Here is a 144,179-nt window from a genome sequence, read left to right on the forward strand (position 1 = left end):
ATGACAGCCCTAGGAAACTAATATAAATGTCAAATGCTAATACTACAGAGAGGTCAAGGAAGTTAAGGGCGGAAAGTGACAGTTTGGTTTAACGTGCAGGTAATTGATAGGACAGTGCATTGACAGAAGAGTATTAAGATTTAATACTTAAGAATATTATTGTGAGTGAGGAAGTGAAAATATTGAGTTTAGATATTTTGGTAAAGAAGGTCATGTGGGAATAGAAGAAGAGAGAGAAAAGTAGTAACTAACAGGAAATTGGTCAGAAAAGGGCTATTTTAATGTAGATTCTTACATATGCTTCAACCCTAAAGGAAAAAAAAAAGAGGGAAAGAGATGTTGAAAGAACAGGTAGCACAGATGAAAGAATGGGTCTTAGGAGAAGATAAAACACTTTCACCAAAATGATAACAAATGATGAAAAGATGGTTGAAATACATGGAAATGTGAAATTCTTGACTGATGTTCTTAATTTTTTTCAGATAAAGTGGAGACAACTTGCTGAGCAGAATAAGGATGATGGAGAAAGAACACTGAAGGCAAGTTGGGATTCGGGAAAATAGGAACTGATCACAGACAAACCCACATGAAAGGGTATCTGATAGAGAGCAAGAATTTTCAAGTAGCACCTGTCTACACAATTGAGTGGAGTTGTATTGATTGTTGATTATTCATTGATTACCAGCAATACTCAGTAAACTGATTGTAAGAGCCCACAACTCAGAGAGTGAAAATGACCCAATGTAATTGTAAAGCAGCTACGATGAAATAACAAAGAAAAAATTGCAAAGCAGGAGTCAAAGTGTGGACTATCAGATCTGAAATTCATAAGAAAAAAGAAATATCAACACAGTGGGAACGCTGAACATACTGAAACCAAAAGAGTGAGAGAACTGTCAAAGAGAAGGTTGATGTCAGAGAAATATGAAATTCTGACCAGCTCCTCTTTCTGAAAATAACTTCTCCACCGGCCAGCACTAATACCTGAAATTCCACCTTATCATGCTTGTTTTTAAGAGGACTGTTAAAATAAAAATACAAGTATGAACTATGCCATACTGTTTCCTTAAGTTGTAAGAGTAAAAAAGGAGAAAAGAGAGGGAATAAGCAGGTCATCAGTTTCCATTCTATTATTATAAGTTGTTAGCAAAGTACTAGGGCACATTACCAATATGTCTTCTAAGCAAAAATATGGAGAACAAATAAAATTTGAAAGAAATGTAATCTATTAGCATAATAAAATAGGTAAATATTTCTTTGTCATTAGGAATAAATAACATTCACATAAAAGATCATAGTTTAGGGGCGCCTGGGTGGCGCAGTAGGTTAGGCGTCCGACTTCAGCCAGGTCACGATCTCGCGGTCCGGGAGTTCGAGCCCCGCATCAGGCTCTGGGCTGATGGCTCGGAGCCTGGAGCCTGTTTCTGATTCTGTGTCTCCCTCTCTCTCTGCCCCTCCCCCGTTCATGCTCTGTCTCTCTCTGTCCCAAAAATAAATAAACGTTGAAAAAAAAAATTTTTTAAAGATCATAGTTTGTATTAACATTTATGCAGACAAATCAAGATTTAATCACTATTATGTAAAATCTATTAACATCTCCCATGATACCATGCTTGGCTTATTTCCTAGCATCCTCATGCATTTGCATAGGTTTTAAATGTGCTCAAACACACTCCTGAGGGTTTTTTTTTTCTTACTATATTAGTCTCTTTTTATTCTTTTGGAAATCTCTTCTAGGGTGAACTACTTCTGTTTGTTGATGATGAAATGTATAAGGAATCCACTTCAGATGTTCACACAGCTATGAACACGGTCTTTCCCTCTACTTGAACTCAGAATTAAGACTTTTGGTTCTTGGTTTGTTTTTTGTTTTTGTTTTTTTTTTAATTTTTTTTTCAACGTTTATTTATTTTTGGGACAGAGAGAGACAGAGCATGAACGGGGGAGGGGCAGAGAGAGAGGGAGACACAGAATCGGAAACAGGCTCCAGGCTCCGAGCCATCAGCCCAGAGCCTGACGCGGGGCTCGAACCCACGGACCGCGAGATCGTGACCTGGCTGAAGTCGGACGCTTAACCGACTGCGCCACCCAGGCGCCCCTGTTTTTGTTTTTTAATATTCCAGCCCCAGAAGTAGTTTCCACTTCTTCAGGCAGTCTTATGCTTTCTAGCAGTAGTCTACAACCAGGCTCTAGCTTCTCCAGGACACTACACAGAATGGATTTAAATATGTAGTAAACTAAAAGCCTTTCTCTCAAATTGGTTTAATGCATTTTTTTAAACAACCCACACGAAATGTTTTTTTTTTTTCTTAAAAACAATGCCTCCATTCCAAATAAATCAAGGTCAAAATAACTGAAGAGCTCCAGATGACATCAGTCCCATTCATCTAAGTTCTAGTGTTGTGTGGAGGAAGAGAATTAGCCAGTTATGACAATGGGTGATACATCCAAAGTAACAGCCAAATTCATTAACATTTTTCCATTTCTAAACCATCCTTAAAGAAGATCACATATGGGGTCACACCATCTTTGTGGTAGTCCAGCAGGGCAACCATGCCATCTGGATCCATGTTTTCATCAATAAAGAATTGGTAGCTTTTGAAATTAGCTAGGATATGCTTGACCTGTTCTGCAGCCCCTGTCATAAAAGATTTTACTTTTTCTGGCTTCCATTGTTAAAGTGTGCCTTTGATTGATTTCATATAATCTTTGATAAACTTCTTGTAGGCTTCTTTTGCAAAGCTGGATTCCTACAAATGATAGTTCATGGCGATATCAACACCAGTGATTACTGTACTTCCAGTACCTTCACCCTTAGGGCCTTGCAGTGGATGCACTTCCACCAGTAAGTGAGTCATCCATGTTATTCACTGTCCTCCTGACCATCTTCCCCTCCACCTCCAGACACAGTGGGTCCGCAATCTCCTGAATCTTGTAGATGTCAGAGAACATCTCATCGTAACTGATGAAGTCCTGGTGGATGATCATAGATGGTAGCTGGAGAGGAGCCATCGTGGTGTTAGTTCAGCAGGCACCCAGAGGTCTGAACTAGCATGATGTAAGCCTGAGCAGCACTGGGGAGGAGGGGAAAGGGGACAGAAAAGCCACACTCCCAAGTTTTGAATGTAAGAGTATAGGATCTTAAGAGATGCCTTCTGCTATGTTAACATTTCTTCTGCCCCTTCTCCTTCCCTCAGGAGTCCAAGACTAAAACTTTTGGCTTTCTTATAGTAAGAGAAAAAGGAATTAGGAAACCACTAGACTGTATTCACGTAGGGGCAGGATTCAGATTCTGGAGCTATAATGAGCAGATTATTCATCAAATTGTCTTAGGAAGAAGGCTAAGAAATGTTTCTTAGCCATTATCTTCTAAGCCTTCCCACTTTTCAAGGCATACTCTTCTGATAAGTCTATTATTTGGCATTTCATTTCATCCTCACAAAGAAATTTTTATTACCTGAAGTGTAGGTGACATACAATGTGTACAACATAGTGATTCAACAACTCTATATATTATGTTATGCTCACCACAGGTGTGGCTACCATCTGTCACCATCTTACACTCTTACAATACCACTGATTATATTCTCAAAGCTGTACCTTTCATCCCTGCATGGCTTACTCATTCTATAACTGGAAGCCTGTGTCTCTCACTACCATTCACCCATTTTGCCCATCCTCCCCTTTCCCCACTGGCAACCAACAATTTGTTCTCTATGTTTATGGGTCTGCTCTTGCTTTTTTGTTGTTTTATTTTGTTTTTTTAGATTCCATGTTTAAGTGAAATCATATGGTAGTTGTCTTTCTCTGACTCATTTCACTTGTCATAATACACTCTAGGGCCATCCATGTTGTCACAAATAGCAAGATATCATTTTTTTTTATGGCTGAGTAATAGTCCATTGTGTGCATATACCACATCTCCTTTATCCGTTCTTCTATCTGTGGACACTTAGGTTGCTTCCATATCTTGACTATTGTAAATGATGCTACAGTAAACAGAGGGGTACAAATATCTTTTCCTCACAAAGAAATTCTTTAAGAGAAGTTGACAGAATCCAGAATTCAATGAACACATCCTCTTGTTCAGTTGCACACTCCCATTTTTCTCTATACCTTCCTATTCCACTATTCATAATACTTGCTCTAATGTTAAAAATACTGTTGGACTACAAGCTCAGTGAGGATAGGGTTCATATCTGGCTTATATCTTTAGTTTTACCTGCTACATTCCTAGTACTTGGCACAGCTCTTGGAAGGAAATATACTCAATACCGATGAGGGGAATGACTGAAGCAATGAATGAACAATAAGTCCTCTATGGGGAAATAGATAGATTCTATAGAAGGTAGCTCTAAAAGGAAAGCCATGTCCTGGATTCCTCTCTTCCTCTGAAAGAACTCATTAAACCCCTTTTATTGTTAGGTACTTCTAATTCCATCATTATCACTTTTTTTTTCATATCATTTCCACTCATGGCAAAGTCCAATAAAGGCAAAATCACAGACATGATAAGTAAAGCAACAGAGTAAACTGAATGGATTTCTACACAAGTAGGCAATTTTACAACTTTAAATATTTGATCAAAATATGCATAATTATTACCAAGTCACCACATGACTCATTTGATGAATGGTGCATGTCATACAAAAAAAAATTTTCTTAAATTCTTCCTTGATTTCATTAGAGAAGAAAGAAGTTTTCATTTGTAACTCAAGTAATTTCTAAATGGTGAATTGGCAGAAAGAAATAATCTGCCTTTCAAAAGAAAATGGTTTAGTTTAGAATTAGTAAGCAGGACATGTGGAATCTCTATCAAATTCACTTATGATTTATCACATATTTTCATAGGCCTCACTGAGAAGAAATAGTAAATAATAACTTGATAATTATCATTTTCAGCATGCATTTATTTTGAAGCAGAGTTATATAATATATTTATTATCAGGTTGCTTCAAACTTATTTCTATATAGTACCTTGTTTATCATAAAAATTACAATAAGGAAAACAGTATCATTACCAATCATCCTAAGCCTATTTGTACAGTAGTCACTGCAGTGGGGTGCCTGAGTGGCTCAGTCTGTTAGGTTTCCAACTTCGGCTCCTGTCATGATCTCTCAGTTCATGGGTTCAAGCCCTGCATCTGGCTCTGTGCTGACAGCTTGGAGCCTGCTTCAGATTCTGTGTCTCCCTCTCTCTCTCTGCCCCTCCCCCACTCACACTCTGTCTCTCTCTTAAAAAATAAACATCAAAAAATTTAAAAAAGAACAATGATTAGGGTTGGTGGGGGGTGGGAGGGAGGGGAGGGTGGGTGATGGGTATTGAGGAGGGCACCTTTTGGGATGAGCACTGGGTGTTGTATGGAAACCAATTTGTCAATAAATTTCATATATATATATATATATAAAAAATAAATAAATAAATAAATTAAAAAAAAAAAGAACAATGATCACTGCAGTTTTTGAGAAATATGTTCTAACACCAGGAAACTAAAGAATGCAGAATGTTCACAAATCACACACTACATTTTCTTGAAGCAAGTAAAACTTGCTATGCTAGTCTATCTTACTTGAAAACGTTTAGATAAAATGAGCAATGATAACAACAGCAAAGGGTGCTAACATTTATTAAGGTCTCCCTCTTGCCTCCTGTTGTTGAAACTACTTGCTCCATATAATTATAACTATGTAAATTTGATTTTTTTTTAATATTCATTTTCAAATGAGAAAACTGAATTTCAAAGAGTTCAATGTTTTGGGGGAGTTGCTAATATGTTTAGCCCTAAATTCCTTTATTCCTGACCCCAAGAAAATAATAAAGAAGAGTTTCTGCTCTGGACATACTAATAAATTGCCTGTAACATCCATCTAAGCACAGACTACTTCCTCTTGCTTGTACCCTACAGAGCCCTGCTGCTCACATGTTGCCAGCCAAAGCTCAGAAGTCAGGCCCTCTGGTCTGCACAGGACACTAAGGTTACTGTCATGCATCCTTATCAATGTGTCCTCACGACAGGCGGAAAACCAAGGCGCCAAATGTCTAAAGCCGTATAACCAAATGAACATGTTTAAGTTGCTTACAAGATATGTTCACGCCAGGGAAATGAAAAGATGCAAGTCTCCTCATCGTATTTCAAGAAAATCGATGATCTATCCTCGGTGGGTAACTGCATTCCAACGGGAGCAGAATCCTCCAGGAGAATCCATAGTCTCTGCCAGGGAGGAAGGCGGAGGAGATTGGTTTCTGGTGACGGAGATTAGAAGAGGAGAAACGGGTAGACTTTGCAAATGGGAGCGAGAGGAAAAGGGATCTGGTACGTGAGAACATAAACACACAATCAGCAAGTGGGGAGAAATTCCAAGAGCCAGCGACACCTAACAAAATGCGCGTCTAGCTGTGCCCCCAGCTTGCGGCAGGTAATAGCCACACAAGCTCTTTCTGACAAATCTCTCCGCATCGTGCCCTCGCCCTAGAGGTGAATAGTTTAATTGGTTTAGAAACGAGCAGCCCACAATAGATGTCTGAGAACACAGACCTCAGTAAAAATATCTTGAAGTTAAAAGAGGAAAAACAATCTCGTACAGATTTTAATTACAGCTGAGAAAGTGCAGTCTTTCCAGAGCGTCTCACTGCGCCGAGCGCCTGCTGCGCGGCTACCAGTAGCGAATGAATGAAATGCAAAAGGGGCGACGGAGGAAAGGAGTGCAATCGTAGCCCTCGAAGGGGTTCGTCAGCTCCGCGGCCCCCACAACGTCACCAAAGCCGGGACTGTAAGAGACTATAAAGCCCGCTGCAGCGCCTGAACCTCAGTGATCCAGCCGGTGCCCGGGAACTCGCGCAGGGGCGATCCCGGAGTTCCCCGCAGGTGACAGCTCCTAACAACTCGCTTCTCGACTGTCTCATCCTTCCTGCCGGCTAGAGACGCAAACTCCTCGGAAAAAGTGCTTCCCCCGTTACCCATCACCTGCTGGCTCAAAGCATTTCTTAACCATCAAGGGCTGCGGTAGCCTCTCTACCTTGCTTCCAGGCGGAGCTGAGGTCTGCCCACCAGCAAAGAGACCAGGAAGCAGAGAAGACCTTCGGCTGGCGTCCGTGAGTGGGGAGATCGGGGCTGCAGACTAGCCTCGATGGGTTCTCTCCCCGCAGCCGCGAACTGGACCGACCGCGCGAGCACGGCGGGCGCGGATCCCGGGAACCTGAGCGCTGCGCTCGCGGCAGGGGCCGCTCCGGGGGCGACTGAGGCTGAGTGGCTGCACCTGCTAGTCCAAGCTGGCAACCTCTCGGCCTCGTCCTCTGCCCTAGGACTGCCCGCGGCCTCCCCGGCGCCTTCGCAACCCCGGGCCAACCTCACCAACCAGTTCGTGCAGCCGTCCTGGCGCATCGCGCTCTGGTCCCTGGCATACGGCGTGGTTGTGGCGGTGGCGGTGTTCGGGAACCTCATCGTCATCTGGATCATCCTGGCCCACAAGCGCATGAGGACCGTTACCAACTACTTCCTCGTGAACCTGGCTTTCTCCGACGCCTCTATGGCTGCCTTCAACACCTTGGTCAACTTCATCTATGCGCTTCACAGCGAGTGGTACTTCGGCGCCAACTATTGTCGCTTCCAGAACTTCTTTCCCATCACAGCGGTGTTCGCCAGCATCTACTCTATGACGGCCATTGCCGTGGACAGGTGAGGAGAGAATAGGGAGGAAGGAGGGAGAAGGGAGAGAGAAAAGCTGGGCAGTGGGACAATGTTACCAATGACAGGGTGACAAGATGGATTTGATAAAAGGAAAGGGACTAGGAAAGAGCTCTTGGAGAAAGAAGTCACGAACACATTGATAATGCCCCAACTGGCTGAACCAGTTTCTGCTTCCATGGCTTCCCCCATTCTCCCTCAACGCCCCCTGATCTCTATTAATGGCATCTGGAGGGACTGAGAAGACCAATGAGAGAGATAGGGAAAGTCTGTCATTCCAAGTAGGACAAACTCAGCTAGAAACACTTAATACGAGCTTTCCCAAATGGCTGCAAACAATTGCTGCAAAACTTACGTTCTCTGTAAAATGTATTTTTTGGTCTTCCTTCTCTCTGTAAGTCACTATTCTGTCAGATAAATGGACAATGAGTCACCCTCCATCCTTCCTTCCTCTCTCTGGTCTGCTGGTCCTCATCCCCACCCATCCTATTCTCTATCCTTGCTCCAAAGCCAATAGTGGTTTGGCCTCCCAGTCATGGAACATCCATCAGAGGTAATAATACCTCTCCAAAAGATTGCTGTATGCTATAAGTTTCTACAGGGTCTTGGGTTAGATTTCACTTTTAATAATCTGGGGAGGCTATAAGCTGGATACACCCTGTGCCTGGAAGATTACATACAATCTAATGTTTCAGATAATGGGCAACAACAACAAAATCCCAAATAATAAATGGTTACAAAACGATACACACCACTTTATACATAGCTATTTAAGGTAATTTTTTAGAATGTTCCCCCATCTACAGTGAGGATTCTGAGATTCTTAAGCAATTAAAAGAAGCTCCAATACTTTTCTGGTATCTAAATTTTTAAAGTTTCTGTTTGTATTTGCTCTCTCCTATTGAACATTATGAACTATGCATACTTGTGTCAAGACAATGGTAAACCCCTACCTATTACTGAAAGCTGTTTATACTCTAATTCAATATTATTCTAAAAAATCAATAACAGTTGATCCTGTCCCTGTTTTGTGATTGGCAGCTTCACGGGGGATGTGTGGGGGTGAAGTGACTTTAACTTCAAGACTCAATGTCCTCAACTTTGAAAAGAAAAGTGAGCTTCTTTCTATATCAACAAAACTGTTTCAAAATAAAATGAGACAATATTCTCACTACATGAAGCCACTACTATGAGAAAAAATAAGACAAAACCAACTCTTTCCGTAAATCCATCCTCTGCATTTACCATTTTGAAACAGTGAGCACAAACTATTTTCACATGCTAGGCTTAGAGGATTAAACTGAAAGAGGAATGGTTAGTTGCCACTAATGAGGATAAATGAGAACAAAATCACATTTTTCAAAAGCCTCTGAAACTGTTAATCTTCCGTTCATCCCTGATCGTCTACATGTATCTCACCCTTTCACTTTTGTGGGGTCAGAAGTGAGTATAAAGAAGGAACTGAAAAAATCAGCTCCAAGTTTAGGAGCAGGAGAAATTGCCTCTGACCTTGCTCTACCAAGATAGAAATGAATGTTCCTTTGGTTTGAGCATCTGCCTTTTTGTTTTGTTTTGGGTTCCTTTCTAATCCATTACTTGTAAGCATGTGACTTTTAATGTGATCAGGAGAGACATTAGCATATCATGTTATAAAATTCTCCTGAATATTCTTCTTGAGATATTAATAATTCATTATGAAATTTGATGAAAATTTAGTGTGTGTGAAATTGATGTTTCAAGCCTAAGGGGTCAAAAGGGGTATTTTTCCATTTATACAAAGTCTGAAGTGGTCTTGGAATTGCTTTAATTGATAATGTAATGTTATTTCAGTCACTGGCTTGAAATTAATGAATATTTTACTATTCATTACTATTTATTTAGTAGAAACATTATTTAATCACCAAAACAATACAAAATTTATGGAGCATGAAATTTGCAACAAAATTTGAAGCATGCTCAGCTCAGATTCTGAAAATCTTTTAAAAACTGTAATTTATAGTAAGACTTTGGGTAGACCACTGATGAAAAGAAATACAGAAATACAGAAAAACCTCATTAAGAAAATTTTTAGAATAAAATAAGACATATAAGTTATTAGAATTGCCAAAGTTTACCGTTCCACAGAATCTTTCTGCACTAGTGTCTTATCAAACATGAACTGGAAAAGTAGTCCTGTGATATCTGCAATTACTTTATAGATTCAAGTTTACATGCTTGACCTCCTCTGAGATATTTCAGGTGAGTTGTGGCGCCTTTGGTTATGGTTGCATAGACTCTCCACTTCATATAGAACATAGGTAACAGTATGTACTCACAAAAATCATATTTTCCTGTATAATTAATGCTTTATTGAAATAATCACAAAGGTTATTAGTTCCCTAATTAGTTCTTATTGATAAAGGAATACATCATTTAAACTGCAGTGTGAACACTTGTCTTATTGAATTGTATTTTCTACCCTCATTTAATATAAACTGAATTGTATCCTCCCAGCCTCAATAGAAAACATATTTAACTCACTCTGTCCCTCTGCATAAAATCAAAAGATCTTCTGAGCTTAAAAACTATTTCAGCTTTGACACAGGCACAAATGGATTTTCTTCAGCTGCAGCAAAATGCTTGCAATCTCCTATGAACTTGGAAATTTTAGACCTGATTGCAGATAATCCCTTAATGAACACCTGTATTTCATAAATGGAGAACCTTACGGTAACGGTCACACATTTTGTTGAATAAAAGGCACTGCATATTTCTTTAAGTGTTTGGTACTCATTCTGCACTGAGAGAATTGCTTGCTTTCTACTTCCACTTTTTTTTTTTTTTTTTTTTTGTATAATATTAGTATCTGTACTAATGATCTGAATGTGAGATCACAGGTTCTGGTCTCATCCTGAGACAAATTACCTTCTGCTTTATTCGGAATCTGCAAAACAGTTTTTATTGGCTTAGAAACCATCTTTCAGTTCTACAAAGTTTCCTTTTGCCTGGAAGGCTACTTCAGCATCCCTACACACCCATAATACACACACACGTGCACACACACACACACACACACATACTGGAATTCTTTGCCAACAAGGTCACCGTTTCTCTTCACCATCCTTCCCAAATTTGCCATTTTGAATTTTAACATTTAAATATAACATTTATCTAAAAGATGCTAAGCTTTCCCAAGATCATACAATAAAGCCGAGATTCAAACCACTGTAATCCACTCAAGGGCCTGTGCTATTCTCAGCCTCTACGCTATCACGGCTCCTAAGGAATTCTGATGATTGAAGGGTTTAATTAGACAAAAATTATTACTTTCATTTAAATTAGAATTCAGTGCTTATTTATAGTACATAAACTATATAACTATATATATTATATCTCTTACATGTATAATAAACACATCATATATATATGTATATATATATATTACCTTTGTTTTAATTAAGAATGTAGATATTGGAAATATATAAAAATATTGTCATTTGATTCATTTATGGCATATACTACTTGATATATGGGAATACTAAAAAACAGAAAATATTTTCTTCCATTTTCTAAGTGCATTTTTGAGATCAAGTTAGAAGCTCTAGGAAGGTTTATTAATATATAGTAAAGAACAATTTCCAAGCTCATAGGCCAGTATTAATTGGAATATTTTTATTTTTATTTTTTTTTATTTTTTTATTTAAAAAAAATTTTTTTTTTTAACATTTATTTATTTTTGAGACAGAGAGAGACAGAGCATGAACAGGGGAGGGTCAGAGAGAGGGAGACACAGAATCTGAAACAGGCTCCAGGCTCTGAGCTGTCAGCACAGAGCCCGACGCGGGGCTCGAACTCACAGCCCTCACGGACCGAGAGATCATGACCTGAGCTGAAGTCGGCCGCTTAACCGACTGAGCCACCCAGGCTCCCCAAATTGGAATATTTAATTAAAGAATTTTTAAAATGATATTCACTGTTTCTTACCTGGAAACCTTAAGGAACTAATTCAGTATGTTTTATTTAATAGTCCAAAAACATTAACAAAATAACAAAAAATACCTTATATTCTTGAAATCCAGGGACACACCAAGTATGGATAATTATTATTTTTTTGAAATTTTTTAATGTTTATTTATTTTTGAGAGAGAGACAGAGACAGTGACACAGTGTGAGTGTGGAGTGTGGGAGGGGCAGAGAGAGAGAGACAGACAGACAGACAGAATCTGAAGCAGGCTCCAGGCTCCAAACTGTTAGCACAGAGCCCTACGCGGGGATCAAACTGACCAACAGTGAGATCATGACCTTAGGCAAAGTCAGAAACTTAACCTACTGATCCACCCAGGCACCCCTATACTGCAAATTCTTACAAAATTAGTCATGAGCACATAGTGAAAGCAATAAATATACATTAATCGAATGGGTAAAACATCAGATCATCATAGCATATGTCATCACAAGCGCTCTTATATAACTAGCAGAACTCCAGTTGATATTAAGGTTATATTCACCATAATGGGAAAGAATATATTGAAAAAGAGTTTGTAGCATATTTAACAGACCTAGTGTAAAAACAAAACCTTTAAAATATATAACACATTCTTACACACTAATAAGAAGATATAGTACTATATGAAAAGAACCAAAGTCATAAACAGAGTTGATAGAAGAAAAATTAAAATGTCTAGCAAACATAAATTTATGGGTTGCTTACATTCTGTATCTCCGTTTCTTCACCTGCTATTTGCTCCTCAAGCTACTTAAATCTGATTTCATCTCCCAACACTCTATCTAGAGAGGCTTGTTGTGAAATCCAGGGGGCATTTCAGTCCTCAACTTCCTTGATTTTTCAGTAGTGGCTACCACCTATCATGTGGCTACTGTTTCTTGGCTTCCAATTTCCCTGGTCCCCTCCTTCTTCTTTGGCCTGTCTTCCATGCTTGTATTTCTGATTCTCTGCCTCTATGTAGTGATTAAATATATAGGTTCCTCAATGCTAAATCCTGGGCCTGATTTTGTCCTAACTTTATTCTCTCTCCCCAAGTAAACTCATCTAAACCCATGGCTTTATTTTTCACTTTTGAATAAAGAGTTACCATTTTTTTCTATTATCAAATTGGTTTCCTTTTGGATTATAAAAATGCATAACAATCTATACAGTAGACAAATATAAATGAATGAAAAATTAAGACTGGAGAAAATAAAGAGAGAAAATACAAACAAAATCATTGTGAAGTTGTAACATGGATAGAGTCCTAACATTTATGAAAGAAAGAGTCCTAATCATTTATGAAAGGTGAACTTGAAATATGTCTGAGACTCTTAATATACATGCAAAAGAATACAATTAGTAATATAGTTTACACTATCTATAAAAACAATACATACACATTCCTTAAGGGCTAAGGGATTTCTAGTATTGAGTTTCAAGAAATTCTTTGTATGGGTAATAAAGAAGACACTGTCCTCAACAACATTGTCACAATGCAAAAGCAGGTTTCCTACAGATGTTTGTTAAGTGTTCCTCTAGGTGAGCTAGAAGCATGTGCCAAAGCAGAATTCAGTGAATGAAGTCTTCAGGGAACCAAATCTCTATTTGAACAGTTTCCAGGTGGCCAGATTTGATGCACTGAAGAAATTATAAGAAAGGATAAAGCACATTTCTGCTAGAAGTATTTTCCTCACCTGAACTTTGGATATACCTTGGGAGGCAGATAACTCAAAGTTGTAATACACAGCTAAAACTCTCCAAATCATCTTTATTCCAGCCCCTAATCTCTGATCCTTATATATCCTCTATACCAGTCTTTTATTGCAATGTATTTTGTCACTCATTCATTTTAAGGGGCATATATTCACAGTGCAAAAAATCCAAATATCCAGCTCTCATTTTCGTGATATATTTATATATATCTCACATATATGTATGATATATATACACACACTCTGGTGCACAGTAAATTGTACACATGCATAAATATAGATTTCTTTCCTTAAATTACTAAAATAATGTCACATTATGTCACTTAAAAAATTTTTTTAATGTTTATTTATTTTTGAGAGAGAGACAGAGCACAAGTGGGGGAGGGTCAGAGACAGAGGGAGACAGAATCTGAAATAGGCTCCAGGCTCCCAGCTGTCAGCACAGAGCCTGATGTGGGGCTAGAACCCACAAGCCGTGAGATCATGACCTAAACAGAAGTCAGACACTTAAATGACTGAACCACCCAGGTGCCCAAAATTATTATGTCATTTTTAATTTAACAAACTACTAAACATTTATTGAACAAATTATAAATCTTAGACATTATTTGATACGAGAATTAGAAATTTATCTTACTCTATAATGTTCTTTAATTTTTAATAGATAATACATAAATTTGGTTTAAAACTCAAAAAATAAACGGCTCGCAATTGAAAGTCCTGTATCTAAACCTTCTTCAAGCTCTGGTCATGTATATTCAATTATCTACTTGAGATTTCCACCTGGATGTCTGAAAAGCTCCTTAAACTCCACCAAACATGTTATCTTACCCCTAAACATTTTCCTCTTCCACTGTTTCCCATTTCAAGACACAGCACAAGGATCCATTCAGTTGTTCAAATAGCTCCCAAGTCTATTACCTTTTCTCTGTCTCTGTCTCCACTTCCCAAGTCCAAGCTACCATCATGGTCCTATTATAAAAAAAGAATGATGCTTTCAAAATATATCTAAGAACATGATTCTTCACCCCTGCTTAAAACTCCTAACATGTTTTCCCACTGCTCATGTGAGAAAAAAAATATTCTTAAGCCAGACAATAATGACTGATTTCTTGACCTGTCCAATTTAATCTCATACTATAACTCAACTAGCCTAAGCTCTGTTCCAGCCACTCCTATCCTCTTTCAAGTCCCTGAATGTATGATGCTATATTTTTGCCACAAAATCTTTGAACACAGTACACCATTTCAAATTCCCCTCTGCCAATTCTTCATAAGTTAAGTGTACTCTTCTATTAGATAAGACCTCAAATGTCACTTTCACAGGGAAACCTTCTATGAGCCTCCTAATTTAAATAGATGTCCCTTTATCGACTCTTAGCATATGTCTGTCATGGCATTTTTCACATATTAAAATTCATATTTATATTTAAGACTATGTGATTAATAATTTCCTCTAATAGATTTGTAAACACCATGAACACAGGTTTCATTCTGATCTGAGTGCTCTTTGTATCCTTATGCCTGTCATACCGGTTTGCACATGATAAGCACACAGTCCAGACTGCTGAATAAATGAATCAGAAGAGTGATTAAACATATGGAAGTTAAAATAATGAGATATAAATCTTTATCTATTAAAATTATCAGACATTGGCACGTATGTAGTGAAAAGGGCATTTTTACACAAACTTTTAGATTGAATCTTATGCAACTGCCATTTTTTATCATTTAAAATGTCAATTACTATTTCATATGGTTTAGCCTAGCAGTTGTGTATATTTTGTCAAAATTTTTCAAGAGTTCAATTTGCCAATATATTCAAGGATATTTTTCAAACTAAAATTCAAAGAACTGAAAACATTAAAAATTCCAACAAAAGAAAATGATAGCGTAAAAAAATGAAATTCCATGTAGAAATTTATTTTTTTATTTTCTTTTTTCATTTTTTTATTTTATTTTATTTTTTTAATATATGAAATTTATTGTCAAATTGGTTTCCATACAACACCCAGTGCTCATTCCAAAAGGTGCCCTCCTCAATAGCCATCATCCACCCTCCCCTCCCTCCCACCCCCCATCAACCCTCAGTTTGTTCTCAGTTTTTAAATCACATTTGAATACAACATAGGTCCTCTCAAGTCTCCAGGTACACATGTATTAATGTGGTAACATTAGCATAAATATCCAAAATTTTTAAAATGTTATAACCTTTCCTTATAAACCCCTTCTTACTAGTCTCCAATGATTTCAGAGTCCTTAGGGAGGTCTGACAAACAGTTCATCAGTAGTCCTCTTTAGCATTTCTATTTCCCCCATCCCACACTAGCGAAAAAAGAAAAGAAAAGAAAATCAGCATCCTTACATTGGTCCAGAGCATGACAGTTTCTCTGGATCGGGAAGCCAAGTCCTACTCCAGATTGTTGTTTCGGGCAAATTTCATCTAAATCTGCAAAACTCGTAAGTCACAAACTTTGCCCTCGGCTTGAAATTTTTGTTACGATTATTTGTGTTGAAAGAGACTTTGGAAGAATGATCTTGTCCCTAATCTTTGCTCCATTAACAAATTCTTAATGACTAATATTCCTTCATCTTCTACTTGCAACTTTCTCTCCCTGGGGCTCAACAATAAATGGCATGCCCAGGATGAGGAATTGTCCATACCTCCTCTCCCCCATGCCTCATCACTCTGAACATAAATCATTTTTATTGAGGTTTGATCACTGGTACATTAAATAAATTCTGCAAAATATAAAATTGGGGTTGGCAGACCTACCACTTCATTAGACACAGAGTTTGAATCCCATTGAGACTCAGCAGGATCTCTAACACATGAAGAATTTTTAGACTATGGATTAACAGTCTAATATAATTCTATACGTGCAATAAGATTGACTTGCTCTGATTGGTGAGACTTTCTCAGTAATTTTATTTTGCTTTGTACTTTTCTTTTTTAATGATCTATAACAAAATGCACTTCTTTTACATGAAACAAATAATTAAAGTTCTGGAGATTGATGGTGAAGGCTGCACAACAATATGAATATACTTAATACCTGAGATGTACACTTAAAAACAGAGAAAACAGGGGTGCCTGAGTGGCTTAGTCGGTTAAGCATCTGACTCTTGATTTCAGCTCAGGTCATAATCTCATGGTTGGTGAGTTCAAGCCCACATAGGGCTTTGCTCTAATAGCATGGAGCCTGCTTGGGATTCTCTCTCCCTCTCTCTCTGCCCCTTCCCGGTTATCTCTCTCTCTCTCTCTCTCTCTCTCTCTCTCACTCTCTCTCTCAAAATAAAAAAAATAAACTTTTAAAAAATTGTTAAAATGGTAATTTTATTTATATTTTGCCACAATACAAGTTTTTTAAATATTAATTAAAATACATATTTTTAAAGAACCAATAGTGACTCTAAGGTATATGCCAAACAGTTTGGACTCCAGAATAGAACAACAACTTGATTAACCTTTGTACAGACATTTTTGTGGTAGATGTGTTATGGCAACATTATTAAACACAGTTTCTAAGCTGAATTCAAATTTATGAAGAAATCTCTGGCAAGACAGTACTATTAACATTATAACAGATTAGTTTATAGGCTGTGAAGTCTTTTTCCCAGGAATTGTATAACGATATCTCAGCTGTGTGGAATAATTTAAAAGCCTGGCTAAAGGTACAAGGATAAATTTAGTTTGGTATGTGACATAGGTTTTTTTTTTATTTTATTTTTAATTTTTAAAAATTTACATCCAAATTAGCATATAGTGAAACAATGATTTCAGGAGTAGATTCCTTAATGCCCCTTATCCATTTAGCCCTTCCCCACCTCCCACAAGCCCTCCAGCAACCCTCAGTTTGTTCTCCATATTTATGAGTCTCTTCTGTTTTGTCCCCCTCCCTGTTTTTATATTATTTTTGTTTCCCTTCCCTTATGTTCATCTGTTTTGTCTCTTAAAGTCCTCATATGAGTGAAGTCATATGATTTTTGTCTTTCTCTGACTAATTTCACTTAGCATAATACCCTCCAGTTCCATCCACATAGTTGCAAATGGCAAGATTTCATTCTTTTTGATTGCCAAGTAATACTCCATTGTATATATATAACACATTTTCTTTATCCATTCACCCATCGATGGACATTTGGGCTCTTTCCATACTTTGGCTATTGTTGATAGTGCTGCTATAAACATGCAGGTGCATGTGTCCCTTCAAAACAGCACACTTGTATCCCGGTGGGTGACATAGGTTTTTAAATATTTGCTTAAATCCCCCATTTTCAGCTTTTTTTTTTAACATTTATTTATTTTTGAGACAGAGAGAGACAGAGCATGAACGGGGGAGGGTCAGAGAGAGAGGGAGACACAGAATCTGAAACAGGCTCCAGGCTCTGAGCTGTCAGCGCAGAGCCCTACGCGGGGCTCGAACTCATGGACCGCGAGATTATGACCTGAGCCGAAGTCGGACGCCCAACCGACTGAGCCACCCAGGCGCCCCTTGAGCTTTTTTATCATCTATCAGATATCTTTCTTCCCATCTGCTCAAGTATCAAGGTTATTTAAAATTATCTTTTATGCATACCTGTAGTAAGGAAAATATGTATATGACTATATCACTAAGCAAGCAAGTGGGCTCAGTGTTCTAGAGCTGGCTAGAGGGAATCAGTTGCATGCATTTCTTCCCAACTCAGCATTTAGTGATATTATTTTTGTATCTTGAAATCATGGTTAGAGTTTACACTTTGAAAATCTGAAGACACTAGAAATCAGAAGTTTTGTTTTCTGTTTGATTTTTTTTTCCCCTCAGAGCTCTTGTAGTTAAACATTTACCAGCACATAACTCACTATATTTGTAGTTACTCTCTTAACAGATACTTCTCGAGTACGTAGGTATGGTGCACATTGGAATAAACAAGTTAGATATGGCCCATACCCTAATGAAACGCTGAATTAATATATCTATCTTGAACCCTTCAGCTGTATTTCAGAATTTTAAATCCAACAACCTATTCAACTTCACCATTCAGATGTCTAACAGGCAGCTCAGACTTTACTGAGACTGAGATAGCCCCAGAGTTTACATCCAAACTGAGTTCCTGATATTCCTCCAAACTTACCCCTGCACTCTTCTGAGGTCAAAATCTGAGCCTCAGGCCAAAACTCTTGGAAGTAATCTTGCCTCATCTCTTCTTTCATACTCCATATCCAATCCATCAGCAAATCTAGCACCTTTATTTTCCAAATATATGTAGAATCTAATCACTTCTTAAGATGTCTACTGCTGCCTCCCTAGTCTGAGTCAATTCGTGTCTCACCTAACCCACTTTCCTACTCTCCCTCTTGTTCCTCTGGTTTGTTCTAAATGCAACCACCAGAGTGATCCTGTTAATAATGAATCTGATCATTTCCCCTTCAATAAATTCTCCAGTGGTTCCCCGTTCTCTCAGGGTAGAAATCAAAGTTCTTACAGTGGTCTATAAGTAACTAGTCCTTTGTTACTCTCTGATCTTATCTCTTTCACTTACTGCTCCACCATCACTAGTTTTCACTGTTTCAGCAACATACAAGGCATATTTCTACTTCAGGATCTTACACTCTTTTTTTTTAAGTGTATTTTCTTTATTTTTGAGAGAGAGCAAGAGAGAGAATTCCTAGCAGGCTCTGCACTGCTAGTGTAAAAACTGACATGGGGCTCAATCCACAAAACATGAGATCATGGTTCTCTGAGCTGAAATCAAGAGTGTGACTCTTAACTAACTGAACCACCCAGGTGCCCCCAGGATCATACATTTTATGTGAAACATGCTTTTTTCAGATAGCCATATTGCCCATTCCCTGTACTGCTTCTGAACCATGACTAAGCTACTTAAAATTGCTTTATTCTTTCTTAATCACATGCATCACCTTCTAAAATACCATATAATTAGCTCATCTTTATTGCTTATTGGTTTTTGTCTATCTGTCCTACTGGGTTGTAAGTTCCATGAGGACTAGGTTAGATCTGTATTTCAACTGAATGAATGGATAATAAAGTTCGTGGTAACAATGAGAACACATCATAGGGGAAAGCACATGTAGAGTGTTAGAGCAGAAAGCAATCGAAATTGTAGAAGCATTTTTAAAGTTCATTTAAAAAGCAATAGAAAATATCTCCTAATAAATTGACTATGAGTAGTTAGCATTTAAATAAAAACAGACATTTTAAATACTCTACCAACCTAATGCATGATTATAACATTAAGCTGAATTATCTATGAAGAAAAAGACTTGGAGATTTTCAAATAGGCATATGGAACAATTTTGAAGAAAATGAAATACTCACAAAATTGAGTCTTTATGTTGGATAAATACTATTAATCACAGTTCAGAATTCCCAGATGAATTAACCTGTGGAGTTTAAAAGATGGCATACTGCCATGTGTACTAATTTTTATACCTTCAAATTGAATGGATATTCGTAGGTAGGTTCTCCCAATAAGCTAACTACGTGGTATAAAATAAATTCAAAATTCTTTTTTTTCCAATATATGTTTATTGTCAAATTGGTTTCCATACAACACCCAGTGCTCATTACAAAAGGTGCCCTCCTCAATACCCATCACCCACCCCCCCTCCCATCCCCCATCAGCCCTCAGTTTGTTCTCAGTTTTTTTTTAATTTTTTTTTTCAACGTTTATTTATTGGGACAGAGAGAGACAGAGCATGAACGGGGGAGGGGCAGAGAGAGAGGGAGACACAGAATCGGAAACAGGCTCCAGGCTCTGAGCCATCAGCCCAGAGCCTGACGCGGGGCTCGAACTCACGGACCGCGAGATCGTGACCTGGCTGAACTCGGACGCCCAACCGACTGCGCCACCCAGGCGCCCCTTGTTCTCAGTTTTTAAGAGTCTCTTATGCTTTGGCTCTCTTCCACTCTAACCTCTTTTTTTTTTTCCTTCCCCTCCCCCATGGGTTTCTGTTAAGTTTCTCAGGATCCACATAAGAGTGAACACATATGGTATCTGTCTTTCTCTGTATGGCTTATTTCACTCAGCATCACACTCTCTAGTTCCATCCATGTTGCTACAAAGGACCATATTTCATTCTTTCTCATTGCCACATAGTATTCCATTGTGTATATAAACCACAATTTCTTTATCCATTCATCAATTGATGGACATTTAGGCTCTTTCCATAATTTGGCTATTGTTGAGAGGGCTGCTATAAACATTGGGGTACAAGTGCCCCTATGCATCAGTATTCCTGTATCCCTTGGGTAAATTCCTAGCAGTGCTATTGCTGGGTCATAAGGTAGGTCTATTTTTAATTTTTTGAGGAACTTCCACACTGCTTTCCAGAGTGGCTGCACCAGTTTGCATTCCCACCAACAGTGCAAGAGGGTTCCCATTTCTCCACATCCTCTCCAGCATCTATAGTCTCCTGATTTGTTCATTTTGGCCACTCTGACTGGCGTGAGGTGATACCTGAGTGTGGTTTTGATTTGTATTTGCCTGATGAGGAGCGATGTTGAGCATCTTTTCATGTGCCTGTTGGCCATCTGGATGTCTTCTTTAGAGAAGTGTCTATTCATGTTTTCTGCCCATTTCTTCACTGGGTTATTTGTTTTTTGGGTGTGGAGTTTGGTGAGCTCTTTATAGATTTTGGATACTAGCCCTTTGTCCGATATGCCATTTGCAAATATCCTTTCCCATTCCGTTGGTTGCCTTTTAGTTTTGTTGGTTGTTTCCTTTGCTGTGCAGAAGCTTTTTATCTTCATAAGGTCCCAGTAGTTCATTTTTGCTTTTAATTCCCTTGCCTTTGGGGATGTGTCAAGTAAGAAATTGCTACGGCTGAGGTTAGAGAGGTCTTTTCCTGCTTTGTCCTCTAGGGTTTTGATGGTTTCCTGTCTCACATTCAGGTCCTTTATCCATTTTGAGTTTATTTTTGTGAATGGTGTGAGAAAGTGGTCCAGTTTCAACCTTCTGCATGTTGCTGTCCACTTCTCCCAGCACCATTTGTTAAAGAGACTGTCTTTTTTCCATTGGATGTTCTTTCCTGCTTTGTCAAAGATGAGTTGGCCATATGTTTGTGGGTCTAGTTCTGGGGTATCTATTCTATTCCATTGGTATATGTGTCTGTTTTTGTGCCAATACCAAGCTGTCTTGATGATGACAGCTTTATAGTAGAGGCTAAAGTCTGGGATAGTGATGCCTCCCGCTTTGGTCTTCTTCAAAATTACTTTGGCTATTCGGGGCCTTTTGTGATTCCATATAAATTTTAGGATTGCTTGTTCTAGTTTCAAGAAGAATGCTGGTGCAATTTTGATTGGGATTGCATTGAATGTGTAGATAGCTTTGGGTAGTATTGACATTTTGACAATATTTATTCTTCCAATCCATGAGCACGGAATGTTTTTCCATTTCTTTATATCTTCTTCAATTACCTTCATAAGCTTTCTATAGTTTTCAGCACACAGATCTTTTACATCTTTGGTTAGATTTATTCCTAGGTATTTTATGCTTCTTGGTGCAGTTGTGAATGGGATCAGTTTCTTTATTTGTCTTTCTGTTGCTTCATTATTAGTGTATAAGAATGCAACTGATTTCTGTACATTGATTTTGTATCCTGCAACTTTGCTGAATTCATGTATCAGTTCTAGCACACTGCAGGTGGAGTCTATCGGATTTTACATGTATAAGATCATGTCATCTGCAAAAATTGAAAGCTTAACTTCATCTTTGCCAATTTTGATGCCTTTGATTTCCTTTTGTTGTCTGATTGCTGATGCTAGAACTTCCAACACTATGTTAAACAACAGCAGTGAGAGTGGACATCCCTGTTGTGTTCTTGATCTCAGGGAAAAAGCTCTCAGTTTTTCCCCATTGAGGATGATGTTAGCTGTGGGCTTTTCATAAATGGCTTTTATGATGTGTAAGTATGTTCCTTCTATCCCGACTTTCTCAAGGGTTTTTATTAAGAAAGGGTGCTGGATTTTGTCAAAGGCCTTTTCTGCATCGATTGACAGGATCATATGGTTCTTCTCTTTTCTTTTATTAATGTGATGTATCACGTTGATTGATTTGCGAATGTTGAACCAGCCCTGCATTCCAGGAATGAATCCCACTTGATCATGGTGAATGATTCTTTTTATATGCTGTTGAATTCTATTTGCTAGTATCTTATTGAGAATTTTTGCATCCATAGTCATCAGGGATCTTGGCCTGTAGTTCTCTTTTTTTACTGGGTCTCTGTCTGGTTTAGGAATCAAAGTAATACTGGCTTCATAGAATGAGTCTGGAAGTTTTCCGTCCCTTTCTATTTCTTGGAATAGCTTGAGAAGGATAGGTATTATCTCTGCTTTAAACGTCTGGTAGAACTCCCCTGGGAAGCCATCTAGTCCTGGACTCTTATTTGTTGGGAGATTTTTGATGACTGATTCAATTTCTTCGCTGGTTATGGGTCTGTTCAAGCTTTCTATTTCCTCCTGATTGAGTTTTGGAAGCGTGTGGGTGTTCAGGAATTTGTCCATTTCTTCCAGGTTGTCCAGTTTGTTGGCATATAATTTTTCATAGTATTCCCTGATAATTGCTTGTATCTCTGAGGGATTGGTTGTAATAATTCCATTTTCATTCATGATTTTATCTATTTGGGTCATCTCCCTTTTCTTTTTGAGAAGCCTGGCTAGAGGTTTATCAATTTTGTTTATCTTTTCAAAAAACCAACTCTTGGGTTCGTTGATCTGCTCTACAGTTTTTTTAGATTCTATATTGTTTATTTCTGCTCTGATCTTTATTATTTCTCTTCTTCTGCTGGGTTTGGGGTGTCTTTGCTGTTCTGCTTCTATTTCCTTTAGGTGTGCTGTTGGATTTTGTATTTGGGATTTTTCTTGTTTCTGGAGATAGGCCTGGATTGCAATGTATTTTCCTCTCAGGACTGCCTTCGCTGCGTCCCAAAGCGTTTGGATTGTTGTATTTTCATTTTCGTTTGTTTCCATATATTTTTAAATTTCTTCTCTAATTGCCTGGTTGACCCACTCATTCGTTAGTAGGGTGTTCTTTAACCCCCATGCTTTTGGAGGTTTTCCAGACTTTTTCCTGTGGTTGATTTCAAGCTTCATAGCATTGTGGTCTGAAAGTATGCATGGTATGATTTCAATTCTTGTATACTTATGAAGGGCTGTTTTGTGACCCAGTATGTGATCTATCTTGGAGAATGTTCCATGTGCACTCGAGAAGAAAGTATATTCTGTTGCTTTGGGATGCAGAATTCTAAATATATCTGTCAAGTCCATCTGATCCAATGTCTCATTCAGGGCCCTTGTTTCTTTATTGACCGTGTGTCTAGATGATCTATCCATTTCTGTAAGTGGAGTGTTAAAGTCCTCTGCAATTACCACATTCTTATCAATAAGGTTGCTTATGTTTGTGAGTAATTGTTTTATATATTTGGGGGCTCCGTATTCCACGTATAGACATTTATAATTGTTAGCTCTTCCTGATGGATAGACCCTGTGATTATTATATAATGCCCTTCTTCATCTCTTGTTACAGCCTTTAATTTAAAGTCTAGTTTGTCTGATATAAGTATGGCTACTCCAGCTTTCTTTTGACTTCCAGTGGCATGATAAATAGTTCTCCATCCCCTCACTCTCAATCTGAAGGTGTCCTCAGGTCTAAAATGAGTCTTTTTTAGACAGCAAAGAGATGGGTCTTGTTTTTTGGTCCATTCTGATACCCTATGTCTTTTGGTTGGCACATTTAGTCCATTTACATTCAGTGTTATTATAGAAAGATATGGGTTTAGAGTCATTGTGATGTCTGTAGGTTTCATGCTTGTAGCGATGTCTCTGGTACTTGTCTAACAGGATCCCCCTTAGGATCTCTTGTAGGGCTGGTTTAGTGGTGATGAATTCCTTCAGTTTTTGTTTGTTTGGGAAGATCTTTATCTCTCCTTCTATTCTAAATGACAGACTTGCTGGATAAAGGATTCTCAGCTGCATATTTTTTTCTGTTCATCACATTGAAGATCTCCTGCCATTCCTTTCTGGCCTGCCAAGTTTCAGTAGAGAGATCGGTCACGAGTCTTATAGGTCTCCCTTTATATGTTAGAGCACGTTTATCTCTAGCTGCTTTCAGAATTTTCTCTTAATCTTGTATTTTGCCAGTTTCACTATGATATGTCGTGCAGAAGATCGATTCAACTTATGTCTGAAGGGAGTTCTCTGTATCTCTTGGATTTCAATGCCTTTTTCCTTCCCCAGATCAGGGAAGTTCTCAGCTATTATTTCTTCAAGTACACCTTCAGCACCTTTCCCTCTCTCTTCCTCCTCTGGAATACCAATTATGCGTATATTATTTCTCTTTAGTGCCTCACTTATTTTTCTAATTTTCCCCTCATACTCCTGGATTTTTTTTATCTCTTTTTCTCAGCTTCTTCTTTTTCCATAATTTTATCTTCTAGTTCACTTATTCTCTCCTCTGCCTCTTCAATTCGAGCCGTAGTTGTCTCCATTTTATTTGCAACTCATTGATAGCATTTTTTAGCTCCTCCTGGATGTTCCTTAGTCCCTTGATCTCTGTAGCAAGAGATTCTCTGCTGTACTTTATACTGTTTTCAAGCCCAACAATTAATTTTATGACTATTATTCTAAATTCACTTTCTGTTATATTGTTTAAATCATTTTGATCAGTTCATTACCTGTTGTTATTTCCTGGACGTTTTTCTGAGGGGAATTCTTCCGTTTCGTCATTTTGGATAGTCCCTGGAGTGGTGCAGGACTGCGGGGCACTTCCCCTGTGCTGTCTTGAATAACTTGCGTTGGTGAGCAGGGCCACAGTCAGACCTCATGTCTGCCCCCAGCCCACCGCTGGGGCCACAGTCAGACTGGTGTGTGCCTTCTCTTCCCCTCTCCTAGGGGCGGGATTCACTGTGGGGTGGTGTGGCCCATCCTGGCTACTTGCACACTGCCAGGCTTGTGGTGCTGGGGATGTGGCTATTAGCTGGGGTGGATCGGCAAGGTGCACAGGGGTGGGAGGGGCAGGCTTAGCTCGCTTTTTCTTCAGAGATCCGCTTCGGGAGGGGCCCGTCTTCCGTGAGCCTCTCGTCTGCGCTTGGCTCTGGAGACTCCGTTCTGCTAGTCTTCTGGCGGTTTTCTGGGTTATTTAGACAGGTGTAGGTGGAATCTAAGTGATCAGCAGGACGCACAGTGAGCCCAGCGTCCTCCTACGCAGCCATCTTCCCAGGATGAGCTCAAAATTCTTAAACTATGCATCATGTTTTCATTAGCTTAAAATATTTTACTTCTTAAATCAAAATACTTTCAAGATCTTTTCAACAAATATTTACATAATCCTAATTTCATGTTGCAGGCTCTAGCATTTCAGAATCCAACAAAACAGGTATAATCCAATGTTATTAAAAACAGAATAATAGATTTTGGGCACATGGGTGGCTCAGTTGGTTAAGCATCTGACTTCAGCCCGGGTCATGATCTCACAGTTTGAGTTCCAGCCCCACATCAGGTGAGTTTGAACTGCACTTGGTGAGCTTGAGTCCTGCTTCGGGTGAGCATGAGTCCTGCTTCAGGTGACCCCTGCTTCTCTCTCTCTCCCTTTTTCTCTGCCCCTCATGGGATTCTTTCTCTCTCCCTCTCTCTGCGCCTTGCTCACTTGTGCCCTCTCTCTCTCAAAAACAAAAGAAAATAAATAAAATAAAAAATTAAAAAGTAAAAATAATAGATTAAAATATCTTTCCTATCCAAGAAATTACTGGCAATCCTCATTCACCAGTCACAGAACCATTGCTGATAAATATCTTCAATGACCAGGAGTGAAACAGATCTGCTTAGAAACATATAAATAGATACCAATTTTATAGCTTTAGCAGCTCGCAAACAGAATACACATGCTAAAGATTAAATAAATAAATAAATAAATAAATAAATAATTTGTATAAATAGTTTACCAATTTTATTCTTTGCACAAATTTCAGTTACCAGGTTTAGTTATGTAATATCAGTCCTCTCAAGAACATGGCTAAAATTTCAGTTACTAAGTCATATTAACTGCAATGTACTGGTGAAGTGTGAAGAAAGAGTGGGTGTTCTAGAGTCCTGTCATGGTCTCAATGTGAGTGAGCATATGCCTCTGGCCTGTGAACTTCCTAAGTGTTTTTCCTTTTTTTAATTTATTTTATTTTTTTTAATTTTTTAATTTTTTATTTTTTTTTTATTTTTTTTTTACTACCCCCTTAGATGGGCCAGGATGGCTAGAGTGGGTTAGAGTGGGATACATCCCTTCTCCTACTTGGAAATGCTATATGGGGCTGGACTTTGCTATACGCTTCCCCTAGGACAGTTGGACTCTGATAGTACTCTGTCTGATTAGGCTCTGGCTAATTTCCTCTGAGGGCAGGCCTTGCTAAGAAGAACAGTCTTTGATACATTTCAAAATGGTCCCTTTTCCCCTCTCCCTGCCAGAGCATGAGGGGTTGTTCCTCCAATAATTAATGTGGTAACATGGTCAAATTCCTGGAGATAAATCTGATGATACTGTGGGGGACCCAAGCATAAAGGAAGTCTTTAACTTCCAGTCATGTCCACTCTGGGCCTCCAGCAATTCATCTACTACAGCTCAGGTTTTCCTACCTCGACACTAGTTCCAACAGAGGTTTTGCATGTGAGCCTTTGCTCAGGTATTTGCTTTTCTATCTTACCAAGCTTCGGGGCAGTGCATCCTCCCCTCTGTTACAGACCCAAGAAAAGTTGTTGATTTTTCAGTCTGTGCACCATTTTACTTGTTAGGATGGAGTAGCAAGTTCCAATCTCCCTACATACAGAACCAGAAACCAGAAGTCCCATGATGCTTATTTTCTATAAAAAAGTTAATTTTTTAACATTTCTAATGTTTCAAATTATACTGTATTCAATATTAGTTTTACTATTTTTTCATTTCTTTATGTATATGTAACTGAAAGTAAGAGTTTTAAATTTTTTGACAGAAATTTTTAAAGGTCACAGAAAATTTGTCATTTTTCTCATTGATTATTAAGATGACTTTGCAGTTTCAACTTGCATGGTCAATATGATGTTCCCCTAATACTTTCCAAAGTGAGAATTGCTTGTATGTCAAATATCACAACCTAATTGCCTAAGTTTGGTAATAAATAGATACTTTTCTCTGAGACATTTGCACACTATTTTGCTAGTTGGCACATATAGACCATTCTATTCACCAAATATAACTAATGTATTACTCACCCATAAAAAGGAATGAAATCTTGCCATTCACAATGATATGGATAGAGCTAGAATGTATTATGCTAAGTGAAATAATTCAGTCAGAGAAAGACAATTACCATATGATTTCACTCATCTGTGGAATTTAAGAAACAAAACAAGCAAGCAAAAGGAAAAGAGAGGCAAACTAAGAAACAGTCTCTTCATTGTAAAGAACATTACCAGAGAGGTGGTGAGTGGGGGGTTGGGTTAAATAGGTCATGGGGATTAAGGAGTGCACTTGTGATGAGCACCAAGTGTTGTATGGAAGTGTTGTGTCACTATATTGTACACATGAGACTAATATTATTCTGCATGTTAACTAATAGAATTTAAATGCAAACTTTAAAAATGTACCTTTGTCAGAGATACAAATTATATAGCTTTGCAAGGGAAATGGGAGAAAGGAAACATCTGCAAGGAAAGACAACCCAGACAAATAAGAACAGCTGAATACCAGAAACTATGTATATATGATGTCAAAATAAAGCCAATGATCATCTAAATAGATTTTGAAATGCATGCAGGATAACTCAATACACATTCCTAATACAATTTTTGGTGAATTACAATATATGATATTTTCTTAACATGATAACCAAATATTTATCCCCAAACATAGTATGTCAGAATTACATGAAATAAACTTTACACACACACACACACACACACGCACACACACACACACACGCTTGAAAACAGAAGATATATAGTAAAAAATAACTAAATAATAATAATATACCTATTGTTTTAAGGCTCAATGTAATTCTAGTAAAACCACAGTGGAAGATTGAATAGAATCTAAAATAGTCTACTAAAAATTTTTTGAGAAGGAGTTGCTTAGATTAATCAAGAAATGTTTGTTAATAATAAAAAGAATAATAAAGGAAATTGCCAGTAAGAATGAGAAAATACTATAAATTATAATAAAAGAGAAAATTTGGAACTTGAACAAGAACCAAGGAGGGTTGACAGTATATGTAATGAAATTCCTAGACATGTAAAATTATACAAAGAAAATACCAGTAGGCAATAAAAAAAGCATAATTAGTAAAAAAATAAGAAATTCAGAATTTATCTAATTAGGAAAAAATAAGTTAGAGCCTCACTTTACACTATGTGCTAATATAAATACCAGATAGACTAAATATTTAAAATATAACAATTAAACCATGAAGAAAAAACAAAATATTATCATTAAATAATCTTAGCTAGGAAAAAATTCCTAAACAATAGGGAAGCAGAAGAATATAGAGAAAGATATCAGTTGATTTGACTGTAAGAAACTGTGTAACCAAATCATTAGACAGTTTAACCATAAAATCAAAAGCATAATTAAATAGCAAGCAAACTGCTTTCATTATTTTCAATATAAGTGATAGACACAGGGTTAATAACTTTAACTTATAATGAACTTCTATAAATCAATAAGATAATATTAATGCAAAATGCAAAACATGAAAATTTTTAAAAATAAAACTATTACATAAATAAATGAAAAATATTTATCTTCACAATAATAAAATAAATGCACATACACCTACAAATATTATATATTAATACAGTGCTAAAGAAAGAAGCAGGTAGAAATAGAAATCAGAACAACCTTTCAAGAAATCAATTTGGTAATGTATATACTGAAATTGCTCATTACTTTAAGCACAACAATTTTACCTGTAGGTATCTATCCATAAAAAATAAAGCTGCAAAGAATGATTCATTGTTTGTAATTTTTTCACATTACAATAGGTCAGAAATAGACTTTCTTATGCATGTTTTAGGCTATTATATGGTGATTAAGAATAGTGTTTTGAAAATATTTATATTCAAAGAGCATGCAATAAAATATTAATTAAAGAGAATGTAGGTAATTATTTAAATAGATAAAAAATATAATTATATAATGATATATGAATAAATACACATATACAAAAATAAAATTGCATAAAGGAAATGAGAAATGAACCAGGATATATAGCAATGTTGTCTTTCAGTAGGAGGATTGTGGGGAATTTGTATTTTCTTCGCATACCCTAGGATCTGGGGAAAAACTGTAACTTTCTCTAAAGCAGGATAAGATTATTTTTCCAGAATTTCATTTTGTAGTGAGACCTGAATGTTCATATGCTTTCTCATTACTCTGTTATTTTGTTGATTTATTCCATAGAAGCCTGGACAATGGTTCTGCCTTTTCTATAACCAGTTCCTTAGAACTCATCCTGAGTTTCTTTACATGTACCTGTTTCTGCAAATCTCTGGAGTTATATAAAAGAGGATATCTAATGACCCTTTGTACAGTATTTCCCATTTGTGTGCTATTTGGATACAGTTCAACTATTTGATTTGTTAATTTTCAGGGAAAAACACTCTGATAGGTTGTTTAAAAAAATCCTACAAGCACCACATATATAAAGATTCAAAATAAATGGAGATGGAGAAAATTATTGACATTGTCTGATATGATGAACTTTCCTCTGTAGTTTTATGAAGTTCATTAATCATCTTCAAATCTTCCTCATCTTTACTGGTTTTGTTATAGTCATTGTTTTGTTTTCTGTTCTATCAGCTACTGAGAGAAGTATGTGATAGTCCAACTATGAGAATGTATTTTTCATTTTAGTTCTGTCCATTTTGCTCTGCATATTTTATAGCAATGTTAATACAATTCTAGGATTTGTTATGCTTTCCTTTTAAATATATCTTTTTATCATTATTAAATGTCCATTCTTCTATTTAGTATCACTTCATGCCTTAAAGTCCAATGTTTGTGATACTTACACAGCCAATCTTTTCTGGGGGAGTTAATGTTTACATGATAACCTCCACTGTGCAAATGTTTTTATACCAAGAATATCTAATATTATTAGAAATCACAAATTTGATTTCAGTGATGTGTGGGAATCTAAGTTCCAACTATATAACTTCATTTCATTTCAAAATTCACATGCAGTAAAACTGATTTTAATTGATGCAAATGTAGGACTTTTAATGCACGCATAGATTCCTTTAACAGCCACCACAAACAGAACACAAAACAATTTTTCCCCTCATGCTATACCTTTGTATTCATACCCTCTCCCTGGCCTAAGTTCCTGTAATCACTGATTTATCATCCACCACTGTAGTTTGGTCATAATCATATAATATATACGCTTTGACACTGGATACTTTCACTACCATCTCTGAGATTTATCTAAGTTTTTGAGTGCTTCAAAAGCCTGGTCCTTTTTATTGCTGAGGATATTGCATTGTGTGGATGTACCAAAGTTTGTTCATCCCCCCTGGGAAAATATTTGGGTTGTTTCTAGTTTTGAGCAATTGTGAATAGAGCTGCTACAAACACCCATGCACAGAATTATGTGTGAACAAAAGCTTTCATTTCTCTAGGGTAAATAACAAAGAGTGAGATTGCTGCACCCTATGATAAAGGTATAAAGTTGTGCTATTGCCTCATTCCTGTTAGAATGGCTGTTATCAAAAACACAAGAAATAACAAGTGTTGGTGAGGATGTAGAGAAAAGGGAACCCTTGTGCACTGTTGGTGAACAGCCACTATAGAAAACAGTATGGAAATGTCTCAAAAAATTAAAAATAGAACTCCCATATGATCCAGCAATTCCATTTCTGGGTATTTACCCAAAGAAAACAAAAACACTAATATGAAAAAAAATGCACCTTTATGTTCGTTGCAGCATTATTTATAATAGCCAAGATATGAAAGTAACCTGTATGTCCATCAGTAGATGAATGGATAAAGAAGATGTGGTATATGTATACAATGGTATATTACTCAGCTGTTAAAAAAAAAAAAAAAAGGAAAAGGAAAAGGAAAAGGAAAAGGAAAAAAAAAAAAAGAATGGAAACATACCATTTGTGACAACATGGATGGACCTAGAGGGTTTTATGCTATGTGAAATAGTCAAACAGAGAAAGACAAATATCATATTACTTCACTTATATGTGGAATCTAAAAGATAAAACAAACAAAACAGAAACAGACTCATAAATAGAGAACAAACTGGTGGTTGCCAAAGGGGAGGTGGGTGGGTGGATGAGCGAGATAGATGAAGGGGATTAAGATGTACAAACTTCCAGTTGTAAAATAAGTAAGTTATGAGGATGTAAAGCACAGTATAGGAAATACAGTCAATAATATTATAATAACGTTGTATGGTGACAGATAGTAACTACCCTCATCTTGGTAAGCATTTTGCAATGTATATAAATGTGAAATCACTGTGACATACACCTGAAATTAATATAATATTGTATGTCAACTATACTTCAATGAAAAAGAGAAACAAACTATGAAACTGTCTTCCACAGTGGCTGTACCATTTTGTATTCATACAGCAGTATATGAGAGTTCTACTTATTGCAGATCTTCATCAGCAAGTGATGCTGTCAGAATTTTTGTTTTGATTTTAGCAATTCTAGTGTGTGTACAGTTGTATCCCAGTGTGGTTTTAATTCACATTTCATTAATGGATAATTATGTTGGACATCTTCATGTGCTTCTCACTAATATTTATTTCTTCATTGGTGAAGTTCAAACCATTTGCCCATTTTTCAATTGGATTGTTTTCTTATAGTTGAGATACTATTTTGAATAGCCTTATTGAATCATAATTTACATTCCATAAAATACAGTCATTTAAGTACACAATTCAATAATTATTCATAAGTTTTTAGTTATGTAACCATTAACACAATCTAATTTTAGAACATTTTCATTACCCCAAAGAAAAACCTCACTGTAACTGTAGTCACTGCCTGATCCACACCCATACCTAGACAACTACTATGCTATTTTCTCCTGCTATAGATTTTCTTTTCTGGAATTTGGTATAAATGGAATCATACAATATCTAGTTTTTTGTGTATACTTGAAATTGTTTTCTCTGTTTTTATTTTTTAAGTTTTATTTATTTGTTTGTTTGTTTAGAGAGAAAGCAGGGGAGGGGCAGCGAGAGGGAGACAGACAGAGAGAATCCCAAGTATGTTCTACACTGTCAGTGCAGAGCCCGACGCGGGGCTCAAACTCACCAACCATGAGATCACCACCCAAGCTGAAATCAAGAGTGAGACAATTAACCAACTGAGCCACCAGGGCGCCCCTGTTTTCTCTGTTTTTAAATTGGGTTATATGTCTTCTTATTAAATTGTAAGAGTATTGGTGTATTTTGGACACAAGTCCTTAATTGGACATATTATTTACACATATTTTCTCCCTGTCTTTGGCTTGTCTTTTCCCTTCCTTCATGGTGTATTTGAAGAGCAAAAATTTTTAATTTTGCTGTAGTACAGTATATCATTTTTCCCTTCATTGTGCTTTTGTGGTCAATTCTAAGAAATCGTTAGTTACTTCAAGATAGTGAAGATTCAGTTCTATGTGTTTTCTTGATAGTTTTATAGTTTTAGATCTTACGTTTGTATATGATATCCATTCGGAGATGATTTTTGTGTATAGTGTGAGATAACAGGACAAATCATCTTTTCTTGTGTGAATATCCAATTGTCCCAGCACTGTTTGTTGAAAAGACTACAGTTCCCCCCATTGAGTTGCTTTAGCACATGTGTCAAAAATCAAGCAATAAATATAAGTGTTTATTTCTGAACCCTTGGTATTTCTAGTTCATTGATCTATATGTCTATTTTTCTGCCAGTACTATACTATCTTGATTACTGTAGCCTTGTAATAGGTTTTAGAATATGGAAGTGTAAGTCCTTCAACTTTGTCCTTATTTTTCAAAATTGTTTTGACTATTCTAGGAGATTTGCATTTCCAAATTTTTTTAAGATCGGCTTTTTATTTATTTTAATTTTATTTAAATCCAAGTTAGTTAACATACAATGTAATAATGGTTTCATTTTTGGTGCTACTGAATGGAATTTTTCAGTACATTTTCAGATTGTGCATAGCTAGTATGTAGAAATCCAATTGATTGAACTTGTATCCTGTGACCTTGCTGCACTTATTGATTAATTCTAATGAGTTTTGTTTTTTGTGGATTCCTGAGGATTTTCACCATGGACATTACTTTCTCCTTTTCAATATGGGTGACTTTTATTTCCTTTTTTCTTTTATTTTTTCTTTTCTTTTTGTTTGTTTGGCTTCTGCCTGATTGATTACCCTGGCTAGAACCTCCAGTACAACTTTTAATGGAACTGATGTAATGGGACATCCTTGCCTTTTTCCAGATTATAGGGAGAAAGAATTAAATTTTTAGCAATTAAGTATTATGTGAATTGTAGATTTTTTCATCAATGCATTTTATCAAGTTGAAGAAGTTTCTTTATATTCCCCGTATGTGGAGAGTTGTTATTCTGAAAAGATTTGGGATTTTGGTAAATTCTTTTCTGCATCTGTCGTCATGATCATGTGGTCATTGTTCTTTATCCTATTACTATAGTATATTATATTAATCAATTTTCAGATCAAACTTGAATTTCCAAAATAATACCCACTTTTCCACGATGGATAATACTTTTCGTATGTTTCTGAAATAACCGACATATAACATTATATTAGTTTTGAGTATACAATCTAACAATTTAACATTTGTATACATTATAAAATTATAAAGTATACAATATTTATAATATTGTATAAATTATAAAATTTTATTGTATAAAATTATATTAACTATAGTCTAGTTAACATCCATCACCACACAGTTAAAATAGTTTTCTTGTGATGAGTACTTTTAAGACCTATTCTGTTAGCAAATTTCAACTATGTACACAGTGTAAACTATAGTAGCCATGCTATACACTACATCCTCATGACTTACTTATTTTATAACTAGAAGTTTGTACCTTTATGCACCCTTTGGTTCTGGTATCATGGTAATACTAACCTTACATAATGAGAGGGGGAAGTGTTTCCTCCTCTGTTTACTGGAAGAGTTTTGAGTATACAGTCTTTTGTTTCCTTTTAAGAATTCTTCAATTTGGGGGCACCTGGGTGGCTCAGTCAGATAAGTGTCCGACTTTGGCTCAGGAATGATCTTGTTTTCCCGAGTTCGAGCCCCACATTGAGCTTTGTGCTGATAGCTCAGAGCCTGGAGCCTGTTTCAGGTTCTGTGTCTCCCTCTTTCTCTCTACCCCTCCCCTGCTTGTGTTCTGTCTCTGTCTCTCTCTCTCAAAAATAAATAAACATTAAAAACTAAAATTAAAAAAAGAATTCTTCAATATTACCTATGTTTCCTAATTTGTTGGCATATTGTTGTTCAGGAAGACTTGTTATAGTTATGGCCCACAAGGAATAAAGACTATTAAGATAAAATTATCTTATATTTACAGGTGCATTGTAAGAGGAGAAAGAAGCAACTCTTACAAAAAAGTGAATAACTACGTTTTCATTTTCTCAGTGTATCTCATGTGTGAACTGAGTGATCACCATCTAAAGAGTAGCCTCATGTTACTTTCTATCCACGTTTTCTAATTTATTTTCCTTCACAATGTTTACTACTATTTGTTTCCTACTATATTCATAGCATCTAGGATACTGACTACATATAGTTGGCACTCAAATATTTATTGTATGACTGGCTGAATGGATGAACAGAAGACATTTTTAAATTGCTCTCCTATCACTTCCTACCATTGAATAATGTGGGCACAATTTACCTTAATGAGATATAATGAAAATATAATTAAAAAGAAAAATAAGATATGAAAAAGCCTTCATTTTCCATCTTTATTATCCAAGTTTAAAGGTTATCCATTGCCTGTTTTTCTTCCATTTGCACAGTTAAATAAGCCTTTACATCATCACAATGTAAATACTCACAGATTTGGAAATCCTCCTGCTTGATGAGTGTCATCATTCCTATGATTTTAAGGATAATCTAGTGGAGCTGCTACACGCCAGTATTTACTTCAGAAAGCAGTCTGATGTGGTGTAGATCCACATTAGACAAAACTGGTGGGAATTAATTCCTAGTACACGCAAAGAAATTTAACAATCTCCAAGTGTAACACTGAATGTTTCCATTTAATCATTGAATCATTGAGCAGGAGTTGTTCTTATTGAAGTTGCGTAGAAAATTGCATTACTCTCTGTATAGAAATTTGTTTCAGATGGAGATTTAGAAAAGAAATAACTGATATACTGTACCACCCTGATGGGATAGGTTTGTATTAGAGAGCTAGGGACAATATCAAAAGATTTTCCAATCTTTAGATTAGAATTTTGGCATAAACTTATTTTTCTTTCCATGCCAATCACAAGTTTTAAGAACCACGTTAATTCTTTTTGTTTGTTTTTATCTCAAACTTACCTCTTTAGCTGGTTTTTTATTTTTGTTTTTGTCCTAAGTGTTAATTTCATTTTATTCAACATAGTTTGGGATGATTTAGATTGAGTGTCTACTGTGCCTGACATTATCTACATCTCTTTGTATATACTGTGTTATTTAATGACATTTTAACCTCATGATCATACTCTATTATTCCCATTTAGTAAAGTTAAGGAAACTATTCCTTTAAAAAAATGCATACATGCTGAAGTCTCCTTTTGTAAAGAGTTATTCACTCTATCCAAATATTCAACAACCTTAGAAGTAGTCAAATATTCAACTGTCCAAATATGCAATAGCCATTTGCAGTCAGTATTCAGCTCTCATTTGACTCCTATAGATACTTTGTTAGGTGCTACAGAACACAGAAATGAATAAATCAGAATCTCCAATGAGTTCAAATCAAAGTATGAGCATAATACTGTTGGAGCACTGAGAAGGTTAAAAACTAACTCTGGACAGAGGGAAGGGAAGAAATCCATAGTGATCATTCTGTAATCTGAGTGGAAACTGAAGGATGCCTAGAAGTTTAGCAGTCGTAGAACTTTACAATAATGTATGTATGAGTGAGAGGGAAATCATTCCAGCAAAGAAACTACCATGTGAGAAACATGAAATCGTCAAAGGATATGTGAGCTGGACAATTTCTATTTTTCAAGTCAGATCTTCTCTCTACTTATTCTATTCTTTTTTCTGTCCCCTCCTCCCAGGCTGAATATTTCTGTGGACTATATGCATCGAAAGGGTCCCTTGCTCTCTGGCCTCTTCTTTGGCTTTGCCTAGTTGGAGACACTTGAAGGAGATGGGAGGAAGAGAGGAGAGCGACTTTGGAATGTATCCACTCTCCTTCCATTCAGGATTGCTGCAAATTGGCTAAGCCCAAAACAGTATCCATATCTCTTGTCAAGTGCTACTCCCCCAAGTGTTCATCTCCTCAGTTCAGATTATAGCATCCTTTCATCCTTGTGACCTGGGCAGGAGGACACCCATGCCTCCCAACTCCTTGCTGTTGCTAGTCCCAGGAATATTCATTTCAAGTTGATTTCCTTTAACAACTTTGTAAAATGGGGTTTGTAAATGGCTTATTTATTTAATTTTGTAAATGACCTCTTTATTAAACTCTCTTCAGTTTTCCCACTTGAGTGTGCCATTGTTTTTCCTGGAGCTCTGACTTATACAACATAGCAAGTTTCAGCAAAAGTTAAGATATTTAGTGCCACTGTAGTAAAATGTGTGCAGAATTGCTGCTAATCCTGCCAAAAGTGAAGAAACAGTGAAATTATTTAGAAAGATAACTTGAAAGACATTGTGAAGAAAGCTAAGAAAGAGTAGCATCCAGGAAACCCATTATGGTGATGTTGCAATAATCCAGGCATTGAGAGTTGGAAGAGAGGAACAGAACAGATTTGGTGATGTCAGAAGGTGGACTGATAAGATTTATGATTGTGCAAAGGAAATGAGAAAAAGAAGAGGTTCAGAGTAACTCATACATATATACAAATAATATTTATAATGAGTATACTCAAAAAAGTATTCATTTTCCAAAAATGAAAAACCTATTATTGAAACATAAGCTTTTTTTTCCTATATGCATAGTAATATTCATGTTTTTTCTGAAGATATTCACACTGTAAAAGGGTATATATAAAATAATTTCCATCCATTCTCATAAAGCTCTTAATGTCACTGTTGGTTTAAAAAAAATGTCTGCCAGGGGGGCCTGGGTGGCTCAGTTGGTTAAGCATTAGACTTCGGCTCAGGTCATGATCTCACAGTCTGTGAGTTTGAGCCTCATGTTGGGCTCTGTGCTGACAGCTCGGTTTCTGGAGCCTGCTTCAGATCTGTGTCTCCCTCTCTTTCTGTCCCTCCCCTGCTCATGCTCTGTCTCTCTCTGTCTCTCAAAAATAAATAAATGTTTAAAATTTTTTTAAAAAAAGAAAACTGTCTGCCAGATCTATGGACTTGCAGTACCAGTTATAATATGTGGCTTTACTTAATCACATGTATATAAAAGACATATAAAAGGAAAGCCAAGTAATTATAAGGGGAAGCTAATAGATGGAAGGAAATTTTGGCTCAATACTATTTGATATATAAGTCATACTGTAGTACCCTGCAAATTACACAAACTAAGTTACTTCACTCAGTTGTCCCAACAATCTGCTTCCTGTCATAATTCTGATTACAAGGGCCTGGAACCATAATTAGTTTTCAGACAACCTCCCTCTGATTAAAATTATAATCTCAAAGTTATGCGGGAGACTACTTTCATCTATTTCAACAATTCACCTGAAGTTTATAATCCCTTAACTCACTCAGTAAGTGGTGATTCATTCTATTCCTGATTCTTCAGTGCCTTCAACAACAGAGGAAAAAAAAAAAGTATTACCACTGGAGACAGTCCATTGTGCCCTACAGAGTTGTGATTCATCTTTCTCCAGAAAATGTGGTCTGAGCTCTACCTCCTGTAGCAGTCTAAAACTACTCTACTATCTACACTATAGCTCTTCATTTATGTGTATTAATACTTATTTTATATTTATATTAATATAAATTAATATAAATATATAAACACATATATAATATGTGTATTAATATCTATTTTATATTTATATATTTTAATAATTATATACTTATATAATATATAACATATTTTATGTATTATATATTGTATATATTCTTTTTGAGAGAGAGAAAGAGAGAGGTAGAGGGAAAGGGAGAGAGAGACTCTTAAGCAGGCTCCATGCCCAACGTGGAGCCCAACTTGGGGGTCAATATCACAACGAGATCATGACCTAAGCTGAAATCAGGAGTCCCATGTTTAACCGACTGAGCCACCCAGGTGCCCCAACATTTGACTAAAGCTTGCAAGTGTCTCAAGTCTTTTCTGGTTAAGAAATTTCATTTCCTTTACCCATTGACTATAATATGACCTGTCTATTGCCCTTACCTAGGAGTTTCTTTGGCTCTTATTCTAACTCCTCCATTTTGGGGCAAACTTTTGAATTCTCTCTTCATCTAAAAACTCTTTTCCTTATAGAATGAAATAAAATTGGATTGAATTTTTTTTTTCTTATTGACCTGAAAAAGGGCTTTGGATGCATTTTAGGAAGCATATTACCTTATAGTATAAATAAAATATCATGTATAATTACACCATACACAATTACATCTAGTGTTTTGTGTTATCTGTATAAAATATTGAATACTAAAAATATAAGTCCTTTTCAGCTTCAAATATATTTTAATGAAAGCATTGCTTTCAAGAAAATAATCTGCCAAGAGTTCAAAACTATTTTCATGGGGAATTAGTTTCTCTATATATTATATATATAATTTATTTAATGTTTATTTTTTAAGAGACAGAAAGAAAGAGAGAGCATTAGCAGGGGAGGGGCAGACAGAGAGAAGGAGGCACAGGATCCGGGCGGGCTCCACACTGTCAGCAGAGAGCGCGATGTAGGGCTGGAACTCATAAACTGTGAAGTTATGACCTAGCTGAAGTCAGATGCTTAACCAACTGAGCCACCCAGGCACCCCAGGAACTAGTTTCTTAACAAAGTTAACTTTTCAATATATGATTGATAACAGAAAGATGACTTTGTGAAAGCAGCACTTTCAAAGTGATATATAGAAGTGGTTATATACGTTCCCATTAATTTTCTGAGACAATATAGAGATGACACAAAATATTAGTAAATTGGACTGTAAAAAAAGGGTTTATAGTTTTACAGTATTTATGGTATTTCATAGATGAAATAACCTATTATTTTCTGATTTTTAAATTATTTATCATCAGAGATAATATAAATAGCATAAAATAATTTTTAACAGTAAGTTTTATATTGTTAATATAGAAAACTACTTCTTTTTTTTATATTTTATTTTATTTTATTTTTTTTATATATATGAAATTTATTGACAAATTGGTTTCCATACAACACCCAGTGCTCATCCCAAAAGGTGCCCTCCTCAATACCCATCACCCACCCGCCCCTCCCTCCCACCCCCCATCAACCCTCAGTTTGTTCTCAGTTTTTAACAGTCTCTTATGCTTTGGCTCTCTCCCACTCTAACCTCTTTTTTTTTTTTTTCCTTCCCCTCCCCCATGGGTTCCTGTTAAGTTTCTCAGGATCCACATAAGAGTGAACACATATGGTATCTGTCTTTCTCTGTATGGCTTATTTCACTTAGCATTACACTCTCCAGTTCCATCCACGTTGCTACAAAAGGCCATATTTCATTTTTTCTCATTGCCACGTAGTATTCCATTGTGTATATATACCACAATTTCTTTATCCATTCATCAGTTGATGGACATTTAGGCTCTTTCCATAATTTGGCTATTGTTGAGAGTGCTGCTATGAACATTGGGGTACAAGTGCCCCTATGCATCAGTACTCCTGTATCCCTTGGATAAATTCCTAGCAGTGCTATTGCTGGGTCATAGGGTAGGTCTATTTTTAATTTTCTGAGGAACCTCCACACTGCTTTCCAGAGCGGCTGCACCAATTTGCATTCCCACCAACAGTGCAAGAGGGTTCCCGTTTCTCCACATCCTCTCCAGCATCTATAGTCTCCTGATTTGTTCATTTTGGCCACTCTGACTGGCGTGAGGTGATACCTGAGTGTGGTTTTCATTTGTATTTCCCTGATAAGGAGCGATGCTGAACATCTTTTCATGTGCCTGTTGGCCATCTGGATGTCTTCTTTAGAGAAGTGTCTATTCATGTTTTCTGCCCATTTCTTCACTGGGTTATTTGTTTTTCAGGTGTGGAGTTTGGTGAGCTCTTTATAGATTTTAGATACTAGCCCTTTGTCCGATATGTCATTTGCAAATATCTTTTCCCATTCCGTTGGTTGCCTTTTAGTTTTGTTGGTTGTTTCCTTTGCTGTGCAGAAGCTTTTTATCTTCATAAGGTCCCAGTAATTCACTTTTGCTTTTAATTCCCTTGCCTTTGGGGATGTGTCGAGAAAGAGATTGCTACGGCTGAGGTCAGAGAGGTCTTTTCCTGCTTTCTCCTCTAGGGTTTTGAGGGTTTCCTGTCTCACATTTAGGTCCTTTATCCATTTTGAGTTTATTTTTGTAAATGGTGTGAGAAAGTGGTCTAGTTTCAACCTTCTGCATGTTGCTGTCCAGTTCTCCCAGCACCATTTGTTAAAGAGGCTGTCTTTTTTGCATTGGATGTTCTTTCCTGCTTTGTCAAAGATGAGTTGGCCATACGTTTGTGGGTCTAGTTCTGGGGTTTCTATTCTATTCCATTGGTCTGTGTGTCTGTTTTTGTGCCAATACCATGCTGTCTTGATGATTACAGCTTTGTAGTAGAGGCTAAAGTCTGGGATTGTGATGCCTCCTGCTTTGGTCTTCTTCTTCAAAATTCCTTTGGCTATTCGGGGCCTTTTGTGGTTCCATATGAATTTTAGGATTGCTTGTTCTAGTTTCAAGAAGAATGCTGGTGCAATTTTGATTGGGATTGCATTGAATGTGTAGATAGCTTTGGGTAGTATTGACATTTTGACAATATTTATTTTTCCAATTCATGAGCAGGGAATGTCTTTCCATTTCTTTAAATCTTCTTCAATTACCTTCATAAGCTTTCTATAGTTTTCAGCATACAGATCCTTTACATCTTTGGTTAGATTTATTCCTAGGTATTTTATGCTTCTTGGTGCAATTGTGAATGGGATCAGTTTCTTTATTTGTCTTTCTGTTGCTTCATTATTAGTGTATAAGAATGCAACTGATTTCTGTACATTGATTTTGTATCCTGCAACTTTGCTGAATTCATGTATCAGTTCTAGCACACTGCAGGTGGAGTCTATCGGATTTTCCATGTATAATAGCATGTCATCTGCAAAAAGCGAAAGCTTGACTTCATCTTTGCCAATTTTGATGCCTTTGATTTCCTTTTGTTGTCTGATTGCTGATGCTAGAACTTCCAGCACTATGTTAAACAACAGCGGTGAGAGTGGGCATCCCTGTCGTGTTCCTGATCTCAGGGAAAAAGCTCTCAGTTTTTCCCCGTTGAGGATGATGTTAGCTGTGGCCTTTTCATAAATGGCTTTTATGATCTTTAAGTATGTTCCTTCTATCCCGACTTTCTCAAGGGTTTTTATTAAGAAAGGGTGCTGGATTTTGTCAAAGGCCTTTTCTGCATCGATTGACAGGATCATATGGTTCTTCTCTTTTTTTTTGTTAATGTGATGTATCACGTTGATTGATTTGCGAATGTTGAACCAGCCCTGCATCCCAGGAATGAATCCCACTTGATCATGGTGAATGATTCTTTTTATATGCTGTTGAATTTGATTTGCTAGTATCTTATTGAGAATTTTTGCATCCATATTCATCAGGGATATCGGCCTGTAGTTCTCTTTTTTTACTGGGTCTCTGTCTGGTTTAGGAATCAAAGTAATACTGGCTTCATAGAATGAGTCTGGAAGTTTTCCTTCCCTTTCTATTTCTTGGAATAGCTTGAGAAGGATAGGTATTATCTCTGCTTTAAACGTCTGGTAGAACTCCCCTGGGAAGCCATGTGGTCCTGGACTCTTATTTGTTGGGAGATTTTTGATAACCGATTCAATTTCTTCACTGGTTATGGGTCTGTTCAAGCTTTCTCTTTCCTCCTGATTGAGTTTTGGAAGCGTGTGGGTGTTCAGGAATTTGTCCATTTCTTCCAGGTTGTCCAATTTGTTGGCATATAATTTTTCATAGTATTCCCTGATAATTGTTTGTATCTCTGAGGGATTGGTTGTAATAATTCCATTTTCATTCATGATTTTATCTATTTGGGTCATCTCCCTTTTCTTTTTGAGAAGCCTGGCTAGAGGTTTGTCAATTTTGTTTATTTTTTCAAAAAACCAACTCTTGGTTTCATTGATCTGCTCTACAGTTTTTTTAGATTCTATATTGTTTATTTCTGCTCTGATCTTTATTATTTGTCTTCTTCTGCTGGGTTTGGGGTATCTTTGCTATTCTGCTTCTATTTCCTTTAGGTGTGCTGTTAGATTTTGTATTTGGGATTTTTCTTGTTTCTTGAGATAGGCCTGGATTGCAATGTATTTTCCTCTCAGGACTGCCTTCGCTGCGTCCCAAAGCGTTTGGATTGTTGTATTTTCATTTTCGTTTGTTTCCATATATTTTTTAATTTCTTCTCTAATTGCCTGGTTGACCCACTCATTCGTTAGTAGGGTGTTCTTTAACCTCCATGCTTTTGGAGGTTTTCCAGACTTTTTCCTGTGGTTGATTTCAAGCTTCATAGCATTGTGGTCTGAAAGTATGCATGGTATAATTTCAATTCTTGTAAACTTATGAAGGGCTGTTTTGTGACCCAGTATATGATCTATCTGGAGAATGTTCCATGTGCACTCGAGAAGAAAGTATATTCTGTTGCTTTGGGATGCAGAGTTCTAAATATATCTGTCAAGTCCATCTGATCCAATGTCTCATTCAGGGCCCTTGTTTCTTTATTGACCGTGTGTCTAGATGATCTATCCATTTCTGTAAGTGGGATGTTAAAGTCCCCTGCAATTACCACATTCTTATCAATAAGGTTGCTTCTGTTTATGAGTAATTGTTTTATATATTTGGGGGCTCCGGTATTCGGCGCATAGACATTTATAATTGTTAGCTCTTCCTGATGGATAGACCCTGTAACTATTATATAATGTCCTTCTTCATCTCTTGTTACAGCCTTTAATTTAAAGTCTAGTTTGTCTGATATAAGTATGGCTACTCCAGCTTTCTTTTGGCTTCCAGGAGCATGATAAATAGTTCTCCATCCCCTCACTCTGAATCTAAAGGTGTCCTCAGGTCTAAAATGAGTCTCTTGTAGACAGCAAATAGATGGGTCTTGTTTTTTTATCCATTCTGATCCCCTATGTCTTTTGGTTGGCGCATTTAATCCATTTACATTCAGTGTTATTATAGAAAGATACGGGTTTAGAGTCATTGTGATGTCTGTATGTTTTATGCTTGTAGTGATGTCTCTGGTACTTTGTCTCACAGGATCCCCCTTAGGATCTCTTGTAGGGCTGGTTTAGTGGTGACAAATCCCTTCAGTTTTTGTTTGTTTGGGAAGACCTTTATCTCTCCTTCTATTCTAAATGACAGACTTGCTGGATAAAGGATTCTCGGCTGCATATTTTTGCTGTCTAGCACCCTGAAAATCTCGTGCCAATTCTTTCTGGCCTGCCAAGTTTCAAAAGAGAGATCAGTCACGAGTCTTATAGGTCTCCCTTTATATGTGAGGGCACGTTTACCCCTTGCTGCTTTCAGAATTTTCTCTTTATCCTTGTATTTTGCCAGTTTCACTATGATATGTCGTGCAGAGGATCGATTCAAGTTACGTCTGAAGGGAGTTCTCTGTGCCTCTTGGATTTCAATGCCTTTTTCCTTCCCCAGTTCAGGGAAGTTCTCAGCTATTATTTCTTCAAGTATCCCTTCAGCACCTTTCCCTCTCTCTTCCTCCTCTGGGATACCAATTATGCATATATTATTTCTTTTTAGTGTATCACTTAGTTCTCTAATTTTCCCCTCATACTCCTGGATTTTTTTATCTCTCTTTTTCTCAGCTTCCTCTTTTTCCATAACTTTATCTTCTAGTTCACCTATTCTCTCCTCTGCCTCTTCCATCCGAGCCGTGGTGGTTTGCATTTTGTTTTGCATTTCCTTTAAAGCGTTTTTCAGCTCCTCGTGACTGTTCCTTAGTCCCTTGATCTCTGTAGCAAGAGATTCTCTGCTGTCCTGTATGCTGTTTTCCAGCCCAGCGATTAATTTCATGACTATTATTCTAAATTCACTTTCTGTTATATTATTTAAATCCTTTTTGATCAGCTCATTAGCTGTTGTTATTTCCTGGAGATTCTTCTGAGGGGAATTCTTCCACTTGGTCATTTTGGATAGTCCCTGGTGTGGTGAGGACCTGCAGGGCACTTCCCCTGTGCTGTGGTGTATAACTGGAGTTGGTGGGCGGGGCCGCAGTCAGTCCTGATGTCTGCCCCCAGCCCACCGCTGGGGCCACAGTCAGACTGGTGTGTGCCTTCTCTTCCCCTCTCCTAGGGGTGGGATTCACTGTGGGGTGGCGTGGCCCGTCTGGGCTACTTGCACACTTCCAGGCTTGTGATGCTGGTGATCTGGCGTATTAGCTGGGGTGGGAAGGCAAGGTGCACGGCGGCAGGGGGGGCAGGCTTAGTTCGCTTCTCCTTAGGTGATCCACTTCAGGAGGGGCCCTGTGGCAGCCGGAGGGAGTCAGATCCGCTGCCGGAGGTTTGGCTCCGCAGAAGCACAGAGTTGGGTGTTTGCGCGGAGCGAGCAATTTCCCTGGCCGGAAAAGGTTCCCTTTGGGATTTTGGCTGGGGGATGGGCGGGGGAGATGGCGCTGGCGAGCGCCTTTGTTCCCCGCCAAACTGAGCTCTGTCGTCCGGGGGCTCCGCAGCTCACCCTCCCTTTGTCCTCCAGCCTTCCCGCTTTCTGAGCAGAGCTGTTAACTTATGACCTCCCAGACGCTAAGTCGCGCTTGCTGTCGGAACACAGTCCATCAGGCCCCTCCGCTTTTGCAAGCCGGACTCGGGGGCTCTGCTTGGCTGGAGAGCCGCCCCTCCGCCCCGGCTCCCTCCCGCCAGTCCGTGGAGCGCGCACCGCCTCGCCGCCCTTCCTACCCTCTTCCGTGGGCCTCTCGTCTGCACTTGGGTCCGGTGACTCCGTTCTGCTAATCCTCTGGCGGTTTTCTGGGTTATTTAGGCAGGTGTAGGTGGAATCTAAGTGATCAGCAGGACGTGCGGTGAGCCCAGCGTCCTCCTATGCCGCCATCTTCCTGTACTACTCTACAGTCTTTCAGAAAACTACTTCTAAATTGAGGTCTGAAATGTTGAGGAGAAATTGTTTTATATGGTACTCACTAATGAGGTAGCATTTTATTATAAATCATTTTGTAATTATTATAAATAATTAGAATTTAAAGATTACCTGATTTATATATAAAGCTCTTAGAATAGAGTCTGGTACAGGTGTTAGCAATTATTGCTTTTATTGTTAAAAAAGAAAACCTAAATACATATTGGATATATATCAGTGAAGTCATGTTTAATACCTCTCCAGCTTTATTTGACATCTTTGCTTTTCCTTCCTCTGTGCTGTAGAGAATCTGGCCTTTCTAGTTTCTCAAATACCTCTTGCTTCCTCCAACCTCAGTACTTGCTGTTCCACTTTTTCTTCAAATCCCAATTCTAATTAACTCCTATTTATTGTTCTAAACCAATGTTGCTTCCTCAGAGAAGCCTACTAATATCTCTACCATCATTTCAACCCACACCCCAGACTAGGTCAAATTGCCTATTTTATGCTTTATGATTACTAGTACATGTCTTCTTAACACTGTGTACACAGTGGAGATAATTTTGCAGACTTCTTAAAGGATTGGGCTAGATAAACTAGCCTACTGACAGAAATGTAAAACTGGGCTAAACTTGTCAGGGGTTGTAAATGACAGGGTCACCCATGGTACATGTAGAGTTCTTTAAAAATTGCAGAATATAAAATGAGTATAACAAAGAGAAGAAAAGTCAAGTTTAGAATCATAGGATAAAAAGTGGTGGTGTATTCTCCCCTCCCCTAAATTCCTAAATCCAATAAAATTTTGAAATCTGAAATGCTTTATATAATTGGATTTGTTGTGGAAATCATATGACAGTACAAGTTTGCATTCAGGTTCATAATGGGTGACATGAAAGTATTTTATACAGATTCAAAAATGGAAACAGAGGGTACCAAATAGGTTAGATTGTATTTCACTTAGAAATCATGGGGGAAGGTGCTGAACTCACACAGGCCATTACAGTAAAGCTCCATGGAAAGTTTAACCAAATATCCAAGAGGCGATGTTTCCCAAAGAACATTTAAGTAGTAATTTCTTACATATTTTGTGATTATTTGAATAATGTCTTTCTTCTGTGTTAGACTCTGAATTCTACAAGAGTAGGAACCATATCTATCTTATTTACCAATATGGTCAAAGAATGTAATAAAATCTTGGGAAAAAAAGCATTCAAGAAATAATTGAAAACAAATAGCTGATAGTCAATTAATAAATGAATAGGTAAATCTAATTGCTGAATTTAAACCAAAAGTATATAAAATGAAAGTCAAGTACTTTCACTATTATGAAACTTTATTTTTATTTTTAAAAATTTTTTAAGTTTTATTTATTTATTTTGAGAGAGAGGGAGTGAGTGAGCACACATGCATGCATTCAAGCGGGGGAGGAGCAGAGAGAGAGGGAGAGAGAGAATCCCAAGTAGGCTCTGCACTGTCAGCATGGAGCCCAAGGCAGGGCTTAATCTCAGGAAACCTGAAATCATGACCTAAGCCAAAATCAGGCGTTTGACACTTAACCAACTGACCCAGGCACCCTTGAAACTTTATTTTTTAAATCTAATTTTCCTCAAGTGCCAGTCTGTAAATTTTACTTATAAAAATCAAAAAATCTGGGTAAATAAGCAAGTTATTTGTTTCTTGCTTGATAGTATTTTGAAGTTCCTATTATATGTGTACATATATTTGAATGTATGTATATACAAGCTTATTTTAATAAATACTTGTTCCCTTCAAAATTCACTAAGACAATAGTTATGACAAAATAATTAACTGGCTCACTCTTATTTAAAATACTTATGAAAAAGCATAAATAAAATTTGTCTGCAAAATGCCATTTTAAAAAAGATTATATTTCTCTCTAGTGATTTTTCAAAGCAGAAAATGCCTTAGCACCAAAGGCCAGAAGTTGAAACAGTATGGGTCATGAACAGCTGTTACAATGAATCTTTATTTTGTACAGACAATAGGCAGACAACATTATATATATGGGCTTTACAGCCTAAAACATTGTCTACCGTGACCGGAAGCAAATTGGAAAACAGCAAAATCCACATCATTTGAGGCAAATATTCTTTGCATTGTTAATCAAGTGCATATCTGAAGGCTGTACACTGCCTTTCATACCAAAATTTTAAAATGTGTAGAGGCATATAAAATCCAGAAACAGAGCTTACTAAAGATGCTAACAAAAGGAAGAATCATACCAGATATCAAGAACAATCGCACATGGAAAAGGCTTGCTTATTGAAAGTAAGTAACGGTATGTCGAAATATTCTGTTTAGACATCAAAGAACCAGAAAAGACCCTTCAATTATATCAGAAAAGTAAGTGGTAAAAGAATGTGGTCTTGTCTTAGAATGGAAAGGAAAATTGATAAAAGATGGCATTTAAAATAGGAGCTTTCAGTGGATGCTTCTGAGAATTACAGACTCTATAAAACATAATTTTAAACTTGTTTGAGTGATATGCTAATTGAAAGAGTGAAGAATCCAATCTTAGCTATTACATATCAAATGATCATACTAAGGGCACTAATGTACTTGAGAATCTGTTTAGTAAAGGTAAGAATGGTAGTGAGAAGCTCAGACAAAAACCTGGGAAAAGCTAATGTGATCATATCAAAGATACATATTTCTTTAAAGGAGAAATAAAGTACTAACAATCATTTGAGTGATATTATATCACAGATTGGATTATTTCTTCTCAAGGTCCAGAGGATATTTATTTGGATGAGCCTAAGGATCCATTTTTTTCATGCCTACTTTTGAGCAAATTGTTATTGCTGGAGAGAGCCACAGAACAGGAAATATTGATGCCCCAATGAATTCCTAATTACCAGTTTCAAATTAATCTTGTCAGCAGTGCCTGGCAACTGTACCTACTTCTATGGCCAACTGGCTCTCCCTTTCTACAATGTTTTAACATTCCTTTATTTTCCTCAAACCATTACCATAATTCAATCTCCCTGGTAACACCTTATTTCAAGCAGCAATCATCTCTCACCCAAAACAAAACAATAGCCAGTTTACTTATTCCCACTGCTTGCATTATTTTCCTTCCTTCAATTAATACTAAAATTTCCTCACTAAAGGCTGATTATTCTCTTCCTTTGACTGATCACCTTGATTTTTCTCCATAGGACAAAAAATCTACGACCTGCTCTACAACTCTATCTCAGACCACTTCCTCCTTCACACTCTGTTTCCATTACAGTAGTCTTTATTCAAGTGCACAATGCTTTCCCCATCTTTACCCTTCGCTTTGGTTTCCTGGGCCTCTTGTACCAAAGTGCCACAGAGTGACTTGAAACAAGAGGATTTTACTGTCTTAACAGCTCTGGAAGCTAGAAGTCTGAAATCAAAGGATTGGCAAGGGCCATGCTCCCTCAGAAAACTGTAAGAAAATCCTTCCTTGCCTCCTCATAGCTTTCTGTGGTTTGCTGGAAGTCTTTGGCATTCCTTGGCTTTTAGATGCATCAGTCAAACCTCCATCTTCATGTGGCATTCTCCATATGTTTCTCTCTATTCCCAAAGTTCTTTTAAATCAGTCATATTGGGTTAGGGCCCACCCTAATGACCTCATTTTAACTCACTTGCCTATATAAAAACCCCATTTACAACTAAAGTCACATTCTGTGGTATTGGGGTTAAGGACTTAAACATACCTTTTTTAGAGGGACACAATTCAACCAATAAAAACTCACCATTTATGCAGGAGTTTTTCACATGTCATTTGTTCTTCCAGAAATCTTCCTGGCAACCCTTACTCTTCTGCCACCTTGCCTAGTTACCTTTCCAAATTTCAACCCAGAAGGACTTGTCTTAGGAAAGACTGAGTCACAACCTAAATATGTTTTTCCCAGTAAATGCATTCACATGGCTATATATTCCTTGCCTTTTAACACTTATCATATTTGTAATTTTGTTTATTTTACATTCCTTGGTTATTATCTGTCTACTTCACTAGACTGTGAGCTCTGTGAAGGTCATTTCTCCTTACTATTGTTTCATATACCACAGTAGGCATTCAATAAATGTTTGGTTGAATGAATAACAGATCACACCAGAAATGACAAAAATGTCAGCTTGAAGTTCCTAAATTTCTGCCTTCACTGAAGTGTTAGTTAATGAGAACATAAATTGACTGTCTTCATATAATCCCAACAAAACAGTATGCTATCTGTTTGGAAATAATTTCTGTAATACAGAGTAACTTAACATCAAAATCAAGAAGCAACTTGTACTATTTTGAATTATCTGTGCTGTAATAGTAATACAGGACTTTAACACTGCACATGCCAGTCAAATTCTCTTTTCAGTCTCAAAAAAATCAACTCTCTAAACATCCAAATTGCATTCATAAACTTCCAGGCAAGCAAAAAAGCAAAATATCATGATAGAGTTGAAGAATATTCAGTTCAGTACAACAAAATTTATTGATAAGTGCTGTGCTTGACTCTAGAAACTCCTTAAGCAACCAGCCAATATAATGAGAGAAATGCTGTGGTGAATCATAACCAACAGCAGTGGAAACAGAAATACCCAACTATAATTATTCCCTTTCTATGCTTGACTCTTGTCTTTAATATTGCACATAAACGCTTTCAGATTCAGAGGCAAAATAGGATTCTTTGGACAGCATCTACCTTGAATATTTTTCTCTCTCTTCCACAATTCCTTATATGAACTGCCATATTCAAAGTCTTCATCTGTATCCATATGGACTTTGGAGACTGGCAGAACTGTTTTAGAATTCCAGCTCTTACCATCTGGGTCATTTTGACCAATCTCTTAATGTATTTAAGCTTCAGTTTCTTTTTCTGTAAAACAGAAATAATAATATTATCTGGTTGATTAGACTGTTTTGGATGTTAAATATATATAATGTGTATAATAAATTGCCTGCTTATGGTTGGCAGTCAGGAAATGTTGCTATTATTCACCAACATAAGCATAAGAGGTAAATTATAAAACAATTTTCAATTTCAAACATAGGCATTTTCAAAGCATAAGAGACTTAAAAACTGAGAACAAACTGAGGGTTGATGGAGGGTGGGAGGGAGGGGAGGGTGGGTGATGGGTATTGAGGAGGGCACCTTTTGGGATGAGCACTGGGTGTTGTATGGAAACCAATTTGACAATAAATTTCATATATTGGAAAACAAACAAACATAGGCATTTTATTTTCATTGTGTGGTTCACTTTATTTCTAAAACTATGGTACTGTTTTTATGATTTTTTTACCTAACATTCATTTTTACCTATTAGCTGTCATACATAATAAATTAAGGATATTTCCTTTAAGTAAATTTCAACTAAAGTTAATATGATGAGTAGTACATAGGTAAGTTCCAATATATCTATCTATATCCAATTCTGCCTAATAGTCATAAAACAGAGGGCAATAAGCAAATTAAAAAAAATTATTCTTATCTTGAAATATTTATTCTTAAAATTAAAATGTTTTGGACTTAAGTAATAGTCATTCTTTGATTATATTGTTGCCTTTGAAAAATTTACAGAAATCAAAATATATTTGAGAAACACATAATGGTCAATAGCAAAAACAATTTCAACAATGTTTTGTTGATAGAAATGTAAAAATATAATTAATTTTGTGTATAATTTCAAATTAATTTTCTACTCTATTAGCCAGAATTTGGCAATTAGGCATATTATCCAATTTGAAACTGTCAATTGTTTCTCCAAGACATATTATTAATATTTTAACAAGTGAATAAAACTTGATTTTTGTTACCATATTCAAAGTTTCCAATTTCCCAAAACTTTGCTCTCTAAAAATCATATGTGTGTTTTTGAGAGTCTCAAGTATATTTCTCTATAACTATTATGTTATACATAGTTACACAGGCACTATGAAGATTTTCATGGTAAACCATGAATTCTATTTTAGAGGTAACAGCAAGGCATAGCCTCAGTCAAACTTGACTTATTTATTATTATCTGAATCCTGATCTTGTCTCGATATTTTTAGATGGAGTTGTTGATGATATCCTTTATAAGGGATTCCTCATTTTTGTCAGATAGGTTTATCCATATTAGTTCTCCAGAATTTTCTTCTAAAAAGTTAAACATACAGAAGAAAAATGGAGGTCTTGAGGTACAGAACTCATATTTTTAAGCACTTACTATGCACTTTTCCAGTTCCATTCAACAGACATTTATGAATTCTGATAATGTGCAAGGCACAGCACAAATAATCAATACCTTTCACTTACCTTATTTCTATTGATCTTGACTTCACCCCTATGAGGTGAATGTTCTTGTTTTTATTTTTAAAATAATAAAGCTGAGGTTCAAAAAGTTTGCATAAGTGACAGAATAGGATTTGAACCTCAGTATGCCTGATTCCTAAGACTATGCCATGATTATCATTCCATGCTGCCTCTACAAAGCAAAATCCTTATCAACTTGCTTACCAGAGACAGAGAACTCCTTTGAAACTCCATTTTTAATTCTGCTAGCAAGAGAACCAACAAAATGGTTTTGTTTGTTTTTGTATAGGTATATGGCCATTATTGATCCCTTGAAACCCAGACTATCTGCCACAGCAACCAAGATCGTCATTGGAAGTATTTGGATTCTAGCATTTCTACTTGCCTTCCCTCAGTGTCTTTACTCCAAAATTAAAGTCATGCCAGGCCGTACTCTTTGCTACGTGCAATGGCCAGAGGGTCCTAAACAACATTTCACGTAAGTTAATTCTTTATTGTGGTTTTCAATTCAATTTATTGAACACTTAAAGAACTATAGGTTGGGAGCAACAATTAAGCAAATAAAACATAAACATTTCCCTCAAGGGTCCATATATTATTTGGGAAAAGAGACACATTAAAGTACTAGAATACATGGGTGCCTGGTTGGCTTAGTTGGTAGAGTAACTCTTGACCTCGGAGTTGTGAGTTTGAGCCCCACAGTGGGTGTAGAGATCACTTAAAATCTTTAAAAAAAAAAAAAAGTTTAAAATACTACAATATGGTATGGTCAATAAGTTTTATAAATTACAAAGGTTACTAACATGAAAAATGAGATGACTTTTATATGGGGTAACTCTAGAGAGTTTCCTGGAGGAAGTGATAAAATCCCTGGAGATGAAAGCAATGCACAAAGGAAAGCAGGGTTGTTATTAATTGAGAAAAGAATGGGAAAGGAAGAACTGAAGCCCAAAGGTGCTGATTGTCCTTTTAAAGTCCTGGTTAGGGATAGGCAGTTCTGGTAGGTTCTTGGTTGTGTTCCTTTGTTTTAGCATTAAAGAAACATAAACACTAGGTTGGAAAATAATTATGAATGTTACACAATAGAATTTGGTATTTCATATTTTGGACACATCTTAAGAAAAGCAAAAGGAAAAAAAGTAATCGGGCAACTGTTTGCATTTTTTATTCCGATAATTTAAATTTTAATTCAATAAAATCTAATGCAGTGTCCTATTTTTTCTTTAAAAAATAACCAATGATGCAAATACAATGGTAATCTTTTATAATTTTTTTAATGTTTATTTATTTTTGAGAGAGAGAGCACAAGCAGGGGAGGGGCAGAGAGAGAGGGAGACAGAATCCAAAGCAAGCTCCAGGCTCTGAGTTGTCAGCACAAAGCTGGCCATGGGGCTCCAACTCGCAAACCACAAGATCATGACCTGAGCTGAAATAGGACGTTTAATATAAGGGTCATTTTTTAAAGCAGTCACTTTATCAAACTTCTCTACCCAAAGTCCAGATTTGTTTTTAAGTTTTTATTATAATTCCAGTTAGTTAAGATACATCGTTATATTAGTTTCAGGTGTACAATATAATGATTCAACAATTCCATACATCATCTGGTGCTCACCATGAGAAGTGCACTCCTTAATCCCCATCACCTTTTTAACCCACCCCTTCTCACCCACCTCCCTTCCAATAGCCATCAGTTTGGGTTTTTTTTATTAAGAGTCTGTTTTTTTAATTTCTCTCTCTCTCTTTCCCCCTTTGCTCATTTGTTTTTTTCTTAAATTCTACATATGAGTGAAATCATATGGTATTTGTTTTTCTCTGACTTCCCAGAGTCCAGATTTTTAAAGAAAAATATTAGGAAGTATTTAATTGAAGGAAAAGCAGGAAATAGTTATTAAACTGAATACTGTTATTCTATCTGATATTAATAAATCTTAGCTGTATAACAAAATAAAAGTAATCATAATAATAAAATCAAGTTATTTGTTGACTGAATCGCTTCCCACTGACTGTAACTCAATACTTAAAAAGCTATCAGGAAACGGGAAGGCAAGGAGGTTTAAGATTCCCTTTACAAAGAAACAGGTATTGAGAAGACTAGTATACCAAATTCTTTAGTTTCCTTAAAGCCTTCCTAAGACAGCGGAAACTACACAAAACTTTATACAAATTTTAATTGTGTGGTTATATTATCAGTTGCCCTTCTATTCCTCCCCACCTGCATCCTTATCAATTTTTTAAATATTTATTTATTACTTTTGAGAGACAGGGAGAGATGGGGGAGGGGCAGAGAGAGAGGGAGACAGAGGATCCGAAGTGGGCTCTGTGTTGACCATGAGATCGTGACCTGAGCAAAAGTCGGATGCTTGGCTGACTGAGCCAGGCAGGTGCCCTTACATCCTTATCATTTTGACTTAAATCTATAAAAACATAGAATTTAGTTTGCTAATTTATAGTATCTTGACACTGATGTGACTAACACACCCGAATGTTATTTACCAAATTAATAATGCTATCAAATGTGTCATGACATTAGAAATGCATGTAAATGTCTTTACCTGATTTTTTAAATTATAGTCATATATCTTGTGGATCCAGTGTGGTTTAGAATATCTAGTTACATTTTCTTCTTTGGATAAAAACAATTTATTTCAAATATTACTGATGTTGCAAGGGTATATAGAATAATTTTGCATATGAGAAAATATCTGTCAGTTGATTTGTTTATTCTGTCTCATCTTTTTGTCTGTGATGATAAATTAAATTAGGTTAGCTCAACAATTACCAAGCAGAGAAATGGCATTCGTCCAGAACCTCTAGGCAAGGAGAGCATGGGCAGTTTAAATATGCACTGCAATGCAGCTATACTTTTTGTATATGAATCAAAGATTGGCAAGGATCAGCTGGTAGCATTTGGACAAATATAGTAGACAAGAGCATGATATTTTGATAAATTTGTGAAATGAGGACTTGGAGAAAATGTGGAAATAATCTTTGGAATTTTCAATTATGATTTAAAAGAAAATGAATTCAAAGTTCCCCACATATTGCATCTCAATATGATCTTCAGCTTGCGTTTGTTTGCTTTTATTTCTTGCAGCTACCATATTATTGTCATTGTACTGGTGTACTGTTTTCCATTGCTCGTCATGGGTGTCACATACACCATTGTTGGAATTACTCTTTGGGGAGGAGAGATTCCAGGAGACACCTGCAACAAGTACCATGAGCAGCTAAAGGCTAAAAGAAAGGTACTGTTCATATAATTTTACCCAGCATTTGTGTAAGCGGCTCATCATAGGGGAAAAACCTAGTTATGACATTTTAATATAATATGATTTAATGCTTTACTCCTATTTTTTTGTCTTGTTTTCTTTCTTTTTATCAACTCTTTCTTTTAATTTCTTTTTGTCTTCTATAAGCACTATCCATGTACAGAATCGGTCTGGAATAGTCACTTTCTTACAGGACTTTTATTTACCTTTTATAGAGTATTCTCAATTACTCCACCTGCAACTTATGAAATTTCACTTTAAGCCCAGTGATTATATTTCTGCAGCTGTAACTATCTTTGTCCTTTATTGAACAGAATGCCTCAGATGCCCTCTAATCATCCAGCAGTTTCCTTTATCCCCAGGATCTCTCTTAGTGTGTGCTATAGTTTCCTAATATCCATCTTCCTATCCCTCTCCCACGCCTCCTGCCCCTCCCCTCCCTCCAACCCGCCCCTCCCCTCCCTCATCCCCATCTGTACACAGCCATCATGTATGTCTGATTAAGAGATGAGAGCTGCATTAATATTCTTCTACAACTTATTGGGTGCATGAAAAAGCTTACTTTTGAACAATTCACATGAAACAAAAAGCTTCTAAAGATTATTATATTGACATTTTACTAGGATTATTTTTTTCATTAAGATGTTTTTACTATCATGTGACTCAATATGTGAAATTTTAAACAAATGTGTGGAGTTAAAAAGAATCTTACAGTCATCTATTCCATCTTTCTCTCTTCAGTCGATGTATTCCTAATGCAAATCAGAAATGCTTTCCCAAAGATAAGAGTCATACTGATTATGCCAATTATTATTTATTCCATTTACGATTCACTTATTTATGTAGAACTACTACCTACCACATGGACACTTCCCTTAAAAAACACTCAACAATTTAAAAACCACTTACCTACAAACACTCACTTAACAAAGATCAATCAGGTTTTAAAATCTAATGTAGAAATTTGATTCTATTTTAGTACTGATATGTTTTTCCTCTGTTATCGGTAAATAGTGGAACATAAGACTTATGTTCAGTTAACATTTCACCATGGTCTCTAGTATTTGGAAACAAAAGAGTAAGCGTGAAGTTCACATTAATTTAGTCATTTCAGCCTATAATATTATAGATTTATTTATCTTTCAAAAAATTACCTTAAAAATGAAGTACACAAACAACTAAATCATGCCTTTAGCATCTAAAAAAATTAAAATTTAAAATTTAAAAAAAGCCTCTAAAACTAGAAGAATTTCAACAACATGGTGACCTTAAATTAATAGTTTCTCTTTCTACTTTGTAATTTCAACCCTCACTTGCTAACATCTTGCTCATATTGCAAGATACTCTTTGCAGGTACTATTTTCTTATAGCTATACTTCAGGTTCATCACATTAAATAACTGATACGGATTTCAGAATAATGTCTGTCTTTGTATTACTCACCTAGTTTCTCATCTTTCATTTCCTTCTTATGGCTTAGGCATCTTTTTTTTTTCTTTTTTCACATTTTTTCCCTGTTTACTCCTAAACAAATTAAAATAAGCCCAGTATTTGTTGATTATAGTTCTCTTTTTCTCATATACATGTGATATCTTCTAGAAAGAAATGAAAAGTTAATCTAACTGTTCCTCTTTATTTTTGATTTGAGTCCCAGGGACAGGAAAAGCAAGAAAGAATATTTTTGTCTTTGGCCTTATATACCTGATGAAAGTAAGGCATAAATATTTAATTTTTATTTCATTACTCTTCAATTTCAAAGCATGAATATCAACTCAAACTGAGAGAGTGACCCTTCTAGAACATTTTAAGAGTGTCAGAAATTTAAAAGCTCCAGTCCATATTTCTCTGAGATTGTGTTCTGGGCTAAAATAATACAAAATGACATTCATGCCATGAACTTCTCATAATAAATCAACTTGTCCTTGGATTTCGTTCACAGGCATTTATTAGTATGGTCATCAGTATCTCAGAAGTAATACTCATTTTATCTAAAAATTTAAAATTTCAAAATTGAGCTGGCTTTCCTCTTAATTATTTGTATCCAAAATTAAAATATTGTCTGATATGGCTTGGAATATAGTTTTTTATCTAGTAATCATATGTTTTGGGTTTTTTTTAATGTATGTTTATTTTTGAGAGAGAGAAAGACACAGCACGAGCAGGGGAGGGGCAGAGAGAGAGGGATACAGAATCCAAGCAGGCTCCAGGCTCTGAGCTATCAGCGCAGAGCCTGATGTTGGGCTGAAACCCACAAACCGTGATCATGATCGGAGCGAAAGTCAGATGCTCAATCGAATGACCTACCCAGGTGCCCCATATGATTTTTTTTATTATTTTTTAACATTTATTTATTTTTGACAGAGAGAGACAGAGCATGAGTGGGGGAGGGGCAGAGAGAGGGAGACACAAAATCTGAAGCAGGCTCCAGGCTCTGAGCTGTCAGCATAGAGCCCAACGTGGGGCTGGAACTCATAGACCACGAGATCATGACCTGAGCGGAAGGCGGACGCTCAACCGACTGAGCCACCCAGGTGCCCCGCCCCATATGATTTTTATATTTTAATATGACAACTTAGGTCAAAAATATAAACCCTGCTCTGGATGAACATTTTTAATTATACGCTATCTTCTGGAGAATAAATCTTTGATAATATAGATTGGATTTCAGAGATTAAACAAGAGAGTATTGGTTATAACAGTGCAAATTCATCATGACCATGGGGGGAAACAACTCCATAAGAAACTCTCAGCCAGCCTCCTGGTAATAAATGAGTAGTGGAACCCCCAAATACATGAATAAATGAAAGCTTAAGAAATTTTAGTCAAATCACTGAAATCTTTGCAACTGTTGAGAAACATTGCTTTCATTTCTCTTTCTCCCCCAATCTGCAGAAATTGTGCTCAATTTCAAACATTGATTAAATTCTCTGAAGAACAGTCAGTAAAATAAATTACTATGTCTATGTTAAAGAGAATGTATCAATCCAAACATTAAACTAATATGAAACTTTCAGATAATTGAAGATTAACTTCCCTGTTCAATCTTTACATATGTCCTACCTAAGTATATATATATTGTTTGAAAATAATACTACTAGTTCTAGCCAACACCAGGTAAAAAGACTAAATATTAGTCCTAAGAAATAAGTTAATACTTCTGGAAATATTTCCTCATTAAAACTGGAGTGCTGAAAATGAAAATCACTATTAAAATCCAATGACTCTACAAAGCTCACTAAACGCTAGAAGGATTGTCTGATATTTGAGTCACATATATAGAACTAGTCTTCCAAAAAAATGGTAACAATCACACTAACAAACTCTTTCTTATATAAGTGTATTTTACAACTTCAAAGCACATTGTATACCTCATTGCACAACCAGATATCCTTAATTTATAGTAAATGTTCTAGATTTTAAATTACTGTATGTTATATACCTATTGGCTTTCAATATAAGACTATTTAAAAATGCATATTGAAATAATAATGTACCTTTAATGTAATAAAGTGATTAACTTAAGAATTCTGGCACTTTATTTTTTTTTATTTTTAATTTTATTTAAATCCAAGTTAGTTAACATATAATATAGTAATGATTTTAGGGGTAGAATTTAGTGATTTATTTACCTATAACACCCAGTGCTGATCCCAACAAGTGCCCTCCTTAATGCCCATCACCCAGGTAGTCCATCCCCCCACCCAATACCCCTCCAGCAACCCTCAGTTTCTTCTCTATGGTTAAGAGTCTCCTATGGTTTGCCTTCCTCTCTCTTTTGCTTCTTATTTTTCCTTCCCTTCCACTATGTTCACCTGTTTTGTTTCTTAAATTCCACATTATGAGTGACATCATATGATATTTATCTTTCTCTGACTTACTTCACTCAGCATTATACACTCTAGCTCCATCTTCATTGTTGCAAATGGCAAGATTTCATTGTTTGATCACCAAGTAATATTCCATTATATATATATATATACATATATATATGTATATATATATATATGTATATATATATATATATACACCACACCATTAAACACACACCATTATATATATATCTTCTTTATCCATTCGTCAGTCAACGAACATTTAGGCTCTTTCCATAATCTGGCTACTGTTGATAGTGCTGCGATAAACATTGGGGTGCATGTGCCCCTTTGAATCAACATTTTTGTATCCTTTGAGAATCTCGGCACTTCAAACAAGAGTATTTTCAAATAGTAGCAAATTATAAAGTATTGATTAGGGGCGCCTGGGTGGCGCAGTCGGTTAAGCGTCCGACTTCAGCCAGGTCACGATCTCGCGGTCCGGGAGTTCGAGCCCCGCGTCGGGCTCTGGGCTGATGGCTCAGAGCCTGGAGCCTGTTTCCGATTCTGTGTCTCCCTCTCTCTCTGCCCCTCCCCCGTTCATGCTCTGTCTCTCTCTGTCCCAAAAATAAAAAAAATAAACGTTGAAAAAAAAATTAAAAAAAAAAAAGATATCACAATTATCATATTCTACATTCCTCAAATGTGTTTGAGACTCAGTCAACTTTCTATTCTGTTCTATGGAGCTGTTCATGCTCATCACCACATTGGTTAAATTAATGAAACTTTATAATGTATTTTAATATCTAACAGGACAACTCTCCACTGCATTTGTCTTTTTTCTTTCCAGAATCTTCCTAGCTATTTTTACTTGTTTACTTTTACATAAGAATTTTACGAAAACATTTTGTCTATTTAAAAACGATTTTTGTTTTTGGAATTAGATGATAACATTTATTAACTTTGGGAGAACTGGACCATAAATATTTAGTAAGGAGAAACGGAAAGGGTTAATGAGTGGATAAACCAATGGCATTCTTTTATGTTACTTGACAATTGAATGTAATGACTGGGAGCAGAGATTCTTAGTGTGCCAAGTTCAAATGCTGACTCTGGGGTATATCTTGGGTAGTATAAACTATCTGAGCCCCAGAGAGGCTACAACCCCTATAAAATGAAGTGAAAATAATAATAATGCATGAATATCCATATGGTTATATAGACATTAAATGAAGCAATACATGTAAAGTCTCCAAAAAATACCTAGCTCATAGAACTGTTCTCAGTGGGGCACCTGGGTGGCTCAGTGGGTTAAGCGTTCGACTTCGGCTCAGGTCGTGATCTTGCGGTTCGTGAGTTCGAGCTTCGCTTCGGGCTCTGTGCTGACAGCTCAGAGCCTGGAGCCTGTTTCAGATTCTGTGTCTCCCTCTCTCTCTCTGCCCCTCTCCCGTTCATGCTCTGTCTCTCTCTGTCTCAAAAATAAATAAATGTTAAAAAAATTTAAAAAAACAGAACTGTTCTCAGTAATTGATATCTGTTACTTTAGGCACTTTACCATGAATATATATGCCAGTATTGTAGAGATCAGAAAGCATCATGTGGTAGCAAAGTAAAGAGGTATAAAGTTGGCCATTTGTCTTTTTAAACATAATATTGACCTACATTGTGTCTGTGCTCTTAATCCCCTTCATTTATATCATCCATCCGTCCACCTGCTTACACTGACTTCCTTCCACATATATATTATTTAATTCTCACAATAGCTATATGTATTTTTCTTGATTTACAGAAAAAATGAAACCAAGTCTCAAACTTATAAAACTAGTAAGTGGCAGAACTTGGATTTGAATCCTGGACACAAGTTTTTAGGGCTGTGTTCTTTTAGAGAACTAGTTGAAAGACCCAGGTTTCAGAATGATACCTTATGTCTATTACTTGTATTATACAAGGTACATTCCTATATATTGTCTGTACTGACCTTCATAATTTCCACAGTAAGTAGGCCTCATGGAAGGTATTTCCTTCCATTCAACAAATGAGGGAATTAAAGCTCTAGGAAGGTGAACGTTGCCCAAACTTAAACAGCTGGTAGTTGTACACATGGAACCCATTTAGTGCTATGGAATGCAAGATAACCATTCCTTCCATTATGTTCAACGCAAAGAATTGGCAGCTACCCTTAACCAATATTTTGCTCATTAAAGTTTTCTGCCTGGTCATTCTGTTACACATCCGAGCTTACCCTAGAATAGTGCTGTCCAATGGAAATTTCTGTAATGAAGGAAAGGTTCCATATCTGCCATGTCCAATATGGTAGTCATTAGCCACATGTATCCAATGAATTAACACCAAGTACAGCTACTATAACAAGAAATTAAAATTATTTTATTTTATTAATGTAAAATGAAATTTAAATCATCACATCTGGGTAGTGACTGCCATATTCCTATCAGTGATGCTCTAAGAAGGCATAAGAACAATAAACCAACTAATTATTATACAACCAGTGTTTACTCTCACTTACTGTGATAATATAGTAAGAATTGAAGAAAATTAGCAATTCTACCATTAGATTCTTAGAAAAAATAAGATTCCTTTAACATTTTGCTTATAGAATTCTGATATTTGAAATATTTTTTCTCTATTCTTGATTCTTATTACGTGTTGTGTATTTCAACTGTATTGTGTCACATATATACTTATTTTTGCTAAGTTTCTTGAGGCATAAGTAAAGATTTCTTTGTAACAAAAGGGCCATCATGACTTCGTTGCATTTCTGACATCATACCTAAAACAAACACATGTACCATATTTGTGCAGGGTTAATGGGAAAAACAAAACAAAACATGAACTGTGGAGTCACATCGGCTGGTTTGATTCCTGGTTTGTCAGCTACTGGTTCTCTGACTCTTAATCTCTCACCCTCCACTTCTTATTTATAAAATACCAAAATACTTTTTCTTTTCTAGAAACTTTTTGATGAGGGCTAATCAAGATAATGTATGTATTAAAGTGTCTGGTACCTAATGCTCATGAATATGCGATTCCAGTCTGCTCTCACTTTCATCTATTCGTGAGACAAAAATAAACCTAATTATGATCACCAATAAAAAGAACAATGCTTATGGTAGCTTTATAAAAGCAACAAACATGTATTGTGCTTGTTCTGTGCCAGACACTTGATTTCGGTACTTTAAATAGATTAGCCAATTGAATTCTGACCACCACATGGGGAAGGAACTATTATTATTTCGTTTTACAGATGAAGAAGCAGTCAATAGATAGGTTAAGGAACTGCCTCATCTATTGAATAATAAAGATTTGAAGTCAGCAAATCTTATTCTAGAGAATGTGTTCTTAACCTATTACACTGATCATTTCTGTATGTTGCTCAAGGGGGGAAGTAAATAAGATAAAGTAGTTCTTTACTTATTTTTTGATTTGTTTAATTATCAATAATACAATTGAATTACATTATTATATTATTTACTGACATTCTTTTTTTTTTTAAGTTTTATTTATTTAATAATACACCCAACATGGGCTTGAACTCACAACCCTGAGATCAACAGTCACACCCTCCTCCAAGTGAGCCAGCCAGGTGCCCCATTTTTGACATATTCTGAGTTAAAAGGCATTTGAAGATTAAACTAACCAAAGTATATAACAATGTTTTGGGAAAATAATTATTTCCCAGTACCAGCAGTCAACTTAAAATTTATTTCTAGTACCAGCAATCAACTTAAAAATTAATTCTTAATAAACAATTCATCAGTAAACTAAGACTGCATTCAGTTACCAAACTGAAGAGGTATCTACTTTAGATATGTAAAAATGTGCACTAAAAATGTGTTTCTGATCATTACAAATCATAAAAATTCCCCAAATTTTCATAAGAAGAACATTATATCACGTCCTCTGAAGGATAATAATAGTGAATATAGGCACAACCACCTACTGAGCATCGTGAGCGCAAATTCCTCTTCTCATCTCTCTTGCTCCTTCCTTCCATTCTCCACACCAACAACCTACTGAAGCCCAAGTCAGAGGTGCAGAGAAAACTCCTTCTGCCAGAACTACCTGCTCCTATTTACATTTATTTTATTTCAATTTTTTATTATTTCCAATTCATTTTAAAAAACCTTTCAACCAATGCAGAAAATTCCACTGATAGCATTGTTCCTCTTTACTAGAGGTAACTACTTAATAACAGGTTAGTAAAACATTCTTTGAAAGAGATGAATTGCCGAGTGATCACTTATGCAGCTATTTTTGTGCTTCCAAAAGGAAGAGAGTGAATATCACCTGTTTTCTTCTATTCCTATTTAATTTGGCATCATTGTCATACAGGCTGTGTTAATAGTCATGTGTAGTCTTCAGCTTCTGACACTTTGTCAGCAGAGGATGACTCTAGCTGTTTATTCAGCATGGTGACAGATTGATTGGTACTGACTCATATTTATATACTTTCTCCAGCTTCCATTTCAAAAGACCCCATTTGTTGGAACAAGAGCTAACTTGGGATACCTGTGGTAAAAAAAAAAAATAAAGCAAATACAGCTAACCTAAACCCTAAGAAAATGAGCTCATAAAACCAGATGGCCATTTTTTTAAGCAATTCAAATGAAGACAGAAGTCCTCTCATTCAAATTCATAGTAAATAAGCTAGCATGGACCTCTGTTACTTTATTCATTTTTGAAATAAATGGCCATTAGGATTATAAAATCTAGATTTGATAACATTGATACTCAATGTTTCTTTAGTTAACTTTTTAATTATAATAAGATCAGAAGCTTAAGCACTGATGGGTGGATGGATGGATGGATGGATGGATCGATGGATGGATGGATGGATGGATGAAAGAATAAGGTTTTGAATCAGCTACCTACTCATGAGTCACGTATATGATCTCATTTAATAGTCTCACTAACTCTGAGGTTCTACTGTACTACCTAACGGCTGATGTAACCAAGGTTTAGAGAGTTTAACTTACTTAAAATTATGTATTAAGTGAGTAGAGGAATCTTATTTGGATCCTAAACTAACACTAAAGTCAAGGAAATAACCCACTGCTATCCTATCTCCCTTTATACAGTTAGAGTACATTATGCATAATGTCAGTAAAAGAGATTTTAAAAAGAAGGGAAATAATTCATGTTACCATTCTAACACTGTTTAGCTTTTTATACAATGAATGCTCAATACATAAATGGTAAAAAAACAAATTCCTTCCATAAGTTAAATCAGTCTTATTCTATTGTCCATGTAACTCACAGTACCTCTCACCTCTTTCAATTATCCATGAATGTTCCATTCATCATGGAATTTTATGTTAGATTTGTTTTAATTTAGTGCTGACATAATCTTCCATCTTTCTACACGGAATCTCTTATCTGGAAACAGATTGGTTTTTGTTCTTTAATGTATAATTTTCTTCTTCATTCATGACTTTTCATTCCACTTTCAGTACATACAGCTTTGAGGCTGACAAGATTCTTGTTAGAATTTATTTCAATGTTCTCCACCTCTTATCTGATAAAGTAAATCTCTATAAACATTAATGTCTCTTCCCCCTCCCAAGACTATGTCTATCTCTAAATGCTGCGTCCTCCTGTTTCACATGCTTGCGTAGTTTTTAATGTAAACTTAAAAACTTTTAGCCAGGCTATGTGTGCATACATGAAATATCCACTTTGCCAACAATGACATATTATTAAATAACCATTTACAATATTTAATTTTAGAATTAAGCTGTATTTAAGTTTGAGTACTTTTAGAGTATTCTAAAAAGTAGAGAATGAAAGAATAAGGTAGATTAAAAAGGCAAATGATCTATATGATCTGAAGAGAAAACAGAGTATTGAAAGAATACAGTAGATTAAAATTAATTTAAACTTATGTTTGTAGTGTTCCTAACAAATGTGGGTCATTTTATCACAGGTAAAGCTTCTGATCTATTGTAGAATACTGAGTAGGAGATATGCCTTACTCACCATTGTATCCTCAGTGCTTAGCATAATGCCTCTGGATGAATGGATGGATGGATGAAAGAAAAAGGTTTTGGATCAGCTACCTACTGATTATATAGATTATAAAATGTGAAGTCACCTGATGTGACTTGTTAAAAGTCAAAATCATTGAAGGGAAGAACGAGGTCTGGAATTTAGACTTCCTGAGCTCCACCCTGCTATTCTGCCCCTCGTCCCAGCACACACAGGAAAGATTTGAGACTAAATCTGCAGAATAAGGTCAGTGTCTTCAGAACTATGTTAATATCCTCAGCACTAAAAATGAAGTCTACTTATCTATTGCTGAATGAGTTAAACTGCTCTTGAAAAGTTTTCATATTTCATTAAATAAAAGTATTTCTCAGCCCAGCCACAAGTAAAATATGGTATAGGACTTTCCCTATTGTACAGATTCTTCCAATAAGCTGAGAAGTCTAGTCAGTAAAAAGACTTTATATTATGCATATAATACTCATTATACAATTCTAAATCCCTTTAGTATAAAACTATGCTAGAAAAAAAATGCCTCTTTTCATAAAGGAGAAAAACACATCCCTGCACCTTATTCAGCTTTTTAAAGACCCTGTTTCTAAATTCAGTCCCATTCTGGGGTAGTGGGGATTAGAACTTTAACACATGAATTTGGGAGGGGGACACAATTCAGCCCTTATCAATATCAAATATAAATTGCCTGACCATGTAAAATAATTAATCAAGAGGTTCAGTTAACAGAATGATGGGTAGCAGGGGTATACTTTTATGCTTAAGTTTTTCGTATCTCCATAGCAGACTTGCTAGCCTAGCAAACATTTCCACAAACTTCCCATTCTGCCCCATGCCCTCAGCTGGTAACTTCAGCTATAAGTCTTTTTCCAAAAAAAAAAAAAAAGAAAAGAAAAGAAAAAAAGAAAAAAGAAAACTCCCTTCCAGAAACCCAAAGAATACATTGAAGAATAAGCTTTTCTTTCTTAGTGCCCCTTTGGTTGACAACTAGGACACAGGGGTTGACAGAATCAAGGGCTCTCTCTCTGCTGGAGGCAACCAGTACAAGATATCAGATTAAATTAGCCACTTCAGCCACTGGAGGAGCAGCTATGTGAATTCCACATGTGTAAGTATAGAGCTCACCGTGGATCTACCTTGGTTAGGTAACAGAATATGCATATCAGTTATATTTCAAAATATCTGCCAGATATGATTTAGGAGTGTTGAGGTGATGTGGCGGAGAAAGGTGCAAGGAAAAGGTATGAGTTCGATAGAGACGCCATAATTAAGAACCACAGACTAAGTGACTTAAAAACAGAAATTTATTTTCCCGAGGCCCTGCAGCCTCAGAAGATCAAGGTGTCGGCAGGCTTTGGTTTCTTTAAGGTCTCTTTCCCTGGCTTATAGATGGCCATCTTCCTCTAGAATCTTCCGGTGAGTTCCCTCAGTATCTAAGTAAGGACAGGAGTCATATTAACTTAGGATCCACCCATATGACCTTCACTGCACCTTATTTAGCTTTTTAAAGACCCTGTTTCTAAATTCAGTCCCATTCTGAGGTACTGGGGGTTAGAACTTTAACACATGAATTTGGGAGGCGGGCACGATTCGGCCCTTAACAAAGAAGTTATTCATAACTTTTAGAAAGAAATCCTCTGATTAAGTCATTTCAGGGTTCTGGGACTTGCTGGCACCAAGGAGTATTTCTATTTCTGCTGTTACAAAGATGTAAGTTCCTTAACAAGTTGAGAGTGGCTAGGTTAGTGCTCCCCTCCACTTCATTCAATAGGCTTGTTGTCAACCGAAAAAGTCGAAACCATTTTTGTGTTTGTTTGACTTGAACATTTTACTCTTTTTCATCTTTATTTGGCAGTTTGCTTTTGAGAGCCCTTTCACCACCGTTATCCTCCAGCCCTTTTTTTTTCATCCCTACCCTCAATGGAACAGTTCCTTTTAAAACTATTTCACCTTCCCATCTTTACACAATCTTTGCAGTGATTCGAAGTGCCCGGCATGATACCTGCACCCCCCCCCCGACCCAGTGATCTATGACTCTTACTCCCCCCTCCCACCCATGGTTAATGAAAGCCAGTTCCCAGTAATCTCCCATTTTCATTGACCATTAGTTATGTGACCTGGTTTTTAACTAACTTCATGTATATCACTTTTTCTCGTGTGTCCTGAATGAAAAATGTAAATTTTCCCAAGGACTGTAGATTAGTGGAAAGGGAGAATTTGTCTCTCAAAACATAAAACTCCTTTGGCATGTCTTCCCAAGTCAGCAACCAGGTAATTATGTACATCTCTCTCTCCCTCTTTATCTTCTCTTTCTCCACCTTTCCTTCTTGCAGCCCCTGCTTGATCCATTTCTCTGCTCCAGAAAGACCAATGCATCCACAATTTTTAAAGACAAATTTAGCACTGTCCCAAATTTAGTTCAAACTGTAGCACTGTTCCTATAATTCAAATAAGTCCAAACTGGCAAATTCCCATCTATGTCTATTACCCTTCTCAGCAAACAATATATCCTTCTTTATACTCAATTTTGCTCCACTCCAAGACAGGAGATGGTTACAAATAGAACGATAATGTTGTTGTTGTTGTTGTTGTTGTTGTTATTGTTGTTGTTGTCGGCAGCATCACTGTTTTCTGTCACAGTACGTTGCATAAACCCTTTATGTACGTGATTCTAATTATTTGCTCTAAGCCTTTTTCAGATGTCTTTCTGCTCCTTTTTTTATTTTCATTTCATCTCTGAAAAGATTTCAGAGAGACTTTACTCCTTTGTGTAGATGGCTAATGCTAAAGGACCATGATTCTCTGTATTTCTATATGCTATCCTCAGTGTATTTCCGAATTTATGTATTTTTTAATACATAATACATAAATACACTTATATTCCTTCCAAAGCTCTCTTTAATCTGTTTTTATTTGGAAATATTTAGAACTGGTGAAGTCATACATTGTGAATTTTTCTTATGTTTTCATTCTCAGGTATTATCTTCAGATTATTTCTGCCTCATTATTTTATCATTCTCCAACATGATCTGGCAGCATTATACAAATCTCTGAAATAGGAATTTCTAAAGCCTTTTGCCACAACCATCTAAGCCCAGCTGAGAAGAATGATTTTCACATTGACACCTTAAAGGAACACATACATGTTTCACATATTAATTCTGTATAGGAAAAGAGCATCTTAAAAGAACTGAAAACAATGGATAGAATAGCAGTTGCATACCAGAAGAGAACAGGAATTCCAGTACTAATTAGAATAAACAACAGGTCCTTCAATGCTATCCATACTGAATAAAAGGCGGAAGATCACGTATGAGATAGTAATTTCCTTTATATTAACAACACCTCACTGGAAATTGAAAACTGATGATTGATGGTCATAAGCTTATATACCACAGTTAATCCAGCTTGAATCCCACAGACTGGTTTATTTTCAAACAAGGTTTCATGGACAACTAGAAGACACTGCTTCGTTCACTTGACTGAGAAAATAAACCAGGTCTCCATCATCATAACCCCAGGTTACATTCTAGCCATAAGATTTCATAGGACATCTCACAGAACATTTCATTACCAGACCAAGGATTTTTACTAGGAAGGACTCTGTACAGGGAGCTCTAATTCCACTGCTGGGAGACAATTCATAAATCAACTTGCATTTACTTGGAGATCACCTATAATACACTGAGTGGGAAACCATAGACCTGATAACTCAGTTTCTATTGATCTCCTGTCTTCCTATAAGACATTTTAGAATTTAGGCAACTTTGAGAAAATGATTCAGATGTGAAGGTTTTTACCCACACCTTCCTCAAGTCCCATAGTCCTAAAAGGAAGCATAGTTCAGGAATGTTTTGCTATAGTGATTTCATTTCTTAATACATATGTGATACACAGATGGCTGTTTGATTATATCCATTATATAAAAAACCAAAAAATATTTTGCCATAAGCAAAAGGAACTGTTTTCCAGCATGTGAAGTTGTTAATATTTTCTAAAGGTTTTGGAAAAAAGTCACAGAATCCCTGTCTTTGGGTGATTGAACAACACAGATCAGATTCTTATCTCTCTGCAATATGTTGCCTCACACACAATCATCTTTTTTCATCCAACTAAAGTACCAGGTTATATTAGTTGGATGAAAAAAAAAAAAAGCTTCTAGGTTTTTTTTTTTAGCTTCTAGTTTTGTTTATATTAATTTTAAGAAGAAAAGGATGAATCTATTCATTTTGAATCTCTTTCTTTTATTTTATTTTTCAGAGAGAGAGAGAGAGAGTACACACATGTAGGAGAGGTGCAGTGAAAGAGGGAGAGTAAGCAGGGGAAGGGCAGAGAGTGGGAAAGAGACAAAATCCCAAGCAGGCTCCACACTGTCAGCACAGAGCCTGATGCAAGGGTCAATCTCACTGACCATGAGATCATGACCTCAGCCGAAATCAAGAGTTGGATAATTAACTGACTGAACTACCCAAGTGCCCCCTTGAATCCTTTTCCTAAGAGTGTTGTAGCTATACTCCAATTTGAGAGTGGGTAGATCCAGCAAATGACCTTAAATTCCAATTCATTCTGATTTTTGTCTTCCAATTCATTCTGATTCAAACTTCAATATGCATTTCATTTTAATTTTAGGAAGTATGGCTCCTTAAAGCTGGTAAATGCCATTCCCTTAAGGCCTTAACAATGGTCACTTCTGGGTCTGATTGCTCCTTGATCTTAGCTCCACAGCAACACAGCTCTTCTGCAGTACTGAACAACTCCCGGAATTCTATCTGGATTCACTTCAGGGTGGAGCTTATTACTCACAAGGCTCATCGTCTACACACTTCATCACGCTTCCGCGAACTTCCTCTGGCCACAATGTTCTCATGTTCTTTATCCACGCATTACTTGGGCTCTGATCTTTGCACTTTCCTCTCAAGAGCAGTCTTCCATCAATTAAACCATCCTTCACTTTACTATGACTCCCCTCAAAATTCAAGCATGCTCATATCTCTTCCATCTCTTATTTACATCCACTTTCTCCTCTTGTTAACCAATCTTTTACTCCTCTCATTAAAGCTTTGTGGCTTCCAACACACTATTCTGCTGAAACTATTCTTGCCAAAGTTACTTTTGCCATGTTTGTTGCTAAATTCATTGGATATATTCAGTCCTTGACCAGATAGAAGAAATAGATATCTCTGATCACTTCCCACTTACCATGTCTCTCCTGTGTTGTCTCTTTTCTTGCCTCAGGCCATTCCTCTTCAGTGTCTTTATCTGGCTTTTCTTCTTCTAGCCACCTCTAAATGCTACCCTTTACCCCAGAGGCCCATCCTTCTTATTTTTATAGCTTTTGTATAGCTTTTGTCTTATTGGGATCATTTCATCTACGTCAACAACCTTGAAAATTACTTCAAATCTACATTTACATTATGCCCATATCTAGACTTTTCTTCTGAGGTCCAGGCTGTAAGCTCCAGACTAAAATTCTATTAATCATCTCTCACCCCAGTCCTATGTTTAATATAATAAATGTTTCAAAATAAGCTGGTCAAAATGAAATAATCATCTTTATTTCTGAATTCTTCTTCCCCAGTTCAAAGAATATTACTAATAGCTGTAGAATGGCCCAGACAAAACAGAACAAAAAACAAAACAAACAACAACAACAACAACAAAACCTGGAAATAATCTGTAACATCTCCCTTTTATCAACCGAAATAGAATCAATAACAAGGTCAAATTAACTCTGAAAGCACTCAGATTGCCTTCTTTCTTTCGTAAGCTCCGGCTCTACTCTTATTTAGATATACATAATTTCTCCCCAGGTTATATACTTGCCTACGAAAGAACCTCCTGCCTCCATTAAGTCTCACTCAGATAAAATCCATTCCAGTGTCTTCAAAGTGATCTCTCTAAGATCTGAATTTTTTAATGCCCTCCATAAAATCCTTTAATGGCTTCTCTGGCCTATAAACTGCATGTTGCCCCTCCCTAATCTCATTTTCATCTACTCCTCCCAACTTCGTCATCAACACGTCTTATATTATACACTATATGCAAGTGGGTCAAACCATTTGTACTACTAGAGTAAGGCATAAATTTTGCATATTTTATTTTCTGTGACCAGGACACTCTTCTCCCCTACTCTTTCACCCCTTCCTTTTCTGCTCCTCTCACTTGGCTATCTCCTTTCTGTCTTTTGATTATATCACAACTACTTCTTGTAGGAAGCCTCTTTGATACCTCCACCCCAATTTGCATTCAGACACTCACAACATCATATGGAAAAGTCTAGCATGCAACTTACACTACATTATATAGAAAACATCCATTTGCTTAACTATCTCCTCCAACAAACTCTACAAAGCTGAAGAGCAACGTTCATGTGTTACTCATCTTTAGATATTCAACAATTTAGAGAGTGACTAGCATAATTCAGGAACTCTTATAAATGCTTTTAAAATGAACTAATGAAGCTGTTTCCTTGGATTTTTTTTTTCTGATGACCAAATGCCCTTGAAAGAAGATTGAAAAACAGTGAGAATTTGATACTTCTAAATTCATAGACATTGAACTTTCAATATTTTGCATAATTTTCACTCCTCATTTTTCTTCTCTACCTATAAGCTTCATGAGGTCTCAAGGTATATTTTCTTTAATAATTGACATTTCTCCTGGATGCCTGATGAACATAATTCTTTCAAAGTGGGGACAGATGATAGCTTAATTCTGCTATTCCTTTATTCAAGTGAGTCATTACTTTAAAAATAATCGTTATCATATGTGAAAGTTTATACATAATGTGAAGAATAGAATATTTCAAATGAATCAAAGGTTGCTATATGTTGCTTGCTTATGTGTCTTAAGCCATTACTCAAGTGAATCATGGTCTTCTAATATTATGACTCAAATATTAAAAGATCATGACTCATTTTGGCTCTCCAAATCTGGTTTTAATTTTTGATAAGACATTGTACGCTAATTTTCATGTTTTATAAGTTGCTAACAAGAATAGACTCCAGTCAAAAATAGTAGCAATTAATGGGAACTCAACACTTCAATGATTTTGCTAGTTTAAAGGTTCTAAGAAAATTATTCTTCTCTTCTAGTAGTGATAGAAAAAAATCCTATTATAGGAGTATAATTTTGGAAAGTGATATGAAATACTGACAAAACGAATCAAGTATTATCAAGTAATTATCAGTATTCACATAGTCATAATTGAAATATCTAATACCTTGTATTGATTTCAGGTATTGTTATAACATTTTCATTTGTAACAGTTTTGATATATCTCCTGAGAGCCTACATCCTTTAATTCATTATAATCACCTTTTCCTGTAACTATTTTAACATATTTATCATAGTTATTTACAGGCCTTATATGCAAACTGCTGAACCTATCGACAGTTTTTGGTTATATAATAATTTTTGGTTTTATACTGGATATCATGAGATAGGATGTTAAGAGACTCTGTATGCTACTATCTTCATCTGAAAACTTCTGTGCTTTCTTCTCGCGGTCAGTTAAGTTACTGGTGGATCATTCAAATTTGTGGAAATTGGTTTTATACTTTGTTAGGGTAAATCTATTTTAGTTTTGCCCTTAGTTTTAGGGTTAATCTCTTAACTGTGGGTATAGCATTTACTCTTAAGGCCTAGCTCTTCTGGAAAAACCCAAGATGTTTACTGAGACCGTCTAATTTGGTGAGACTCAAACTCTAAAATTCTGTCTCCCCCTTTAGAAGTGGCTGCTAAAATCTCTTCACTCTTGCATCCTTTTAGCTATTGTTTACCTCCCAAATTGCTCATAGCCTTGGTCCTGCACATGTGAGTGTAGGACTGCCAAGGACTTAGGAAAAGTTTGCATATATATATATATATATATATATATATATGCATATATGCATGTTCACTCTCCTTTTGATCACTATCCAGTGTTATGAAAGTTTTGCTGTTGTTACTGTTGTTTATATTTTTTTAAGAATTTATAACTATTTTTGGGAAAAATGAATTATGTGCATACACACATATACATATGTGTACCTGTGTGTATACATATACAAGCCACTGTCTATGTACTGTATGCAATACAATATACCCTCTATATATACTTGTGTACATTATATACAAATTACATAATATATTAGTGCGGGTTTTTTTTGGAAACATCTTTATATACGTCTTGTCCTTTATCTTTGGTTGTACCTTTTGTGCTATGTAGTGACCCACGAACTTGGACTAATGTTTCATTTCATATTCTCCAATATCCCAGCTAGGAGTTTCCTCTAACACAAGTCATTAGTTTCTGACATTACTGATCTAATTGAACCCCCAAAATTTAATTTTCTAGATCACTTCCAATTTTCCTGACACATGATGAGGAAGACTTAAATTTTCTATTTTAGAATATATTTCTGGAATCATTAGAGCAGAGAATATAACTTTTTCCCAAAAGTTACTCATGCATCTAAAGGAGTAGATACATAGGTTAGGTTCTTTTTTCTCAGATAAACTTCACAAACCAACTGAAAGCTCAAATAGTAATAGGAAAAAATCCTGAGATTATATGCCTTGAATTGATTTTACGTTCTATGTATTATGGTTAACAGTTAAATGGTCATTACAGTCAAACTGTTTTTTAACTTTTTAAAAATTTTATGATGTTTTTATTGTTCAGTTAATAGTTGATTAAATAAGTTTCACTTTACTAATTTTCCAGTGGTAAAGCTAAAACAAGTATCAACAACAGAACATTTATTAATCTTTTTCTTCCTGGTAATATAATAGTGTTTAATATAGGACAGCTTTTCAAGGGATACATTTTATCCTGTTATTTTATAGAAATATGTTATATTGGAGAAATGGCAAAGCCACTGTTAAGTATAAAATAGTTAGGCTTGTTATTTTCTTTCACTGCAATGGAAAACATAGATTTGATGCCACTTCTCACTTTTTTATTCTCTCTCTTAATATCTCTGTCTCCATCATTCACAATCACATACACACAAACATACACGAATAACAGGGACTATAATGAAAAAAGAGCTGTTTTTTAAACTCCTATTGTCTGCACATTTTCTGTTATAAAATTTGACAAAATTTCTTGGCTCTCTAGTACTCAGTCTGCATTTTACCCATTATCCCCCTGTTGCCGCCATAGCCTCTCTTTGCCTTTAAAAAAGGCATGTTCATAGTCAATTTAGGCCAGTGTATCAATGATTTAAAACACACATATAAATTAGTCAGATTTGGGAATAAAATAAAAATGAATATCTCAGCATGCCCAGAGTATCTTATGAACCTGGCATCCACGTTTCCATTTAAATATCACAACCCCCTACATGATGAGTGTTCTTGTCTTTTCCCTCCTAGTAACACTATTTATATGAAGAAAGATTAAGTAATTTTCTGAAGGCCACAGAGCTGTTTCTGAACAAGGCCTAGATTTAAATCAAGTCTTAGAGTCTAGTGCTCTTGACACCATATATATTTCTGTGCAGTGAAGTCTTCAAGGTTTCCTTGTAACTATTCCAGAGAGTCTGTGCTTAAACATACACCACTGATTAGCCATTTGATGAATGATTAAAATTTTTTGGCCTCAACACTAAATAGAACCAACTTAATAAATCCTTAAAATATCAGGGAAAGAATTCCTCTCTGCAGCTCCTTAAATAAATTCTGTGTTTTGGGTCTCTCCAAATTTGGAAATCATTCTTCCTAGGCCAAACAATGAATTGTGATATATTAATATAAATAATATTAAAACTAATATCAAAAGAAAAACATTACTTTCTAGAAAATATCAATAGATAATTAACAACTCAAAGGAAAAGTCTAGAAAATAAAAGAACTAAACACATCCATAAATGAGCAATTGAAAAAATAATATCTTACATTTATTATTGCTAAGGACCAAATTGTGTCCCCCCGACCCCCAAAAATTCACATTTTGAAGCTCTATACCTAATATGATTGTATTTGAAGATAGGGCCAATAGGGAGATAATTAAGGTTAAATGAGGTCATAAGGATGGATGGGGCCTTGATTCAATAAGATTAATGTCCTAATAAGAAGACACACCAGAGAGCTCACTCTCTTTCTTTGTGAACATACAAAGAAGAAATCCTGTGGGACCACAGTAAGATGGTAGCTGCCTACAATCAGGAAGTGGACTCTCATCAGAAACTGACTATACTGGTACCCTGATCTTGGACTCGTAGCTTCTAGAACTATGAGAAAATGAATGTCTGCGATTTGAGCCATATAGTCTACAATATTTTATTATAGCAGCATGAGCTAACACCATTGTTTTATTATCAGCTATTAAAATATCATAGTAGTTTTGACAGTTTTCCCCCATGGAATCTTTAAAAGCATTATTTTAAATAATCTTCCTCACAATCCTACGAGAAAGCTGAAGTTTAGGGAGATTAAATAACTTGCACAAGATCACACAGATAATTTGCTAGTGATGCTGTGTGACTAGAATTCTTATCTCCTGGCTCTGCATCCATTCTTCTATCTCCATACCCATGTTGTGAGACTAAATAATAACCGCTTTGCATATGTGAAGACTCATTAGCATTAGCACCATCTATCACTGTTAAAAATATGACAATGTTAAAGACTATTTTTGCACAGTGCAAAATTATCCATATAATATTAATTAGTTCTGCAATATAGAGAGAATCCAAGGAGAAACTTTATAATGCTCTCTCTCTATGAAGATAAAGGTATATTTTATTCAGACTGCCACAGCCTTGGACTATGTATAAGAATGCCAATTATTTCATTTTTTTTAAAATTCTAAAATATATATGTTATACTTTATATTTTATTTTAAATTTTATTTTATTTTATATATTAAATACTATTCCATTTACATATAGATTTATTTACTTATCTGAAAAAGCGTAATCGTGTCTTGTATGTATTATTGTTCTAAATTCTAGAGATATAGGGATAAACAAAACTAAAATGTTCAAGACCCTCATGGGATTTGCATTCAAGCAGAGCAGAGAGACCCCCTAGATAAACAAAATAATGAAAAGATGTACTGGTAGTAATACCTGGAACAGGAGATTGACGTGTTTAAGGATGAGAAAGACGAGTGCTGGAGCATAAAGAACCAAGGAGAATATGTAATGGGTAAGACTAGAGAACAGGGCAGAAGCAAAATGCGGTAGAAATTTTAAGCAACAGTAAGAAGATTTGGTTTTATTTATTCCAGATATGATGAGGAAACCATTTTAACTAGAGAGTCAATCTATTTCATTTTTTTTTAAGTCACTCTAGCTATGGAAGTAAAGACCAGTGTAGGTGATTATTACATTCAACCAGGAGAAAGATAATGGTAACTTTTGCAGAAGCTATAGCAGTAGAGATGAAAAGCCATGAAGAGATTTAAAACATATTTTGGTGACTTGGCCAACAGGATTTGCCTCGGCAATGAATGCAGCAGTAAAAATGAGGGGTACAAAGAAACAAGCATGTCTTCTGAGTGTCTGGCTTCCAGTGCTAGATGGGCGGTGGTGTCACTTACTGAGATAGGGACATTCACAGAAGAACCAGCTTTGAAGAAGGGAAGAGAATGGAAGCTTTTTTTATACATAAAATTTTGAGATGTCTCTAAGACATCCCGATGAATCATCTATCCGGGGGAAGATGGTGGCCTGAAGCTCCACCTTCTCATCTACAACTTGCTAATTTTCCTGAGTGAAGCAGCAACTGAGATAGGACAGTGGGCAGAGCTCAGAGGGGTGTGTGAAATACACCTCATCATTGCTGAGACTGTGAGAATGTTAAAGCTCCCATTATGTACACGTGGGGCAGACTACCCTCTGCATCTTCCAAGAACACATAAGCAGATTTGCTGCTTGAAGAGAACACTTCCAGTTTATCTTCACAGGCAAGGATGAACAGAGCCTGGAGTTGGATAAAAGAAATAAAAGCAAGGGTGCCTGGCTGGCTCAGTTGGTACAATATGTTTGTGACTTGATCTCAGGGTTGTGATTTCGAGCCCCATGGTAAGTGTAGAGATTATTTTAAATTTTTTTAAATCTTTAAGAATTAAAAAAAGAAATAAAAACAAACCATAGGGAACCCAGCTGCTTAGAAACAAGAAGCAGAATACCAACAATAAGCTATACTTCATGAACTAAAACACAAAAGATAAGATCATTTAATTATGATACGAGACTAAATATATGATTTTTAAATGTAAAACTCCAACTTTTAAAAAAGATGTCACCATTGAGAAGTGAAGAAATATATCAAAATACAAATATACAAAACATCTAAGGATTATGAGGGGAAAAAAAACAGGTTAGAGGAGAGGTCTAGGTTAGCGATATGAATTCATTCACTTGAATAACCAAGAACTTACTGTATACAAGAATGTTTTATTGGGGTGCCTGGGGTCTGTCAGTTGAGTGTCATACTCTTGGTTTCGGCTCAGGTCATGTTCTCATGGTTCATGAGTTCAAGTCCCGTGTTGAGCTCTGTGCTGAAAGTGTGGAACCTGCTTGGGATTCTCTCTCTTTCTTTCTCTGCCCCTCCCCCACTCTCTCTCTCTCAAAATAAATAAACTTAAAAAAAAAAAAGAATGTTTTATTTATCTTTATCTCCAGAATCAGCTTCTTGTACTTCTTGACAATACTCCCTGTTAGAGAAGAAATGCATATCTACTTGACATTTAACTGTAATTAAAACACTGCCAGGCACTTCCCATATGTACCAATTGGCATTAGTGAAACTGAGGTAACTCACACAGTGCATGTAGCTTAGTGCTTTTCAGATAACAATTTCTCAACAAATTTTAGTTTCCCTTCAACTTAGGAGACAACTGTTTGTCCTTTACTTTTATTTTTTGAGATATGTATGTATATATATACTTATGTATGTATGTATGTATGTATGTATTATCCTCTTTCCTAAATTGTCTTATAAAACCAAAAGTACAACATGTTGTTACATTTTTGAGTTAATTACTTACAAAGAAAAGTCATTTCTTTTTTCTTTCCTTTTTTTTTTTTTTTTTTTTTTTTTTTTTTTTTTACCATTGCTGCTATTAAAGGACAAAAGCACAAGCTTCTATTGACTTATATTTGCCTTAGGGTGTAAATAAATCTATCCTGACACAAGATCACATTCTACAAAAATAAGTTTGTGTGTGGAAATAGTTTCTGTAGCCACCATTGAAATAAAATGCAGTGAACAACAGAGACATGTATCTCACTTACTCTATTTGTGGCATATCAAAGTCAAATCCAAGAGCATATGAAGGCTATGCTACTGTAATGGTCAATTTAATGCATCAACTTGACAGGGCCACAGGATGCCCAGAGATCTACTTAAACATATCTGGGTGTGTCTCTGAGGGTGTTTCTGGAATAAATTAGCATTTGAATTGGTGGACTGAGTAAAGCAGATGGCCCACCCCAGTGTAGGTGAATATCCAATCTGTTGAGAGTCTGGAAAAAACAAAAACAAAAAACAGAGGATAGTTGAATTTTTCTCTGCCTGGCCACCTGAGACACCAGTTTTCTCCACCAGCTTTCCTGGGTCTCCAGCCTGCACATGGCAATCATGGCATTACTCAGCCTTCCTCACTGTGTGAACCAAGACCACACATATAAAATGTTCAATATATTTGCAGAAATAATTAAGTATGAAGTAATGCCATAATGCCATTAGCTAAACTGATTACAAATGGTTGGATAATCAGGAAAAAAAATGTATTCTCTCTTAGATCAAATACATTTTTTATATGAAAATGCTTAGAAATTGGCTGCTTCTAGGAAAGCCAAAAATATGGAAATATGTAGTATATAATAGGGAACTGTGCAGCACAGTGGATGTCAGAGTTGTAGTAGTGTTCTCCAGAGAAACAGAACCAACAGGAACTATATATATTTACATATATATTTACACACATATGTAATTAATTCATATATATGAATACATTTAATATATATAATTCATTCATTCTTATATTCCTATATTCATTCCTATGTTCATTCATTCCCATGACATTAAATATCATCTATAGATCACTGACTCTGAAGTGCATATTATAAATCAATACTACTTCTATGAACTCTAAGTTTATGTGATCAGTTACATACTTGATGTCCTTGCTTTGAGTATTTCTCAGGTATTTAAAAATATAAGATACACAACTGATCTCTGAGTCTCCATGTCTGACTTTTCCAAATACCAGTGCATGACACCTCCATTTACCCAGATACTAATTCCTAAGAAGAGTGATTCTTTTTTTTTTTTCTTTTTAATTTTTTTTTTCAACGTTTATTTATTTTTGGGACAGAGAGAGACAGAGCATGAACGGGCGAGGGGCAGAGAGAGAGGGAGACACAGAATCAGAAACAGGCTCCAGGCTCTGAGCCATCAGCCCAGAGCCCGATGCGGGGCTCGAACTCACAGACCGCGAGATCGTGACCTGGCTGAAGTCGGACGCTTAACCGACTGTGCCACCCAGGCGCCCCAAGAAGAGTGATTCTTAAACTGCCCTCCTCCTTGCTCTCTCGCCCTCACCTGATCCACTACTAAATCCTAATGGTTTTCCTCCCTAAGATATCTCCCATCTCTGTACTTTTCTCTGTGTCCATCAAAATAATTCTCCAAGATTCTATCATGGTCAACAAGTCTACCACAACAGTCTCTCCCACTCACTTCTGCAGGTCTGCATTTGTTCACACCAAATTCATTCTTCACTCAGCAGCCACAATGAGTTTTTAATGAGATATAATTTACATATAATGTTCTATTAGTTTCAAGTGTACAGCATAATGATTTGGCATTTGTATGTATTACAAAATTATCACTACATTAAGTGTGGTTATCATCTATCACCACATATAGTTAAAAGTTCTTTTCTTGTAAAAAAAAATATTTTCTTGTGATTACTTTTAAAACCTACTCCTTTAGCATCTTTTAGTATACAATACAGTGTTAGTAATATAGCCACTATGTTGTATATTACAAATGGTGTTTTTAAAATATAAATCAACTCAGCTCCAAGCTGTAAGTGTGGAGCCTGCTTGAGATTCTCTCCCTCCTTCTCTCTCTACCCCTCCCCCACTCATGCAAGCCCAAGAGCACTGTCTGTCTCTCTCAAAATAAATAAATATTAAAATGTAAATCAACTCACTATCAGCTTGCAATTTTTCAGTAGCTTCCCAATATTCTTAAGAAAATAAATAAAGGAAATTGCAAAAAATAAATAAAGGAAATTGCAAATCCTGAAAATAAGCTATACGGTCCTACATGACCTTGCTGTCACTTACTCTGCCAACCTCGTTCTGTACCACTTTGCCATCACACACCATGTTCCAGTAACACTGGCTCTTAGTTGTTTGAACACATCAAGCTATCTGCCATGTTTTGGTCTTTACACTCTATTATCAGGGCCTAAAATGATGTGCCCTTTATTCATCTGTCTGTACATCCTCTGGGTTTCAGCTTAAATAGTGCTTCCTCAAGTAGACCTTCCATAGTATTCTACAAATCTAGACATGATTATTTTTTCTTTTTTTTAAATTGTTTTAATGTTTATTTATTTTTGAGAAAGAGAGAGAGAGCAAAAGCGTGCAAGCAGGGGAAGGACAGAGAGAGAGGGAGACACAGAATCTGAAACAGGCTCCAGGCTCTGAGCTGTCAGCACAGAGTCCAACGTGAGGCTCAAATTCGAGAACGGCAAGACCACGACCTGAGCTAAGGTCAGACGTTTAACTGACTGAGCCACCCAGGTGCCCCTGATTGTTTTTTTTTTCTATAGAACTTATCATAATTTGTAATTTCACAGTATTTTTATATTTACTGTTTAATAAATGTCTCATTAATAGGATGTAAATGGTGGGGAAATAGATAACTTTTTTCTTTTTTAAATTATTTTATTTTTTTTATTTTTGAGACAGAGAGAGACAGAGCATGAGCAGGGGAGGGGCAGAGAGAGAGGGAGACACAGAATCCTAAAAAGGCTCCAGGCTCTGAGCTGTCAGCACAGAGCCTGATGTGGGGCTCTAACTCACAGACTGTGAGATCATGAACTGAGCTGAAGCCGGATGCTTAACTGACTGAGCCACCCAGGCGCCCCACTTTTTTTTTCTTTTTTAATTTAGCACTGTATCTCTAGAGTCTGGGGCCTAGGTTTCTTTAGAAAAATGGCATTATTGTACAACATTCATAATCTAAGTGTACAATAAATAAGATAAGCGAAAATAATTGACCTCCTTCTGAAGGCTGTGCTATCACATGGTTCAAATAGCTATTCTTTTCAAATATCTTGCTAAACACAAAAGTCAGGGGCAATAATAATTATTTTAATTTAGGTGTAAGATATTTAAATGCATTTTTGTTTTATTCACTTAAATAATATTTTTGAAGCAGAATTAGACCCATAATTACAAAGGACAAACTGATGGTTGTCAGAGGGGAGGGAAGGAGGAGATGGGCAACTGGGTTAAGGGGAGAGGGAGATACAGGCTTCCAGTTATGGAAAGCATAGGGCATGGGAATAAAAAGCACAGCATAAGGGGGAAAAAAGAAAATGAAATTCTTCCTTCCATGTTCAAAAATACATATTTTTGAAATCTTATTACATGCATAATAGGGCAAAACACTGGTAAAACAAAGATAAATGATGCTTCTTACAATTAAAGTGTTTATAAAATGAGTGGGAAAATCAGATAACTTCAGTCAACAGCTAATTATTCAATGTCAAGAACTATTCTAGGTTCTGGAGACACAAAGAAGTATAATGCATATGCCCATATCTGGACTGAAGGAAACAGAAGCATGCTTGACTGTAACATGTGTTATAAGATATAAGCATGATATGCTAAGTCAGTTAGCATCTAACACTACGTGCATGAAGAAATGAGAGAAGCTACTGAGAGAGGTGAACTTGAGGTGACCTCCTAAAAAATGGATAGAGAAGTTTACATGGAAAGGTATCAGATCAGGGCACTCTAGGCAAAGTGATAAGCATGTGCAAATCACAAAGATTTATTTCAAGGTAACTACAGATAAGGATAATAACATTATTTATAAGCCATGCTTTCTTAGTTTATCATATATTATAGAGAAAAATATTAATTTTCAGTGGCTGATCTTATTTTCTACTAGATTTGATATTGGAAAGCATAATTTTAAACATTCTAGATTTATACGGTTTCAAAAAGCAATTAAAGTGTGCACACCTTCAAGATAAAAAGCCAACTGCAAAAGTATCTTAAAACACTGGCTGGATCAACATTTCAGACCACAATGTATTAATAACAGTGTTTTATTTGATTTTAATTTTTAAAAATGTTATTTATTTGTGAGAGACAGAATACGAGCAGGTTAGGGGCAGAGAGGAGGGAGACACAGAATCCAAAGCAGGCTCCAGGCTCTAAGCTGTCAGTACAGAGCCCAACATGGGGCTCGAACTCATGAACTGCAAGATCATGACCTGAGGTGAAGTTGGATGCTTAAGTGACTGACTCACCCAGGCACCCGTTAGTAACAGTGTGTTTTTAAAAGGACAAGTGATGTCAGTATAGAGGAAGACAAAATCTCTCAGTCTGGCAAATGATGTCAGCCTAGCCTTTTTTCCTGACCAGGCATGCTCCCAAGATACCAGATCTACCCCAGAAATTCCTGGCACAGAAAAGGAGTTGCCCTATGGCAACTGGTTGCAGTTGTTTTTTCTTTTACACTCACTTCCCCGGAAAGGTAACTGAGGAAAAAATTCTCTTCACTCTCTCCCCTTCTGTGAATGTCAAAGGGTCTTAAATCCTAACAGCAACTATTTATCTGGGACTAAAGTAGTCTTCTCAATAGACCTACTTTATGGCTACCGGGTGTAAAGAATACAGCATTGTTAAGAACTTATACTTCTTTTCCATTTGTCTTTAAACACGCTCTACATAAATGAAATATATCGAAGTAAATGGTACCACATGAGCACATAAAACATTTGTAGTACTGAATCCCTATTTCATAGTTTTAGTGTACATAAATCTGTCCATATTCACATTGCATTAGACAAACCGAATTCTAACCTCTTGTTCCCGGCCCACTCCACCATTCCAACTTCTTTTCTCACTCTTTCATCTTCTAGCTTTAGGAAAATATCTCATCTCACATTAAGTTCAAGTGGGTAGATCCTCAGCAAAATATGGATGTTTGACTATCCTTTACTTACACATCCCCTGAGCATCTAAATGCAGAAAGAAGCAAGGGCTATTTTTCTAAAGGTTTTGAGAAGCAGAATGTATGCAAAATGAGTCCTTAGCCAATGAAGAATGAAGAGACCCAGGAGTCCTAGCTCTGAACCTGTCTTTGTGATCTTGAGAAAACACTCCACCTCCTTGGTTTTAAGTCTCTTATTCATAAAATAAAGAAACTATGTGGTCAAAGGTTTATCATGATAAGTTCATACATTTGAAAAGTTTTTTGTTTTGTTTTTTTTTAATGAGTATAAAAAGCACTAAGCCTGTTACTAAGCCTGTAACACAACTCCACTGGGTCATCCATCAGTGTTACCCACAAATGCATCTGCTGGCCTTGCCTCTCTCAAAGGACAATGTTGCTATCAGCACGATTTTCCTTTGTTGAGTCTCAAAGTGAGTGTTAGAACTACCTGGCCGATGCATACTCTACAGCATTCGTGCTGGGCATTGCATTCTGTAGCACACCGTCTGTATCAACAGAAACTGGCGCAGGAAGGTAATAAGGGAATAGAAGTTTTGGAAGGTAGGATGAAAACGTCATTAAGCAGAGCACAAGTTTAGTTTGAAAATACTGGGGTATCTTCTAGAGTTTTATATAAGGGAGAAATTTGAAATGCAGAGTCAGGAACGAGCTCTTTACTGCACTCCAGTTAAAATGTTAACAACCCAGCCCCTCTCGGTAGGTAACAGCACAAGATACTGATCAAAGAATTTCAGACTCTATTCTCGTTATCAGACCACCTTCTCATAGTCCATTATGAATTAGTATTTTTGTGTTTTGTCCATATGTTGTGAACAGTATACTTTTATTACATTTTTGTAATGTAATCATCTCTGCCCCTCCCCTGCTTGCACTCTGTCTCTCTCTCTCAAAAATAAATAAACATTACAAAATTTTTAAAAAAAGCTTTTGTTAAAATTGCTCTTGATTATTTGGATACCCACGAAATGCTGGTAAAGAAATCTACTTCTACTGTTTTTTTAAACTATAGAAATTGTTTTCTGGCTATTTTCTGTTTTAATTCTCTTCCTCTAACCTATAAGCCATAAGGCCCTGCTCCTTCAGAGGTGAACACCTAAGTGTGATAACAAAGAAGTTTTGCCTTAATCAATTGGATTTTGAATTGTATAAAAACCAAGAAAAATCTATCATCTCATTCAGCAAGCAAGCTTTCTATGTGCTTGACATTATTTCTGCTGCAAAGGAATTATCATGGAAAACAGTGCTCATGAGGAAGACCATCTATAACCTAAGAGAGGATCAACTGATGTAAATAGAGATCCTAGCCTATCTTGCTATATATGCTATATTGCTGTAAGCAATATTGCTAAAAAGGAATTCTATATTGCTAAAAGCAATTCTACAAGCAATCCAAACCTCTTTAGAAATCTCCATTTTCTGGGACCCTGCATAGTATTTTGCCTCCTATTTTACTGGCATGAAGCCATATTACCTAGCATCATCAGCATTTCAAACACCATTATTGTCTTTTTAGGCCGCCATAACAAAATACAATAGACTGGTGGCTTAAACAACAGAAATGTATTTTCTCATAGTTCTGGAGGTGAGCAGTCTGAGTTGAAGGTGTCATCAAGGTTGGTTTCTTCTCAGGCTTCACTGCTTGGTTTGCAGACTGCTGCAAACCTCTATCTTCCCATGGTCTTCCCTCTGTGTGTCAGTGTTCTAGTCACTTTTTTCAAGAACACCAGTCAGACTGATGTAGCCCTCAACCTAATGAACTCATTTAACTTACTTAGCTCTTTAAACACTTTATCAACAAATATAGTCACATGCTGACATACTGGAGATTAGGACTTCAACAGGAATTTTGAAAAGTGACATCAGCAAGATGACCAAATAAGACATGTCTTGTCATATCCTTACTCAGTAACGATTTGGCGTCTATCCACAGGCAAAAGTGCCTTTTGGGGAGTTGAAGGATCCAAATAGGACACTCTTGATTATTCTGATGCAGTCCAAGAAAGAGGAGAATCATTTTGAGAAGGCAGGCCTGCATCCAGGAGGCTGAAACGAAGTCCCACCTATAGACCCAGAAACATCTCTATACCCTTGAGAACTTGGCTATAGCTCCCTTAGCTGTAAGTTAAGAGAAATTTGCCTCTCCCTAAAAGTGACCCAGCCCAATGCCAACAGAGTCTTTCTCAGAGGTGATTCCTCCCGAGGGGGTATGAGAGCACGTGAGTGAGTGAGTATCCACTACCCCAGCTCTGCAGGTGCTGCCGAAAAGGCCCACGTCTCTCTCTCTCCATCCAGAGAACTGGGTCACGAGCTGCAGGACTAGGAAGCTGGTGAGTGATTGGGAAAACAGCAAGCAGGGTAAACGGAACCTATCATCAGAAGCACTTGGATTCTACTAACCCGTTATGGACTCCACCACAGGCCCATCCACAAGCAACTGGGAATGCCTCTCCTGCAGGTCTCCCACTGACCCAGTTACCAAATTAATATGTCCTGAGGATCTAATGTAAAGCATGGTGACTGTAGCTAACTATACTGAGTTATATATTTGCAAGTTGCTAGTAAATCTTAAATGTACTTACCAGGCACAAAACTACAAAAACAGTAACTACGTGTGAGGAGAGAGAACTTATTGTGGTAATCATCTCTCAATACATCAAATCATCACATTGTACATTTTAAACATACACAGTATATATCAATTATATCTCAAGAAATAAATAAATAAATAAATAAATAAATAAATAAATCTTATAATTTTTTTAAAAATGGGGGATCACAGTTCGGTCCATAAGAAGCCTCCATTCCTTTTCATCTCTAACCAGGATCCCATAACATCAGTCTTTATTCTTCTTGCTATAATGTACTTCCTTTTCTAATTTCATCTCATCTTCCCTTTTATGGCTGCATCATTTTCTTTGGCTTTAGATAGTCATAAGCCTAAAATCTTATAATGTTCTCAAAGTCTAAGTTTCCAATGGAAAAAATGAAAACACACTAAAAATGAAGCATGACCAATAACACGTAAAGAAGTAGAGTACAATACCACACACATGCACACACGTAGACAGAAATGTTTTCCATATTTGTACACATACACACATAGTTTTCTTTTTCATTTGTTAGGCTCGACATAATTTCGTACTTTTTTAAGTTTATCTATTTTTGAAAGAGAGAGTGCATGCGCATGGGGAAGGGGCAGAGAAAGGGAGAGAGAAAATCCCAAGAGGCTCCACACTGTCAGCACAGAGCCTGTCATGGCGCTCAATCTCACAAAATGGGAGATCATGACCTGGGCTGAAATCAAGAGTCTCAACTGACTGAGCCACCCAGGCACCCCTTGACATAATTTCTTTCTTTTTATTTTATTTTTTAATATAATTTATTGTCAAGTTAGCTAACATACATTGTATACAGTGTGCTCTTGGTTTTGGGAGTAGATTCCTGTGATTCATCACTTACATACAACACCCAGTGCTCATCCCAACAAGTGCCCTTCTCAATGCCCATCATGAATTTTCCCCTCTCCCCTGCCTCCCCCCCCCCCACTCAACCTTTAGTTTGTTCTCTGTATTTAAAAGTCTCTTATGGGTTTGCCACCCTCTCTGTTTGAAACTATTTTTTCCTCTTCCCTTCCTCCATGGTCTTCTGTTAAGTTTTTCAAGTTCCATATATGAGTGAAAACATATGATATCTGTTTTTTTCTGACTGACTTATTTCACTTAGCATAATACCCTCCAGTTCCATCCATGTTGTTGCAAATGGCAGGATTTCATTCTTTCTCATTGCCCAGTAGTATTCCATTATGTATATAAACCACATCTTCTTTATCCATTCATCAGTTGATGGACATTTGGACTCTTTCCATGATTTGGCTATTGTTGAAAGCACTGCTATAAACATTGGGGTATAAGTGCCCCTATGAATCAGTGCTCCTGTATGCTTTGGATAAATTCCTAGTAGTGCTGTTGCTGGGTCGTATGGTAGTACTATGTATAATTTTTTGAGGAACCTCCACGCTGTTTTTCACAGCAGCTGCACCAGTTTGCATTTCCACCAACAGTGCAGGAAGGTTCCCATTTCTCCACATCCTCACCAACATCTGTTATTTCCTGAGTTCTTAATTTTAGCAATTCTGACTGGTGTGAGGCAGTATCTCAAAATGGTTTTGATTTGTATTTCCCTGATGATGAGTCATGTTGAGCATCTTTTTATGTGTCTGTGGGCCATCTGGATGTCTTCTTTGGAAAAGTGCCTATTTATGTCTTCTGCCCATTTCTTCATTGGATTATTTGTTTTTTTGGTGTTGTGTTTGGTAAGTTCTTTATAGATTTTGGATACTAACCTTTTATTCAATATGTCATTTGCAAATATCTTCTCCCATTCTATCGGTTGCCTTTTAGTTTTATCGATTGTTTCCTTTGCAGGCCAGAAGTTTTTTATCTTGTTGAGGTCCCAATAGTTCATTTTTGCTTTTATTTCCCTTGCCTTTGGAGACGTGTTGAGTAAGAAGTTGCTGTGGCTGAGGTCAAAGAAGTTGTTGCCTGTTTTCTCCTCTAAGGTTTTGATGGTTTCCTGTCTCACATTTAGGTCTTTCATCCATTTTGAGTTTAGTTTTATGTTTGATGTAAGAAAGTGGTCTGGTTTCATTCTTCTGCATGTTCCTGTCCAGTTCTCCCAGAACCATTTGCTAAAGAGACTGTCTTTTTTCTATTGTATACTCTTTCCTGTTTTGTCAAAGATTAGTTGGCCATACATTTGTGGGTCCAATTCTGGGTTCTGTATTCTGTTCCATTGGTCTGTGTGTCTGTTTTTGTGCCAATACCATACAGTCTTGATGATTACAGCTTTGTAGTAGAAGCTAAAGTCCGGGATTGTAATGCCTCCCACTGAGGTTTTCTTTTTCAATATTACTTTGGCTATTTGGGGTCTTTTGTGGTTCCATATAAATTTTAGGATTGTTTGTTCTATCTTTGAGAAGAATGCAAATTTAATTGGGTGCAATTTTAATTGGGATTGCATTGAATGTGTAGATTGCCTTGGGTAGTATTGACATTTTAACAATATTTATTCTTCCAATTCATGAGCATGGAATGTCTTTCCTTTTTGTGTGTGTGTCTTCTCCAATTTCTTTCATAAGTTTTCTATAGTTTTCAGCATACAGATTTTTGACATCTTTGGTTAGGTTTATTCCTAGGTATTTTATGGTTCTTGGTGCAATTGCAAATGGGACCAATTTCTTGAATTCTCTTTCTGTTGCTTCATTATTGGTGTATAGAAATGCAACCAATTTCTGTACATTGATTTTTGTATCCTGTGACTTGTTGAATTCATGTATCAGTTCTAGCAGATTTTTCGTGGAGTCTTTAGGGATTTCCATGTAGAGTATCAAGTCATCCACGAAAAGTGAAAGTTTGACTTTTTTGTCAAGTTGGATGCTTTTTATTTCATTTTGTTGTCCGATTGCTGAAGCTAGGACTCCCAATACTATGTTAAACAACACTGGTGAGAGTGGACATGTCTGTTGTGTTCCTGATCTCAGGGGGAAAGCTCTCAGTTTTTCCTCATTGAGGATGATATTAGCTGTGGGCTTTTCATATGTGGCTTCTATGATGTTAAGATATGTTCCTTCGATCCCAACTTTCTTGAGGGATTTTATTAAGAAAGGATGCTGTATTTTGTCAAATGCCTTTTCTGCATCTATTGACAGGATCATATGTTTCTTATCCTTTCTTTTATTAATATGATGCATCACATTGATCGATTTGCAAGTATTGAACCAGCCCTACAGTCCAGGAATGAATCCCACTTGATCATGGTGAATAATTCTTTTAACATACTGTTGAATTTGATTTGCTAGTATCTTGTTGAGAATTTTTGCATCCATGTTCATCAGGGATATTGGCCTGTAATTCTCCTTTTTAGTGGAGTCTGGTTTGGGAATCAAGGTAATGCTAGCTTCACAGAATGAGTATGGAAGCTTTCCTTCCATTTCTATTTTTTGTTTTTTTTTAAATTTTTTTTTTTTTCAACGTTTATTTATTTTTGGGACAGAGAGAGACAGAGCATGAACGGGCGAGGGGCAGAGACAGAGGGAGACACAGAATCGGAAACAGGCTCCAGGCTCCGAGCCATCAGCCCAGAGCCTGACGCGGGGCTCGAACTCCCGGACCGCGAGATCGTGACCTGGCTGAAGTCGGACGCTTAACCGACTGCGCCACCCAGGCGCCCCCATTTCTATTTTTTGAAATAGTTGAAGAAGTTTAGGTATTAACTCTGCTTTAAATGTCTTGTAGAATTCCCCTAGGAAGCCATCTGGCCCAGGACTTTTATTTGTTGGGAGATTTTTTTTTTTAATTTTTTAAAATATTCATTTATTTTTGACAGAGAGAGAGATAGAGCATGAGAGGTGGTGGGACAAAGGGAGAGGGAGACACAGAATCTGAAGCAGGCTCCAGGCTCTGAGCTGTCAGCACAGAGCCTGATGCAGGGCTTGAACCTACAAACTATGAGATCATGACCTGAGCTGAAGTCAAACGCTTAACCAACCGAGGCACCCAGGTGCCCCTATTTGTTGGGAGATTTTTGATAACAAATTCTATTTCTTTGCTGGTTATGGGTCATTTTCAAATTTTCTATTTCTTCCCATTTGTGTTTTGGTAGTGTGTGGGTGTCTAGGAATTTGTCCATTTCTTCCAGGTTGTCTAATTTGTTGGTATATAATTTTTCATAGTATTCTCTAATAATTGTTTGTATTTCTGTGGTGTTGGTTGTGATCTCTCCACTTTCATTCATGATTTTTATCTATCTATTCTCCCTCTTTTCTTTTTGAGAGGTCTGGCTGGGGGTTTATCAATTTTGTTTAGTTTTTCAAAAGACCAGCTCTGAGATTCATTGATCTGTTCTACTGTGGGGTTTTTTGTTTGGTTGGTAGGTTGGTTTTGTTTTTGTTTTTGTTTCTTTTTTGGGCGGGGTGGGAAGAATTCTATATTGTTTATTTCTACTCTAATCTTTATTATTTCTTTTCCTCTGCTGGATTTGGGGTTTCTTTGTTGTTCTACTTCTAGTTCCTTGAGGTGTGCAGTTAGATTTTGCATTTGTGATTTTTCTTGTTTCTTGAGATAGATCTGGATTGCAATGTATTTTCCCCCTTAGGACTGCCTTTGCTGCATCCCTAAGGGTTTGGACTGTCATGTTTTCATTTTCATTTGCTTCCATATGTTTTTAAATTTATTCTTTAATTGCCTGGTTGACCCAATCTTTTTTTTTTAGTAGGGTGTTCTTTAACCTCCATGCATTTGGAGACTTTCCAAATTTTTTCTTGTGGTTGATTTCAAGTTTCATAGCATTGTGATCTGAAAATATGCATGGTATGATATCAATTCTTTTATATTTATTGAGGGCTGTTTTCTGACCCATCATATGATCTGTCTTGGAGAATGTTCCATGTGCACTTGAGAAGAATGTGTATTCTGCTGTTTTTGGATAAAAAGTTCTAAACATATCCCCTTGACATAATTTCTTATAGGCATTACTCTAAGTTAACATTAATTGCATGCACATGTTACTTGGAGTTGGCACAAGTGTCACATTTCTTGGATGGCACTTACCCAGTATGCCCATATTCTCATCCATTCTCATGCTAGCAAAATTCAACTCGGCTTCTGGACCACCCTGCACTTTTTTCACAGCTATCATTGCTTAGTTCTTATTTTCTCACTTGAGACTGAACTTTTTAAGACTAGTCTTTGAAACAGAAGTAGGAAAAGCTCAGCCTAAGTAGCCCATGAAATGGTACCTTAAATTTTGATGCTGTTATTGAAATTTTTTTCCATATCTTGCTCCTGAGAATATCATTTTAATTTGCTAATGTGTGGTTAGAATGAACAGGCCTGAAATTTTGACTTAAAGAAATATAATGGTCTATTTAAGAACATTTGCGCAGACAAAAGGCATGGGCTAGTGTTAGGGTGTGATCCATGGGACGGTCCTCCAGAATGCATGTTCTGAAGAGGTTCTCATCAAAACAAGAAACTTGCTCTCACATGGAGTTGGTAATTTCCAGTTCGGATATTTATAAAGAATAAATCCTGCACTGAAGAATATGACTCCTAGATTTTTTTTACGGTTGGCAGTATTTTATTTCATTTCCTAGACTTACGTTTTTTCTTTTATGACCTAAACCTCAAAATCATCCACCCTACACTAATTTAATATGAAAGATAAGAACAGCTGCAGGCATTCCAGTCTAACCTGTACAGGATACAAAAATCAAAGATTTTTTTTCCCCTTTGATACACTAAGAAAAGGTGCCCAAAGCTCATTTTCACTAACCAAGACATGCATTTCCATCCTGCCTATGTTTGCTTGTCACACTTCCCTTCTTCCTCCTGCTAGGAAATGTCTGTGCCAAGGACAGTGGTGGGTAGCCACAACTGTCCATGTTGCCATGGAAAACAAATCCCCTTGTCTCAGAGGCAGGCGCATGTCTCAGCTTCATGAAATACTCAACATCAATCAATGTTTTTATCAAGTCACAACAAAATTTGTTAGGACATGATGAAAGATTTGAATCATCTCCATTTCAGTCTCTTTATCTTGCCTAAAAATTTTGGGATTTTTAGGAAGTCTACCAACTGAATGCCTTTCCTGCCTAGTATTTATGTGTTAGTGCCATTGTCCAGCCATGAGACACAGGGGAACTGCTCACAGCATGTGCACAGCTGTCACTGCTCATGGTTTGTGTTTCAAAGTGTTCTTTTCCTTAGCAATTTAAAGAGTAGGATTACAATTTCATGACTTTGGCACTTCACAAAGTAATGCAATTACTCCCACCCAAGACCCCACTTTTGCATTTACATTAAACCTGGGTCCTGAAAGTTTGATATCAGAAATAATTCCACAAGGTTTTGTGAGCAGAGACTGAAGCTAACAGTCAAAATGTATTTTATAGAAATAAATGAATGAAATATATTATAGCCGTGTTTCACTGTGAAAGATCTTTTCTTTTAGGGTCTTTTAGATTTTTCCTAAACATCGTCAAATAAGTTTTGAAATGTTTTATATCAAGGTCCGTAAGGCTCTATATATGTGAATTAGAAGTTATCTGAAACTTCTCTTCCAGAGGCATTTTCATTCAATTCTCCACTTACACTTTAATTTTCCCCCATTATGGACTTCTTCCACGTGGTTGGAAGTCACGTAAAAGACTCTGATAGCCTTTGTACGTCTTTAACTATTATTGGAAAACAATTTCATGCATAGGGAGTTTGTGGTCAGCCTGCAAAAAAGCATTCAAAGAAGTGTTTATGCATATTTGTTCATACCATATTTAACATAGTAGCCTGTACCTTGTTCACATTGTAACAGATTATTTTTGCCCTTAACACTTATTCAGAATAAAATTTAATGCTTTCATGCACCCCCAAAAATATATTGGTTATATTGTTTGTATGCTCGTACTCTTGAATTTGTTTGCCTAGAAATATGAAACAGCAATAAAATGTCATGCTCATTTTATATATGCATGTCCATTTTAAACTTGGAGGACAAATGATACCAGTAATCAATGACTGGATAAAATTATGGACATCTCTTAACCAACTATATGTCCTTTAGTTTCTTTCATTTTGTATTCATTTTCATTCATTAATTTAAAAAATTTTTTGAGCTGATTATATGTGAAGTCCAGCCTATGTGCCTGAAATGCATCAACAAAGTAAGAAGAAAATTCTTGCCCTTTTATATTCTAGTATGAGGAGACAGAAAGTAAAGAATAAACATAAAAAACTGAAAAGAAAGAGCAAGCTAAGGGGTTGGGAACTGGAAAGGCAGACTGCAATTTTAAACAGGTCGGTCAGAATAGGAGTAGCAGAGAAAGTGACAGCTGTACCAAGGCGTGAAGGAGATGAGGGTGTTACCAGTGGGAATAATTACGGGAAGAATGTTCTGGAGGGAGAATACTTTTGGGCAGGAGCTTGCCTATCATGTTCAAGGAATAGTATGATGTTCATATGTTCAAGATAAAAAGGCAATAGAACTCGTTTCATTCCTCTTACATCCCCTGAGACTAGTTACCATGCACTGCGTCATTCTTGCTTAAAATAAACTAGTAAGTTCTTATAAATATTATTTCAATTTTATCTACATGTTTATATTCATGCATTTTTTAATTTACATTTTTTTCATTATATTGTAAGCTTCTTCAAGATAAGGAATAGTCCTCTATTCATTATTTTTCTCTACACTGTTTTTGAGACCTACCAGACACTCAATAAATGTTAACTGTAGGCAAGGGGGAAAAAAGAATTAAAAATCTTACTTTTAAAACTCTAGCCTAAGGGCACCCGGGAGGCTCAGTTGGTTGACTGAGTTGGTTGACTCTTGATTTCGGCTCAGGTCATAACCTCACAGTTCATGAGTTCGAGCCCAGCATCGGGCTCTACAGTGACAGCACAGAGCCTGCTTGGGATTCTCCCCCTCCCTCTCTCTGCCCCTCCCATTCCCTCTCTTGAAATAAAAAAATAAAAAATATATACTTAAAAATTAAAAAATAAATAAAATCTAGCCTAGTTTCATGAACCATAGCGGTCAAAACTCTTGGTCTTTGCCTCAGTTTCTTAAAACACATTGAAAACCAACGAATAAGTTATTGTATAAGTGTGAATTGTAATAAAATATAACTCTTAACTTGTATGCCACAAATCCATGAATGAGAAATAGGAGAGATAAATGCAGAAATCTGAACATAGCTTTTCAGGGGGTGGAAATGCAGTTTAAAGAGCACTGAGAAAAAAGGTTTTAGATGGTGCAGCCAGTGATGACATTCCGTGAGCTATTGACCTGGATCTTCAGCTCTGATGACCAATGTCCATCAGATCAATGCTAGTCACGTGGATGTTAGAGTGATGAGACCCTTAGGAAAGCTTTGCCTTCCACAGTGATCCACTTCATGATTTGTCTTGTTCTAGAATCTCTCCTGACTGTTAACCTTGCCAACATTTCATCTGAATCCCTAGCTTGCAGAGAAATGACAAGCCCGGGTCATAAATAGTGTGTTTCCATAGTTCTAAGATGCCCCATAGGTCATTTATGTCAAGACTTTCTCTGATTTGTGTTCTGATCTGTTATGGGTAAGCTCCCAAGTTAGTTTATTTAGCATATATTATTCTAAACATTTTACTATTTCCATATTGCCAAAAGAAGTATGAACAAATTTAGTAGAGAGATTGCTAATGAGAAATGTTAAATGAGGCCATCATAGGATAGTAGTATTATTTCCTTTTCCACACAAAGCCAAGCTACTTTGAGTTTACCTTTCTTATAGTCACAGACAATGCACAGATTTTATTTTATTTAGGGACACATAAAACATCCTCTCATTCAACCCACTATTGCAAATTGTACACTGTCATTCATTTTTCGTTCATTCTATATCTAATTGTTTATGTTCAGCTATGTACTTGGGATTGTGCTAGATGCTGGGGATATTAAGATAATTAAGACATTCTCTTTGTCATTTAGGAACTTAAGGCCTAGAGGTAGAGAAATACAAGTTGATATTCTTCTGCGGCCAGGGCTTTCTAGAATATTTTGTTTCAGAGGTGTGGAAACCGAGGAAATGATTCATGCTTACCAAAAGACCTAATGTATAAGCCAGATGATTGCCTATTTACAAATTTAAAGTTAATGGTATTTCCTCAGACTAATGTGAATATTCATCATCACTATGCAGAGAAAGCTTCCCCAATATCAGATTATAAGAGAAACCATATTAATATTCAGAAGGTTGCCTCATGAGCATGGTATGAGAGTAAAGAAAACCAAATAGTCTTCACTATAGTCAGCCTATAATAAATACTGAGGAACCAGCCCAGCCCTTACAGCCTAAATTATCCCCAGTGATGCAGCAGTTTGTCTAGGTATAATATCTCTGCTATTTTATTGTGCAGGCTAGCACAGCCAAATCTTGCTCCTCTCTCCCCTAAGCTCTTTGGATTTTTGTAAACACTTATTGTCTTCATGCCAGTTAAGATATATTTGTTTCTATTTGAGTTAGTGCCACCCATTCATGTGGGCTAGGTAAAGAAGGATTAGTGACATTAGCATGCTTTCTTGAGGCTTACCTTAGGCAGCTGTCCCTGTATTACCTCTTACTTTTCCAATACTAAGCCTTAAGCATGCCATGTATTTAACTATATTGGCAGAAAAATATGATTTGCAGTACATTTAATGACTTTTGAATTTTCCAAAACTGACCTCTTTACTTCTTTCCTTTTAGGTTGTAAAAATGATGATAATTGTCGTGGTGACATTTGCCATCTGCTGGCTGCCTTATCATATTTACTTCATCCTCACAGCAATCTATCAACAGCTGAATAGATGGAAATATATCCAGCAGGTCTACCTGGCTAGTTTTTGGCTGGCAATGAGCTCCACCATGTACAACCCCATCATCTACTGCTGTTTGAATAAAAGGTAAAAACAAAATTACTAAATGCAAGTTTCTTGTCACTCCTGGCTTAGCTGAAAGCATATAATGTTGTTCCCCCTTTTGCATTAAAAATGCAAAAGTAAGGGGTGCCGGGGTGGTTCAGTTGGTTAAGCATCCGACTTTGGCTCACAACATGATCTCACAGTTCATGGGTTCGAGTCCTGCATCAGGCTCTGCACTAACAGTTCAGAGCCTGAAGCCTGCTCATGATTCTGTGTCTCCCTCTCTCTCTGTCCCTTCCCCATCTGTGCTCTGTGTCTCTCTCTCTCAAAAATAAAGAAATATTAAAAAGAATTTTTAGATTGGAGGGAAGATGGCGGCGTAGGAGGACGCTGGGCTCACTGCGCGTCCTGCTGATCACTTAGATTCCACCTACACCTGCCTAAATAACCCAGAAAACAGCCAGAGGATTAGCAGAATGGAGTCGCCAGACCCAAGCGCAGACGAGAGGCACACGGAAGAGGGTAGGAAGGGCGGCGAGGCAGTGCGTGCTCCACGGACTGGTGGGAGGGAGCCGGGGCGGAGGGGCGGCTCGCCGGCCAAGCAGAGACCCTGAGTCTGGCTTGCAAAAGCAGGGGTGGCCTGACGGACTGTGTTCCGACAGCAAGCGCGACTTAGCTTCTGGGAGGTCATAAGTTAACAGCTCTGCTCGGAAAGCGGGAAGGCTGGAGGACAAAGGGACGGAGAGCTGCTGAGCCCCCGGAAGACAGAGCTCAGTTTGGTGGGGAACAAAGGCGCTTGCCAGCGCCATCTCCCCCGCCCATCCCCCAGCCAAAATCCCAAAGGGAACCGGTTCCGGCCAGGGAAATTGCTCGCTCCACGCAAACACCCAACTCTGTGCTTCTGCGGAGCCAAACCTCCGGCAGCGGATCTGACTCCCTCCGGCTGCCACAGGGCCCCTCCTGAAGTGGATCACCTAAGGAGAAGCGAGCTAAGCCTGCCCCCCTGCCGCCGTGCACCTTTCCTACCCACCCCAGCTAATACGCCAGATCACCAGCATCACAAGCCTGGCAGTGTGCAAGTAGCCCAGACGGGCCACACCACCCCACAGTGAATCCCGCCCCTAGGAGAGGGGAAGAGAAGGCACACACCACTCTGACTGTGGCCCCAGCGGTGGGCTGGGGGCAGACATCAGGTCGGACTGTGGCCCCGCCCACCAACTCCAGTTATACACCACAGCACAGGGGAAGTGTCCTGCAGGTCCTCACCACACCAGGGGCTATCCAAAATGACCAAGCGGAAGAATTCCCCTCAGAAGAATCTCCAGGAAATAACAACAGCTAATGAGCTGATCAAAAAGGATTTAAATAATATAACAGAAAGTGAATTTAGAATAATAGTCATAAAATTAATCGCTGGGCTGGAAAACAGTATACAGGACAGCAGAGAATCTCTTGCTACAGAGATCAAGGGACTAAGGAACAGTCACGAGGAGCTGAAAAACGCTTTAAAGGAAATGCAAAACAAAATGCAAACCACCACGGCTCGGATGGAAGAGGCAGAGGAGAGAATAGGTGAACTAGAAGATAAAGTTATGGAAAAAGAGGAAGCTGAGAAAAAGAGAGATAAAAAAATCCAGGAGTATGAGGGGAAAATTAGAGAACTAAGTGATACACTAAAAGAAATAATATACGCATAATTGGTATCCCAGAGGAGGAAGAGAGAGGGAAAGGTGCTGAAGGGGTACTTGAAGAAATAATAGCTGAGAACTTCCCTGAACTGGGGAAGGAAAAAGGCATTGAAATCCAAGAGGCACAGAGAACTCCCTTCAGACGTAACTTGAATCGATCTTCTGCACGACATATCATAGTGAAACTGGCAAAATACAAGGATAAAGAGAAAATTCTGAAAGCAGCAAGGGGTAAACGTGCCCTCACATATAAAGGGAGACCTATAAGACTCGTGACTGATCTCTCTTTTGAAACTTGGCAGGCCAGAAAGAATTGGCACGAGATTTTCAGTGTGCTAGACAGAAAAAATATGCAGCCGAGAATCCTTTATCCAGCAAGTCTGTCATTTAGACTAGAAGGAGAGATAAAGGTCTTCCCAAACAAACAAAAACTGAAGGGATTTGTCACCACTAAACCAGCCCTACAAGAGATCCTAAGGGGGATCCTGTGAGACAAAGTACCAGAGACATCATTACAAGCATAAAACATACAGACATCACAATGACTCTAAACCCGTATCTTTCTATAATAACACTGAATGTAAATGGATTAAATGCGCCAACCAAAAGACATAGGGTATCAGAATGGATAAAAAAACAAGACCCATCTATTTGCTGTCTACAAGAGACTCATTTTAGACCTGAGGACACCTTTAGATTCAGAGTGAGGGGATGGAGAACTATTTATCATGCTACTGGAAGCCAAAAGAAAGCTGGAGTAGCCATACTTATATCAGACAAACTAGACTTTAAATTAAAGGCTGTAACAAGAGATGAAGAAGGACATTATATAATAGTTACAGGGTCTATCCATCAGGAAGAGCTAACAATTATAAATGTCTATGCGCCGAATACCGGAGCCCCCAAATATATAAAACAATTACTCATAAACAGAAGCAACCTTATTGATAAGAATGTGGTAATTGCAGGGGACTTTAACATCCCACTTACAGAAATGGATAGATCATCTAGACACACGGTCAATAAAGAAACAAGGGCCCTGAATGAGACATTGGATCAGATGGACTTGACAGATATATTTAGAACTCTGCATCCCAAAGCAACAGAATATACTTTCTTCTCGAGTGCACATGGAACATTCTCCAGATAGATCATATACTGGGTCACAAAACAGCCCTTCATAAGTTTACAAGAATTGAAATTATACCATGCATACTTTCAGACCACAATGCTATGAAGCTTGAAATCAACCACAGGAAAAAGTCTGGAAAACCTCCAAAAGCATGGAGGTTAAAGAACACCCTACTAACGAATGAGTGGGTCAACCAGGCAATTAGAGAAGAAATTAAAAAATATATGGAAACAAACGAAAATGAAAATACAACAATCCAAACGCTTTGGGACGCAGCGAAGGCAGTCCTGAGAGGAAAATACATTGCAATCCAGGCCTATCTCAAGAAACAAGAAAAATCCCAAATACAAAATCTAACAGCACACCTAAAGGAAATGGAAGCAGAACAGCAAAGATACCCCAAACCCAGCAGAAGAAGACAAATAATAAAGATCAGAGCAGAAATAAACAATATAGAATCTAAAAAAACTGTAGAGCAGATCAATGAAACCAAGAGTTGGTTTTTTGAAAAAATAAACAAAATTGACAAACCTCTAGCCAGGCTTCTCAAAAAGAAAAGGGAGATGACCCAAATAGATAAAATCATGAATGAAAATGGAATTATTACAACCAATCCCTCAGAGATACAAACAATTATCAGGGAATACTATGAAAAATTATATGCCAACAAATTGGACAACCTGGAAGAAATGGACAAATTCCTGAACACCCACACACTTCCAAAACTCAATCAGGAGGAAAGAGAAAGCTTGAACAGACCCATAACCAGTGAAGAAATTGAATCGGTTATCAAAAATCTCCCAACAAATAAGAGTCCAGGACCACATGGCTTCCCAGGGGAGTTCTACCAGACGTTTAAAGCAGAGATAATACCTATCCTTCTCAAGCTATTCCAAGAAATAGAAAGGGAAGGAAAACTTCCAGACTCATTCTATGAAGCCAGTATTACTTTGATTCCTAAACCAGACAGAGACCCAGTAAAAAAAGAGAACTACAGGCCGATATCCCTGATGAATATGGATGCAAAAATTCTCAATAAGATACTAGCAAATCAAATTCAACAGCATATAAAAAGAATCATTCACCATGATCAAGTGGGATTCATTCCTGGGATGCAGGGCTGGTTCAACATTCGCAAATCAATCAACGTGATGCATCACATTAACAAAAAAAAAGAGAAGAACCATATGATCCTGTCAATCGATGCAGAAAAGGCCTTTGACAAAATCCAGCACCCTTTCTTAATAAAAACCCTTGAGAAAGTCGGGATAGAAGGAACATACTTAAAGATCATAAAAGCCATTTATGAAAAGGCCACAGCTAACATCATCCTCAACGGGGAAAAACTGAGAGCTTTTTCCCTGAGATCAGGAACACGACAGGGATGCCCACTCTCACCGCTGTTGTTTAACATAGTGCTGGAAGTTCTAGCATCAGCAATCAGACAACAAAAGGAAATCAAAGGCATCAAAATTGGCAAAGATGAAGTCAAGCTTTCGCTTTTTGCAGATGACATGCTATTATACATGGAAAATCCGATAGACTCCACCTGCAGTGTGCTAGAACTGATACATGAATTCAGCAAAGTTGCAGGATACAAAATCAATGTACAGAAATCAGTTGCATTCTTATACACTAACAATGAAGCAACAGAAAGACAAATAAACTGATCCCATTCACAATTGCACCAAGAAGCATAAAATACCTAGGAATAAATCTAACCAAAGATGTAAAGGATCTGTATGCTGAAAACTATAGAAAGCTTATGAAGGTAATTGAAGAAGATTTAAAGAAATGGAAAGACATTCCCTGCTCATGAATTGGAAAAATAAATATTGTCAAAATGTCAATACTACCCAAAGCTAGCTACACATTCAATGCAATCCCAATCAAAATTGCACCAGCATTCTTCTCGAAACTAGAACAAGCAATCCTAAAATTCATATGGAATCACAAAAGGCCCCGAATAGCCAAAGGAATTTTGAAGAAGAAGACCAAAGCAGGAGGCATCACAATCCCAGACTTTAGCCTCTACTACAAAGCTGTCATCATCAAGACAGCATGGTATTGGCACAAAAACAGACACACAGACCAATGGAATAGAATAGAAACCCCAGAACTAGACCCACAAACGTATGGCCAACTCATCTTTGACAAAGCAGGAAAGAACATCCAATGGAAAAAAGACAGCCTCTTTAACAAATGGTGCTGGGAGAACTGGACAGCAACATGCAGAAGATTGAAACTAGACCACTTTCTCACACCATTTACAAAAATAAACTCAAAATGGATAAAGGACCTAAATGTGAGACAGGAAACCATCAACACCCTAGAGGAGAAAGCAGGAAAAGACCTCTCTGACCTTAGCCGTAGCAATCTCTTACTCGACACATCCCCAAAGGCAAGGGAATTAAAAGCAAAAGTGAATTACTGGGACCTTATGAAGATAAAAAGCTTCTGCACAGCAAAGGAAACAACCAACAAAACTAAAAGACAACCAACGGAATGGGAAAAGATATTTGCAAATGACATATCGGACAAAGGGCTAGTATCTAAAATCTATAAAGAGCTCACCAAACTCCACACCCGAAAAACAAATAACCCAGTGAAGAAATGGGCAGAAAACATGAATAGACACTTCTCTAAAGAAGACATCCGGATGGCCAACAGGCACATGAAAAGATGTTCAGCGTCGCTCCTTATCAGGGAAATACAAATCAAAACCACACTCAGGTATCACCTCACGCCAGTCAGAGTGGCCAAAATGAACAAATCAGGAGACTACAGATGCTGGAGAGGATGTGGAGAAACGGGAACCCTCTTGCACTGTTGGTGGGAATGCAAATTGGTGCAGCCGCTCTGGAAAGCAGTGTGGAGGTTCCTCAGAAAATTAAAAATAGACCTACCCTATGACCCAGCAATAGCACTGCTAGGAATTTACCCAAGGGATACAGGAGTACTGATGCATAGGGGCACTTGTACCCCAATGTTCATAGCAGCACTCTCAACAATAGCCAAATTATGGAAAGAGCCTAAATGTCCATCAACTGATGAATGGATAAAGAAATTGTGGTTTATATACACAATGGAATACTATGTGGCAATGAGAAAAAATGAAATATGGCCTTTTGTAGCAACGTGGATGGAACTGGAGAGTGTAATGCTAAGTGAAATAAGCCATACAGAGAAAGACAGATACCATATGGTTTCACTCTTATGTGGATCCTGAGAAACTCAATAGGAACCCATGGGGGAGGGGAAGGAAAAAAAAAAAAAAGACGTTAGAGTGGGAGAGAGCCAAAGCATAAGAGACTGTTAAAAACTGAGAACAAACTGAGGGTTGATGGGGGGTGGGAGGGAGGGGAGGGTGGGTGATGCGTATTGAGGAGGGCACCTTTTGGGATGAGCACTGGGTGTTGTATGGAAACCAATTTGTCAATAAATTTCATATATAAAAAAAGAATTTTTAATGCATAAAGAAGGGAAAATTGAAAAATTCACTGACAGGAGGACAGAGTGTGATTTTTTTTCTAGACTTCCTCCTACTTGATGAAGTATCCCACCTTAACCATTACATTTTCAAAACAATATGCTTACAAGTTCTAACTGGGAAATTTTTATTTCTCCCTCCAAACCTATCAGAATTTTGTCTGCGCAGGAAAAAAAAAAATGCCCAGTTGAAAGAAATGAAGATAATTCATAGAAATGTACGGATAATTTCTACATAATGAAAAGATGATGGCATATGTGAGTGGACTCTATTAAGAAGGATGTTTTGTAAATACATTTCAAAATAGAAGATGTTGCTGCGAGGGTTCTAGAAGCAACAGTCAGGGCAAGGAGAATTCCAACCCTCCTTCCTATATAATGAGGTCAGTGAGTAAGAGAGGGTGCAGCCTCCATGGAAATGAGTTCTGAAGAAATTGAGGTGGCCAGGGAAAAGCTACTTTCAATTTTTTCTAATAAGTTTATTTATTTTGAAAGAGACAGAGCATGAGCAGGGGAGGGGCAGAGAGAGAGAGAGAGAGAAAGAGAGAGAATCCCAAGCAGGCTCTGCACTGCCAGCACAGAGCCCAATGCAGGGCTCAAACTCACAAAACTGTGAGATCATGACCTGAGCCGAAAGGGAGAGTTGGTCACTTAACCTACTGAGCCACCCAGACGCTAAGGAAAATCTAATACTTAAAAAAAATATTTGTTTAATGTTTATTTATTTTTGACAGAGAGAGAGAGAGGCAGAGCATGAGTGGGGGAGGGGCAGAGAGAGAGGGAGACACAGAATCTGAAGCAGGCTCCAGGCTCTGAGCTGTCAGCACAGAGCCTGATGCGGGGCTCGAATCCACTGACTGTGAGATCATGACCTGAGCCGAAGTCGGACGCTCAACCGACTGAGCCACCCAGGCGCCCCAGGAAAAGCTACTTTTATTTATTTATTTATTTATTTATTTATTTATTTATTTATTTATTTTTGGGACAGAGAGAGACAGTGCATGAACGGGGGAGGGGCAGAGAGAGAGGGAGACACAGAATCGCAAACAGGCTCCAGGCTCTGAGCCATCAGCCCAGAGCCCGACGCGGGGCTCGAACTCACGGACCGCGAGATCGTGACCTGGCTGAAGTCGGACGCTTAACCGACTGCGCCACCCAGGCGCCCCGAAAAGCTACTTTTAAAGTAAACTTTTTAAAAAGCAGTATTTGACGGTAGTCAGATTTAAGACTGGAAAGAATCATAAAATGTGGTTTCCAGATAAAATCATCTTGGTTGTAATGGTCAGAACATGGAAGGGCATGGTTAAATTTCAGAAGATTGATAATTCCCTTAATAAACCAGTGTGTTCTGGGGCACCTGGGTGGCTCAGTCGGTTAAGCGTCTGACTTTGACTCGGGCCATAATCTCACAGTTCGCGGGTTTCAGCCCCGTGTCGGGCTCTGTACTGACAGCTGACAGCCTGAAGTCTGCTTCAGATTCTGTGTCTCCCTATCTCTGCCCCTCTCCTGCCTGTGTGCTCTCTCTTCCTCTGTCTCTCTCTCTCTCTTTTTCAAAAATAAATAAATAAACATTTAAAAATTAAAAAAAAATAAATAAACCAATGTGTTTTGAGCACAACTAGAAACAGAACTTCATGTAAGTAACTATAAGCTAAATCCTAGGCTCTCTTTCCAGTTGGCCTCCACTATGCAGTGCTTTATGTTTGTTAATTACTTAATTCTTCTTTTCTTTCATTAACTGCATAAACCATATATCAATTCAAGCCACCCCACAAGCAGTACATCTGTTTTTCATCAACTTCCCTTAATGGTTTACAAAGCAAAGGATTTTGTATTTTCACATACGATTAGATAAAAACCATCAAGGTTAGTAATTAATTCTAACATTAAACGAGACTTTAATTTATAAATGTGTAATCATTTCTAAAAGACGCTATTTTGAAATGCATCATTTTTAAGTGCCTTAACTGGCAAGCCTAATTCAAGTACACTTATGCAGATGTATAAAATTACTGAAGAAATGTACACTGTTTCCTTGGCATATGGATTACCTGATGCTGGACAACTTTACTATTCAATGACTTGCTTCTAACTGATAGGAAGTTAAGACTCAATTCATGAAGAAAACTTAAAAGATTAGTACCAATAGTGTGGCATACATTTTAAGAGTTTGACTAGAAAATCAAATTCAAAAACTGATTGTGTTTAATTGCCTCAAATAGGGTTTTCTGTGGCAATTGAAGGAAATTTCCACTTGAAAACATGGCTTTTTCTCTCTGTGGCCTGCTTCTTTCTCTTCAGATTTCGAGCTGGCTTCAAGAGAGCATTTCGCTGGTGCCCTTTCATTGAAGTTTCTAGCTATGATGAGCTGGAGCTCAAGACCACCAGGTTTCACCCGACTCGGCAAAGCAGCCTTTACACGGTGACCAGGATGGAGTCCGTGACAGTGGTGTTTGAGCCTAGTGACCCAGACAACTCCAAAGCCAGTCGAAAGAAGAGAGCAACCCCAAGAGACCCAAGTTTCAGTGGCTGTTCCCGCAGGAATTCCAAATCTGCCTCCACCACGTCAAGCTTCATAAATTCACCCTATACCTCCGTGGAAGAATATTCCTAAATCCATTTTCTGAAGTGCAAGACTAGCGTTAGGGCATCATGGTGCCAGCATAAGCCCCCATTCTCCTGTTTAGCAGTCCTGTCTTACCTACTCTCTGGAAACAGAGGGCAATTTTGGAGCAGCTATGCTTCAATTGAGAAAGGTAGCAGAGAAATGTAACAAAGACACTATTAAGAGATTTACCCCCTCAAAAATAAAATGGGCTCTTAATTTATGCTTTGAAAATTCCAAATTATTACATGCAACAAACTAAACATAGATCTGAAAAATACTTCTAAAATGTTTCATTTTTTCTCATTTAAAAGTTGCAATTACAGGGGTGCCTGGATGGCTCAGTCGGTTAAAGCATCAGACTCTTGATTTCCGCTCAGGTCATGATCTCACTGTTGGTGAGTTCAAGCCCCTAGTCAGGCCATGCATGGACAGTGAGGAGACTGTTTAGGAATCTCTCTCTCTCTCTCTCTCTCTCTCTCTCTCTGTCTGCTCCTCCCCCACTTGCACTCATGATTTTTTTTCTCTCTCTCTCTCAAAATAAACTTTTTTAAAAATAAAAGAAATTTTAAAATTGCATATGTATTTGTGACACTAAAGTGACATATGATTTTTCCAAAAGATTAAAGAAGCTTTGTGGTGAGTGACAACAAAATCTATATAAATTAAACATTTTCATCTAATAAAACAGAAAAAAGTTAAATGACTCATTTTTCTCATTAGAATGAAAGAAAATTAGCCTCAAAGAGTAGGAATTAATGAAAATCTTTACTCAAATGAACTCATTTGGAAGAATGAAAAATTTTAAAGGTTTAAATATTTTTTCTCCATGAAATGTAACTGGAAAGGAAATCTAGTAAAATTATTATACAACATACACGTCACTCTTTTTATTATTTTTGAGAAAGTGGCATCAAAAGAAAAAAAAATCCTTTACTTTTTGACCATTACATATTTTAAAATACCAAGCTAAGAAATAGTCAAAGTTAGGATCTTAAAAAGACAAAGCAAATTCCTATGATCCTCTTTATTTTTCACAAATACTTAAAAATTTTTAGAAAATAGGCAGATTATAGGGGTGCCTGGGTGGCTCAGTTGGTTAAGCATCTGACTTCGGCTCAGGTCATGATCTCATGGTTCGTGAGTTTGAGCCCTGCATCAGGCTCTGTGCTGACAACTCAGAGCCTGGAGTCCACTTCAGATTTTGTGTCTCCCTCTCTCTCTCTCTCTCTACGCCTCTCCTGCTCTCCCTCTGTGTGTGTCTCTCTCTCAAAAATAAAGAAACATTAAAAAAAATTTTTTAAAGAAAATAGGGAGATTATAAAACACTAAAGATGCCTTCTAATGAAGGGGAGAATCCCAATTGTCTCTGAAACTGGGTTACCAATTTTTGCAGGCAAGAATTAAAGATAGAAACTCATAATTATTATGGCAGACAGGAATATCTACCAGCACCAAAGAAGTATCTCTCCCCCAGAACTCAAAGAGAAACAAAGAAGTTGGACATCAACTTTATCAATTTTGGAGCATCCTTATCCTCTCTCTCCTCCCATTGAAAAATGTGTAAGGACTAGGGAAAAGTATCAGAAGATATACTCAAATGAAAATCCTTAGAAAAGAAAGTCTATGTACTACCTGTATATACTAATAAACATATGTAGAAAGGTGAATCAACTGTTAGAATAGAAAGCAGGACAATATTTTGGATGTATGTGAACTAATAGTAGGCAAACAAGAGTATGATATACACCACTCCACAGAGAGGTGTATTTTGTCTATTTAAATAATTCAGAAGCCCCCTAGAAAGAAGTGAGCTAATGGTCCTGAGGAAGCATCTATTTACTATAACAAAAATTTACTGACATATTTCTGAGAGCCATAACAAAATAAGACCTACTTTAAGTGTAGAATTTATCTTCCAGACCTCAGTGCTTATAAATCATCTTTCCTTGAATTAAAGATACTGTCAATCTTCCTCAAAAAAGCAGAAACCTTCTGAGAATGTGGATGTACCACACAAACTTTTCAGAAAGTCTAAAATATTCAGTTAGTTTTTTTTAAAGCTATCCAGCTAAAATAATTACCTGTAATGCTTTACTCGACTGTTATACCTCCATCAATATAGAGTCAACTATTGTTTTGAAAAACAAGATAAAAGCAATTATTCAAGAGGAAATCATAATCTGTTGCCACCACTAAAGTAAATTTTCCAATCCTTTTTCCTATTTTGAACCCAAGGCCAGAAATATTTGATTGTTACAAAGTGTTCAAAGTCTAAACAACTCCACCATGTATGTAAACTGATTTCTTCTGATTACACCAATAAACAGACACACATACATAAAGACACGAGTATGCAAATACAATCATCTCAATACATGTAACTTCAAAGAACTAAATTCAAACTTGAATGCTAAATAGTCAATGGTTATTACAGGGTTGCCACAAACAGTTCAATACACTTATGAAGCTTGTGTGCATGCTTTGGATAAGCAAATTTATCATTATTTAGTATCTCATTGTTGAATATAATGTTTTTAAATGTTCATTCCAAAACATGTAAATGCTTATCATACAATGTCAAAGTGTCAACAAAAGTCTAATATTTTAAAGCACACATTATCTCCTTAAACTTACAAATGATTATGAGACTAGCATTAACATTCTAGATACACAGGACCATCTTTAGCTGCAGAATGTGGATGTGAAGTTTGGCCTTCAGTTTCACTGTAGTCAGCTACCACCAAATATAGGTTGAAAAACATAACTCTTGGCCTTCACACATAGTAGGAGCACTTAGTATAATTTGCTAACACATCTAAGGAAAAATAGTCCTTCAATCTGCTGTTTTGTTTTGTTTGGTTTGGCTTTGGTTTTTTGGTCTTTTTCAGTAGATTTGGTGTTGCTGGGTGTAGCAAGTATCATCCTTTGAGTGTGACAGAAATACCTGAGGTCCAGATAGTACCTTTCTAACACTTTTAAGGGGAAACTGACATCATTCACTCACTGTTTGTGACTCTTAAATGAAAACTTATAAAGCGGAACTTTTTAAGGTCAAAAGTTTAAAAAATAATTATAAAACAAGAACAGTATGAAAGAGAGAAGATTTTAGCCCTTTTGTCTGAATTCTGACACTGACAATTATACAATAATACACATGGAAGTAATTTTCAGTAGAGGTCACTTTAAATAAAGCTATGTTGATATTTTCACATTTGTCAGGGCTTGGAATAATTTCTCTCCAAAATTCACCCTACCTTCTGAGGTTAAAGTTCACTGCAAATCTTTTTCATTGTTTGAAGGTAAAAACTGGCTAGAAATACTAGGGAGATAGTTAAAATATCCTAGGATATTTTGGATTTATATCAGTGACAGAAAAATACAAAATATTTCGGGAAAAATCTGAGAGAATCAAGAAGCTTTGCATCATTTTAAATACTTATAAAAGACAAAAATAAATAAATAATTAATGTTGTATTTTCATTATTTTGCATCTGGAAAAAGTGTTTTTGAAATTACTTGCATAGGAAAAAATTAAAGCAACATGATTATTGTAGAATCCTATCTAAGAGCTTTTATTTTTTTAGTAAGCTTAGTATGCTGCTGCATTATTCCATCTCCCAATTTCATGATGGTGACACTTCTGACCCAGCAGCCAAATCTGTATTCCTTTCCAGATCCTGCCAATCTCCTATCAGCAGAGATCCGACCAACTTCAAAGTGACCTCCACTCTTACAAAGCACATAGAAGAATGCCAGGGAGCTTAGTATCAAACCTCAGAAGCACAAAATAAATGTGAAAAATCAATGCTGGCCAGCTCTAATCTGAACTTGAATTTTGTTGATGCAGAATTTCAGCAGAAAACCTCTGATTTGTGTCTGGTAAATGATTCCATCAAATGCAAACGCAGAAGAGTTACAACTTCTCACAGGTTTAACAGTAACAAGTTGAGATCCCACTTGTTGCCAATAGTGTTCCAAAAGTTAAGGAAATGAAGCATGACACTGGTCATGTAGAATAATATTGTAATAATACCCCTTAGGGCCAAGCAGGAATGAAGAATAAAGTACAACAGCTCTCTGTACAAGGTCAGTGATTGTGTGTTATAAAATAGCTTGGTGAAAACTCTGTGTATATAAGAAATAAATGAATATAAAGTTTGTAATTAGTGAATAAAGCATTTTTAAGTTGTGGTAATTGTACTGAATAGGGTTTAATATGTTCATACCCTTTGTGTATGTGGTAATATCTGACAGATTTGCTTTTGCTTTTTTTTCTGTAAAATATTAAAAATAGGATTAAAAATGAAAGCAGCCCTAATATTTTCCTACTGGCTAGCAAAACATATATTATGGAAGGTCCTGTCTTGTCTGAACACACTCACCCTCAGAACTGTCTTTCCTTATCTTTTCTCATTAAAAATATCTAGCTTTCCTAAGTTAACTTGATGCAGGAAAAAAAAATCTATAGAAAGAAAAGTTATCAAAATGTAGAAAAATATTCGGTGTGGATATCATGAGCAAGTGAATTGGAATGTGGAGCTGAAACAGTATGAAGTTGAGTATATAACATAGCATTGTAGAGCCATGACTTCAGGGCTCTAACAATCAACAGACAAGTTTAAAACCTAAGTCCCACCAGCTGATAGCTGAGAATGCAGAAAAACTTCTTTGTAGACTTCCTGGGCAGCTCCACAGACTGCTCTCTCAACGCCTTTTCCCATGTGCTTTGAGAAGAATGCCCAAAGATAATTCTGTGTCAGGAGTCAGCAATGACCCTCATTACCTACCCATTTCCAAGAGTTGCTGTGATCCATTCCTCTGTCCCACTCAGATAGAAACCAAGTGTCCCCTACCTTATCTTACCAACTTGCCATAAACAGAAGAGAAAAAAAGAAACAGGATATTTTCACCTGACCACCACATATCCAAAGCATCAGGACATAAATTAAATTTGGAAATTAAATTACATGCTATTAAACAATCAAAAGATCAAAGAAGAAATCACAAGGGAAATTAGAAAATACTTGAGATGAATGAAAAGTAAAACATATTCCAAAACTTATGAGATGCAGTGAAAGTAGTGTTTGGAGGGAAATTTACAGGTGCAAATGGCTGCATTAAAAAAGAGGAGATATTTCAAATCAATTGCTCTACTTTACACACTTTCTAGTTAGAATAAGAACAAACTAAACCCTAAACTACTAAAGGGAAGGAGATAATAAAGATTAGAGCAGAGATAAAAGAAATAGAGAATAGAAACACAATAGAGAGAATCAACAAAACCACCAGTTGGTTCTTTGAAATGGTCAACAAATTTGACAAACTTTTAGCTAGACAGTCATAGGAAAAAGAGAGAGAGATGCAAATAACTAAAACCAAAACTGAAAATGATAAAAGAATACTAGATTAGATTATCCAGTTAAAATGCAAATTCCTAGATATACACAAATTACCTAAGGTTAATCAAGAAGTAATAGAACATCTCAAATACCTATAACAAGCAAAAAGATGGAGTTAGTAAAAAATAAATAAATAAATAAAAACAAAAAGACTAAGAACAGCTGGCAAACATTTAAAGAAAAAATAACAGCAAGCCTTCTCAAATTCTTTCAAAAACTAAAAGAGGAAGATTTACTTTTACAGCTCATTCTATGAGGCCAGCATTAACCCGATAACAAAGCCAGATTAAAAAAATCACAAGAAAACAAAATTACAAATATCCCTTATGAATATAGTTACGAAAATCCTTGACAGAATCCTAGTAAATTGAATCCAACAGCATATTACTAAAGGGAGTGAAAACCTCATACACTGAAAACTACAACACATTGCCAAAAGAAGTTAAAAACAAATAAATGAAAAGACATTCTATGTTCATGGATCAAACAAATAATAAACTTAGTATTAAGACATCAATACTACCCAAAGCAATCTAAAGAGTCAATTCAATCCCTATTAAAATTATAAACAGCATTTTTTTGCAGAAATGGAAAAGTCAACCTTCAAATCCGTATGAAATTGCAGGGTAGCCACACTGATGAAACAATCTTGAAAAAGAACAATAAAGTTGAAGGGCTCCAATCACACTTCTCAATTTCAAAACTTAGTACAAATTTACAGTAATAAAGACAGTGTAGTACTGGCACAAAAACAGACATATTCTTGGGCCAATGGAATAGAATTAAGAGTCCAGAAACAGACTTGTACATCTATGGCTAATTGATTTTTGACAAGAGTGCTAAGACCATTAAATGGGGAAAGAATAATCTCTTTAACAAATGGAATTAGGAGAACTGGATTCACAAAAAAGAAAAGAATAAGGATGCAAAGAATTACAATACAAAATACAAAACTGAATCCAAAATGCATCAGTAACCTAAAGATAAGCACTAAAAGCATTAAATTCTTAGAAGAAAACATAGAGGTAAATTTTCATGACACTGGAATCAGCAATGGTTTCTTAGATATGACACCAAACACATGAGCAACAAAGAAAAAATAGATAAAATGGACTTTAGCAAAATTGAAAGCTTTTGAGCATCAAAGGACATTCTCAAGAAGGTAAAAAGACAACCTACAGAATGGGAGTAAATATTTGCAAATCATATGTCTGATAAGGGTTTCATACTCAAAATATATAAAGAACTCCTACTACTCAACAACAAAGAGACAAAAAAAAAAAAAAACACCCAGTTTAAAAATGGATGAAGGGTTTGTGGGGTGGCTCAGGTTGGTTGAGCATCCGACTTCAACTTAGGTCATGAATCCGTGGGTTCAAGCTCCACATCAGGCTCTGTGCTGACAGCTCAGTCTGGAGCCTGCTTGGGATTCTATGTCTCCCTCTCTCTCTGCCCCTCCCCTACTCACACTCTGTCTCTCTCTATCCCTCAAAAAATAAAACAAAACATTAAAAAAATTTTTAAACAAAATGGTTGAAGGGTTTGAATTGACATTTCTCCAAAGAAGATATAAAAATGTCCCAAAAAGCATATGAAAAATGTTCAACATTATTAGTCACTAGGGAAACCACAGTGAGATACCACTTCACATCCAGTTAGGATGGCCATAATTAAAATTGAGACAATAGCACAGTTTGGCAAAAACGTGGATACACTGAAATTGAGTTGAGTGAAAGATGATACAGCTGCTGTGGAAGGGTTTGGTAATTCTCCAAAACGTCAAACGTAGAGTTTCCATAGGTTCCAGCCATTCCACTCCTAGGTATCTACCCAAGAGAAATGAAAACATGTCCACGCAAAACTTGTACACAGACATTCATAGCAGAATTATTCAAATTCGCAAAAAGTAGAAATGATCCACATGCCTACTAGCTGACAAATGAATAGACAATACATGATATTTCAATAAAATGAAATATTTGGCAATCTATAAAAAGAAATGAAATAATAATGGTGCTACAAACATAGGTGAAACTCAAAATCATTATACTAAGTGAAAGAAGCCAGTCACAAAGGACCACAAACTGTATGATTCCACTTATATGAAATGAACAGAATAGATATATCTAGAAAGAAAGAAAGCAGATTTGCTGTTCCCTGGCTGTCTTGTGCTGGAGGGGAGAGAAAGGAGTGGAAAAGGGTAGTGATTGCTAGTGGGTACAAGGTTTCTTTGGGGAATGATAAGAATGCTCTAAAGTTAGATTTTTGTGTTATCTACACAACTCTGTAAACAGGCTAAAAACCATTGGATTGTATGCTTTAACCAGGTATAAATTATACATCAATAAAACTGTTTGAACAAAAAGGAATAAGGATTTCAAGGAGCAAATCTAATGGGAATATCAATATCCTATATCATTAAAAGAGCCCAAAGGGAAAAACCCATCAAATCAGCAAGAAAAACTGTCGGTTGAACAGACCTTAACAGGACCTTACAAACTAGTGGGAGGATTGGTTCTTCTTTTACAAATGCAACTGAATTTCTTATAATGTTTGCCCTTATTATGGCCTTTATCCTATGAGGTATTGTGATTTATAATAAGAAATATGTGTTTGGTCCTACGTCCCATTGCTAGCACAAAGCTTATAAACCTCTTGGAATTTCCTAAATTCTGAGAGCAATAATGAGGTGTTATGTTAATGCAGTGACTTTGGACTCCACCTAAGGATTAGGACTGGTTGCCGTGAGAACTAACCACATTATTAAACTTTCAGTCCCACCCTTTTACCTCCAGAGAGAGGAGAGGGAATGAAGTTGAATCAATTGCTGATGGCCAGTGATTTAATCCATCATGCCTATGTAATGAAATCTCCATAAAAACACAAAAGCACTAGATTCAGGGAACTTCCAGGTTGGTGAACACAGTCTCCACTAGGTGAGTGGCCCACCTGGAGAGAGCATGGACCCTCCACACACTTTCCTCACACCTTGCCCTATGCGTCTCTTCCATCTGGCTGTTCTTATATATCCTTTATAAGTATATAATAAGCCAGTGATCTGGTAAGTGAAATATTTCTCTGAGTTTTGTGAGCTGCTCAAGCAAATTAATTGAACCCCAGGAGGAGGTAATGGGAACCTCTGATCTACAGCCAGTTGGTCAGAAATATAGGTAACAACCAGGACTTGCAATTGACATCCTGAATTGGAGAGGGTTGTTGGAAACTCCAGTCTGTCACCAAAGGGTAAGAAACACAGGTAGCAACCTTGGCTTGAGGCTGGCATATGAGGTGGAGCCAGTTGGGGAAGCAGTCAGTTTTATAGGACCGAGCCTCTAACCTGTGGATCCTGATGCTACCTCCAGGTAGACAGTGTCAGAATTGAGTTGAATTCTCAGACACTCCCTGCTAGTGTCTGAGAATTGCTTGGTGTTGTGTGGGAAGACCTCACTTGCGCACACACACACACACACACACACACACACACACACATTGGAACTGGGTCCAGGAACCAAAAGACCCTGAAATTGAACTTAAGTATTTCCTTCAGAGAATCCCAGCCCATAGATAAAATTTACCCTAGACTCAGGAGCATGTTGCAATAGGTTTCCAATCATATAATAAAAAGTAATCCAGTGATTTGGTATTTTTAGTTACAAGCAATAGAAATGAACTCAAGGGCACCTGGGTGGCTCAGTCGGTTGAATGTCTGACTTTAGCTCAGGTCATGATCTCAAGGTTCATGAGTTCGAGCCCCTCATCGAGCTCTGTGCTGACAGCTCAGAGCCTGGAGCCTGCTTTGGATTCTGTGTCTGCCTCTCTCTCTGCCCCCACCCCCGCTTGTGCTCTGTCTCTCTCTTTCTCAAAAACAAAGATTCAAAAAAATATTTTTTAATTAAGGAAAAAAAAGAAATGAATTCAGGTAATCTTAGTCAAAAAGAATTTTGTAAAACACATTAAGGTACTTCACAAACTCTCTTTGAGAGCTGGAACATCAGGCCTGGGGCAATGCAGTCACTGGCCATAGACAAAAGAACATCTCAGAGCCGTTAAAGTGGCAATACTGCCACCAGAACTGCTGGGCACAATCATTATCATTTGCAAAATTTTCATCACCAAAACCAGGCACCCAAGGCTGCTGCTAGTATTGCTGCTGCTTTAGCCTCTGTTAATCGCATGTCGGTGCCACCGCAGCCACACCTCCACTGGAATGGGTCCTCCTGCATCTCTGCTGCTTTGCTTAACTAGCTTTCAATCCAAAGCCCACAGTGGCTGCATGCAGTCGGTACAGCCTAGGCTGGGTGCTTGCCCTTAGCTCCAAGCCCAGTTGAAAAGGACTATTAGATTTTCTGTTTATAACATGGGAGACAGGCTCTGCCTTATAAGTGGAAATTCCCCAAACACACACGCTAGGTATTCAGTAAGAATGATAGATGTCTGTTAACAGGTGCCTTGGGGAAAGAAAATGTATTTAAATGTTATGTAAATATTTTATTTACTACAAGCACAGTTTGCAATTTTCCTTTTATTTTGGTTATTTATTTTTATGGCTATTGTTAACCATATTTTACAAAATTTTCAAGAGCATTATTCTGAGGAAAAAGGTGAAGCTGTTTATTTTAATTGAATTCTCAGGAAATTTCTTCACTTTTTTCAAGGTTATTGTTACTGTGGCTAGTGAACATGAAGAACAATTGATACAGTTTTTAGAGGTTAGAATATTTGGCTACTGATTGGCAGATGACATCACCATTAGGGGAAATTAACATAGTTGCTGTCTAGATATAATGTCACCTTCATAAATATATGTTTAATTAAAATAGCTTCTATGACTCTGACAAGACAAACAAGGAATGAGGAATGACCCAAACTCCTCCTAATGAACTTGAAACCCTTCCCAGTCTGAGATTTCAGGAGGACTAGGTGAAGAACTCTTTTGATTAATTTATACTTTATTACCAATAAAATGCTATTTTCAGTTTATAACAAGACAACTGTAGTTCCTTTTAAAGTGTATTGGAAAAGCTACAGAAAAAGATCCTAGTGTATAAATGAAAAGGCATCAGAATATGGTTCTGTGTGCTAAATCAGAACTCTCATTTGTACCAGAGATCTCAATTGCTGGATTCCTTCTGCCTCTAACTTCCAAATAGCTCAAGAGTGGATCTGTGTGGGTGGCCTTAGGTGGCCTGAGAGGACAAATGGTATTTTAATGAATTTATCCCCTGAGCATATATGTTTATGCACCAGGCTAAGGAAAACACTAAAACATGTAAAGCTTCAACTTTGTGTTCCTAAAAGGCAGACCCCAAAAGTAAATGACTCTTTATTTAACATAGCACCATTAAGTCTTACATAAGTAAGCATAGTGGGTGGAGAGAGTTTGCAGGATGCATGGTTGAACTAATTGATATCAAAATATGCAATCATGACACCAACAAATTCTGAGCGCCCAAGAAGCCACTGAGAACCTGAACTAAGCAAAGAGAAACCAAGTGAAACTGACCTAGTGGGGGGTCCAATAGAGACCCTGGATCAATGAAGAGTAGAATGAGGCTTTTAAGCAAGAGAAACTGACTTAAAAATGTTGGCTACTAGGAAAAGGACCCTGACATCTCAAAGACAATTTGCATACCTTAAAATATATTTGTATATTCAAAGAATTCATGCTGAAATGACAATCTTGACAAATATGGCTAATTACTAAAAAATGAAAGGATTTGGCTGAAATTAAACTTTCTCTGCTTACATAATAAAGGCACAAGAGATCAAAAAGAGCATCAATTTCCTATACAACACTCTTTACCCTTTCATTCAAGGCCTTGTGAGTATAGGTCAGAATAACAGTGTTTGTTTACTTAAGTATAGTCATCCAGACTATTTGGTCCAAACAATTGTGAAACGTTACCTCCCTACTCACCAGGGTAGACCTTGCTGCTACACAGGAGTTCCATCTCTTCCTTTCCAGTTGCATCTCATCCATTCCCTCTGTCCCATACCACCCCTGGCCAAGTCAGTGCTCTGTCTTTTTCCTACACTTATGTTAGCCCAAGGTGGGGTCTGCGAATGCTTACAGTGGGAATGATAAAGAGATAGTTGACTACAAACCGAAAAGCTTTAAGAGGAACCAGAGGGACAAATGATTTCTTAGTCCTCTACAACTTAAAGAACAAGATTATAGTATGGAAAACATAGGTCTATGATGAATTGACTAAAGTTGACAACTCCCTCAATAAAAAAAAATGAAGAATAGTTTTAAAAATCAGATGCGGCATTCACTTACAGACAAAAGTTGAAAATAGTTCTACAAACATATAGTCAACTTAAAGCCATCAGAAAATAAAAGTTAAATAATTTTTCTTTTGATAATTTGACTTTTAAATACCAAATACATATTTGCATTAAGTAATGATCAATTAAATGTATGATGCCAAAAACTTTACCTTAAACAGTTTACTTTTCATATGAAGTCCAAAGATAGAACTCTTGCTTTTAGAGTATGTGGCTCTCAATGAACTAAGCTCTTTTCCTCTGCGGCTTTGGTATTTTCTAAACTCAGCTTCCAATGTGAGTGAGTTTTCTTGAATCAAGGCATGTGGGAAAGTTTAGGTATACCTCATTCCTAATTATATTCCACTGACAAGAACTAGACGCATGGTACCACCTAAAGCAAGAGAGCCAGAGAAATATAGACCTTGGTTAGGCAGCTGCTTCTTAGCAACAACCTTGCACTGTGGCAGGGCAGCATAATTCTTTGATGGAAATCTAGCTTCTGCCGCAGATTACCCATCTGATCATCAAATATCTATGCGCAACATTAGTGCTCAACACAGAATATACCCCCACACACCCCACTGTAGACATCGCAAAATGGCGTCCAGTTACTGTGTCCAGCTCAAAGACCAGGATATCCTGGTGGTGCACAGTCCTCTCCATCTGATAAGGCTAGGGTTACTCATGGTCCTGCAATCGACAATCTGAAATGGCAAGCCTTCTGCCCCACTCCACATCCAGTATACAATGGTGGAGAAGGGACAGAATGAACATAATTACAAACTCAAATTCAGAAAAGGGAAGCATGGGAAGCACACAGCCAGCATTGGTCCTTAGCAGTGATGAAATTCCAGAGGATAAGTATTGGGTATACCTCTTCTCCTGGCAATGGACTCCTTTAGTATCACATTGTAATGGCTGTCATGTCTAAAAACATTTGCACCTGGGCACCTGGGTGGCCAGTTGGTTAAGCGTCCGACTTCAGCTCAGGTCATGATCTCACATTTCGTGGGTTTGAGCCCTGCATCAGGCTCTGTGCTGACAGCTCAGAGCCTGGAGCCTGCTTTGGATTCTATGTCTCCCTCTCTCTCTGCCTCTCCCTTGCTTGTGCTCTGTCTCCCTGTATCTCTCAAAAACAAATAAATGTTAAAAAAAAAATTTTAAATAAATAAATAAAATAAAAACACATGCACCACAAACATATGTATATACTCAAATGGAAAAATGAGATATCATTAGCTTCCTCTACTATTGACTATGGGTATTAAAACATAAAATAAGTAAAAGTGCTCCTTATATGCAAATAAACATGCAAAATCATTAATCATTACACTAATTTTTCACTAATTACATGTAAGTTTTTCTTAATATTCTGGTCTGTAATTCAATCGCTTACTCTTAAATACTGAAAGGTGCTATATTTTCTTAGGTGATTAACAAATATTTTAACCAGTCTTATATGAACATTGAAGAATGGAACTCTTAATTTAGAAGATTTAAATATTTTAGGAAAAAATTGTTTTCAAGTTTTGTGAGTATGCATGCAAGAAAGATTTTATAGGAAGTATCCTTCTTTGTTCTTGGATTATGGGAAACCTTCTTTCAGACTTGGAGGTTCAAATTCTTAGTGAACCAAAATTAAGCAACCTCTTTGCAAGTTCTTTTGACCCTGAGTATGACAACTAAGGTCTACATGCTAGCTGTTCTCCTCAGGCTGAGAAACCTATTACCTTAAATTTAGATATGTCTGCTTCCTCTCCTGGCTTAGCCTCTCTCAGATTTCATCTCCTGATTTCTCTCAGAAATCAAAGGAACTTCTGCATCCGTGAATCAGCTGTTTCCTTTTTATGCCTGTCAGAGTCCATGGAGATCATGGTCAAATATAAAAGGTAGTCCCCACCTACCTCATATGATAACAGAAAAGCAGACTATGAAGGACAGCCCTTTATAGATAAAAGTGAAAGCAACTAAAAATATCTAAACATTACATAATTAGCAAAATATAATTACACGTTATGTAATAATAATTCAGTTTATTATTATGACCATCCTCAGAGAATATAGTGAGTATATAGACTATTAGGGTATAGACCATTCACAATAGTCCATAATATTTTACCGAGGCCATGAAGATTTCCTTTCAACGTAGACTTATTCCTCTTATTTTGTCTGTTTTGAACAGCAAATATTTGTGAGAAGGCACGAGAAAAGCATGCCCAATTTAGTAGGAGATTTATTTTTAAGTTAATGTGTTTATTTCAGCAAATCAAGTTCATCACCAGCTTCAATCACCCTCACCCTCCTTATCCAATTAGACCACTTAGTCTATATTTTTAGTCATGAATAGCTTATTAATTTTTCACACTATCTTATAAAGTAATAAAGAAATTAAAGCAGAAATTTTAAACATCCTGCCCAAATCACAGCTTGCTACTGGTAAAACTTAACTTTGAACCCAGGCAGTCTGACTCCAAAAACTACCTATGCCTTCGACTAGTAGAGTGAGATCCAGCCACATGACCTTGGTGAAGTAAAGGTTGTATATGTCTGTCTCTGATAATAATCTTAGGAAACAAACAACCCTGACACATTTTGACATTTTAATCTTTAAAGTGTGAATATTATGTGGCAGTTTTGAAGTAGATGAACTACTACTTCCAAACCTCTCAAAATATGTGGTGTTTCAGAGAAGATGCTGATCCATAAGATGCTGAGACATTTCACGAGGTCTAGTTATCCTGGCGAATAAACTCCAGTTCTGGTTCTTATTCTAAGCTGAGGGTATCCCAGGGTTGATTCCAAATCAGGAGAGTTGTTTTAGCAAAACTCACAGGGAACTGGAGAAAATATCAGAATATTGGCTAAACGGCGCATTAATTTCCTCCATGGAAAAACAATTATTCAGGAAATTGAAGAACACAGAATCACAAAAAAGTCTATTATATAATGTCATTTTCTTTTATTGACTTTCTCTATTTTTTTTCCTCAGACTGCAATTCTTATCTGCTACTAAGACACTGTTGATAAATGTAGCATCTATCTTGTTGAATCCTCAAAACGTTAAGCCCAGTCATTTATGAACAATAATTTCACTACAACAAAATAAATTATTAAAAAATATATGGTAAGGTGCCATGGGAACAGACTGAGGAGAGCACCTCTGCCTACCTGGAAGAATTACGAGGAAAGAAGAGATGGATAGAGAATAATTTTTGCAGGTGATGCTGGAGGTAGATCCTGAAGGATAAATAGGCATTCTCAAAGAGAAGAAAAAGTCAAGCATAGAAATCAGAGTGCACAGAGGGAAAGAGGCCTAAACAATCCACACGTTTTTTCCCACTAACTCTAAATTACCTTCAAAATTAAGAGTAAAGAAAGATAGGGGCCCCTGAGTAGTTCAGTCAGTTGAGTGTCTGACTTTGGCTCAGGTCATGATCTTAACGGTTTGTGGGTTCGAGCCCCGCGTCAGGCTCTGTGCTGAGAGCTCAGAGCCTAGGGCCTGCTTCAGATTCTGTGTCTCCCTGTCTCGGCCTCTCCCCATTCTCTCTCTCTCTCTCTCTCTCTCTCTCAAAATTAAACACTTTAAATTTTTTTTAAAAAAGAGTAAAGATGATGGTACATCATTAGGCAACACTAAAATTGCCTTGAGGTTTGAATATGCCAAATAATAAATTACTACTGCCAGATAGAGCCAGTTACCTTTTACAACATCAATTTAGATTCACACAACCAAAGAAGTGCTCAAATCTTCCTCACATCCTCCTTCTCTCTTCCAGCCATTCATCAAAGTCATAGGAATGGACACTAATCTGATTACAAATGACCAAGGCCTTTCCTGTCTATAATATTTCAGATCAAACTCAGTGTGAAGTGAATTTCCTGAATCATTACAAGCAATGAAATAGATTTTTTATTCTTCTACATTATTGGTATAAGCCGTTGGCTTTATTGGATACAAAACATTTTATTTTGACCCAGAAACATTAATGCAATAATTTATGTTTATTTCAGGAAGACTTTAATATGAAATATTTAGCTTTGTTTTATTACCATGGTATTGAAAACATGTGTTCAGGGGCGCCTGGGTGGCTCAGTCGGTTAGGCGTCCGACTTTGGCTCAGGTCATGATCTCACAGTCAGTGAGTTCGAGCCCCGCGTCGGGCTCTGTGCTGACAGCTCAGAGCCTGGAGCCCGTTTCGGATTCTGTGTCTCCCTCTCTCTCTGCCCCTCCCCTGTTCATGCTCTGTCTCTCTCTGTCTCAAAAATAAATAAAACAAAAAAAAATAAAAAAATAAAACGTATGTGTTTGCTCGATGTCTGACACTAGCCTCTTAACGTCAGGGATGAGATGAAGGAAAAGAAAAGGATCAAGTTTGAGTGGAGAGATAAATGGCTTAAGGTGGAAGAAAGACATATACAGAGATTGGAATGGAGTGACATCAAGTTCAGAATGAGTCAAAGCTGGAGTGAGGATCATGCATGAAGTAACTCTGAGGCATTATTCCATTACTAACAAAGCCTTCCCATAATTGTCATTTATTACTGTTTAAGAGACATATGCAATATTAAAATAATGATAGATAGATAGATAGATAGATGGATAGATAGAATTATTTTGTTGCAGAATTTTATATTAATTAGGGTGGCCCTGTTTGGAATTATTATTATTATTAAGTTAATATGACAGTTCAAACTTTGAGTAGATTTTTATAAAGAGCAAAGTTGAATACACAATACTAATATTCTAAAAAAACTAGTCCAATAAGTCATCTTAGGCATAGGTAAAACAAAAAAAAAAATTGAAATGGGCTTTGTTCTTATCCTTACTGTTAAATGAATCCTTTCCACTTCTACTTATGACTGGGAAAAGATCAAAACACGTACTGTTCATTCATGCTATGCTAGGATTTGTGCCAAACACTACAAATATCATTAAGAACAAAATAGAGATCAGGACTTCCTAGAACTTAGGGACAAGTGAAGAGATGGTACTCAAACAACTACCTGGGTATGCATTTAATTATGACCATTGAAGAGTTGTAAGGGGAAAAAAATCACAATGAGAATGCTTAGGAAGGAAACATAACCTAATTTGAGAGGCCAGGGAGGTTTTCCCGAGAAACAAGACATTTAAACAGAAACCTAGGATGATCCTGATTATCCAGAAGAAAATGGGAGATTATTTTTTCAGGCACAGATAAAAGTGTACCCAATTTTTTGAAGCAGGGACCTGTATTGCTTGTGAAACCAAAAGGTGAGCAAGGCTCTGGCATAGGTATTGAGAGAGTGTGACATGAGAGGAAGCAGGGCCATGTGGTGGCTGCTGTACCTCTGCCCTATTGCAATTTCTCATGTGATAAATACCTCACAAATTCTTACAGTGGCCTCTGAAAGAGAGATAAGGCTAACTTCCCATGCAAAAAAAAAAAATGAACGCTTATTTTCTATATGCATGTGGCTCAGATTCCATCGGGTATTTTTTGTTGTTGCTACTGTCAAAATTAAACAATAACAAAATGCTAGAGACCAGTAGACAACACTGGTTTTGCTGAACTATAAATGGGGACCAGCAAATAATGTCCAATTTTCTCCCCATTTCCCACAACTCCACAGATACTCTCTGCTCAAGATTATCAGGTTATAAATCCAACGATTACTTTTACAAGACAACTCAGGAGCATTTGTCACATATGATCACTTCCTTCTTGAAGTGCTTCTCTTGGATTATGGTAATTCACCCTTCTGTTCTCCCTCTCCCTCTCTCTCCAGCTACTCTTCTTGGTCTTTTGATACTCCTCTCAATGTGGAAATGTATCCAAAGCTAAATCCTGGGCCCTTTTCTCTTCTCTGTCTATATACTCTCCCATCCAGACCTATCATTTAACATATCCCTATCTCCTAAATCATCACCTCCAATACTGATCTCTAGTTACATATCCTAAATCATTACCTCCAATTCTGACCTCTAGATACATATCTCTATCTCCTAAATCATTATCTCCAGTTCTAGTTGTGTTTATCCAACTTGACATTTCTACATGAACGGAATCTTCACACAGGCATCTCAAATATAATATGGTCAAAAGAACTCAATGCCCCACCTGTATTATAAGAACTAACATTTCAAGTGCTATCTTGATGTCTTCAAGTCTCACAGGGTCTCAAAAGTCTAGCTGTGAGCTCCCCTGCTCTTTCCAGAAGTGCTCCTACCCAGTGGGAAAGGTTCCCCTAGTACTTCTCCGATCAGCTGGACCAAATGCACCCCTCCCACCTCGTCTTCAACCTAACAGATTCATCTCCCAGCTGGCCCATGAAATTCCTCAAACAAGCTAATCATATCCTCTGCAGGAACCAATGGGCCCTGCACCCTCTTGTTACTACAAGGCCTGCCTTCCACAGCCTGTCTGGTTCAGCCAGCTTCCAAGTACAACACCTATATGGCCTAATCTAGCATGCAGTGCCCTCTTCCCCTGGGCTAAGAATACATGACTAATAAACTGCTGTCAATCTCATCCATCCAGTATCAGGACGTTTGACCATCTCCTAGATTTTGGGGATAGGATCCTTCCTTCACCAATGGGACCAATCGGAGGTGGTCATAACACCCCCAAAACTAACTCTTCCTCTGATCTACATCTCAATACATGATGCTACCATCCAACAAGTTGCTTAAGCCAGTAAGCTATCTTTGATTCTTTTCTTTCCCTCCTACCCAAACTAACCAGTTTAAAAGTCCTGTCAACTCTGTCTTAAAAACTGTTTCTTTCCATCTGCATTACTTCCTACATTTAGCTAACATTATCTCTCACCTATATCACTACAGTGACCACGGAGCTGGATCCTTAGCCTTTACTCTGATCATAAACAATTCATCATTCACACAACAGTCAGTTTAAAGAAACTCCAGTGGTTTTTCATCACACTTAAAATATACAATATTTCCCTAGTTTACAAAGTCTTAAATGATTGTATTCTGCCTGCCTCCTTGATTCATCTGGCTTTATGCTTTACATCACCCACTCTGCTTCAACCAATATTAACCTTCCTCTGTCCCTAAGACTAGATTTTTGCCTTTGGGCTTATACATTAGTTGCTCTTTCTGCCTGGAAAGAGTACCTTCTGATCTTGTCATGGCTGGCTAATTACTGTCAATCAGATCTCAGTTACAATTGTATCTCCTCTTAGAAATATTCCCTGATCTCTCAATCTCTTATCATATCATCATCTTTTAATATCCTTCATACATTTATCACTATCTGATATCTTTCTTGTTTATTTATTTGCTCATTTCCTTTATATCTGTCTCCGCTACCAGACTGAAAGCTGATGAGAGCAAGAATCTTGGTTGGCTTATTTACCAATGCAGTCTCAGATCCAGAGCTATGACTGACATATAATGAAAAATTAATGGTTAAAAGAACAAATGAATTAAACAAAGGAATGCAATTGTTAAAGCATAAAGTTTGGATTCATACAGGCCATTGTTTAAATCCCAATGTATGATCTCTCTGAATCTTAGTTTTCTTCAGTACAATGGGAATGATAACGATTTCACAGGGGTTTTCTGGGAATTAAATTAGATATGGTGACTTTTATTTTTCTAAGAAATTCCTAGAATATAATAATAATTAATAATAATAATAATAATAACTATCTGCTTCAGTCAGCTTCTAATAAAATTTGAGACAACACACAGAAATAAGTAAATCAGAATCACAAACTCCAATTCATTCAGATTACTCAGTTGCTAGACAGTTTCTTTAAGAAGATTGAATAGAAGTTGTATAATTTCCTTGCCAGCTTCTAGTTATAATCCACCCTTCAAATAATAGCAAAATAAGTAAGCTATTAATAAGAAGTATTTATGAGAGAAAGTCTTCCCTTTACAGCTCATTTGACTGGATTATAATCTTATTATTTATATTAAATACTATCTCTCAAACAATGCTTAAGGCTCAGGACAATTGTGTAGAAATATACAAAAGTCACAGTGCTATAATGCTACACTGAAAATTTATGTAGGTGCTTGGTATCAAAAGAGTGGAAAAATTATTACGCAGTTTTAAAAAGCTGAAACGCAATTCAACTTCCCTCATCCTTTTGAGCTACAAATGCTATACATTTTACATTATTGAGAAATGATCATGACATGTATCTAACAAACTTTCGTTGACAAGAGAAAGATTAATTTCATCATGAAACATGATTTTTCTATGAAATTGTGTACAACACTAAAACCAAACATTTATCAGAAACAGACATTGAACATTTTTCCCCAAATTATTTCCATTCACACTATCTCCAACATACAACATAGGATCTATTATATGATGACAGAAATTGTTCTATTCTTGTTCTAAGACTATGTCAAATCTATAGCGCACGACCAAAAATAAAATTCAACATTGGAAGCAAAACTTAAGTAACATTTGAAAGTAGTCACTGGGAACTTCTTTTACTGTATGAGATTTGAAAATTGGTATGTTAGATTAATGTGGTATAGTACTCCACTGTATGTAGTTGTCATACTATATCGTATGGTTGAACACTGGGGTGTTTCCAGTATTGGGTCATTACGAACAGTGATGCCAAGTGGTATTCTTATATTTGTCTTTAGATGCATTGGTCATAGGGTTGTAGGGCATATGTATGTTCAGCTTTAGTAAATGCTGCCAAACAGGTTTTAAAAGTGGTTGCAGTAACTTATTCTCCTATTGTTTCTAGTTGCTCCACACCCTCATCAACTTTTGGGTTATCTTTTTCACAATAGCTGACCTGGCCCCTGCCAGGACAAGTTATATTACTGTTTTAATTCTTTACTTAGGACCAGTGAAGTTGAGCACCTTTTTAAAAATGTATTGGCAATATTAACCTATTCTTTTATGAAGTGCTTACTTGAGACCCTTGCTCAATTTTTTATTGGATTGCTTGTTTCTTCTAATTGATTTGTAGGATAGCTATACATTTTAAGTATGAGTACCTTGTCAGTTATGTGCATTTAAATATATTCTTCTACTGTGTGGCTTGAATTTTCTAAGATTTGATTAATATCTTTTGATGAATAAGAGTTCTTAATTTCAATATACTACTATTTACCAATCTTTCCCTTTATGGTTAGTGCTTTCTGTGTCTTTAAAGAAATGGTTGTCTACCTCAAATTTATGAACATAATCTCCTTGGATTTCTTTTAGAATCTTTTTTGTTTTATTTTTGACATTTAGATCTGGAATCTGTATGGAATGATTTCTGTGTATGGTGTGAAGTATGTGTCAAGATTTTTTTTCTTACATATATCTAATTGCTTCAGCACCACTTATTAAAAAGACCATCTTTCTCCTGCCTCATCACATTGAAATGCCACTTTCTGGCAGTATGAATATGTGTACATATCATTCTGGATTCTGTTCTATTCCACTGGTATATTTATCTGTGTTCCAAACTGTCTTAATACTATTGCTTTTAGTAAGTCGATATGTGTTAGGTGAAATCCCTCCAGCAGTCTTGGCTACTCTAGGTTCATTAAAGTTTGGCATTAGCCTGTCATTTTAACAGGAAAATTGTTCACCTTTAGTTGAGATTGCACTGAATATAAGAATAAATGAGAGGAAAATTGACACCTAAACAATATTGAGTTTTTAATTTATGAACATATATACTTCCATTCCTTTAAGTTTCTTTTGTGTTTCTCAATAATAATTTGTAAGTTTCTGTGTAGAAATCATTAGAATTATTTGTAAATACTAGGTATCTTAAGATACTATATTAATGGTATCAATTTTTAATTTTATCTTATACCTATTTGTTTCTGGTACATAGGAATAAAATTGATATTTGTATGTTGATTTTGCATCTGGATAGCCTTGTTAATTCACTCATATGTTCTAAAAATATGTCTACAGATTCTTTTGTATATTCCACAAACAGCACCATATCACTTGCAAACCATAACAATTTTATTTTTTTTCGTAGTTCTTTAACATTTATTTCTATTTCTAGCTTTTTTTATACTTGCTAAGAACTTCAGTAAAATACTGAATAGAAGTAATGATAGTAGTCATACTTGTTTTGCTCCCATCACAGGGGGGAATGATGCTAATGTCTCTATCAAACATATTGTTTTTATAAGATTCTTATGATTACACTGGGCCCACTGAGCTAAACAATGAATAGATGAATAGATGGATGATGGATGGATTGACTACCATCCCAAGAAAAAGATTTTATAAGTTTCAGGCACAACTCAGAAAAGTTTTTAACTACAGAAAAATGTTGACACAATCAACAATTTCATCCAGAGAAAAAATACTTTTCATTTATTTATATGTAAAAGATGGTCAAATTCGAGAAGGCAAATGATTCATTTTACAACTGTGGTTAGCACCAGATCAGAGGGATATAAAAAACCCTTGTGTTGGTGGTAGAAGGAGAGACAGTTGGAAGAAAGAAAGCAAAGCAAACAGCTGTTGAAACTTTTATCACTACTTTGTTCAAACATACACTAGCACTGTTTTTGAAAGATGTTAATTTTCAATTTAAACCTGTAATGTTCCAGTCCTAGGTATGTATCTTAAAAATGTTCCCATATGTGTACACGAAATGCATTCAAGAATACTTATACCAGGGGTGCCTGGGTGGCTCAGTTGGTTAAGCGTCCAACTTTGGCTCAGGTCATGATCCCACAGTTTGTGAGTTTAAGCCCCATGTTGGGCTCTGTGCTGACAGCTGGGAACCTGGAGCCTGTTTCGGATTCTGCATCTTTCTTTCTCTGCCCCTGCCCCATTCACACTCTGTCTCTCTCTCTTTCAAAAATAAATAAACATGAAAAAAAAATTTTTTTTAAGAATGCTTATTATACCAGAGCACCTGGGTGGCTCGTCAGTTAAGCATCCAACTTCAGCTCAGGTCATGATCTCCAGTTTGTGAGTTTGAGCTCCACATCAGGCTCTATGCTGACAGCCCAAAGCCCTCTTCAGATCCTCTGTCTCCTTCTCTCTACCCCTCTCTCACTCACTCTCTCTCTCTCAAAAATAAACACTAAAAAAAAAGAATGCTTATACCAGTACTATTCATAATTGCCCCAAGCTAGAAACAACCCAAATGCTCATCAGCAGTAGAATGGATAAATAAATTGTGGTATATTCATTCAAAAAAGTAGAGCAACAGCAATTTTGCACACAGCAACAAAAATTAATGGGCTGTTGAGAGAGAGAGAGATGCCTGAGGACTCCCAGCTATTTCAGCCCTCAGCTATTTGAGTCTCCCCAGACTATGCCCCAAACACATCAGTGAAGATACCTTTGAGATGACTCTAGCCCTAGCCACTATGTGAACACAACAGCATGAGAAAACTTGAGTGAGAACAGCCTACCTGGGCTGACTCAAGACCCATATTCATAAACAAAATAAACTATTTTGACTATTTAAAAAAATGGGCAGGAGAGTACTAAGAAGGGGAGTACTGAGTGGATTGCTTGCTAGCCAAACATATTTCTTCCTGCCCTCAATTTGTAATAATGTCCATACTCTGTCCTGATCATAAGAATTAGTTACCTCTGCCAGGAGGAGGACAGAGGACACAAGTGGAATTATGGCTTATAATTCAATAACCCAGAGTTCTAGAAACAAGGCACCCAAATTTCTCCAACGTGGTCAATAGGAATGATGGCAAGCGACGGGTCCTGCTTAGACCCCCTTGTTTCCCAGATCCATGTACTACCCTTTTTGAGGATCAAAACCATAGAAAAGTCTTTTACTTATGGTATATATTGAGATCTAGAGGATGACTCCCAATGCTACTAAAATGTTGTCTTTAAACAGAACTTCACCAGGCCTTCAGCAATCCATTACAACCCTCTACGAGGCAGCAGCTTCTGGGTGGTGCAAAATATCATATGACCAGTGAATTCCATGTTCATGGGTGTATTTCCATATACTCTTGCTATAAATTGGGTCTCTTCATCCAATATGATGAAGAATTCTGAGAATTCTATGACAGTGGGTCAAACACTATACTTTCAGATAAAGGTGATGGCTGAGACCCTGCAGGCAAACCATTACCTGCAGTATGTATATATTCCTCTCAAAAGAGCTTCAGAGTGAAAAGGCCCAATCTATTCAGCCATTCCAATATTTGGGGCTCAACATTGGTTTCGGTTGTTGGAAAGTTAGACATTCAACAGTAGCAAAGCTACATCCACCTAGATAAGTCAAGACGTATACTGTTAGGCCCAGACATACTTCCATCTCTCCCATCATGGCCACTTTGTACATGTTCCCATCAGTATGAATAAACATAGATATTAAAAAATAATTTTAAACCCTGTAATGTAATATCCTAATAATTGTTAGAGAAAATAAGATATATGTGATTATACATGTTGTATGTAATACATTAATATATTACACAAAGATCTCCCTATACTATTATCACCGAATATACTTTCTTTCTAGAAGAAAATACAATTCAGGAAGTGTATCTTTATTTTTTTATGGACTTAACCTACATTAACTTTTGAAAAACTAACTCTCATCCAAACCTCTGCAAAGAACTAAGTTTTAGATGACTGCTCAGGGTGTGCACATTAACGTGTTTATTTTAATAGCAGCCTCTCTACAATAAGTGTCTTGACTTAACATTAGAGAAAAGTACTTCTCAGCAGTAAGGGCATCGTCTTAGTCAATTCAGGCTGCTAAAACAAAATACCGTAACTAAGTGCCTTATAAACAACAGAAATTTATTTCTTGCAGTTCTGGAGGCTGGAAGTCAGAAATCAGGGTGCCAGCATGGTCAGGCTCTGATGAGAGCTCTCTCCTGGTTTGCAGACTGCTGACTTCTTGTTGTACCCTCACATGGCATATAATAGAGAGCAGATGTGAGCTCTCTGGTGACTCCTATAAGGGTACTAATCCCATTCATGAAGGCTTCATCCCCATGACTTCATCTAATCCTAACTACCTCGCAAAGGTCCCACCTCCTAATACCATTACCTTAAGGGGTAGGGTTTCAACATATGAATTTTAGGGAAACACATTCAGTCAATAGAAGGTCATCTACTTTATTACTAATACTTTGATCATTGCAGCTTTGTGCATGTAGCTGTATAGAAATTTGGAGAGTGATTGTATTTTCAAAGAGTTTTGAATGATGTTGAGACTGACTGCATAAATGGCTACCAACTCTTCTCCTCCCATCAAAGGGAAGAGTCCATTTCTCCAGCCCTTGAATCTGGGTTAGCCATGTGACTTACTTCACCTAATGGAACATTAGCAAGCATTATTATGCAAGTAGAAGGTTGCCAAGAATTTGTTTTTAATGCTTGGAACAAGAATAGAGCTTGCCTATTATTGCATTTAAAACCTATGTGGAGAGATATATGGTCCACCTGCTCTTTGGTCATTCCAGGCATTTGGCAAACATGTAACTGAGACCATACAGAACAAGTCAGACCTAGCCACCACACCAGCTGATCATAGATACCTAAGTAAACCTAGCTGTGATCAGCAAGGCCAACCCAGATCAGAACAACCCAGAGGCAATGCGAGCTAAATAAATTGTTATTTTAAGCTAATTTTAGAGCTATTGGAGGTTGTGGTTTTTTTATAGAAAAGTTTACTAGTAGATATAGTGGTGGTTGTTTACCTTTGTCTTATTGATTTTTTTAAGGAAACAAATAATTTCTATTAAAAGGAAATAGAACATGACAGGGATGTCCACTCTCACCGCTGTTGTTTAACATAGTGTTGGAAGTTCTAGCATCAGCAATCAGACAACAAAAGGAAATCAAAGGCATCAAAATTGGCAAAGATGAAGTCAAGCTTTCGCTTTTTGCAGATGACATAATATTATACATGGAAAATCCGATAGACTCCACCAAAAGTCTGCTAGAACTGATACATGAATTTAGCAAAGTTGCAGGATACAAAATCAATATACAGAAATCAGTTGCATTCTTATACACTAACAATGAAGCAACAGAAAGACAAATAAAGAAACTGATCCCATTCACAATTGCACCAAGAAGCATAAAATACCTAGGAATAAATCTAACCAAAGATGTAAAAGATCTGTATGCTGAAAACTATACAAAGCTTATGAAGGAAATTGAAGAAGATATAAAGAAATGGAAAAACATTCCGTGCTCATGGATTGGAAGAATAAATATTGTCAAAATGTCAATACTACCCAAAGCTATCTACACATTCAATGCAATCCTAATCAAAATTGCACCAGCATTCTTCTCAAAACTAGAACAAGCAATCTTAAAATTCATATGGAACCACAAAAGGCCCCGAATAGCCAAAGTAATTTTGAAGAAGAAGATCAAAGCAGGAGGCATCACAATCCCAGCCTCTACTACAAAGCTGTCATCATCAAGACAGCATGGTATTGACACAAAAACAGACACATAGACCAATGGAATAGAATAGAAACCCCAGAATTAGACCCACAAACGTATGGCCAACTCATCTTTGACAAAGCAGGAAAGAACATCCAATGGAAAAAAGACAGCCTCTTTAACAAATGGTGCTGGGAGAACTGGACAGCAACATGCAGAAGGTTGAAACTAGACCACTTTGTCACACCATTCACAAAAATAAACCCAAAATGGATAAAGGACCTGAATGTGAGACAGGAAACCATCAACACCCTAGAGGAGAAAGCAGGAAAAGACCTCTCTGACCTCAGCCGTAGCAATCTCTTACTCGACACATCCCCAAAGGCAAGGGAATTAAAAGCAAAAATGAACTACTGGGACCTTATGAAGATTAAAAGCTTCTGCACAGTGAAGGAAACAACCAACAAAACTAAAAGGCAACCAACGGAATGGGAAAAGATATTTGTGAATGACATATTGGACAAAGGGCTAGTATCAAAAATCTATAAAGAGCTCACCAAACTCCACACCCGAAAAACAAATAACCCAGTGAAGAAATGGGCAGAAAACATGAATAGACACTTCTCTAAAGAAGACATCCAGATGGCCAACAGGCACATGAAAAGATGCTCAACGTCACTCCTTATCAGGGAAATACAAATCAAAACCACACTCAGATATCCCCTCACGCCAGTCAGAGTGGCCAAAATTAACAAATCAGCAGACTATAGATGCTGGAGAGGATGTGGAGAAATGGGAACCCTCTTGCACTGTTGGTGGGAATGCAAATTGGTGCAGCCACTCTGGAAAACAGTGTGGGGGTTCCTCAAAAAATTAAAAACAGACCTACCCTATGACTCAGCAATAGCACTGCTAGGAATTTACCCAAGGGATACAGGAATACTGATGCATAGGGGCACTTGTACCCCAATGTTTATAGCAGCACTCTCAACAATAGCCAAATTATGGAAAGAGCCTAAATGTCCATCAACTGATGAATGGATAAAGAAATTGTGGTTTATATACACAATGGAGTACTACGTGGCAATGAGAAAGAATGAAATATGGCCCTTTGTAGCAACATGGATGGAACTGGGGAGTGTTACGCTAAGTGAAATAAGCCACACAGAGAAAGACAGATACCACATGGTTTCACTCTTATGTGGATCCTGAGAAACTTAACAGAAACCCATGGGGGAGGGAAGGAAAAAAAAAAGGAGGTTAGAGAGGGAGCGAGCCAAAGCATAAGAGACTGTTAAAAACTGAGAACAAACTGAGGGTTGATGGGGGGTGGGAGGGAGGGGAGGGTGGGTGATGGGTATTGAGGAGGGCACCTTTTGGGATGAGCACTGGGTGTTGTATGGAAACCAATTTGACAATAAACTTCATATATTGAAAAAAATTAAATAAATAAATAAATAAATAAATAAATAAATAAATAAATATAAAAGGAAATAGCTGGTCTCTGTCACATACTGTTTTTGCATTCCTTGAATGCTGCCTGCGCAAGTAAAAGGATATTCAAAATCCTTTCCAAAGCATTCCTTCAAAGGAACTCAGAACTTAAGTATTTTGAGTCAATCTGTGATCGACTATGTGATTAAATTTTCTAAAAGGGATTCAATACAATACCAGTTTCATCCAAATTTTGTTCTTGGTGCTTATATGTTTTCTACTGGAATGAAAATAGATAATAAGGATTTATATGGCTGTATCTACATTAGAAAAAGAAAAAGAAAACATTTTGGAAAATGAGATAAAAGATACCAAAGATATTGACATCACTGATACCATTTTTGAATCTAAGTCAGAACTCAATTATTGGTTGTATTAGCTGTTTATTTACAAAGTTACTTGGAAAGTCCTTTGAGGTACTTGTAGCAGTGAAATCATTTGCTTGCATTCAGCAGGAAGGGACTTGAATATACTCCTGTTTGGTCCATCACGAAATGTTAAAAACAATAAGAATCTTAAAAGAACCACACAAACATGTTTAAGATGACTCTTAGACCATAAAAATGTTCTCGAAACCTAACACCACAAAAGAAATGATTCACACAACAGAAACACAAGAAAATAATTCATACAAATTCAGAGGAATTACTTTAACAATTCAATATAAGAAAATGTCTAGAGTGATCAGAAAACAAATGCAAAATATTTAAAGACTGGAAGTATCTATATAATTCCTTAGCTCTTCACTCAGGAAAATAGGATGACATAGCCTACCATCACGCCCTTTAGTGCTTTCATTAATTAATTCATTCAATTAATGCTTTCATTAATATGCTTTTCCAAACACACATACAGAGAAAAATGAAACTATAACATAGATGCACATTAAATTTCCATTTAGATTGTCAAATATTTATTAGCCTTTCCATAGGTTAATGCATGTGCTTTTGTGTCTGTTTCTATTGCTAATTATGTGATCTCAGAAACAGTACCTTTTATGTGTTTCACTACAAAAAATTCCTGAAGATTTGATCATAGAAAAAAATAGGTTTAGTGTCTAATGTTTACATTAGTCCTTTGCAGTTTTCAAAGCATTTTGATGAAAACAATTATTTTGTCTCTTCACAGCATATATAATATGCATATATATATATAATAGATATTAGTGTCTACATTTTACATTTAAGCGAGTTGGAGTTCATTAAGGTTAATTTCTTTGAAATGTACAAATAGATACTAATGTATATTTAAAATACATTTTAAAAATATGATCCAGAAAATGACTTGGCATTTCAGAGGTATAGATGTGATGCCTACCTTACTTGATTGACAGCAAACAGATGACCAAGATTAGGAGCAGACAGTTGTCAGGAGTATGATTTCTTTAAAAGTAATGTGGAAAAAATATATGTAAGTCACTATATTGGTCAGGGTTCTACTGAAAAAAGTATATAAATCTACTCTACCTAGTTTGGGCAAAAAGCAATTTAATTCCTTGAATTTCTAAATCATTAGAATGCTTGAGAAGTGGACCCTGTGCAAGTCCCTAGGAATGACTCCAGCAAGGGCATCACAGACCCCACCTGCCCAGGATGCCACCTGCTCTGTCTTTCCAAAGTCACAGAGGCCAGCCGATTCTTCTTCATTATCCAGCCGAAGTTCAAGATTAGTTGTAATACTCCTCCTCTAGGAAGACTGAAGAACCACCCGGGTTTATACCGCCTCTATAACCAGTATGATGTCAGTACAATGCAGTTTCCATTTATATTCCATTCCATTTATTTGTTTTAATGTGCACTTCACCTTCTAAACTCAGTTCTTAAGGATGTGTTCTCTTTTTAGTTTAGCTATATCCCTAAGTGTTTACATCACCGGCCCTGAATTATAGTAAGCCCTCAATAAATTTTATTAAATACTTATTTCATATCAGTCATAATACTAAGCATTTTACATGAATTAACTTATTTAATATTTGTAATTTCCCTGTGAGGAAGGCCCAATTAATATCCTCATTTGAACCTAGGAAGTCTGGACCAGAGCTCACATCCTAACCACTATACTACCTTTCCTCACTGTAAAGGTAATGTCTCCCTGGGGCTCCTGGATGGCTCAAGTCAGTTGAGTGTAGGACTCTAGATTTTGGCTCAGGTCACAATCTTATGGTCTCTGGGATGGGTTCCTGGGATGGAGCCCTGTTTAGAGCTCTGCACAGCAGGGAGCCTGCTTGGTATTCAATCTCTCTCCCTCACCCTCACTCTGCCCCTCCCCCACTCTCCCTCTCACTCACACACACATACACACACACACACACACACACACACACACAAAATAAACATTTTTAATTAATTCATTAATAAAATGTCTCCCAAAGAAAGCAGAAGATTTCTTCAAAAGGTTTAGACAAAAAGCAGTTAAAAAAACAAACAAACAAAAAGAATAAGAGTCAATAAAAGAAAGACAAGATCCACAGATTTCAATCAAACTATAGAGACTTTGAACTAATTTAATAGAATTTTAATGAAGTTTTTTAAAGGCCATGTATATTGAAATAATCATCTATCACAGTTTATTACTTTTTACAATTAAAAAAAACCCCCACAGAGCTAGAACCTGTTTATAAAGGCTTTAAATGTGACATTCTATGAAAGAATTCAGATGCGGTAGAGGATTATTTAAGAAATGAGCTCACCACTCCCTGATCCAAAGCTTGGCAGGATAAAGTACTTTGTAGATGGAGAGCTTCATGATGAGAGTTTTGGGGGAATGTGACTAGAAAACAGTCTTTTAAGAGGGTGGGAAGAAATGGCTATTGTATTTCAAATACCCTTAATTAGTTTTTCAGTAAATGTTGGATATTAACCTCACTGACTGAAAAAAAAAAAAGCTGTAGACTAACGAATTTTCTCTTTCTCCATTGAAAGCATTATTTCAGGAAGAAATATCCAAAAAGACATGCAGCATAAGAAAGAAGGCAATGTGAGGATCCTAGACAACTTGGAAAGTGGATAATTAGGCCCATGGAGGGCTACAAAACAGAAACTACTGCTTTGTAATAATTCCTATTAATTACTCATTTCAATGGCTTTTGGGGAATAGTGCAATATTCCTATAATCCATTCTTTACCAACTGAAGGAAAGGTGGGTTAGTTGGCCCAAGACTACCCAAAGCAAGACAGTGGCAGCTCTGAGACCATTCCTTCATGTCCATGTGTCAGCTCTCCACTTGTCTGGGGAGGATTCCTTCCTTCTTAAAGGAACAAACACCACACATGACAATCACTCGGCATTGCAAAACCCAGATGAAAACATTGTAAAAACAGTAACTACTTCCCAAAGATTTTTCTAAAGCAATCCTCATAAATATTTCATTCTGTTGTTTCTGTTCAAGGTAATTGCCCTGGTCTATAGCCACTAGTAGATAAAAGAGAAATAAACTGTATCAAATCATTTTTCATTGGCTATCTCTGCCACCAAATATACCTTTATAAAGGTACAATCTTAAATATTTTTCTTCATAAGACTGTCAACATTATTCTTGTTTAATATAACACACTTACATATAACCAAAATAACAATAACATCAATAATAATAAGTTATTGGGCTAAAGATTCATTCTCCTACTTCTGGTCTTTTCTTTTCACAAAGGGTATGCACCTATTTTGTATGTTTGGCATTGATGTGAAGCCTTTGCACAGTCAACAGAACATACTAATGGTAACTACATATAATTTAGGACCAGATAATGCTTTTCATTATTTCATTTCATTCAATTCCATCATATATAAAATAGATTCAATTATGTCAAAATGATATACAGAAGTAACTTAGTTACTGAGTGAGCCAACCAAAATTTCAGCACTCAAATCTCATCATTGCTTAAATGTTGCTATTTATCATAAAAATTCAGCAACCCTCAGGAATTTAAACTTTACTGAGTCTTAATGTGAGAAATGTATAAGCTACAGTGTTCACGGATTTAGAAATCCAACAAGCTCCAGAACATATGTTTCAAAGATAAGATGACTTTATAGTCTGGTTTGTCCCCTGGGACAAACCTGTTTTGCATCTGTTGGCTCTGCATAATAATTAGTAACACCCCTTTCATTCTGTTTAGATAACAGATTATTGGCCTACCTGCTTACTGATGACAAAACTCTATTGCATTATCAAATTTTGATAATAAATGTTTATCAAAGTGTTCATGGGCCAATAAGATAAAAACACAGAGGAAAGCAAACCATAAAAGACTCTTAAGAGAGAGTTAAGAGAACAAACTGAGGATTGATGGAGGGAAGTGGGGGGGTGGCACTAAATGGGTGATGGGTATTAAGGAGGGCACTTGTTACTATGAGCACTGGGTGTTATATGTAAGTGATGAATCACTAAATTCTACTCCTAAACCAATGCTACACTATATGTTAACTAACTTGAAGTTAAATAAAATCTTGGAAGAAAAAAAAGTTCATGGGCTCTATTAGTAAAAACAAATAGTACAGATATACAAAGTGGTTTTGACTTTGTCTCTTAATTATTTTAACAAAGACTAAGATGTTCTCACTTTGCTAATGTTCCATGACTAAGACACCTAAGAATTTAAACCTTTAGTTATGCTTTCCTATATTTCTCCTTCAATCCAACCTGTCAGTGGCTAGTCACAGCCTAAAAGAGCAGTTCTCAGTGTGTAGCAGTGGACAGGCACATGACTATTTTCATAATAAGCTGAAAATGTAAGTTGCCCATTTCACTCCCATTCTTCATAAATGTATGGTAGAGTTTTCTGGAGATTAAATGATGTATGATGACATCATCACTCTGACAGCTAATGGAAAGCATGCTTGTGCATTCTGTTATGTTCTAGAGTTTTCTAAAGTATGGCTTAAGGCATAAAAGTCTACGTGTTCAGATTTAACTCATTTTTTTCTCAGTACCTCTACTGTATTCTTACTATGTTCTTTGATTATACATGCCATAATCTCTATAACTTCATTATCACACAGTAAATCATTACTTTTAAATCTCCAAATTTTTTCATATTTCCTTATTATTTCCTACATAGAAATAAAACAAGCAAGTTCACTGCCTAATCTTGTTTTGTAAAAATAGTTTTTAATTTTTTTGGAAACTTGTCTAAATTTTACATTTTATGTAGAGCTGCTATTGTTTTAGGATTTAAAAATATTTAATTCCAAAATTTAAAAAAAAAAGTTTTTCTTATGGATCATTAGTTTTAAAAGAGAGCAGCCCACTCCAAAGAAACTGGATAAAACTATAAATAACAACACAAAAATATGATGCAAGTTACCTTTCCCTTAGTTTTATAGATATTAATAATTTACCTTGCTTTGTGTCGTTTTATTCAATAAAACTTTTTTTTTGAGTTTACTTATTTATTTTGAGAGAGAGAGAGAGAGCACATACGTGATAGAGAGCACAAGTGGGGGAGGGGCAGAGGGAGAGGGAGACAGACAATCCCAAGCAGGCTCTGCACTGTCAACGCAAAGCCCAAAGTGAGGCTTCAACTCAAGAACCATGAGATCTGAGCCAAAGTCGAAGTCTGATGCTTAATCAACTAAGCCACCCAGGCACTACTCAATAAAACATTTTTTTAATAATATTATATCAGCTTAGTTGCAGTGTGATTTTGAGACTGTGCACAGTTTAAAATAAAAGGAATTTTAACTCATTTAAAAGCCAGTATGGAGCAATAAGAACTCTCATTCATTACTGGTGGAAATACAAACCAATAGAGTAACTGGAAAACTATTTGACAGTTTCTTATAGAGGTAAACAAACCTTTATCCGACAACCTGAAATTTCACTCCTAGGCATTTACTCAAGTGAATTGAAAACTTATGTTCACACAAAAACCTACACACATATGCTTTTGGCTGCTTTATTCATAATTGCCCTAAGCTAAAAATGACTAAGATGTCCTTTAACAGGTAAATTCATAAAAACAAGTAAATAAATAAATAAAAACAAAAGTAAAAGCGAACAAACAAAAACTGTGGTACATCCATACAATGGAGTTCTGTATTCAGCAATAAAATGAAATGAACTATTGATTCATGCAACAATATGGAGAAACTTTAACTGCATTTTGCAAAGTAGAAGAAGTCAAACCCAAAACCTACAAATTACATGATTCCATTTGTATGACATTCTGGAAAGGCAAAACTATGGAAATGAAAAACAGATCAGTGATTGCTAGAGGTTGAGAGGGAGATTCCCACTGTAAAAGGGCTGTACAAGGGAAATTTTAAGGTAATGGAACTGTCCTGTGTAGTACTGTGGTGGTGAACACATCTCTTTATGTATTTTTGTCACCCTCCCCCCTCAAGAAACCAGTATACCACAAAGAATAAACTTTACTTTATACAATGTTTTAAAAAATTAACAGACTGCTGGGAGATCCCAGGATAGAAAGCAGACTGTGAAATTAATCTAACTGCATTGCAAATATCTGGTATAACCTCACTGAAGGGCATTTGGGGATCGGGGTGGGGGAGAGAAGCTTATCTAAGTAATTTTGGAAAAGAGCATATTGACTGGATACTGCAAGACTAAAGACCCCAAAAAACTACATATAAACACTGTATTATTTTTTCTTAAGTTTATTCATTTATTTTGAAAGAGAGAAAGTATGTGCACAGGCACACGCATGAGCAGGGGAGAGGCAGAGAGAGAGAGGGAGAGAGAGAATCCCAAGCAGACTCTGTGCTGTCACTAGAGAGCCTGAGGTGGGACTTGATCCCACAAACCATGAGATCATGACCTGAGCCAAATCCAAGAGTTGGATGCTTAACCAACTGAGCCACCCAGGTACCCCTAAACACTATATTATCAATGACAAATTTGATTCTCACAGGAATATAGGTTAGCAATTCTGGACCTATTACACTGTGTGTGTGTGTGTGTGTGTGTGTGTGTGTGTGTGTATACACACACACACACACACACAGTGTAATAGGTATATTACATAGGTATAGTGTATATATATATATATATATATATATATATATATACACACACACATATATATATACATATGTATATGTATATATGTATATGTATGTGTGTGTGTATATATATACACACAAATATATATGTGCCATGTATAGGTATGTATATCAATATATAAATAATAATTAAATAAACTGTAGATAATGAGAGTCAGGGTACTCACTGCCAGAAAAAAAAAAGTTACAAATAAGCAAGAAGGAAGGCTAGAATAAACCCTCTGGTACTGCATTAGAGTTGGATATATTACTATAAATACATAATTATTTTATATAAACACAAAGATAAACAAGTACAGATATATGTGTATACATAGTCATAGACATACAAATATTTCCTTATTCTGTCCGTTTAGAGACCTTAGTAGCAGTACACCCCAACAGCAATGAGCACACCCAGTGCCCAGATAATGCTCTCTAAATATCATTCTCCAATAAAATGAAGAATTTATTTCCCCTTGGAAAATACCTGATGCTAAGTCTGAAGTCAGGGAAAATTCAAGATTAGCTTGGAAAATTTGATATTTCAAAAAATATACAGAAGACAACCTGAAGAAGCTCCCAACGACTAAAGATAAAAAATTTGAGCAACAAAATAAACAATGTTAGCATTGGATTATAACCCCCAATTAAAAATAATTATTCTTGCAGGAGAGCAGTTTTATTGAAGGAAAATAATATTTACAGATTATCATTCTACCAAGTAAATTATCCCCCAGAGAAACAAATAAAAGAGCAGAGAAACTGGACGTTTCAAAAATCAAAAAATTATTGGTATTTAAAATCCAGAGCACTAAATTCCAGAGCTAATGCCAAGGAGCTGATATTAATCAATCAAAACCATCTTGCTAGGGATGCCCTAAAACTGAACTAAGATGTGTGATCTTTGCAGATTAACTTATGTTGTATCACTAGGATCAGTATTATACTTAGTTTGTACTAAAACAATTTCTACTAAGAGAACTATATGATAGACTTTTAAGCAGATCTGTGAATCATAGTTTTACTACATGGAAAAATTTTAATAACTGCAAACACAATTATTTCCCTGTATTTAATCAAATTAACTCAGCAACTATTTTCTTCACAGAAAGTTAAAAGTTATTCCTTTAATTACTTAGGAAAACTACTTAAGTGTGCATATTGATCTGAGCTGATATGTATTAACAGATACTTCCCTAGATAACCTCATTCTGCAGATGTAATTTTGAGATGGGAAAATAGTTGCTAGGGAAAAGAGCTTTATGTTATTTAAACTTAATGTGACTCTAAGGAGATTGGGGTAAAGACGCAGTTTGCCAAAAGCCTTTAGGAGAGTCACAAAGAAGAGGGAAGGGAATTAGGCAGCCACAGTGGCCACAGAAAAGCTGAACTTAGAATGAAGTACCAAATACTATGCCATTTCCAGTCAGTAGCTTTTCTAGAATCATCATGGATTTTCAAGGATAGAATAGAGATATTTACGAAGTCTAACAGTCAAGACAGGGAAAGCTATTAAACTTAAATATCCACATTATGCAGCAAAACCTAAATGTAGGACTGACATAGTCCCTATCCTCAACATTTTTTTTTTTTTTGCCAAATCCAATGTGCTGTTATGCAGAAAAAAAGGAAGGACTAAAAATTATTGGAAGCAAGTATTTTTTCTTTAGTTCTATATGCGCATTATGGCTAGTTTTTATGTGCCCTTACTACATAGTATCTTAATAATCTCACTAAATGGATATCAAAGTTAGATCACATGATCAGTTTGCAAAATAAATTATTCCGAATATCATTGAGAGAAGCTACTGGAAGCTTCACTGTGAAGCTTCACTTGGGCTCTGCCCTCAAACATGGTAAATAAGGAATGAACCAGAGAGAAGGGGGGAAGGCATCAGTGCAACAAGAACAAAGTGATTTGAAGCCTCAAATAAACATAGTGAATTGGGAGAAAATTGCAGTAAAAACAAGTAAAAGGTTTAAGGATGCTGATGGCCTTGAGTTTGTGCCTTAAACCCCAATCGGCAGATTATCAGAAATCATTATCAACATTTTCCCATAGATGAGAGCACAACTCAAACAACTGGTGCTCAGTTCTCATTTCTCTAGACCTCATGTTGGGCATCTTAAGACCTCCAGAGCTAAAGGATTCCCAGGGAGAAGTAACGTTGAGCCAAAATGTTTCTTCTCCTATGAGAGGAGGTCATTACCAAACAGCTTTTTGTATGGTAAAACTGTTGAACATTATACATATGTTAATTAATTTGAGTAAAACTGTTGAACATTATACATACGCTAATTAATTTGAATGAAAGGATCTCCATGCAAAGCAACACTGTTATAAATGACGCATACTTCTATAATTACAAATTTTTAATGCTTTGGGTTAATAAATCCCAAGATAAACCCTAATTATTGCTAAATATGTATGGTGGGATCTTGAACCAAGCCTTGAGGTATGAAATTAAAAAACAATATACTCTTACACAGGAATAACAAGAATAACAATACATGGAACTTGATGACACTTCTTGTGCTATTTATTATTATAAAAGGAAATTTTGGGTCATTCTTTTGGATGTTGAACACTGTGACTATGTCCCTACCTGAAGTCTGGACTAACTTGAAAATCAGGGATGTATACATTCCACAGCTATACTGCTTGCAGCTTAAGGAACTCACTTCTGGAAAGCTGTTTCTTCCTAATTCCATCCCACTGCCAGCATAGTCCTTATTAACATAATTCTTTTATTCTTGGGAGGTCCTGGTTTTCAGCATATGACTGGTACAGAGAAAAAAATCCAAGTAACAGAGGATATGCATGAGGCTTAGCCACTCTGGAAAACAGTTTGCAACTTTATGAAAAGTTAAAACACACGTACTAATCCCACTCCTGGCTATTTATGCAAGAGAAATAAACTTATGCTCACACACAGAGTAGTCCAAATCTCATCCCAAATGGATGCAGACATCAGTGTCACGTAGTCCTAATTGGGGCCCATTGTCCTGTGTAGTCATGCTCGCAGGACACTGGGAAGACCAGAATAGAAATATTATAAACCTAAAGGCAGTTACAGAGAAAATAAATGCTTTTTGAGTTCATTTTGAGTCTGAAGAGAATCAAAAGCAGCTAATGTTCTCAAATAGATTTAAAATTTTTTTAATGTTTATTTTTGAGAGAGAGAGAGAGAGAGAGAGAGAGAGAGAGACAGTGCAAGAGGGGGAGGGGCAGAGAGAGAGGGAGACACAGAATCCGAAGCAGGCTCCAGGCCCCAGCTGTCAGCACAGAGCCCAAAGTAGGGCTGGAACCCACGGACTGAGAGATCACGACCTGAGCCAAATTCAGATGCTCAACCGATTGAGCCCCCAGGTGTCCCTCAAATAAATTTGAATCAGACTTGCTTTAGAAATTGACCCTCATGTTTCCCTACAAAAAAAAAACCTCTCAGTTAGGGTAGAACAGACCAGTAGCTTGCTCCAAATGGTTTCCTAGGGAGATCACACCCAGAGTTTGATTTTTTAGCCTCTCCGAGTACATTAATCTCTCTGGTTTGTGGGAGAATTCTATAAAACTCAACCCTGTAGAACAAAAGATAGAAAAAGATAGAAAGGATTAAAAAACAATTAAAATAATATCTCAATGGCTTTTAAAGATTATAACCTAATCCTTTATTCTTAGACATTTATCCAGTTCTGTGACATTTTATTCATACAGACTGACAGGCTTAGTTTTAAATTTGGTTTGTTTTGCTTTAGTGTGAGTTTGTATTCTAATCTCTTTTTTATCTTTTCTTTTCCAGTTTTTCCCTTTGTGAATTATTTATATTTAAAGAAAATGAAGTGGAAATTAAGCACGGTTGTGTATTTAGAGGATACGGTGGAACAGATTTACAACTGAAGTGCATTGAGATATAGAATAGACCTTTTCCTGCTATCTTGACATTTCAGCTGATGCCTCAAAGCTGGATAAAATGGATGAATCATTATGAGAAGCACATCAAACTTAATAAGAGCTATGCAAACAGGTCCTTTGACAACTTCAAGCTACATAAAAATGAAAAAAATCCGTATAAGTAGAGAGCATTATGGTGGTTGGCCTCTTGAGCGAGAGGGCAATGGGTGTCTAGCCTCCTCTTCGAGCTAAATTGAAGAAGGGAAAAAAACTCATGGAGTTTACAATTGTCTGCAGTGGAAGAGACTAGAATCTTGTATTTGTGAGGCCTCCTCTTCACTCTTACCAATGGAAGCATGGGAGCCAGGTGAGTAATGCTCTTATCCCAAGCACCCTGACCTCCAGGACTCCCACATGATGTCAGATGATGGTAATGCTGCACCTGGCTGATGGAGCATTAATGATCCAAAGCTGGGAAAGCAAAAGCACATACTTCTAAAGTAGAAACATAAATACTTATTTACCTCTTTATTCATTGTATCTCAAATATAAACCCCAGGTAGGCAGCATTATGTAGAGCCCAACTTTTCATCAAATAGACCTGTGTTTTCAGCCTTTCCTTCCTAGTTATGTAAACTTAGGTGACTTATATGACCTCTTTAAGCCTCAGCTTTCTTACTGGAAAAATATCAATATATTATATAATGTGTGTGTGTGTGTGTGTGTGTGTGTGTGATTCAAGTATCTGTTGTGCAAGTTAAATAATATGTGTAAAGCACTTAGCACAACATAATGTATATTCTTTCATAGGTATTGTTGTTATTATGATTATTATTTCTTTAAGGACAAGGTTCATATCAATATAATAGTACTACTTACATGTTCACAAATATTTGATGATTAAATCATTTCTCTAATTAATATCTAGTACATATATACATATATATATATATATATATATATATATTATCTCAATGGAAGAAAACATTTGAGAAGAAAATTAACGTCCATTGATGAAAGTTGTTTTACTAGGACTTATGACCTATAAAATATCGAAATCACACTTTCAAAAGTTCCAAGACAAGAATTCCAAGAAGCTTCCTAATGTAACC

At 36.6% G+C, this 144,179-nt stretch overlaps 1 protein-coding gene and 1 pseudogene across 1 annotated transcript; one reads left to right on the top strand and one right to left on the bottom strand.

The window, feature by feature from the left end:
* Nucleotides 1-2,413: 2,413 nt before the first annotated feature.
* Nucleotides 2,414-2,997, bottom strand: LOC115512364 (annotated as a pseudogene).
* A 4,131-nt stretch (nucleotides 2,998-7,128) lies between these two features.
* On the top strand, nucleotides 7,129-104,928 carry TACR3 (tachykinin receptor 3). Its single transcript, XM_030313337.1, has 5 exons — nucleotides 7,129-7,676; nucleotides 52,319-52,507; nucleotides 55,124-55,274; nucleotides 95,603-95,799; nucleotides 104,368-104,928. Exons 1-5 carry the CDS (start codon nucleotides 7,129-7,131, stop codon nucleotides 104,678-104,680), a joined length of 1,398 nt encoding a protein of 465 aa, XP_030169197.1. The 3' UTR covers nucleotides 104,681-104,928.
* The last annotated feature ends 39,251 nt before the right edge of the window (nucleotides 104,929-144,179 follow it).

This window comes from Lynx canadensis, chromosome B1, assembly GCF_007474595.2.
Source record: "Lynx canadensis isolate LIC74 chromosome B1, mLynCan4.pri.v2, whole genome shotgun sequence".
Lineage (NCBI taxonomy): Eukaryota > Metazoa > Chordata > Mammalia > Carnivora > Felidae > Lynx > Lynx canadensis.

Bases quoted from the DNA above. Each gene is read 5' to 3' on its own strand.
- TACR3 (XM_030313337.1), top strand. From the start codon at position 7,129: ATGGGTTCTCTCCCCGCAGCCGCGAACTGGACCGACCGCGCGAGCACG. The intron at 7,677-52,318 runs GTGAGGAGAGAA...GTTTTTGTATAG, and splicing joins ACGGCCATTGCCGTGGACAG to GTATATGGCCATTATTGATC. The intron at 95,800-104,367 runs GTAAAAACAAAA...CTTTCTCTTCAG, and splicing joins TACTGCTGTTTGAATAAAAG to ATTTCGAGCTGGCTTCAAGA.